The sequence below is a fragment of the Schistocerca americana genome, chromosome 6 (genome assembly GCF_021461395.2).
Source record: "Schistocerca americana isolate TAMUIC-IGC-003095 chromosome 6, iqSchAmer2.1, whole genome shotgun sequence".
In the NCBI taxonomy this organism is placed as follows: Eukaryota; Metazoa; Arthropoda; class Insecta; order Orthoptera; family Acrididae; genus Schistocerca; species Schistocerca americana.
Genome location: NC_060124.1, coordinates 511298409 through 511442587, shown reverse-complemented (window position 1 = coordinate 511442587; position 144179 = coordinate 511298409). Strand labels below are relative to the sequence as shown.

General features: G+C 42.3%; 1 protein-coding gene across 1 annotated transcript; it reads left to right on the top strand.

Moving 5' to 3' along the window:
- Nucleotides 1-25102: 25102 nt before the first annotated feature.
- LOC124620249 lies at nt 25103-136826 on the top strand. Its single transcript, XM_047146917.1, has 2 exons — nt 25103-25498; nt 136680-136826. Exons 1-2 carry the CDS (start codon nt 25103-25105, stop codon nt 136824-136826), a joined length of 543 nt encoding a protein of 180 aa, XP_047002873.1.
- The last annotated feature ends 7353 nt before the right edge of the window (nt 136827-144179 follow it).

The following is a 144179-nucleotide window of genomic DNA, read 5'->3' as shown; positions in this document are numbered from 1 at the left end:
GGTGCGTGTTCAAAATGGTTGAAATGGCTCTGAGCAATATGGGACTTAACTGCTGAGGTCATCAGTCCCCTAGAACTTAGAACTACTTAAACCTAACCAACCTAAGGACATCACACACATCCATGCCTGAGGCAGGATTCGAACCTACGACCGTAGCGGTCGCGCGGTTCCAGACTGTAGCGCCTAGAACCGCTCGGCCACCCCGGCCGGCCTCTGGTGCGTGCAAAGCTTTGGTAAATGTACTAACAAGGTGTATTTAGGACCCCTAATGTTTTGAACAAATGTTTACTATGAGCACCATTATCATCCTTGCTTGTCATTCTTAAGGCCATTTTATATGGCACGAAAACTACGCACATATTTTGTGCAGTTGTGGCGCACTAAAGAAAAAAAAATGGCTCTGAGCACTATGGGACTTAACATCTGTGGTCATCAGTCCCCTAGAACTTAGAACTACTTAAACCTAACTAACCTAAGGACATCACACACATCCATGCCCGAGGCAGGATTCGAACCTGCGACCGTAGCAGTCGCGCGGTTCCGGACTGAGCGCCGAGAACCACTAGACCACCGCGGCCGGCGCAGTAAAGAAAAAAATATTTCCAAACTGGTAACAGACCTTTTTGAATAACGTAAACCGAAACAAAATCGGGCTTGTTCTTCTGTAGGCTATCAACATCCTGCATCACTTTTCTCCAATTCTGTCATTATTTAACATAGTAACAGCAGATACAAGACGTGGCTTGCCTGTTCGTGGAGCCTCTCAGCCCACCACCGGCAGAGTGGCAGACAGCCAGGTGCTACTTTGTCACGATCTGCCGCCCCTTGCTAACGCCCACTCGTCTGCAACCCCTCAGGGCCGGCTTCCCCACCTTTCTCTTTTGTCCGCGCCTCTCGACTGCCGCCGACTCCCTGTCACAGAATGGCTGCTCAATGTCTTTCCTTTCGGCTGTTCCCACTGTGGCATATCTTTTCTTTCGCTTCTTTCCTTCGCAAAAGAGAAATGGAAACGTCCTTTCCACAATTCTATTACGTCTCCAGTGTAGACTATTATGATTTTACACAGCGTTATTGACTTGTGACAACCCCTCTCGCCGGTTGGCTCTTTTGTCACGTATTTCTATCACCAATGCTTGCGCAAAATTGTTCGTAGTATTGCGGCACTGTTTGTGTCTTTGAAGAGAACTCATAAAGCAGAGAGGTGTGGATCAAAGAGTATGAATGGGAGGGGTATCATGGAAGTCACGTTTAGCAGAAGCGTTTGTATTTTTGTATACACGGTGGATGATATAAAATTGGTCAAGCAAAAAATTTCATCTATCTTAATATAGGCAACCCAGTTTAAACCATCCGCAACTTGGCCAGTGTAATGTAACAAAATAGAAATTATTTGTGACTCTTTTTCTTTGCTATCAGTGTAATGTAATAGAATGAGTATGATCCGTGACTTATATAAAAAAGAAACACACATTATTGCAATGGCTCAGCATAAAAGAGAAACAACTAATGTAGGAATACTATAACAGTGTAATATGTTGTTTAATTTAGCCCGACGTGTATAGGCACTCAGTAAACTAGCTCAGTTCTCAGGGTTGTTACGTAATTGTCGATAATTAATTGTCCTTTTCTTATTTACTCAACACTACAGATGTTATTCCAGGCTCTTGACAAGTCGTGTGCTTATTGCGCCAGAGAATATTTGCCAAGTCTGTTCGATGTACACTACTGCAATACGTAACTTAACATCGTGATTCCGTCTCGATTCCCCAGTATAAGATAACAAGAGTAGCATCTACAAATGAAACCGTATAATGGAACTGGAATCCTGCGACCAGACCATTTCTGCCTGGGATGTTATCTCGTTATATAAAGAAAATCTGTAAGTGAAATTGTTAAATTATTAGTAGCTGCCTCCGGTCTCGTGGGATCTGAAATAAGGTTAATTGTCCTAACCAACGGCACGTCTCGTAGATGAGCCTAAAGAAAAATGTTAACGATTTTTCTAAGAGGGCGCCTAACAATCAAAATTCTGTGTTACGGCCCATATCTACTTAAGACAATCCAGGTATCAGACTATCAATTGGTTGACCACATACACAAATTCTTTTGACAAAATAACCATTATATTTTTCAGGTTTTTAGTTAGTTTACATTATCAGTTGGTACAACAAGATAAGCTTTACACACGAACGTCCTCTTAGGTCCGAATCCAAGCAAATATGATAAGTGAAACACAGAGGAAAGATAGTTCATGCATATAAGCGCAAGAGTCCATGGAATAACATGTCCATTGTAGTTTTATGTCTTCTTCTTTGGCGTACTTATCGATTATTTATAAAATTTATCGTAATATTCAGTTTACATTTTTTTTAACCCAAGTCCACCCAGAAGAAACAGTACATCAGATGATGTAAGTTGTGTTTCCTATCTTGAGGTGCTTGGAACATTTTGCCAGCCATTTTTGTTTTGTCCACTCTGTACAAAAGTTATCATATTTCGTTGCTAGCTTCCAGGGAATAAAGTAGAGTAAAAACGAAAACTCTCGAACTAGAACTTACAAAGCACTTTCGAAACGGGATACATTTCTGGTGCTTGCGTGAGGGCCTGTTCGCATTGGTGGTCTTTAGGACTGACTACAAACGTTACGGCCACGTAAATGTGTACTTTAACAGGCAGACATTCCCGCTGTCAGCAGCAGACACGACATAGTTCGATAATCCACAGAACTGGCAAATGGCAGGAAGCCCAGTAACGAAAGCCATAGACTGCGCACAAAAAAGAGCAAAGGGACTTGGGGGAATCGAGTAATATCATTCCAACCATTTTCACAGCCATAAGCACATAATCTGCCAAACACTGTTTGTAGTCGCTGCGCTTACTGAAATCCGTATAACTGTGAGTGCACGCTTCAAATTTTGTGTTGTACTAGCGATCCGGCCCAACTTTGCATGGGCTGCAATAAGTACGAGGCCTGTTCAGAAAGTAAGCTCCGATTGATTGCCAAATTGAAACCACAGTGAACATCAGAAATGTTTTACTTGTAACAATTAGCTACACCTTTCAGCTACTTCTCTACGTAGTCGCCGTTCTGACTTAGACTTTTGTCATAGCGTTGTACCAACTTTTCAATAGCCTCATCATAGAAGGCAGCCGCCAGTGCTTTCCGCCAATTCTCCACGCTGGCCTACACCTCGTTGTCTGTGTCAAAATGTTGTCTTCAAAGACAGCGGTTCATGTGACCAGAGATGAAACTCAGGGGGAGACAATTGCGGACTGTATTGTGGATAATCTCACATTTCCATTTGAAAACGATGCAGGAGCATCTTCATTGCCCCTGCAGAATGCGGCTGAGAATTGTCTTGAAGAAGAAACAGCACGACAGTTATGTAATGTTAGCTGCATAGCTTCAGGCGAAATTTCTCACCAGGCCCTCGTACTTGGCGGCAGACACTATTTTCTAGACATCTTTACGCACTCACTGCGAGCTCAGAAATGAGAAGAGCGACGTGATGCTAACTGGGGTTGTACTAGAGACACTACCCAACACATCTGTGCAAAGCTTTATCGGATTTTCATAGTCGTTTCCATTTCGCGACCGATCGGAGCTTACTTTCTGAACGCCCCTCGTATCTACGGCTAGACGAGCTGATTGTAATGTGCAGTGACATACACAAAACTGTTTGGTCACTCAGTCCTCAACCGTGTTCCATTCCCTGCAGTTGTTCTGAGTTAGCCTTTACGTACAAACAGATAAATGGTGAGGTAGACTTTATAATACGTACAGATTCTGGTCAAGCTCCGCTGTTATCTGGAGCTGCAGTGGCTGATTACTGCATTTTCCGCCAGACACTGCTTCCTCTCTAGCTGACACTCGTGCCTCACATCAATGGCACGAGATTTCATCCAAGGACCAATTAAATATAGAACAAGAATACATATATTACAAATTCATCATTGCTGAAAACAGTACATGATATGTACAAGCTTCCCTCGTGAATCAGTTTATGCCTTAGTAAAAACCGTAGAAAAATTTTACAATAGTTCCTGCGATTTTCCTCTGCATTCAGACGCATGCTTGCATTGAGTGTTGTTATTTCCAAATCCAGTTTCCTTGTATTATGATCAGCCACAACATTATTACCACCTACCTAGTAGCTAGTCCGTGTCTGATACTGACAACAGCAATGACACATCGTGACATGGAAGCAATGAGCCGTTGGTACGTCGCCAGACACAGTTGGTACCACGTATGCGCACACAAGTAGCCTAATTCCCGCAAATTGTGGGGAGGGGGCCGTTGAGCTCTGACCCCACGTTCAATCACATGCCAGATATGTTCGATCGGGTTCAGCACATCATCTGGAAGTCGCCAATGTATACCTCGAGCAACTCCATCACACTCCCAGCCTTGTGACATGGCGCATTACTTTTTTGGAAAATGCCTTTGCTGTCGGGGATCATTATCGTCATGGAGGGCTATATGTGATCATCAAACAGTGTACGGTACTGCATGGCCGTCAAGGTGCCTCGCACAATCTCCACTCGCCCCATGTATGCCCACATAAATGTTCCCAAGAACATAATGGAGACCCCACTAGCTTGTCCCCGTCCCGCAGTACAGCTGTGAAGAAGCTGTTCCCCTGGAAGATGACGGAATTGCGCCATCCCATCGGCGTGGTGAAGAAAATACCGGTATTCATCAGACTATGCAACGCTCTGCCACAGTGCCAACCTCCAGCACCAATGGTCACATGCCCATTTCAGTCGTAGCTGCCAATGTCGTTGGCACATGCATGGGTCGGCGGCTGCGGAGGTAAATTGTTAGGAGTGTGCACTGTGTGTTCAGACAGACTTGTACTCTGCCCAGCACTAATATCTGATATTAGTTCCAACACAGTTCGCCTCCTGTACTGTTTTAGCTAACTGCCCACCCCATGTCGTGATCGGCCAAATCCACACTGCACCTAGGTATCGTCATGTACTGAATACACAAATCAAAGTACTCCTCGAACATCCAACAAGTCGTGCAGTTTCAGAAATGCTCTGGGATGAGGCTACAGTCAGAACAAAATCTGCCATCAGAAAGATCGCGCGCCTTCCCTATTCTACACCTAGACTGCACGTTCATTGATAATACATCCCCCATACTTGTGGCTGAATAGGGGTCGCCGGCCGGTGTGGCCGAGCGGTTCTAGGTGCTTCAGTCTGGAACCGCACGACCTGCCTCGGGCATGGATGTGTGTGATGTCCTTAGGTTAGTTAGGTTTAAGTAGTTCTAAGTTCTAGGGGACTGATGACCTCAGATGTTAAGTGCCATAGTGCTCAGAGCCATTTGAACCATTTTTTGAATAGGGGTCATTCCTCGACAGATTTGGGCGGTTTTATATCGATGGCAGGTAGGTGGTCATAATGTTCTGACTGATGAGTGTGTGCCTGTGTACGTGTGTAACAAGAAGTATTACCTATGTGTGTATGTTGAACTTCTCCTCCTAAACTACTGCATCGATTTCAGCTAAACTTAGTCTCGTGTCGCTTACTTTCTGATACTGTGGGGTTGTGAACCGCCTACTTCTCGTAGGGGTGGGTGTGAGTGTGGTGGTGAACAATAGAGCATAATGCACCGCGCAAGAAAACTCAGATTGCATTCATCCAGTATTTCAGAATGAGAGCACTTTGTGACTTGCAAAAAAGTTCAAACACAATTTCAAATCTTCCCCAAACTTTTTCTCATTTACATGTTGAACACTAAATAGGGGGACATTCAATAAGTAAATGTAACATATCTTTTCTCTGGCAGTTTCGGTTGAAAAAATTCGGAATTTGTTTTGAGTCGCCCTGCAATACTCCCGCTTCCGCTCCTACAGTTTCATGAAGTTCGGAAAGGTGGAGGGCCTATACGTAACTTCTAAAATGGCGTTCTGTAACGGAGGTGGGGTTGGGTTGTTTTGGGGAAGGAGACCAGACAGCGAGGTCATCGGTCTCATTGGATTTGGGAAGGACGGGGAAGGAAGTTGGCCGTGCCCTTTCAAAGGAACCATCCCGGCATTTGCCTGGAGCGATTTAGGGAAATCACGGAAAACCTAAATCAGTAGGGCCGGACGCGGGATTGAACCGTCGTCCTCCCGAATGCGAGTCCAGTGTCTAACCACTGCACCACCTCGCTCGGTGTAAGAGACGGGCCTTCCAAGCAAAGAGCTGTTATTGAGTTTGTTTTTCGCGGAAAACCAGAGCATCGCAGAAATTCATCGCTCCTTGCGCAACATCTACGGAGGCCTGGCAGTGAGGAAAAGCAGTGTGAGTCGCTGGGCGAGGTGTCTGTCGTCTTCGCAACAGGCTTGCACAAACATGTCCGTCCAGTCGCGTGCCGGTCGCCCAGCTGGCCAGCTGTGCCTCCTGCACTGTTGGAACGTGCGGACAAACTCTGCCCAACAAAGACTATAAGGAGTGTCCATCCGTTTGGATCAATGAAAGATGAACACGGGAATCAGTATGTGGATGATGGGGAGGTTACTGACGCAGCCAGACGTTGCCTCCGACGTCGACCAGTAGAGTGGTACCACGTGGGCACACAGACCCTCTCAGTAATGTGGCGTAAGGCTATAATTCTGAACGGAGATTATGTTGAAAAATAGTTTCTTATAGGGGTGCAATATGATGTATTGGATTCCTGAAAAAAACCAACCTGCTTTCTGATAGAAATGTGTTGCATTGGCTATTGAATGCTCCTCGTACTTAACACATTAAATCACTTGTAAGGTAATAAGATATTTAAAACTGTTTTGTAAATTGAGTGCCATTCCTTACTGAATTGGTAGCTTACTGGTTGCTTACTATTTGCTAAGAATCACTGTGTGGTTACGAACCACCTACAAATCATAGCGGATGGAATGAAAAGGGGGAGACACTAAAGCATTAACGCAGGTATACGGAGAGCAATTTCAACCACATTTTTTTAGGTGCGTGAGTTATTATTTGCACACAAATTCTGTAGGAGTAAGATTCCTCACTACCACTAGCTGTATAGCTTCGGAAAGAAGCGGTGAAGAAAAATGTTCGAGAATGACCTGCTGGTGTTTGTCTAATGTACTTAGTTGACTCGTAATACTTTTAAAATAATGAAATGGGATTGGTCTTTTATTTCTGCTGTCCAGTGAATAAACAGGAAGCGAGAATGAACGCTACAGCAATCCCATGTTTTTCGTCAACGTGTTTTGGAACCAAGAATCACGACACATAGTTGAATACCATAGATAATTCTCACATTGTCTCCGGATTCAAAGATTAAGACATAGCCCTATATGTGTGTAATGTATGTGACATACGAAGGTGAGAGCACGTGTACAAAGTTATTATTTATATGTTTACGCAATTAAACAATTTATTAGTAATACAGATATTAGTGCCACTTTAAAGGAGACGTGACAGCAAGTATAAGATAGTGCGACATGCTTTGGGGGAGGTGCGGGGGGGATGGGGGGCGGTAAGACTGAGACAGAACCGAACAACAGTCACATCTGCGTACATACTTTGCAAATCTCTGAGAGCTGGACTCTAGAGGGTGCTTAGCACGGGAAGATAGATTACGGATAGTCCCTGTTTACATGACTGGGAATAGTGGTTGCCTAAAGGACTCTGAGTACACTATTATTAGTCTGATCTTGTCTGCCGGCTGCTGTGGCCGAGCGGTTCTAGGCGCTTCAGTCTAGAGCCACGCGACCGCTACGGTAGCTGATTCGACTCCTGCCTCGGGCATGGATGTTTGTGATGCCCTTAGGTTAGGTTAGGTAGGTTTAAGTACTTCTAGGTTCTAGGGTACTGGTGACCTCAGATGTTAAGTCCCATAGTGCTCAGAGCCATTGGAACCATTCGATCTCGTCTGCAAGATTCCTACTGGAGTTAAGCGTAGGGGCTGAGGTATTTCTTTACACTCTTCACCCAGTACTGGTTCATGAAATTTTGTGAGTGGACTTTCGAGGAATTATTTACGTCTGTCTTCAAGTGTTTGACAATTCAAGTTATTCTGCATTTTGTGACACTTTCCTCTGAGTCAAACAAACCTGTGACCTTTCGTGACGCCGTTCTTTATACAGGGTGAGTTACCTAACGTTACCGCTGGATATATTTCGTAAGCCACATCAAATACTGACGAACCGATTCCACAGACCGAACGTGAGGAGAGGGGCTAGAGTAATTGCTTAATACAAACCATACAAAAATGCACGGAAGTATGTTTTTTAACACTAACCTACGTTTCTTTAAATGGAACCACGTTAGTTTTGTTAGCACATCTGAACATATAAACAAATACGTAATCAGTGCCGTTTGTTGCATTGTAAAATGTTAATTACATCCGGAGATATTGTAACCTAAAGTTGACGCTTGAGTACCACTCCTCCGCTGTTCGATCGTGTGTATCGGAGAGCACCGAATTACGTAGGGATCCAAAGGGAACGGTGATGGACCTTAGGTACAGAAGAGACTGGAACAGCACATTACGTCCACATGCTAACACCTTTTTATTGGTCTTTTTCACTGACGCACATGTACATTACCATGAGGGGTGAGGTACACGTACACACTTGGTTTCCGTTTTCAATTACGGAGTGGTATAGACTGTGTCCCGACATGTCAGGCCAATAGATGTTCAATGTGGTGGTCATCATTTGCTGCACACAATTGCCATCTATGGCGTAATGAATGTCGTACACGCCGCAGTACATCTGGTGTAATGTCGCCGCAGGCTGCCACAATACGTTGTTTCATATCCTCTGGGGATGTAGGCACATCACGGTACACATTCTCCTTTAACGTACCCCACAGAAAGAAGTCCAGAGGTGTAAGATCAGGAGAACGGGCTGGCCAATTTATGCGTCCTACACGTCCTATAAAACGCCCGTCGAGCATCCTGTCAAGGGTCAGCCTAGTGTTAATTGCGGAATGTGCAGGTGCACCATCATGTTGATACCACATACATCACCGCGTTTCCAGTGAGACATTTGCGAGCAACGTTGGCAGATCATTCTGTAGAAACGCGATGTATGTTCCAGTGCGCTCCGATACACACGATCGAACAGCGGAGGAGTGGTACTCAAGCGTCAACTTTAGGTTACAATTTCTCCGGATGTAATTAACATTTTACAATGCAACAAACGGCATTGATTACGTATTTGTTTATATGTTCAGATGTGCTAACAAAACTAACGTGGTTCCATTTAAAGAAACGTAGGTTAGTGTTAAAAAACATACTTCCATGCATTTTTGTATGGTTTGTATTAAACAATTACACTAGCCCCTCTCCTCACGTTCGGTCTGTGGGATCGGTTCGTCAGTATTTGATGTGGTTTACGAAATATATCCAGCGGTAACGTTAGGTGACTCACCCTGTATACGTCCAGTACCTTCTGTTATTCCTATTTGGTACGAGTTCCACAAACTCGACTAGTATTCTGCGATGGGACGCGCTTGCGATTTGTAAACAGTTTCTATTTTACATTTTCCCAATCAATGAATGGAAGTGTGGCACGTGCTTACGTAAGACAGCCCGTGATATTATGACATTCCTTATCCCTAAAAATTGTTACACCCAGGTATTTTCGTGAATCCTAGTAGTGAGATACTACATTCTTTGATATTGTGTAGTGCATAATTTACATTCTCTGTGTTTGCGATTCTTTGCTCCAATTCGAAATCTTACCAAGAGCAGAATTTAATATTTCTGCTGTGTAGAGCGTCGCCGCAGGTTTTCTGGAGTCTGACTTCTCACCACATTCGATGACTACCCTTCGTTTTTTCAGCTCTTCTTTACTGGATTTCTGTTCCTCCCTTTTATCCAACTACATACAAGACAGACTTGAGAACAACATATTAAAATCAAGACCGCATTTCTCCACTTAAATTCTATTTGTTAACACCCCTTTATCGTCACACCAGTTTCAACATCCTAAGCCATTTTCCAGTGTTTTGCTAGAATGAGGTGTCACGAGTACGAAAGTGGCAGAGTATTCATATGTCGTGCGCCATTCATGTTAGTCTCCGATATGTCTTTTCGATGGTTACACAGAGAGTGGATTAAAAAGCCGAAACTAGTTAACGAAAGGAAAAGTAGGGCGAAAAAGATACTAAGTGGAGAAATGCCCCCTTCATTTAACAAATGTTACTGTGTAGACCACTTTGAAGAAGACATTAAATTATTCATAACAAGGAAACACATAATTGCAGTATAGTAAATATGATTAGAATCAAATTTAAACTTCATATTTCATGTATAACTCTGCTATATTTACTTTTGCTTTGACTAATTTCTTATGTAAACACCTATTCATCAAAATATCTTCTGATGCTAACTGCTTTGGGGACATGTTTTGCTTATTTAGGTTTCATACGACACACGCTTCTTACAAATTCTAATGACAAGTTCAGGAAGTGTTTGCAATAAAACGAAATGTTACTTAGGTCAACCTCTTCACCATGTCCCACAAGCGAAATGTCACGATATCAGGGCGAAGGAGGTGTTGTCTGAATCGACAGTTGTTAAACATTGTGCTCGATACGATTATTAAGAATTCCCGTCACTAGCTGAACCAAATGTACCAGAATGTTGTTGATATCTTTGGTAGTGGTGAAGCGCATATACTCCATCGACGCTGTGCGCTCTTTGCGTCACTGTCTTTGGACGGGATGGTACAGCCTATTTTAACTTCTTATTTTCTTTTGTAGCGTTTCGACCCGTGCAACCTTATACAGAACCATATAAATATTTTATGTCGCTAACATAACATCACAGTTTCTGGGAATAACATATATCAAGAAATCAATAGAAATCTGACAACATAACCAGTTTCAGACTAATACACAAAGGTGTAAATTTTTTCGTTACTAGATTTAGTCCGTAAGGTTGAAGCAATGGCAAGTTTAGAAGAATTCTCATCGGTAAGTATTTAAGTATTGGAAACCCCCCCTCTCTGTGATCACATAAGAGCTTCTCAACAGTTAATGTCTAGCAGGAATCTAGGAGAATTTTATATAGAGTTAGTCTTTTAAGTCTCTTTATTTATATCTCGTCTTTATATAAACAAAAAAATAGAATAAAATGGGTGTTGTATGAGTCTGTAATATTCTTCTGTCACTGCAGTTATGTGCAACTTCAGAATATTTTGAAGCCCGTGTTCTGTAGGGAACGTTTCATCTATGATATTATTTGTAAATGCGGAAGTGACAAATGATTTGCAGTCAGTCTAAGACGGAACTCAGAACTGTTAAGACGGACTGAGGCAAGACGTCGTAAAATAGCAAATTACTACAAGTTGTCACCTTGCATTGATGCCGTAGCTTGCCTTGGAACCGGGACGAGGGCAGATGTTCGTTGTCAAGTTGGTACAGCTGACGCTGGCTACTGGGCCCAGCGAGCTGTTTATTTGCTTAACGCTGCGTGGAATACGTTACACATGCTCTCTATGTATCTGAAGAAGTACTATGAAATATTGATCGATCGTTTTCATGTTTGCTATAACAAATTCTATTGACTACACAAACATAGTGTTAAAATTTCGAATCAATAACTTACATACTTTCGGAGATTTAAATTTTTGCCTCTGACACATAATAACCGCACTGGCATTGTGAAACCGAGTAGGGACTGCAATGTATTAATCTGTAGTACCAACTGAAACTACAACCAAGAGGATAGGTTCATATAATCTGATGATCTGTAGTTTTCTTTACTTTCATTGCCACAGATTTCTGACGTAATTAACAGTTAAATTAAGGGGCTCTGGAAAGGCTCAAAATCATGAAAAGTTCAATTTTTACTTTTTTGCGTTTTCTGAAACTGCAGACTATTACCTTTTAATAGATATATAATTTATTCAATTCCGAAGACTACAACTATTTTTAAATTTTTTTTGAAATGTGTTCTACATGGGCGTGACCCACTGTGGCGCTGTTAAACTGCTGTCAAATGGTGTTATTATTAACGTCCGTGTTCATCAGGTACATTTTAGTGATGTGAGATAAAGGATGTGTCGTGGCTAACCTGTGATGGTTCAATATATATCGCTGGTGTGATTGTCGATTGTTTCATGTTTATTTACTCTGACGTTATCTCGAAAATATTCGTAATTAATTCTGTTTCTTGAGTCCCTGTTTTGTTGAAGTATAATAATGAGTAAAAGTAAAGTTATTAGAAATCCTCTGAAGGCTTTTAAGAAAAGGAGAAATGTTGGAAAGCCAAAGGTATGTGTTATTACTGTAAACAATAAAGACGATAACCAAGTGAGTGAACCTAACCTCTCAAGTACACCTGCCCATAGCAGTCAAAATGGGAAAGAAAATACTTCACAGAAGAAGCTTGGTTCAATGAGTGAAAACTATGAATGTTTTATGGACGAATCGGATGTGAATGAAATATTTGATATGTCGGTTCTCAAAGGAATTTTTTCAAACTGTGTAAGATGTATTCATTGTAGTGAAGTTGGTCTGGAACTCTCCATAATAAAGCACGTAGGACTTGCTAGTGAAATACAACTGAAATGTGATAAGTGTTCATACATGACCACCTTTTGGAACAGTGTTGCAGTAACTGCAACTGAAGAAAATGGTAGCAAAATCTACGAACACAACAACGAGCGATGCTTGCTTTAGACAAGGAACGCCTTCGGGCTGCAGACAGGGCTGTAAAGAGTCTAGAAATACAAGCAAGAGTAAACAGGAGGAGGAACAAGAGGAAGCTGGAGGAGGAGTTTGCAGAGGATGAAGATAATCCATCCTATGGACCTGGAATGCACTAAAAAGTTAATCCAATCTTTGTCGCTCGATTCCCAAAACTTTTATTTTCTCATACTAATTACATGTTTTCTAAGGATCTTCCAAACATATTTGTTTCAAACTTTCAGTAAATGTTACACAGTACCTTCTGCATAATTTAACACAGCCTTTTTCCAAAAAACTATATATTTTTGAATATATAAATAAAAAATTGCAAAAAATGTTGTGAATTTTCGTTACAATTGAAAAAAAATCATCTTTAATAACTGAACTAAAATTTTGTAAAATCCCTGTGTTAAGTTGTAGCCCATATTCCAATAAATAATCTGTAAAAAGTTCCTACCTCAAATACTTTGTGAGGAAAGATGTAATTTATAAGCGTTATTTTAACATTGTAAGTATAGGGCGTTCCGGAGCCCCTTAAAGGACAGTGAGAGAACGATCCGCCCCGCTGCAATGTCTAATTATTAATGGAAAATCAGTTGTGCCTTATAACAAGAAGATGTTTTTTGTAACAGAAACGAATGAAAGGTGAAGTTAGGCGAAGTACTGAAGTCTTCGTGGGACTTGGACGAGCGCAGACATACGTAAGTGCGGAATTTATTAGCGGAAAAATTAGTTATTCTAAGGAAAGCAGAAGAATTACAGTAGTAGTGGATGTGCAGGAGCTTAAGAAGATAATGGACACAGAAAGTGCAGAAATTTCATAAAAAGGAGAGAACAAATCAAAGGTTCCTTCACCATCGTTGTCATTACTCAAACTCATTAAAAACAGCAATTTTCAAGACAGTATTGAAGAAAAGAATGAAAACAAGAGCCAATAATTCTAAGAGAATTGTCTTGTGTGTTCGACGCAGCTGGTGTAAAACTAGTATTACATGGAGCAGTTTAAAACCAGAAGTATCCCACGGAGAGAAAAACAATCACGTGTTCTTCAGGCAATACTTTGCAACGCAATTAAAGAGTTTTATTGAAGCCCTTAATAGCCTCCCACAGCGACGCAGAAGTTTCAAACTTGACTCAAATGTGCCTACAAGCTACATGTATAACAGTGCAAAAGCGAAGCGTCCTGTGACGTCACACTGAGGCTCGGCAACGCTGCAAACAGCAAGGTGTCGACACATGAAAGTAAAAGGTTAGAGCTCAGGAGTTCACGGGAGCTATAAGGTGTGTCAATGATGTCACATTGACACCAAATTTCACCACAATTCCGCAGTGTCACGTGTCACATAATTGGATGTTCGTCATATACAATCACACATTGCATCCCTTCTTTCGATGCCTCTGCGACAGCAGTCAGGACCGCGACGCCTAGGGTTGAGACCCCAGTTGATTCTTATGGGTGACCGAGGTAAATATCTGAGACACACCGCCGTTGAGAATCGTCACGAAATGGCCTACAGGGTGAAGTAAATGGCGTCAAGAAACCATCGCTTCCGTAGAAGCATTCATTTTCACACATTAAAAGTTGAAAATAAATAAAAAGTGATCCTCAAGGAAATCGATTAGGAAATAAAACAATAAAAGTAATAGGTTACGGGTGGATTTGTTATTTGGGCAGCAAAATGAGTGATGATGGCCGATGTAGAGCAGAGATATAATGAGCAAACTGGCATTAGAAATAGTTTGTAGTGTGACGTACAACAGTGGTCACTGCTGACACCCCTAAGGACGATTCAGCCCATTTCTAAAGACATCGTGTGGCTGCAACCCCAATGAACTTGGTCATACACCTTTGGATCGTAAAGTAACAGCGAGTTTTGCTCAGGTATACGGGGCTGAACAACTAGGGACCGTTGAAAACTATTTTACGAAATTCATATGATCTGAGGCAGAATTAGGTGCTTATTCATTCTGACTCCTCGTTTTCCGCGCCCTCCCATTGTAAGTCTCCCGGGAGATGCGCCATTGAAACACACATGTACAAAACGAAAAAGGGGCCTCCTCATTTCGGAACACCCTCAGTGCCACCTAAGCACTGTCTTTGAGCACTTTAAAATGTCGCTGTACAGAGACATCCAACTACCATTCTCTACCCACCAGCCAGATAGGCAACCGTTTCGACATCCGCCTTACAGTGTATGCTCCAGCAGGTGCTACTGTGGAGTTGGGATGCTTTAAATTCGGCATCATTGTGAAGATTGGCGATCTTTTAAAGAAGCTCGAAATTTGGCGCGGGCTCCAATGAGAGATGGTTATAATAGTTTCCACAACGAAACTTTGTCTCGAAACCTGGCAGAAAATCCAAAAAGATTCTGGTCGTATCTAAAGTATGATAGCGGCAACACACATTCAATGCCTTCTCTGCGTGATAGCAATGGAGTTACTATCGAAAACAGTGCTGCCAAAGCAGAGTTACTAAACACAGCCTTCCGAAATGCCTTCACAAAAGAACACGAAGTATATATTCCAGAATTCGAATCAAGAACAGCAGTCAAAATCAGCGACGTAGAAGTAAATATCCTCGGAGTAGTGAAGCAACTTAAATTAATTCAAGAAAGCGAGTCTTCTGGTCCAGACTGTATACCAGTTACGATCCTTTCAGAGTATGCTGATTCAACAGCTCCGTACTTAACAATCATATACAACAGTTTGCTCGACGAAAGATCCGTACACAAAGACTTGTAAGTTGAACAGGTCACACCAATATTCAAGAAAGGTAGTATGAGCAATCCACTAAATTACAGGCCCCTATTATTAACGTCGATATACGGCAGGATTTTGGAACATATTGTGTTTGAACATTATGAATTACCTCGAATAAAATGGTCTACTGACACACAGTCAACATGGATTTAGAAAACATCGTTCTTGTGATACACTACTAGCTCTTTATTCGCATAAAGTGTTTAGTGCTGTTGACAAGGGATTTCAGAGTGATTACGTATTTCTGGATTTCAGGAAGGCTTTTGACACTGTACCATACAAGCGGCTTGTAGTGAAATTGCATGCTTATGGAATATCGCCTCACTTATGTGATTGTCTTTGTGATTTCCTGCCAGAGAGGTCACAATTCGTAGTAATTGATGGAAAGTCATCCATTAAAAATTAAATGACTTCTGCGCTTCCCCAAGGTAGTGTTATAGGCCCTTAGCTGTTCCTTTCCTGTATAAACGACTTGGGAGACAATTTGAGCAGCCGTCTTAGGTTGTTTGCAGGTGATGCTGTCATTTATGGACTAATAAAGTCATCAGAAGACCAAAACAAATTGCAAAAAGATTTAGAAAAGATATCTGTGTGGTGCGAAAATTGGCAGTTTATCCTAAATAACGAAATGTGTGAGGTCATCCACATGAGTGCTAAAAGGAATCCGTTAAACTTCGGTTACGCGATACATCAGTCAAATCTAAAGGCCGTAAATTCAATTAAATACCTAGGAATTACAATTACAAACAACTTAAATTGGAAGGAACACATAGAAAATTTTGTGGGGATGGATAACCAAAGAATGCGTTTTATTGGCAGGACACTTAGAAAATGTAACAGATCTACTAAGGTGACTGCCTACACTACGCTTGTCTGTCCCCTTTTAAAATACTTACCAGATAGGATTGACGGAGCACATCAAAAAAGTTCAAATATGGGCAGCAAATTTTGTATTATCGCGAAATAGAGGAGAGAGTGGCACTGAAATTATACAGGATTTGGGGTGGACATCATTAAAACAAAGGCATTCTTCGCTGCCGCAAAATCTTCTCACGAGATTCCGATCGGCAACTTTCTCCCCAGAATGTGAAAATATTTTGTTGACACTCACCTACATAGGGAGAAACGATCACCATGATAAAATGAGGGAAATCTGAGCTCGTACGGAAAGGTACAGGTGTTCGTTCTTTCCGCACATTGTACGAGAATGGAATAATAGACAATTGTGAGGGTGGTTCGATGGACTTCTGCCAGACACTCAAGTGTAATTTACAGAGTGTTCATGTAGATGTAGATGTAGAATAGCAGCTCTTTTTTTTACTGCGTTTTGAATCTGGAACTTTGATTATAATCACACTGTGCATTGCAATGCGAACTGTCGTTTTCGTGTGCTAAATGTGTGAAAATGAACGCCCCCGGCGTGGTTTCGTTGACGCCCCTAATGGCACCTCCTGAGGTATTTTCATGTTGTTTCTGAGCGGCGGTTTGTTCGAAATGCTTACCTTAACCAGCCATGAGAAACCTGCGTGAATACAAAGCTAGGCGTCGCGGTTCTGATCCCCATCGCAGAAACACCAAACGAAGGGAAGAAATATGGATATGGGGGGGTTTAGTGACCTTTCCGTCGTATGTGACGTATACAGTGACGTCGGGCAGAAATGTGGTGAAATTTGGTGATAATGTGACGTCAGTACCACACCTTACAGTTCGCGTGAACTTCTGAGCTCCCAGCTCTTACTTACATATGTCGACATGTTGCTGTTTGAAGCTTCGGCGAGCCTGATGTTGACGTCACATGGAACCATCCCTTTGCGTCCTTACACAGGAAGTTTTTAGGGACCTTTCAGCCATATATCAAAGTTCTGCACCGCAGTGGGCGACAGTTACGGTATTTAAAAAGGAAATGAACCTTTAAATTTACTGCGCAGTGTATCTTCCACGTTATTTGGGACAGCACAGAGACTGCGAAGTTTGTACATTGTGTACACTATGTGATGAGTGCAGATTGACTTCTATTGTTTTGTGTGCGGAACTGAAAACTATTTCAAGAGTTAAACTGATAAGTGTAAGGTCCAAATCTTATATAATTTTTGTGAAAATTAATGAAGCAAAGAATTCGTAAACTTGTGTGATTTCAACATGACTGGATGACAGAACATTATGCATTCAATGTTAGGAACCACAGTAAAGTGCAGTTTGGAAGACAGTGGATTGGTCGGGTGCTCCTATGGCATGGCCAGGTCAGTCACTAGGTGTGACACCAATGGTCTTCATCTTCTGGGGGATATTTGAAAGAGCCTAGTTCACAAGACTCCGGTGGAAAATCGCACGGGCCTGAATGCTTGAATCATTTCAGCTGCCGAATTCGTTCGCCAGAGTCTTGGAATTCCTAAGCGTGTAAGGCAGCCAACGGTGTGGTGCTGTACACTCTGCCATGGAAGTGGTGGTCGACATTTTGAACAATACCCGTAAGAGAACACTTCTGCATTTATAAGGTGTACTTGACAGAACACAGTGAAAACCCTGCCATAAAAATACGCTTGTTACATCTGAAAAAGATTGCAATCAGCGCTGAAATGAATGAAGATTTCAGATTCCTTCGCACTCTCCTGTACATCGTCCGGGAAGTCAGCTATGCACCTAAGGGCTAAGCTTTACCTGTGTCACTGTGACGAATATGTACTGAAATAATTGTAAAGTTGATCATTTCACAAAGGCAAGGATAAGCAGTATTTTGTCATTAACTGTTATCATGGCTGGACTATATTCTTTGGAATCCTGAAGACAGTAGGGATAGGACACGAAGACCAAAACCAGATTGCTGGTATAAAAGAGTCGAAGATCATGAAAGGAGAGCTGTAATAGAGAATGGGGCGAGACACAGTTGTAGGATATCTCCAATGTTATTGCGTCTGTGCCATGTGCAAGAAAGTGGAGGGAAACAAACAAAAATTTAGAAACGCAATTTACGTTCAGAGAGCACGTATAAAAGCTTTCCAATTTACCGATGACATTGAAACTCTGTCAGAGATTGCTGACGAACTGGAAAAGCAGAATAACGGATTGGATAGTGTCTTGTAAAGAGATTAAAAGTTGAAAATAAATAAAAAGTGATGCTAAAGGAAATCGATTAGGAAATAAAACAATGAAAGTAATAGGTTACGGGTGGATTTGTTATTTGGGCAGCAAAATGAGTGATTATGGCCGATGTAGGGCAGAGATATAATGAGAAAACTGGCATTAGAAATAAAAGGATTTCTGGAAAAGAGAATTTGTTAACATCTAATATAAATTAAGCTGTTAGAAAGTATGTATTGAAAGTATTTTCCTGAAGTGTAACCTTGTATGAACGTGAAACGTGGACGATATGCAAATCAGACAAGAAGAAGACTCTGGAATGAAGAAGAAGGCTCTGGAATGTGGTATCATAGTACAATACTGAAGATTATATGGGCAGATCGAACAACAATTGAGGATGTACTGAATCGGTATGAAGACGAAAGAAATTTATGGCACAATTTACCTAAAAGTAGGGATCGACTGACATGTCGTACGTCATCAAAGAATTGCCAGTTTCGTACCGGAGGGAAGAGCGTTTGGTGGTTTTGGTGGTGGTGGTGGAGTGGCGTACAGGGGGGGGGGGGGGGGGTGCGTACTGTGGAGGGAGACCAAAAGTTTAAGACAGCAAGCAGGCTCAAATGGATGCAGATGAATGTAGGTTTCGGTAATTATGCAGACATGAACAGACTTGCACAGGATGGATTCGCGTGGAGAGCTGTTTGAAACACATCTTCGGACTGAAGACCACAACAATAGCAACCCATTATCCTTGCAACAGCAATCGTAAATATTCGCATAGTTAGTTCATAGGTTCTCTATGGTGCCATCAGCCGTATTACCAGCAGTACCATTGACAGTACTATATTTTAAAACATAGCACCGTTATTTTATATATTTATTTTTCTGAGTCATTAATCTTCCGACTGGTCTCATGCAGCTCGCCACGAATTCCTTTCCGGTGACAACCATTGTATCTCAGAGTAGTAGTTGTAACTTACGGTCTCAGTTATTTGCTGACTGTATACCAATTTCTGTCTTCCTCTACATTTTTTGCTATCTACAGCTCCCTCTAGTACTATGAAAGTTTTTCCCCGACGTCTAAACAGATGCCCTACGGTCCTGTACCTTCTTCTAGTCACAATTTTCCATATATTTTTACTAGCAGACCTCTCTTGCCCAGGATTTTGCCAGTGTTAGTCTGCGTTTTATGTCCTTGCTCTGTCCGTCATGCATTATTTTGCTGCCTATGTAGAAGACTTCCATAACTTCGTCTACTTCGCGATCCCCAATTCTGAGGTTAAGTTTCTCATTGTACTCTTTTCTGCTACTTCTCATTACTTTCATCTTTTTTAGACTTACTCTCAATCCATAATCTGAACTCATTACCATTCCATTCAACAGATCCTTTTATTCTTCTTCACTTTCACTGAAGATAGCAGTGCCATATCATTGATATCCTTTAACTCTGAATTTTAACCCCACTCTTGTACCTATTCTCTATTTCCATCATTGCGTCTTCCATTTATAGATTAAACAGTAGGGATAAAAGATTACACCCCTTTTACTTCGAGCACGTCGTTCTTGGTCTTCCACTCTTATTGTACCCTCTTGTTTCTGGTACATATGGTATATTACCTTCCCTTCCCTGTAGCTACTCCTATTATCCTCAGAATTTCGAACATATCGCTTCATTTTACATCATCAAACTCTTTCTCCAAGTTGACAAATCCTAGGAACGTGTCTCGATTTTTCTTCAGTCTTGCTTCCATTAGCAGCTAAAATGTCAGAATTGTCTCTCTGATGCATTTAACTCTCATAAGGCCAAGATGATCATCATCTAACTCTTTCTCAATTTTATTTTCCATTCTTCTGTGTATTGTTCTTGTCAGCAACCTGAATGAATGGCCTGTTTAGCTGATTCTGCAAGAATTCTCTTACTTGTGTCTCGATGTCTGCTGGATTGTTAGGATGAACCACTATTATTTCACGTAACATATAGGTAATTGCAAAGTGGACATACAGTCTGTTATCGAGTTCGAGGAAACATGCTACAATGTGAAGTAGATAAACAAGTAAACTATATTTAACTTGGTGCAGTCACGGGCATTGTCAGAATTCACTCTTTTGGTTGTTTTCTACGACACACCACAATTTCCATATGTTGGGCTTATATCTTTGTAGCAGAAAATTTCATAATACATCTAAAGATGGCTATAACTGTGATACTGATACTATGAAAGGTACTTATAACTAATTTTACTTTTCACCATATTCCAACAACCACAGTATCGCTTATTCAGAACCTATATGTGCGTTGCCTGAACAGATTTTCTTTCCCTTTGTCATTCCTCGTGAACAAGTTCATTTGAACTTGCCCCAAGAAATCACGCATTATTATGTCTCGTCTTGTCATTCACCTCACCACAGGTATAATTTCGATTTGTGGCCTGAAGACCTATTCCAACAATGCCTACAGCACGGGTTTTGCTGGATGTGGTATCACAGAAGAGTAAAAAGTACGAACAGTTCGTTGGCACCCACGCCCACGTACGTAACTACTGATCAGATAGACAGCTGTTCCCTGCAGAATTAGCGATAATAACTATATAGGTCGTTTGAAGCTCGGAATTAACGACCGCATGGAAATTAGACATTGGAAATTACGCATATTCGTACCCATGTCCAAACTAAAAACTGTTTTTTTGTGTTTGCTGGATGTATTCGAAAGATTAACTTTCTGTTATATTCTGTATATCAGTTTTACGCTCTTCCCTGGATTGGGGAAGTTCTTTTTCTATCACTTTGGATTTTGATTGTTAAGTGAACTCTAAAATTATTCGTGAGACATATATAACTTCATGAAAGAAATATTCACTTATCCTTTTGTGCGTAGTGAGCCGTAATGTTACCCCTCGCCCGATCCCACACACAAAATTATATATATATATATATATATATATATATATAGCTCCACGCCCTAAGTTAGTTATCTGTAATACGTGTGTTTACGTTGGTGCAGACCAAAACCGCGAATTGCACCCTGCTCGGTAAAACGGAGTTTCCGCTATGAACCACAAACGCGCTCGTTAATAAAATATTAAACACCGATAATGTACACGCGCAACCGCCAGTTCTAATTTATGTGAACATTTAATGACAAATATTGTAAGTAGAATGTAACTGCCATTTATGTTCTTTATCTGTAATAGGGGCATGTTTACCTCATATCTCCCCATTATAGGCTCGAATTAGACTTTCCTGAAGGTTGGAAGCGGATACAACGTCTTCGAGAGGAAACCTGCAAAACAGCTCAATCCGCGAATCCAGAGAAAAGAAATTGTTTCAAACAAGTATAAGCTCTGAGACCGCACTCATTTCCCGTTCCTGAACACAGTAAGAATACGTAAATTACGTATTAAATCAGAAAAAAATGATGGCTGCGTAACGTTTGGTCAAAATAAAGAAGATAAAAGTATTCTTATATGCAGTTACAGTAATTGTAACTTCTCTTTCATACCTGGAGAATGCATGCTATCCAAACTGTCTGGTTAAAGAATTCTAGAAAGCTGCTGTTCTTCAAGTTTCAGTTTTCCTAAAACTGAATTCTTTTTTAATTTTAAGTGATCTGTTGTTATCAGTACCATTTTGTGGATGATAACACACTGACTTAATGATTTTTCTTTTGCATGCACCGAATTCTACAGTATACGACACAGATTCGGAAGTTGCTCACACAGATGTGCGGACACATCCCCATGTTATCAGAAAAATAGACTGACAGGACAACCATAGCGTGGAGTAAATGTCAAACCAGCTATGATTCCATAGTTTACTATTCTCCTCTCTTTTCTGTGCTAGGTTTCAGTTATAAATGGTGAAGTTTTAAATGCTGTCTAGGCGTCGTCCACAGCTTCAGTAGTGGCAGGTGCGGAAAATACCTACGCAGTTGCATCATCGAGCAATGCGCAAGACAAATTATGTGACACATTGCTCCGTAGACCTCCTCGGAAACGTGTACTGTTGGATCCAGTCTATTTCTACCCACTGCTACGTATATCTCATAAATGTAAATGAGGATTACTTGCCTCGCTCTGATCCGCAAGACAAGATTAAAATAGTCACTTCGATTCCTTGATCTGGAAAACATGCACTACAACTAGCCACAACACGGCCTCAAACTGATTTCTAGTATGCCGCCTGTAATATCATCCGTTTAATATCCTCCCTATACAAAACAGTCTACAGATAAGAACGGTAAGGACACACACATGAAGACCACACTTCATGTTCCACTGCCACTGTTGCGGGCACCAAATGTTCTTGCTGTCAATCATAAATATTTGTGGCAGGAAGATAACGTAGCAGGAAGAGAACCCACCTACCACTGAAAGTAACTGCTGTAAGCATCACCTATTCTCACGTTCGTGAACTGGGACACACTAGAGAAGCATTTCCTACATATTCACACTGCTACGATAATTTTATTGTCCACTGTTTATCAGCTTTCGAAATTGATGGTGTGTATCTGGTTCTCGCTGCTCTGCCGAGTTATTGGTTCCGTTTCATGCACAACATTTCGACGATCGACCCATCCTCCTTCTTTGGGTGAAGCGAGCTATTGTAGTCTGTTCCTCGCAGCCGAACTAGCACCTAACTGAGAACAGTTCTTGGTCTCACACCGCCATTTATAGCAGGGTTCGAGCCAAGACACCCACAACGCTCTTTCATGTCCTTTTCAGAGCTCACAATGATACTCCGTGAAACGCAAAATCTCTCAGCGTTTTCCAAATCTGGTGGATGTGACGACCAACGAGACACCAATAATTTCAGTACTGACCCTAAACAATTATTTAAATCGGAACCTCCATTCCTGATTATTAGATTTTCTGACATCATTATTTCGGTAGCTCCCTAATTATGCGCTACCAGAAACTTAGCAATTGCACCGAGATACTGGTCCCATCGTTATTTCATTTCATAATTACAATGAAGAGCCAAAGAAACTGGTACGCCTACCTAATATCGCGTAGGGCGCCTGGGAGCACGCAGAAGTTGCCACAACATGACGTGGCATAAACACGACTAATGTCTTAAGTAGTGCTGGAGGGAACTGACACTATGAATCCTACAGGACTGTCCGTAAGTCCGTAATAGTACGAGGAGGAGGCGATGTCTTCCGAATAGCACGTTGCAACGCATACCAGATATGCTCCACAACGATCATTTCTGGGGAGGTTGGTGGCCAGAGGAAGTGTTTAAACTCAGAAGAGTGTTCCTGGAGTCACTCTGTAGCAATTCTCGACATGTAGGTTGTCGCATTGTCCTGCTGGAATTACTCAAGTCCGTTAGAATGGACAACGGACGTGAATGGATGCAGGTGATCAGACAGGATGCTTACGTACGTGTCACCTGTCAGAGTCGTATCCAGACGGATTAGGAGTCCCGTGTCACTCCAAATGCATATGCCCCACACTTACAGAGCCTCCACCAGCTTGAACAGTTCCTTGCTGACGTGCAGGATCCATTGATTCATGAGGTTGTCTCCATACCAGTATACGTCCATCCGCTCGAAACAATTTGAAACGAAACTCGTCCGACCAGGCAACATGTTTCCAGTCATCAACAGTCCAAGGTCGGTGATGATGGGCCCAGGCGAGGCGTAAAGCTTTCTGTCGTGTACTCTTCAGAGGTACACGAATGAATGGGCCTTCGACACCGAAAGCCCATATCGACGATGTTTCGTTGAATGCTTCTCAAGCTGACACTTGTTGATAGCCCAGTAGCAGCAATATGCGGAAGGGTTGCAGTTGTGTCACTTTGAATGATTCTCTTCAGTCGTCGTTGATCCCGTTCTTGCAGGATCCTTTCCGGCCGCAGCGATGACTGAGATATGATGTTTTACTAGGTACCTGATACGATACACTCGTGAAATGGTCGTACAGGAAAATTCTCATTTCATCATTACCTCGGAGGTGCTGTGTCCCATCACTTTTGCGCCGACTATTACACTACGTACAAACTCAGTTAAATCTTGATAACCTGCCATTATACGGGTAGCAGCAGCAACAGATCTAACAGCTGCTACAGACACTTGTTGCTAAGCATACCTTTTATCTCAGTAGAAGCTAGCGAAATATGCCATGTTTCATTAGAGTCTACCAAACACCCCGGATGTTGCAAATGTTAAGGTAGATAGGGGAAGGATAATACATGCACAACCTTTCCCGGTACGCCTCGTTCGTCAATTTTTTAAAATATTAACAATATTTTCTTACTGGCATTACGTTGACTATGAACATCAGGTTTACCAATTATGGGTTAACGTAATAGTTTTTGATGCAACTGAAGATCGGTCTCTAAGTCGTGAAACCGGCAGTGCGGTCAATTAAAGCCAAATTTTACTAGCTGTCAGCTGTATTTTCATTTATCATTAGATTTAGGTATCTTTATTCACTGACCCGGCTGCTGTGGCCGTGTGGTTCAAGGCGCTTCAGTCCGGAACCACGCGCTTGCTACGGTCGCAGGTTCGAATCCTGCCTCGGACATGGATGTGTGTGATGTCCTTCGGTTAATAAAATTCTTCAGGGTATCAGACCGCATCGTCATATTTTAAAATGCGCTGGACAGGCGACGGATGGTGGTCAACCTCTCCAGCCACACCTTGAGCGAAGCAACCACAGCAATTCTGGCCAAGGGGATGAATTTCGCAGTCGCACCTAAGCGAGTTCCAAAAGAAGATATCATAGAATCCGTAGAGGCTTCGGTACGTCATCTGCCACAGGCCGAGGCGGAGAAGATCCGGCAGGAAACGGTCAGAGTTCTGAATAAAGCAAAGCCACCGAAGCAAAACATCAACGCTGAGGAATACCATACCATCAAGGAACTCAGGGACAACCACCACTTAGTAGTGGTACAGGCAGATAAGGGCAACGCCACTGAATTCCTGGACACAACTGATTACAACAAAAGAATGGAAGATATTCTCGCAGAAGCTATCTACAAGAAACTCCAGGGAAATCCGACGGCCAAGGTAATCAAAACGACGCAGGCACTGCTCAAGCACTCTAGAATCAACTTCGACAAGGCCAGAAGATTCATCCCGCAAGTGACACAGGCACCAAGAATATATGGTGTACCGAATGTACACAAAACCGACTTCCCCTTAAGGCCCATAGTAAACAGTATAAATTCGCCGACCTACTACCTAGCGAAAGAACTGGCACCTAGGTTCCGACACCTAGTGCACCAAACCGAGTCCTACGTTAAGGATTCCACTCACTTCGTGTCTCTCCTAAAGGAAATGCGTGTTACGGACCAAGATCTGATGGTTAGTTTCGACGTCAAATCCCTATTCACGAATGTCGCAGTGTCAGATACTGTGAACATCCTAGAAGAACGCGTGGCACCTGATATATGTGAGCTTGTGCGCCACTGTCTGACGACCACCTATTTCAAGTGGAGAGGTCAATTTTATGAACAAACTGACGGTGTAGCTATGGGCTCACCCCTATCGCCTATCGCAGCAGAAATTTTCATGGAGGCATTTGAGGAAACAGCCCTCCAGTCCGCACCATTACGCCCAAATTGTTGGCTTCGCTATGTCGATGATACTTTCGTCATCTGGCCCCACGGAGAAGAGGAGTTACAGAACTTCCACAAGCAGCTTAACCAACAGCATAGGAAAATTCAGTTTACAATGGAAACAGAGAAGAATGGGGTGCTGCCTTTTCTCGACGTGGAAGTTTATCGAAAACCCGATGGTAAACTTGGCCACAAAGTGTACAGGAAACCAACCAATACGGACAGGTACCTTCACGCCTCCTCCCACCATCCCCCCACGCAGAAGAAGTCCTCCCGGCACACGCTAACGAAGAGAGCGTACAGGATAAGCGACGAAGAACATCTGAAAACAGAACTTGAACGCCTCAGGTCCATCTTCGGAACTAATGGCTATGGGAATCAGATGATAGACACTACCATGTCGACAAGGGAGAAGACTAATAGGGAAGAGGAGAAGGAGGCACAGAGCATTGCTGTGTTACCATATGTACAAGGGGTCACCGAACGTATTGGCAAAATTCTACGAAAAGCCGACATCAAACCAATTTTCCGAAGCAGAAACAAAATATCAGACATGCTCTGTTCTACCAAGGATGCAGTTGACAAACTACACACAGCTGGCGTGTATGAAATTGGTTGTGCGTGTGGGTTAGTCTACATAGGTGAGACGGGACGTCCGATTAGCACAAGGCTCTCGGAACATGATATATCCGCCTGAAACAACACACTAAGTCAGCAGTGGCGGAACACCGAGACGAGTGCGGGAAACCAAAATTTTTCAAGAAGCCCGCGTCCTGGCGAAACAGCCTCTCACTTTCAAAAGAAAGATTAGAGAGGCGATAGAAATAGCCAAAAGACGCGCCAACATGAATAGAGAGGACGGATACAAGCTTCCGAGGTCTTGGCTGCCTGCAATAGCAGGGCTACGGAGCGGCGGCAGAGCCGTGGCGGCCCATGCAGACACGGGGAGAGCCGCAGTAGTGGTCGCGAGCACACAAAGCAATGGCACGCCGCAGCCGGCTTCTGGACAGCATGGAAACAGTGTGACGTCACAGACATCACCTGTTCGCTATTCGTCCGTCTCCTCCAATGGGGTGGATTAATATAAAGACCAATAGAAAACAGCTATTTCAGCCAATGACAGATAATAAAGGAAACACCAATAAAGCATACCTTTCACCCCTCCTCCTCCTCCTTTTACAGCCAATCAAGTAACGACACGGTTTTCTCGTGCTGCTATTTAAGGAATCAAGTGTGTTCATTTAGCAGTTAACGTAAGGCCCTGATGAAGGCTAGCTGCAACGCTGGCCGAAACGTTGGCGCATTTTAAAATATGACGATGCGGTCTGATACCCTGAAGAATTTTATTGAAGAAGACAACGGCCGCGGAAGCCTACGCTTACATCCTTAGGTTAGTTAGGTTTAAATAGTTCTAAGTCTAGGAGACTGGTGAGCTCAGATGTTAAGTCCCATAGAGCCATTTGAACCTTTTTTTTAATTCACTGTTGGCTTGTTAGCACAGGAGTTTTTTATTTAGTTTCCATTTCCTGAATTGGCGTATTGCTCGGTATTGGTGGTTTTGGGTACAACTCCTCTTATAGCTTGGAATCACGTAAGATACGACATTCTCTTTTAAGGACATTTGACACGAACGTCAACAAAGTTCAAAATCAGAAACAAAATTCTTTATAAAATCGGTGTCACTAATCGAAGATCGCCAGTACACACTCTTTAAGGGTCGACACATCAAGTGGTGTACTGAACAGCAGAGTACTGTGCGTCTGTAGGGGTTAATAATTCGTATTGGAATAATAGGGATACTAATTAACGAATACACTCTTACCAATTGTGGTTCAATAGGAACTACTTTCACACATCTTGACTCACATTATAAATACTGGCATCAGACGGAAAATGCACCATTGTGTAAATGTCGGAAGACTGTTGATAACCCTGACCTTCCAATATTGACCGTTATATTGTATTTGGAGAGAAGAAATTTGAGATCAAGACAGACAGGTTTCTCATTTTACTAAGGTTTGAAGCTCCTCCTTTCTTTCTTCCGTGGTTGCGATTTAAAAACTGGATGGTTCTGGAAATCAGCCTTATGCAAACACAATTAGTTTATTTTTTTATCTTTTTTATATTTACCCAGACATGTTTCGGCACCAATGTGTCGTCTTCTATGGGTGAAATTTTTATTACTGTAAAGTACAATATCATATTTGTAATAATTTAACTAGTGTAGGCCTAAAAATACAATATTTGCAATTTACTTCCTTTTGTTTGGACACTCACCTTAAAATTACATCCCTAACTGAACTGTGTTGTAATATATCGATTTTAGTGCTGGTTTTCGTCGATTGTTTGACAGCATATCATCTGCGAAATATCCATGAAGAAAAGTATTACGTATTTGTGGAGAACTGTTTCGAGGGTAGAGGTTATGTACGTTTCTGTACTTACATTTTCCGCTCACTACTTCACCTCACACGCATTTATACAAAATGTGGTGAAATGTGAACTGACAGACACTTCTGAATGAGAGGTGTCATGTAATTGTCGTTTCTCACTTCTTTATCGTTGATCTTGTGTTTGTTATGGCGCTGATTTTTAATGTGTGTGTGTGTGTGTGTGTGTGTGTGTGTGAGAGAGAGAGAGAGAGAGAGAGAGAGAGAGAGAGAGAGAGATGGAAAGAGAGGTGGGTTGAGAACTAAGATAACAGAAGTTTTTTATGTTTTTTGCGGGTAGTCATTGTTGTATAGTTGTTGAGTGTTCCAAACAGTGTTTTGTTGCACAGTGTTGTATTTTCATTCAGGATTCTCTTTCCCTGTATTATAGCTTTTTGTATGTGGTAGTTCTCTATTGTGAGTTTTTGATATAGACTGTTGCTTCCTCTGAGGATCTTCAGACCAGTCTCCACGTTTTGTGGGTGGTGGTTTTCTTGTATTAGATGGTCTGCAACAGTAGACTTTGTACTATCACTTCTTAGGGCTCTGAGGTGCTCAGAGTACCTCGTTTTGAAATTACTGCATGTTTGGCCTATGTAGACCGACTGGCATGAACTACAGGTTAAGTAATATATTCCAGCTTTGGAGAATTTGTCTGCAGAGGTGTTTTTAGGTCTTAGATTCTTCTGTAATGTGTTATTTGTGCGGAATGATATTTGTAGCCCTCGTTTCTTTAGTATGCTTCCCACCCTGTGTACGTTTTTGTTACTGTATGGCAGTGTGTGCCATGCTGTACTCTTTCTAGTGTTTTCCTCGTATCCTGTGTTTGTCTGGAGGTTGTGTTCTTGGTTGTCTGTCATGGCTGGTGATTTGTTGATGGTTTGTTCTCTTTTAATTTGTTTTTTAATGTTGTTGTTCAGTTTGATTATCATTTGTGTGTTGCACCCATTCGCTCTGGCTGTCTGGTGTATTGTATTTAGTTCCTGTGTGTACTTGAGTTTGTCCTGTGGAGTTCTGTTGAGCCTGTGTAGCATGTGTCTGAAACTTGGGAGTTCATGTGCTTGTGGGTGGTTGGAGTTGATGTGAATGATTGTACTTGTGGCTGTAGGTTTGCTGAAAATTCGAAAATTATGTTTGTTGTTGATTCTGTGTAAGATGTGTGATGTGTAAGAAATTAAGCTTCATTTCCTCTTCTTTCTGAATGGTGAATTTTATTTTCGGGTGAACTGTATTTATGTCAATGTGTAATTGTTTTATTCGGATATCTGTTTCATCAGTCAAGCAAATGATGTCATCTACATGTCGGTACCAGTATATAATCTTGTACTGTTTTTAATATATGATTTAATTGAATATTTTTTTTCTTTGTGATTTAGAAATACATTTGCAAGTAGACCACTGATGGGTGAGCCCATTGGTAGGCCATCTTTTTGCAGATAGAATTCTCTCTTGAAAGCGAAGTACTTCTGTTCTGTTATAATCTTTAGGGTGGCTTCTATTTCATCTATGTATGTACTTGTTATGTCCCCTTGATACTGCACCTCTCTGTTGACAGTGCCGATTGTTTATTCTACTGGCACATTTGTGTACATGGATGTGATGTCAGACGATACCAGGGTTGCTTCTGCTGAAGATGAATTAAATCCCACCGATGAATGTAAACGTATGTGGCAACAGAAGTGTCCTTCACAATAGCTGAAACTACCCTCTATTCAGAAAAATATCTTCTGGTTTGACCGGACTCATGCAGTTTGTACTACTATGAATCGCATCCGCTGTGGTCGTGGAAGGTGTGCAGAAAGCCTCCACAAGGAGGCATCTCTTCATTGGCATTTTGTCACAAAATACTGATGCTGCTAAAGGTCAGACGGTTGCTCATGTTCTATCAAAATGTCTTCCACTTGACTACAAGGGTGCTATCGACGACTTATAGAGAGTGACAAGCGTAGCGATAAACTATAAAAAAGACATTTGTATTCGCTTATAGCTCTTGTAATTTTTTGATTGGCGACTCCGTGGAGTGTTCTGTGCACCACGACCAAATAGTGGATAGAATTGGAAGGAGAATCAGCATCTGGCCTTTTTTCTTTTATTATACGCAAAATCGATTTTCGGTCACTTAGTGACCATCCTCAGTGCTGTAATATACAATTAAAATTGGTACGCACTGGTATCAACAAGCTTAGAGCTTGAGGATGGTCACTAAGTGACCGAAAATCGATTTTGCGGATAATAATAAAAAAAACGACAAATGCTGATTCTACTGTAATTTGTATTGCATTGATCAACCAAAACTTTATGACCACTGTCCACCGCGACGTCGGATGCCGCCTCCTAATGTTGCAGGCACGTGACGCGGTAACAAATGTATGCAAGCCGAGTAGACACTGAAGGGGGATCACCATAGCGAAAATATTAGCTGCAAGTGGGGAAATCCATTAAGATAAACGACTTTGACAAAGGGCAGATGACTTTTAAGTCAAGTCTGTGAATGAGTATCTCTTCACAGAACATGGGATTCGGAGCTTTGTATGCTCTCTAAAGTAGAATAGATAGTGATTTGTGGCATCTCTGTTGAAGGAGTACAATGCCGGTGAACGCACAAGTGTCTCAGAGCACACGCCCATAGTACGTTGTTGAACAAGGAGCTCCACAGCAGACCACCCCTATTTGTTCTCATGTGGATCCATTAACATCGTCAGTTACAGTTGTCTAGTCACGGGAAAATCGATTTCCGACCGTCGATCAATGAAAACGTATCGGTTCTTCAAGCGAATCACATATCGTCTCCACAAACGCCGCCATCGAGATGAACCGTGGCTCGAAAAGTGCAGCGCGCCACGGACGCAGGCTGTTGGAGAAGAATTATGCTATGGCAGACATTCTCCTGCACTTGCATGGGGCCTGTGGTGGTTATTCGACACGGGCTGACACCTTTGAACCAACTGCATCCCTTCATGCCTGATGTTATCTTTCAACAGTATGATTGCCCGTGTCTCGGAGCGAGAACCGTGCTACATCGATTTGAGGAACATTATAATGAACTCACATTGATGCCTCGGCGACCAAATTCGTCTGATGTAAATCCTATGGAACCCATCTGGGTCGCTGTCGGGAACCATCACCGCGTACGGAAATCAGTGGCCTGTTATTTATGCGAATCACATGACCTGTGCATAGAGACGTAATGCCACATACCTCCATAAACCTACCAGTAAACAGTCGAATTCCTCAGACGTAGACCCAATGATATATTTCGTTCCAAAGACGGACAAGCAAGTTATTAAACAGGTAGTCATAAGGATTTTGGCTCATAAGTGTATATTAAGCTGGAGAGCTGATATGAAGTGATGATAATTAATTTAGAATTCTGTGCTGTATATGTACAGCTACTCATCTGATTTAAACCCTCTTTGGTGTCCCACACGACAGACAAATAAAAATAAATTTGCATTATTTTCCTTCAAACTATGTATGCAGCAGAGTTTTTAGCATAATATTATAGTTCATTTAGTTTTCGTTTAACCACCAAATCAAGCGTGTGTTATACTGGTATGCACGCGACTACGTGCGCTGTCGTGTGCGCCATCTGACGTTTTCTAAAAAGCTGCACATAGAAACGGGATATTCCGAGGCTGGGTACTCTCGGTGATAGGGAGGTAGGTTCCAGTGTTCTGCTCAGCCCTTGGACTATGGACCATTTGTATACCCAACAGAAGGATCGTCCTATTTTCACTGTCCTGCTTGGGCAGATGGACATAATCGAAATTTTCTTTTTGGATGTGATGTGGTTTATGGTGGGCCTTAAGGTGCTTATGAAGAAACCATTGGTTCGTGTGCGGTTCCTTATAAAACACAAAACAGTGTTATTTGCCAAATCCTCGTACCAAAACGGAGCAGTGAATTCCAAGGTGGGTATCCACAGCAAAGGGTTGAAATTTTTACAAAGTATTCCTAAGATCTACATGTCGAACAGTTTCGAAGATTATCTTGATATTTTTAACCGTTTCCCTTTTTTTATGGCCGTACGTGAAATATGCACGTAAGAACCGGCATGAGGGGAAAATAGTATATAAAGCGACACAGGGCGGAGAAATACGCTGTGAATTGTCTCTGTTACCATTGACAGCGTTCTGGAAACACTGTGTAGTAGTAGTGAGACACACGCAACATTTTCTGCTTTATTTAAATGTCACATAAGTAAACTATAAAAATTTTATGGACTCATAAAATTCTTTTTATGTGAGTGACACGCCTTGCTGTCGGTCCGAACAGAAGGGAACGAGGGAAAAAATGCTCCTATTGGAGCACAAGAAAGGCGAATTTGCTCCTTTTTAAAATACTCTGACTGGAAATTATAGTATCAGCTGTCTCATTCCACCTTTCTCAGCAGCCACCTCTAAACCTCATCCCAAAAATTTTGGCATGCTGACATATACGCATTCTTTTATGCTGAGAGAGGAAGAGATAGTGGCTGTTGTAAAGAGACTGAAAAGTAATAAATACTGGAACACAGTAGAATTGATTGTGTTACAGAATGAGCAAAGAGACAGTGGCAGTGTGAGAAAAAGAGAGGTACTCTGCAGCTGAGGAACGTAAATGACATTGACAGAAAGGTGCTAGCAAAGAGTAAAGGAGACTTTTCAGTGGGGGAGGAATAAAGAGAAGGAGAAAGCGCAAGTGGGTGAGACCCGGTGATAATGAGAGATAAAATTTATTGACAATGACAATGAGAAAGAAAGGGAAATTGACAGAGAGAAGTGACTGGGGCAATGGGAAGGAATGAATGAGATAGTAGCAGTGAGAGAGAGCGATACACAGGCAGTGACAGTGATAGGAGACGGTAGTAGTAGAAGAGAAGGAAGGAGACAGTGGCTGCGAGACAGGAAACAGTGAGAGATAGTGCGACATAAAGTGATAATGACAATGAGCTGGGCTCAGTAGATGAGTGAGAAAGGGCAACTGGGAGCGGGTGGCTATGGAGTAGCGATGGAGTAGTGAGTGTGAGAGAGTTAAGAGATAGGGAAGTTACTGGGAGTGAGAGGTAAGTCGCATACAAATAAGAACGTGTGTTCGCACGCCAAAGTTCTTGAGAAAATTATTAAATGTTCATTGTTGTGATGAAGCTAGAGTGACGCACCTGGTACCATTTTTCAGTCAGAGGCTTTTATGCACAAGAAAATTTCAATTTTATTACTCTGATAGGGTCATTTTCCCGCTGGTTCCTAATTATAACTTGAGATAACAGTCTCAGAATACATTTGCGTAATTTGAACTTTCAAAATAGAATAATTAGTCTGATTCAGAGGTTCCACTCGCTGCTAACAAAACGTTACCCAAACCACTTTAGATATAGTATCAGAGCACATAACTGTGTATTGTGTACTAACGTGTCTTATCGCAAGAGTGACAAACATTCCGTGCTTGATAAATCCGCTTAGCCCAAAACTGAAGTGGGTCCCCTATTGAGTATTCATGCTCTCGCTAAAATGCCGAGCGAAGTGGTCCTTGGGTTAGCACACGGAATTCTAATTCGGGGAGGTGGGCGGAGGGGGCGGTTCAAAACACCGTCCGGCAACCAGATTTAGGTTTTCCGTTGTTTCCCCAAAGCGCTCCAAGCAGATACCGGGCTGCTTCCTTTGAAGAGGACACGGCCGATTTCCTTCCTCAGTCTTTCTTAAACGTAGCTTTCATACTCCGTCGCTGATGACCTCACTGCGACTGGACGTCAAACACTAATCTTCCTTCCTGTCTTATCCTTCTCTTTCGCATTCCGCAATTCTCCTCAAAAATGCGTTATTGGACTAGCGCATGATGAAATACAATAACAACATACTTTGATTACAGTTAATTTAAAGAAATTATTAATTACAAACTCATTCCTAGGCTACTTTGTGTATGTGAAAATAACGTTAACAAGAAAAGTAGCTAAAAGCCACTGCTCCTCCACTTCATCTGCTCATCTGTGTGTTTACAAAACACTCAAGCATAGATTTTATGTAACTTTCCACGGACCATAACCAGCTCTTTAAATACTACACTACTGGCCATTAAAATTGCAACACCAAGAAGAAATGCAGATGATAAACGGGTATTCATTGGACAAATATATTATACTTGAACTGACATGTGATTACATTTTCACGCAATTTGGGTACATAGATCCTGAGAAATCAATACCCAGAACAACCACCTCTGGCCGTAATAACGGCCTTGATACGCCTGGGCTTGGATGGTGTGTACAGGTACAGCTGCCCATGCAGCTTCAACACGATGCCACAGTTCATCAAGAGTAGTGACTGGCGTATTGTGACGAGCCAGTTTCTTGGCCACCATTGACCAGACGTTTTCAATTGGTGAGAGATCTGGAGAATGTACTGGCCAGGGCAGCAGTTGAACATTTTCTGTATCCAGAAAGGCCCGTACAGGACCTGCAACATGCGGTAGTGCATTATCCTGCTGAAATGTAGGGTTTCGCAGGGATCGAATGAAGGGCAGAGCCACGGGTCGTAATACATCTGAAATGTAACGTCCACTGTTCAAAGTGCCGTCAGTGCGAACAAGAGCTGACCGAGACGTGCAACCAATGGCACCGCATAACATCACGCTGGGTGATACGCCAATATGGCGATGAATACACGCTTCCAATGTGCGTTCACCGCGATGTCGCCCAACACGGATGCGACTATCATGATGCTGTAAACAGAACCTGGATTCATCCGAAAAAAATGACGTTTTGCCATCGTGCACCCAGGTTCGTCGTTGAGTACACCAATGCAGGCGCTCCTGTCTGTGATGCAGCGTCAAGGATAACCGCCACCATGGTCTTCCAGGTGATAGTCCATCCTGCTGCAAACGTCGTCAAACTGTTCCTGCAGATGGCTGTTGTCTTGCAAACGTCCCCATCTGTTGACTCAGGGATCGAGACGTGGCTGCACGATCCGTTACAGTCATGCGGATAAGACGCCTGTCATCTCGACTGCTAGTGATACGAGGCCGTTGGGATCCAGCACGGCGTTCCGTATTACCCCCCTGAACCCACCGATTCCGTATTCTGCTAACAGTCATTGTATCAGGACCAACGAGAGCAGCAACGTCGTGATACGATAAACCGCAATCGCGATAGGTTACAATCCGACCTTTATCAAAGTCGGAAACGTGATGGTACGTATTTTTACTCCTTAAACGAGGTATCACAACAACGTTTCACCAGGCAACGCCGGTCAACTGCTGTTAGTGTATGAGAAATCGGTTGGAAACTTTCCTCATGTCAGCACGTTGTAGGTGTCGCCACCGGCGCCAACCTTGTGTGAATGCTCTGAAAAGCCAATCATTTGCATATCACAGCATGTTCTTCCTGAAGGTGGAATTTCGCGTCTGTAGCACGTTATCTTCGCGGTGTAGCAATTTTAATGGCCAGTAGTGTAGAAACAAATGAAGTCAAGATCTGTTCAATAGAACCACTAAACTTAAGTGTAATTTACACCCCTCACACCTAATTTTCTAATTAAAGTTGTAGAAATTCTTCCTTCCAAAATTAACGTCCTGCATGACAGTGCACGATGTCAATATATTCCAGACAACTGCATGCGGAAATGCGTAATTCTCAAGGGGTGACATCTCGTGTTTTACTGCCCACAGTCATAAGAGACGAAGTGTTTTGGATAGAGCTTGGCCTGGGGATATTTGGTACAACCAAAGTTTAAACGTTACCCACTTCCTCCAGCTCAGGCAAATTGAGCTAATCTGTTCGACCTTTTGCATTTTGTGTGGTCTAGGATGGGACTTAAGAGGCTGATAAAAGTATGTTCATGTGCGGTTTGTGAGAAAACGTCGAAAAAATAAATTAAATTCATTATAAATCTTCCAAAGAAATTTTTAATCAGTGCCCTTAAGAAGACGTTCTCGGGGAACATCTAAAAGTTTTTCGATATCATTATCCGTTACCGACGTTCACTGTTTAATGTTATTGCAAGTATGCAAAAACCCGCAGGAAAACCCAGTTTATAACCGTTTTTGCACAGTGGACCACAGTTATCCAAATAATTAACCATGGAAAATGGCTCATACATTAACTCTTTAGACATATATCTGGGAATACCATTTTACTACTTTCGAAAATCTTTAACCGTTATCAAAATACACCTGAAAACTATGATTTTCGTGTACCAAAAGCACCAGTTGTGATGGTGGCCACTTCTATAATTTCTGTTCAGGCATATCACCGAAATTTTTACCGCATCTGCATAATACGATATTTTAGGGAAAACTTGAAACTAGTTTTGATATCATTATTCGTGACAGAGATACAGTGGTTCGAATTACCGCACTTATGCATGCAAAATTTGCAGGTGAAATCTACACTGAGTAACGAAGTGAACAAATTACAAGGGTTCTGGGGTCATCGCAAGGGTTCTGACATTAACAAACTATATATTTAGTAGCCATTTTCTCCCCAACAATACTTCCTGACACGCTGTCTCTGTATAATGAGCACTTCACTCCTATTGTCTATCTTGAGGAGGAAACTATTCGATGGTGTCACCTGCTGGCGTAAGTACCTTACAAAAGGTAATATTTTCATACGAATTTCTTTATGCTTGTAAATAAGTAACCGCATGTTTTTTATATACTCTAGGTACAGCCTACAAATGTTAAGCATTTTTATGTATAGTAGTGTACAGTGTGCTTGCGTTGGATGAGAGACGCTTTTATATAAAATTTATATCATTCGGAGTTATCTGTTGTTATGTAGAATCCTCGTCGTCGCTGTAGAGTCTTGTACTGTGGGAAACAAGGGAGAAGATGTTATGATGTTATGGGTGGCCTGTATCCTCTTTCTACACGAACTGTAAGTTCCGTGGTACAAGCTCAGTAACAAAAGTCCTCTTGCATACAGTATCGGTTAACTTGCTATAATCTGATGCTATGTATTATCGTAGCCTAAGCCTGCTCTGCAGATGAATGACGGACCCCAAGCTAGAATGTGTCAGTGACTGAGTAATTGAGAGCCTCCGGTCAGCGGCGGCAGCCTTGATACTTGTGGTCGTGAAGGCGTTGGCGGCTTGTTGGTTCCAAGTGTGTCCTTGGCCTCTCTCCTGATAGGTGCACTTGATCGAGCCCCTACAGTCGGTCTTCGCACTACATCTTTGCCGACCAGTGTGCCGGCGACAGCTTACGCCAGCGCAGTTTGTCTCAAAGTATGTAAAAGTGCTGAAAGATATAACATTACTGACACACAATTTCGTTTTATATAAACAGCACACCCTGCTGTAAAAGGAAAAAGAAAGGAACCAGCTGAAAAATTCTCCTTTTGCTCTTCAAAACACTAACATAAAAATGGGGAACCGGCTACTTCAATCATCATTCTGGTTTCCTCAAAAAAAATTTTGGCTTGCGAACGTATTCAAGCTTTTTGTATTGAAAGAGAGTGCCACAGGCGCACTGACAGTGGAAGAGAGAGGAGGCAAAGCCAGTGGGACAGAAAGAGAGATGAGACAGTGGTGTTGGCAGAAAAAAAGGCAGTGAAAGAGAATGATAGATGGATGAAGACGATTGCAGTGTGAGTCAAAGAGAGAGGATATACTGATTGTCAGTTTTCCCCATCCAACGTCTTAAAAATTTTGTCCAGTTTCCAGCAACCCCTATACTCAAATATTAAAGTTTGACGGTATAAAGATCAAAACTCTCAGGGAAACCTCCCTAGGGTAAGGTGAGGCGAGGAAACAATCATGACTCGAGAGAGAGGCAGTGGATTGTAAGCGAGAAAGAAAGACAGAATGGCAGTGGGAGTGAAAAAAATAGGGCAAAAAATGGGAGTGGTACAGGTAGATAGTGAAAGTGGCAGAGCAAAGCAGGAAGGATCGCGAGATAAGGCTGAAGACAGTGGCAGTGGGAGAGACAGATAGGAGAAAATGCCAATGTGTTAAAAAGGAGACGGTGGAAGAGAGAGTTACATACAGTGTGGCAGTGATAGCGAAATGCTGAACATGAACGATACACTACGAATAGAGACTGGGTAAAAGGAGTATTCTGTGTTGAAAGAGCGCATATACGTTCGGATAGAAAATTTTTGGTGAGGAAACTGTTTCACCACTTTTCTATCGGCGTCCTTAAAGAGCAGCATATTCGCCTTTTTGGTTCTCCGAACAAAAAATGGCTCGGAGCACTGTGGGACTTAACATCTGAGGTCATCAGTCCCCTAGAACTTAGAACTACTTAAACCTAACTAACCTAAGGACATCACACACATCCATGCGCGACCGTAGCAGTCTCGCGGTTCCGGACTGAAGCGCCTACAATCGCTCGGCCACCGCGGCCGGCTGTTCTCCGACAGAAGCATTATTCAGCTGTACCTTTTTGACCAGAATATAATATACGAAAATATAGTAACTATTCTGCAACCTGGATACTATTTAATAGTTCGTACGGAAATCATTTTTCATACAAGTGTGGCTGAGAACTACGCCGTTGATGCAAAATTTAGTTGTGTTGTAACTCAAATGCAACTCGCGTTGATTTTTGTAGGCATGAAAATCGGTTCTGCAAGACATTCTGTTATCAAATTTGCCTAAAATCATAGTACACGTTTCTGTAGAATAAATACTTTTTCACTATAACCGCGTTGCCACAGAGGATTGTCCCATAGGACAACATCATGTGAAAGGATGTGAAGAATACTATCAACCTAATATTATCATTGTGACGGTGCCAACTTAAATTATTACCTCTTTCCATAAATAGGAACGTCACAACGAAAATCACACCTAGCGTATGACCTCAGAAATCTGCTTCCAGCATGGTTAATCACTTTTAGATATTTAGCTTTACCGAATAAGAGTCTTTGCAGGATTCAGGATTAAACTGTTTGCTGTGAACAGTTCTAAGCCTGTTATGTTATTGTCCTGTTTCGTAAGGTATTGATGTGACCTGATACGTGATCTTTATACTGTGCGATCAGAAAAGATCACAACACAGTTTTTAATGACACTAGCCCAATAAACCATTCCCCAATAAATCATTTATGTCAGTCAGAAACAGTAGCAGGCCAAGCTCTGAATGATAAAATATTAAAGGTTTTCATACTGTAAATTGTTAAAACAAATCATTGTTTTATTTTGTTTAAATGAGACTCTATGTACAGAAGGCAAATGCCATTTTTACAGTACAGTTTTATGATCTCCCCGTAGGCCTTAACAAACTGACAGAAATGCTCACAGGAATGTCTTGATTTTTATCTCATCTGGGACTGTGAGATCATATACGGCGTTTACACAAGAGAGGCCTTTACATTGGCATAATGAGCTGTTCTCAGATAATTATTCTTGATAATGTGGTTCAGTATTCTGTAGTAAACAACTTTCTGAAAAGGAAAAATAATAATAAAAATTAAATTGAGAATATGAAAAGTAAGTAAATGAGTGTATGGGAGACTACCTGTAACTCAAGTTGAGTGACGTCAAGTCGCGACTAGAATTTAGGACTTTCGTTGGAATGTCGCATGAGGAAGAGTTACGGTTTTTGTATGGCCCACTTATTTTCGCCATCTTTGTAACAGCTGATTTCATTAAACAGCAGTCTGGTGCTCAATTATGCAATTCCTGCATAGGCAGATCTAGTGGATCTCTTAAGGACGGTTCATTTTATGTCTCTGAGTTTTCAGTTGCAGTCTGAAAGCGTCGATTGAATTTAGTGGTCAATAATTATAATTTAACGTCAACTGTCTCTCTGCTACAACGATCAGACTGTTGAATATTATTTGTCTTTCTTAGTGTGTTGGTTCTTAATCTAATAATCTAAATCAGTGATTGCCTTTCATTTCTTCTTAATAATTTTTATTTTTACTAGATACAAGGTTTTTGCCTTTTTGAAGACACTGTTAGAAATCGACGCCAGTGGTTGTAGCCGTCTTTAACTTTTGATTTGACCTAGATTTCTTCATTACACAAGTCTCTCTCGTCCTGCTACATGATATCTTGATCGTAGATGTTAGGCAATCATTCTCTCGGCCGATGCGAGAGGAAATTACCTTTAAATATAGGTCTTCTGACGAATAGACTCCTCCCCCAGTTAAAGGAGCCACCGGTTACAGTGCCTATATTGTACCGACACTACTGTGTAAACTACATTATAAAATAATATGCTTCATATCAAGATGTGGTAACATCAACAAGCTAAACGTCTGATGTGCCCTCAAATTAACGAGGCGATAAAACGAGTAGGAAGGAGGAGGAGGAAGAGGAGATTATTTAACGTCCCATCGACAGAGAGGTCTGCAGATACTGAGCACAGCCTCGGTTTAGGGAAAGAAACCGGCCGAACCCTTTCAAAGGAACCATGATGACACTTGCCTGAAGCGTTTTAGGGAGATGACGGAAAACCTTAATCAGAGTAACCGGACACGGGTATGAACCAGCGTCCTCCCGAATGCGAGTCCAGCATTCTAACCACTGCAACACCTCGCTAAGTACGATAAAACGAATATGGTCTGTGTCTTAGGGTTCTGTGTTGGTTCTAACTTTCTAAATATATTATTAGATACAAAATGTTACTCTATTTGCGCGATGACTGGTTAATCCTATTCTTTTTTCAAAGGTCAACTTGACACACCGACGTGCTACATTATTTAGCTATTAGTTGCTATAGTATGTACTGTTTAAGAATGGATAGTACACAATGTCTGCAGACTGAATCTTACGTATTTTGTGCTTCTAAGCAAAAGTTTAAATGTATGTGACTGAGAGTGTATCAGAGAGAATCTAATTTCTATTCCATAATTTCCAATCTGAATCATAATATTCATTTTAGATACAGTCGTCCCAAATTGCTTTTCTAAAGTCAATTATGTTCTCATTATTGTGCTCCTTATATGTACAATCAAACAACCAATAGCCGAGATTTGTTTCAATTGACGTAAAGAAAGGTTATATTCGTCGCGCTGTAAAACTACACCACTGGCCATTAAAATTGCTACATCACGAAGATGCGACGTGTTACAGACGCGAAATTTAACCGACAGGAAGAAGATACTGTGATAAGCAAATGATTAGCTTTTCAGAGCATTCACACAAGGTTGGCGCCGGTGGCAAGGAGGAGAAATGTGTACCATCGCGTTTCCGACTTTGATAAACGTCGGATTGTAGCCTATCGCGATTGCGGTTTATCGTATCGCGACGTAGCTGCTCGCGTTGGTCGATATCCAATGAGTGTTAGCAGAATATGGAATCGGTGGGTTCAGGAGGGTAATACGGAACGCCGTGCTGGATCCTAACGGCCTCGTATCACTAGCAGTCGAGATGACAGTCACCTTATCCGCATGGCTGTAACGGATCGTGCAGCCACGTCTCGATCCCTGAGTCAACAGATGGGGACGTTTGCAAGACAACAACCATCTGCACGAGCAGTTCGACGACGTTTGCAGCGGCATGGACTATCAGCTCGGAGACCATGGCGGCGGTTACCCTTGACGCTGCATCACAGACAGGAGTTCCTGCGATGGTGTACTCAACGAAGAACCTGGGTGCACGAATGGCAAAACGTAATTTTTTCGGATGAATCCAGGTTCTGTTTACAGCATCAAGATGGTCGCATCGGTGTTTGGCGACATCGCGGTGAACGCACATTGGAAGCGTGTATTCGTCATCGCCATACTGGCGTATCACCCGGCGTGATGGTATGTATTGCCACTGGTTACACGTCTCGGTCACCTCTTGTTCGCACTGGCGGCACTTCGAACAGTGGACGCTACATTTCAGATGTGTTACGACCCGTGGCTCTACCCTTCACTCGATCATTGCGAAACCCTACATTTCAGCAGGATAATGCACGACGGCATGGTGCAGGTCCTGTACGGGCCTTTCTGGATACAGAAAATGATCGACTGCTGTCCTGGCCAGCACATTCTCCACATCTCTCACGAATTGAAATTGTCTGGTCAATGGTGGCCGAGCAACTGGCTCGTCACAACACGCCAGTGACTACTCTTGATGAACTATGGTATCGTGTTGAAGCTGCATGGGCAGCTGTACCTGTACACGCCATCCAAGCTCTGTTTGACTCAATGCCCAGGCGTATCAACGCCGTTATTACGGCCACAGGTGGTTGTTCTGGGTGCTGATTTCTCAGGATCTATGCAACCAAATTGCACGAAAACGTAATCACATGTCAGTTGTATTATAATATATTTGTCGAATCAATACCCGTTTATCATCTGCATTTCTTCTTGGTGTAGAAATTTTAATGGCCTGTAGTGTACGTCTAGGAAATGGTGTGTCTTTTCTCCTGTGCATTCCTTATAAAAAAAAAAGAAAGAAAACAACACGCAGTTCTCTCCTCCTTTCTTTGATGCAGTATTGCAGAAATATTCAGTTCTATAGTTCTCAATGTGACAAAGATTTTTTTTAAATCAATATCTTTACACTAAATGATTTCCTCCACGCTAATGATGGATAACGTAATTATAAGTATCAAAATTAGTGTCGGGCCTGACGCTGTGCAAAGAAAAAAGCTGTGGGTATGTCAGCTTCCATTAATTGATGCCCGTCTTACCAAGAGCATGGGTGTCACCCCAAGTTCGTGCACTGTTGTAGAGATTTAGAAGGCGGCATTTAAGATATTACAGGTGCTACCCCGCTGCGTCACGTCTGCAGGCAGCATCTTCATTATAAGCTTCGCACGAGCCGACGTGGGGTGCCTGCTACTAATTCATACTCAGTTCGCTCTCCGCAGGCTTCCATTCTCAGCAATATATGGCGTCGCTGGAAACTCGCTGCCTCACCTGCACTCGCCGCCCTTGACGAGCCGCGTCACATAAATTATTAGCAGAACAGGGGCCCTCTCCGCCGGAAGATTCAGCGTACGGCGGCCAGCGAGAGCGAAACCCTGCCATACCGGCAACGTGCCCTTTCATTATGCCTTTCTCTGCTTTAGCCCTCTACCCGTTATCTCCAGTCCTCAGAAAATAGCTTCCAAAATACTAGTTTTACAGTGCTTGGCTAATATGAACTAATTATTGACCAGATGGCCACACTGCGTTTCTCTCGCGATGGTACAGATGACACAAACTATACTGCAAGACTCCCGTAGTAGACAGGGTGTTACACCTATATTTACATCTATAATCAGAGAGTAACCGCACGGTATGTTTCACAGTGTAACAATATATTTAACCCCCCCCTCCCGAGTACAAAACTGTCGGTACCCCCCTGTATAAAACAGAATTCCTCTAATTTCAGCGTTCTTGTAACATATAACGTTTACCGATTTATTCCATCGTGCGATTTTAAAGTATGATGCATCTTTACATTTGGTAATAATCGGTTTGACGAATAATCTGGGCAACACCAAGCTTATCGTCTTCAATTTTCCTATACTTTCCAGACTGAAGCCCGATTTCCTTGATTTCGTAATATTTTACATTACTTTTTAACCATTTCTTGCACTCGTATCGCACATATATATTCGTGTAACATTGTGAACAGTTAGGATGCAGTCACACACTATCTCTACATGCATATGTAATGTGGAATTTCCTACTAGAAGTCACAAGATGCCAACATAAATTGTATTGTCAAAGGCAAGTTAATCGATCCGGAGAGCTCAGTGTTGGCGACTGTGGACTAATCATTGGATATGACCCGAAGTAACCTTTGTAAAGCTTCCAACGTCGACACTTGCTGACGTAATTTTGAAGTCAAAATACTAACACGAATTCTTTACAGATGAATGGAGAAACTGGTAGAAGACTACCTCGGGTAAGATCAGTTTGGATTCAGTAGAAATGTTGGAACACGTGAGGCAATACTGGCTCTACGAATTATCTTAGAAGATAGATTAAGAAAAGGCAAACCTACGTTTCTAGCATGTGTAGACTTAAATAAAGCTTTTGATAATGTTGACTGGAATAATCTCTTCCAAATTTTGAAGATGAAAAGGTTCAAATACAGGGAGCGAATGGCTATATATAATTTGTACAGAAACCATATGGCGGTTATAAAAGTCGAGGAGCATAAAACGGAAGCCGTGGTTGGGAAGGGAGATGGACAGGGGTGTGGCCTATCCCCGTTGTTATTCGATCTGTATATTGAGCAAGTAGTGAAGGAAACAAAAGAAAAATTTGGAGTAGCGATTAAAATCCATGGAGTAGAAATAAACACTTTGAGGTTACCGATGATATTTTAATTCTGTCAGAGAAAGCAAAGGACCTGGAAGAGCAGTTGAAAGGAATGGATTGTGTCTTGGAATGAGGGTATAAGATAAACATCAACAAAAGGAAAACGAGGATAATAGAATGTCTTCGAATTAAATCAGGTGATGCTGAGGGAATTAGATTAGGAAACGAAACACTTAAACTAGTAGATGAGTTCTGCTATTTGAGGAGCAAAATAAGTAGGATGGTAGGAGTAGAGAGCATATAAAATGTAGACTGGTGATGGCAAGGAAAGCGTTTCTGAAGAAGAGAAATTTGTTAACATCGAGTGCAGATTTAAGTGTCAGGAAGTATTTTTTGAAAGTGATTGTATGGTGTGTAGACCTGTTTGCAAGTGAAACATGGACGATAAATAGTTTAGACAAGAAGACAACATAAGATTTCAAAATGTGGTGCTACAGAAGAATGCTGAGGATTAGACGGGTAGATCAAATAACTAATGAGGAGGTACTGAACAGAACTGGGGAGGTCAGGAATTTGTGGCACAACTTGACTAAAAGAAGGGATCACCAGTTTAGTATAGGAGGGCAGTGTGGAGGGTAAAAACCGTAGAGGGAGACCAAGAGATGAATACACTGAGCAGATTCAGAAGGACGTAGGTTGCAATGGTTACTCGGAGGTGAAGAAGCTTTCTACGGATAGCGTAGCATGGTGAGCTGCATCAAACCAGTCTCTGGGCGGAAGACCACAACAGCAACTTTTAAGTGGAAACGCGAAGGAACAAGCAGTCCTAAATCAAGAGTAGGCAAACCCCAGGTAGTGACGGACAGGGACTGATAATGATGAGACGTAAATGTCTCGAGGAAAATACACGTACACCTGCAGCTGAGGTACAGGGTTTCCCCATCACTTCTAATGCTGGGGTGCTATTCCAATGCTGGAGAGACTCGGCAATAGAGACGAGCTAAGAAGGGGACGTATGCTGAAGATACGAATTGAAGTTTGTGTTGGGGATGGCAGTCCATGCAGCAAGGTTAGCTGTGGTGCTGTTATGGCTAGCATGCTTGCCTACTAAGTAAGGAGTCCCAAATACAAGTCCTGGCTATAGCCCATGTTTTAATTCATTTCTTCAGCTTCCATCATTATCGCATGAAATTAGTGGAAATCACTCGTGATTTCCAAGGGGAGACACTAGAGGTGACGTAAAAAGCGATGCCCCTGGACGAATGGATGACTGGAAACGAGTTATTTGGAGAGATAAATCACGCTATACCATGTAACAACCCGATGAAAGGGTTTAGGTTTGGAAAATGCCTGGAACACGTTGCCTGCCATCAGCTGTAGTACCAACAGGGAAACACGGAGGAGCTGGTGTTAAGATACTAATTTCCTTTCCTTGTTGTGATAAAGAAGACGCAATATGCGGAAGGCTATGAACTGATCTGACAGCATAGAAACAGGCCACAGACGATGACTCTATCAGGAAGGTAGTGCACACTGTCATAAAGCAACATCTGTTAGACAATGGATTTTGGACAATGACATTCTGGAAATTGTCTGGCATGCCCTGTGTGCCGACCTGAACCAAATCGACCACCTATGTGATGACGTACCACGTTGATTTCGTCAAAGAACATAGCGTTCAACATCAATGCCTTAACTGGTTTCATTTCTTCAGGAAGAATCAGGTACCATCATTCCTCCACAGACATTCTGACATCTCATTAAAATGTCCCCAGCCCACATAAAGGCGAAGGATGTATACACATATATTAATGCCCACTAACAAATGTCTCGATACATTTAATCAGACATACTTACGGAAGCCTACAGAAGAAACCATGACTGAGAGAAGACATTTTATTTAGGTCTTGGAGAAAGTAGAAATTTAGGGATACGCAATCCAATACTGTCACCAAGATTTGCGTGTTGAAAAGTAATGCCAAAATTTTTTTCTTTGTTTTGTGAACAATTGTATCACCTCCGTGGCCTCGGTCCACATACGTAGACCTTGCGACATTTTTCTTTCTCCTTTTTTTGGCGTATTTTTCTGTTTATAGATCAACAGACGGCGTGTGTGGATATTCTAGTTCTTAGTTTTAAAAACACTTTGGAAGGAAGGATTCGTGTGCTGGTTTAGAGTTTTACGTACGCAAAACATGGTCATTCTACAAACCGAAAAGGCATGTACTTATTACGCCCTAAATATGAAACTTCGCTAACTATCCTAGGTTTGACAATTAATTTAGATTTGTTTAAATTTTGTTGGTTACAATGAAATAATCCGTTTATACAGGTCCTCGTACGTAGACCTGAAGTCTTAATGGATGTCTGCTAAATTCAATTTGGCCTATGATAATGGAAGACTGAAATAACTTTTATAGTTTTCCTCTCTAGATCAGTGCACGAAGTATTAACTCATGAGTAGTTGGAAGTTCTTCTTAATGACAAAAAAATGGCTCTGAGCACTATGGGACGTAACATCTGAGGTCATCAGTCCCGTAGAACTTAGAACTACTTAAACCTAACTAACCTAAGGACATCACACACATCCATGCACGAGGCAGGATTCGAACCTGCAACCGTAGCGGTCTCGTGGTTCCAGACTAACGCGCCTGGAACCTCTCGGCCACCACGGCCGGCTCTTAATGACAGCAGTGCGGAATGATGTGATTCGTAAGACGACAAAATCTCGCTTTGCCTGAGACTGTCCTGATAAGCTTGATGAAACTGACTCTTAAGTAATAAGAACGTTAGGATACCATGCCAGTAGCTAGAAAAAGAGGACGTCCTTGTACAGTGAAATCCTCTGACAGTGACGATGTAGGTGATGTAGGAAATGTGAATAAAATGCCAAGAAGAGTTGTGTTGCAACCTGTTTCAGAAGTTAGGCTCGTCAACTACCAAAATTTTTGAGGCAAGGAATTACCTAAAACGCAGGAAACTTGGCGGCAGTTTCAAGATAAGAGAACATACGTCAAATGTGGAATGTATATCTGTAATGTGAAAAATAATTATTTTGAAGCATATTTTAAAATGAATTGTATATATTTATTCATAGGAGCGCAAATTATTATTTCCCAGAATTTATTTTATGATGAATACTTCTTCCATGTATAATTTGTTTCAGAGCATCAACGAAAGTCTGTCTTGAAAATCATATATATCAAAAACATTAACATTAAGAATTCTGTTTTCTATCTGCATTAGCAGATACAATAAACTTTATTTCGAAATATATATATATATATATATATATATATATATATGTGTGTGTGTGTGTGTGTGTGTGTGTGTGTGTGTGTGTGGGTGGTTGGTTGGTTGTGTGTGTCATTGGTCCTGGATTCGAACGTTCCAATTAGCTTCAATAAAAATCAGCAGCAATAGTGGCCGAAGGCATCTTGCACAAGAAGTCACTTTCGTTCTGCCAACGGCCGCGTCAAGAGGGCGGAGGAACGGTCAGAGGTTCAGGGCACTCTCTTGTCCTTGGGGTGAGAAACTGCCCCTAAAAGATGGAAGAATAAGCAATGATCAACTGTATGAGATTGCAGAAGTCCACGGAAACAACTGCATTAAAGACATGTGATGTGTATCCACAAGAAATGCGATCTATAACTCTAAAAAGTGTCGTGATGATCTCTCCATTGGCAAAAATTTCCCGACTGGTCCCCCATTCGGATCTCTCGGAGGGGCCTGTCTAGGGGAGGGCGGGGGGGGGGGGGGGGTGACCATAAGAAAAAAATTGAATAACAACGAAAGGCTAATGTCGGGGCGTAGGCTGTCAGAAGTTTGAAGATGGTAGGAACAGTAGGAATTCTGAAAAGGGAAATGCAAAGGCTCGATCTAGGTACAGTAGCGTCAGTGAAGAGAAATGGAAAGAAGATGAGGATAGCTAGCCAGACGGGTGAAGGATAATATTAACTGTAGGAAAAAACGGGAGTCCGATTCGTTATAAATAGGAAGGTAGGGAAGATCTATATATTAACCTTCAAGGAGAAAAACTGACGCTGGTCAATAAATTTAAATACCTAGGCTCTTACATGGAAAGTGATGGAGGACTGGCGGCCGAAATGCAGCACAGGATAAATAGTGGATGGATGAACTGGAGGAAACTTAGCGGAGTACTGTGTGATAAGAAGGTTAGCTGCAGAATGAAAGGAAAGCTTTTCTAGTCTGTGGTGAGACCAGCGATGCTGTATAGTGCAGCAACTTGGCCAATTACAAAAGCCCAAGAGAAAAAGATGAAAGTGTCAGAAATGAGAAGGTTAAGGTGGATGCGTGGGGTGAGACGAAAGGATAGACTAAGGAATGAGTACATCAGGGGAACAGTGAAAGTGGGGCCCTTAGGGAAGAAGATCCAAGAAAGTAGGCTAAGATGGTATGGACACGTGAGAGAAGAGGGGAGTACTACGTGGGGAGAAGAGACCTAGAAAGCGAAGGATCAAGGGGAAGAGGAAGACCGAAACTGAGATGGAAAGAAAAGGTAGCAGGAGACCTATGGTAGAAAGGATGGCTCAGAGAAGAAGCAATGGATAGGCATTCCTGGAAGTGAAAGAGGAGCAAAGCAACGCCGATCCAACATGACATGGGAAAAGTCTGAGATGATGATGCTGATGATGTACAGGGCGACAATTATAAAACTATATGAAATAAAATCGTCGTAACTTCCAAATAGTTTGCGTTGGCACTTTCCAACTGCACGATTGGCCGCGGGGCATGATGGGAATTAGTATGCGCATGCGTTTTTGGCTTAGCGACGAAGCCCACATTCAATGGGATGGGTTCGTCAATAAGCAAATACACGCATTTGGCGGCCTGAGAATTCGTATTTCGCCATCGAGAAGTCTCTTCACTCTCAACAGGTGACTGTGTGGTGTGCAATGTCTAGACACTGAATAATCGGTGCGATATTCCCTGATGGTACGGTATTCCTCGATGATACGGGATTACCATGAAGGTTTTGGAAGAAGATTTCATCCCCATTATCTAAAGTGACCCTGATTTCGACAAGACGTGGTTCAATCAAGATGGAGCTCGACCCTATCGAAGCAGGAGAGTGTTTGATGTCCTGCAGGAGCACTTGAGGACCATATTGGAACTCAGAGGCCACTGGCATGGGCCTCGATTGGCAGCCATATTCTCTTAAATCTGAACACATGTGATTCCTTTTTGCGGGGGTTTATTAAAGACAAGGTATACAGCAAAAACCCCAAATCCATTGCTGAGCCATTCAGGAGGACATCGGTAACATTGATGTTCCGACACTTTAGCGGTTCATGCAGAACTTTCCTAGTCGTCTGTGCCACATCGTGCCGAATGATGGGAGGCATATCGAACATGTCATAACCTAATACCGAATATCTGTAATGACGTTTACATTTTGAATAAAGCCCTTCACGCCGTAGTTTGTAACTAAATTACGTTTTTTAATAGTTCGACAATTGTCGCCCCTTATATCTACACGTAGTGGCTACTCTGCAGATCACACATAGACAGAGTGTTCGTCGAACCACCTTCGCAACATTTCTCCGCTATTACGCTCACGAACAGCGCTAGAAAGAAGCAATCAACTGTATCTTTCGGTACCAGCTCTCGTTTCCCTTTATTGTACAATGATGGTCGTTTCGCCCTATGTAAGTCGCAGTCAACAAAATATTTTCTCACTGGTAAGAGAAAGCTGGTGACTGAAATTTTGTGAGAAGATTCCGCCGTAGCGAGAAACACACTTGTTTTGGTGACGTCGACCCCATGTCTTGTACCAGGACCGTGACACTCTCTCCACTATTTCTCGATAATACAAAAAAATGCTTCCCATCTCGTAAGAATCCCACACTGCATGGCAATACTCCAAAAGAGGACTGACAAGCTTAGTTTAGACAGTCTCTCTAACAGATCTGTTGCGTCTTCTAATTGTTCTGCAAATAAAACGTAGTCTAGGTTTCGCCTCCCCCACAACAATTTCTATGTGCTGTTTTCAATTTCAGTTGTTCGATGTTGTAATTCGTAGGTAATTATTTGAATTTACATCTTTTTTATTTGACTCAGTTATTGTGTAACCGAAGTTTAGAGGTTTCTTCTTAGCACTCATATGGATGACCTCACTCTTTTCACTATTTAGCACCAATTGCTAATTTATGTACCATACAGATATCTTATCTAAATCGTTTTGCAATTGGTTTTGACCTTCCGACGTCCTTAATAAACGATAAACAACGAACGATCAAAATGGTTGCTCAGATTGCCTCCTAAATTATTTGTGCAGATAAGGTATAACAGAGGACCTACAACAATATCTTTATTTACTATGAGCTGTGACCACTCTGACAGGAAATCATGAAACCAGTAGCATAGCTGAGACGATATCTCATAAACACAGAATTTGATTTGAAGCCGCTTGTGAGGTATAGTACCAAAAGCCTTCTGGAATCCAGAAGTATGGAATTAATTTGAAACCCCTTATCGATACCACTCAACACTTTGTGTGATAAAGAGCTAGTAATATTTCACAAGAACGATGATTTCTAAATCTGCATTGACTATGTGTCAATAGACCATTCTCAACAAGGTAATACATAATCTTCAAACACAATATATATTCCAAAATGGTTCTGCAAATCGACATTAATGATATGAGGCTGTAATTTAGTGGATTACTCCTATTGTCTGGCTTTAATGTTGGTGTAACCTGTGCAGCTATCCCATCTATGGGTTCAGATCTTTCGTCTAGCTATCAGTTGTATATGATTCTTAAGTGTGAGTGGTAGGGTAAAGCCAGTTCTGGCAGATTTTGTTTGTGTAGGTTGTATACATTCAAGGGCAAGCATACATTCAGAGGCAAAACTATTGTTTTGCTAATTGATTTGATCGCCTGTTTATTGATTTATGATCCCATAGGCATAACATGTACTTCTGAGGAACCCCCCACATCTCCCCTCCCCCTTCACCTCTCTCTCCTTACTGGACAATCCCCAAACCCCCAACCTCAGTGCCAATACAAGCACCCATTTGATATTTACTAAGTAATTTAATTGTTCAAATAATTAAGCCCTCCCCCTCTGGGAAATTCTTCAACTGCCCTCCCATTCCTCATTTGCCCTCCCTTCCACCATATGGACATGGGTGGATAAAAGTCTGTCCTTGACAGGAGCGATCTCACAATATGGAATTCAAATCAATGTCAACAATTTATTGATACACATTCTTTATTTAATAGAGTTGTGCGAGACCTAGCTCCGACACTTGGGTGATTTTCACATCTACCCCACTTCTCATGACATAATAACTATAATCACCAAGGAATTGAATGAAGTGCAGTACATAATCCATCATTTTGGGTCACCTGCCATATTCCTGTCGTCTGGGCACTTGGATATGGGCAAAAAACTACCCAATGTCATAATTACAGCTCACAGTACTAATTACTACTGACCACAGACCAGATGTCGACTTCCTTTGAACATGTGGCCAAAAAAAAAAAAAAAAAAAAAAAAAAAAAAAAAAAAAAAAAAGAAAAAACCGTCATATGGTGGCATTCGATTGATCGGTGAAGTCAAGACTCATTTTCTGCCTCATACACTGTCTAAAGTGACTACTTCCTGTTTATGTTGAACCAACGTCTCCAAACATGTAGACAGAGGTTTTCATCCCTCTTCAGAATACTGTGTTCCTACTAGCTAATGATGGGGACAAAGGGAGGGCTACTAACAGGAAATAGTCCATTTGCACATCCCTATCAATTTAATTGTTAAACAGTTCACAGGAGTCACATAGATAAAACACTCACCACCAATCTTCCAATGATTATTCTTCATAATGAAACATATTTTCAATGTTAGAAAATCACATACATAAATTTTGCATATTTTAAATTTCCACTACAAATAGATCATAGTGCTAAATATATCAGAGGTCTTGTATGCACTGATTTTGAGAATAAAACCACTCTGCTCCACCCCCACAAACCATATTCAGTGAAAAGAACCTTCCAGTCACATCGCTTTGACCGCAAAGCATATATTCTGGGAAACACAGTCACATATTCCCATGCACGCAGGTCAGAGAGGCTTGTACACAAGGCTGGTTTATGTGTGATGTGAGACAGGGACCAAAGTTGCACCAATCCTTGAACAAACCATTGGGTATGGCAATCTTCTGCGAGGTTGTGTCAGTAGGTAAGAGGTGGTAGGAAGACCTGCTTCCCATCCACACCCCTGCTCTGATTGACAGTGGGAATAAGCTATCACAAAAAAATCATTGCTACCAAAGACCTTAACTTTCCACAAAGATTGTGAGGAACCCTGCCTAACACAGATACCATAAATAGACTCTATAAAGCACGCACACACTAGTGGCTCTGAGCAGATGCATGATGCTAGAAGAATAATGCCCATACTGAAGTTGGCTGGGAAAGTGGCAACAACACGTCTGCTTCCCACAGTGTCTGTAAGCTTTGTACCCAGCTCATGAACAAGTGACCAATCCCAGTGAGCCAAGTGACACCGATGCAAACTAGTGAGAGGTGATCACATGGCAAAGTGAGACATTATCCATCCCCATGTGCGTAGATAAACGGAAATAAGTCAAGTAGTTCAATTTCAAAACACTCACCATATATTGGGAGTCTAGTATGCAGAGACGTTAGAGAACACAACCGCGCTCCTCCACATATTGTCCATAACTGACGCGATCATTAAGTCAACCAAAAGCACACTGAACAGTAGTTAGCTATTCAGCGACCCAGGGGATGCCTGAAGCAGCACCGCCTGGACAGTCCAGTGACTGCAGAGCAGAAGTCAGCTCCTTTGATATTTGGTACCAGGAAAACGCCTCCGCTCTCTCTCAAGTGGCTCCTAAGCTGCAGCTTCTGGTCAGCCGCTGGCTCCCAGATTCTGGGAGACAAAATAGTGTGGCTTGGACCTATAGTTCTAACTGCAATTCAACCACCGACATTAACTCAAATCCACTTTACCCAGTCGAAGACAGTGATTTTATTCTACATACGAAATGTAGATTCCTCCCATTTACACGGGCTGTTTTCACAGGCAGAGAAAGTCGAAGTGTACACGCATCTTCCGATTGTTAAAGTATCGTTACTTGTTGTGAAAATCCTGTACAATAGTATGATACAGGGTGTATTTCATGTAAGTATTCTTTCATCAAGTAAAAAAAAGTGTCTCTTTTTATCAGTTTAATGTCTGCTACATCCGCTATCAAAGGACAAGAATATTCTTTTTGGATCATCACGGAGTATAAGAGCATGCTCTACCTATGTCACAGGATACCTGGTCGTTTACGAAGTAACCTAATGCTTCGTCACCTACGGAGTTTCTTAAGGTAGCAGCACAGAGGAGTTGAAAATATCAGGTTCATACTATATACCACTTCATAAATTCCTTAATATAGCTGATTTTACTACGATGGTCATCATTCGCTGTGTGGGTGTGAGATTGAAACATCTTTAAAATATCTCGCCGCAACGGAAAGCGGCTGATTATCGCTCCAAATCACGAATAACATATCCGTGGTGCACCCGCCCTTGCTTCCACCTGTCAGGCAGCATGTAATTAATATCAAAATGATTGATTAATTAATTAAATTGATCGTAAGAGTCTTTTTGCATAGTGAGTAAATTTCTTCCTGCAGTCGGATTCCACTCGCCAGGTAGCTGAAATCGGCATCCCTGAGGGGAAGGCTATACACAAGGGTGGTGTTTCTCATTTAAAAAAATGGTGGAGACACCACGACGTATGGAAACTGGAACAGTTTACACCACTGTGCAACGTTTGTAAACAGCTCCCGAAGGTGACGACCTCTGCAATGAAACTCATGTTACACAGTAAGGGATAGCAGATGTCTCAGTGCTCCATTTTCGAATAGAGGAAGAGCATTGATTCCTCATATTGGCGGCGCATGTTGCGCTTATCACTGTTTCGGTGGTCGTCACGAGCTACAGATCCTTGGACGCTGTGTCTTTCATTTTTATGGCCCACAATGCATAACCGCTCGTGGAACTATTGGGTATTCCGCAGTACATCCATAGAGCATGCATAGTATGTACCACGAGTAGTCAACGCACCGCTGGAGGAATGGAACGATTTTCATAGTCCCAGGTGAGCACTTCAGTACCCATATTAATCCACATTTTTGTCGTTTGTATAAAAATTTACATATTTCCCATCAATTTTCGTAATTTTATCAGGTTTTCCGTAATTTAAACGCATTTTACCCAATTACTGGAGTGCCAAACCACGATTCTCGACAACGTATCACGTCAAAAGTTTCTCATCGCATTGAACTCATGACGCTATCAGCCAATGACACTGCAACAAGATTCTCAATTTACGTATCATAGCTAAACCACTCCCCTCCATTACCTTACGAGTGATATATACATGTGGACTTATCGCGAATCCTGTTACACTGCCCGAATCACTGTGTCTTCGGATAGGAAATTGTTATATCCTAGCCAGTAATGCCACCCAAGCCCGCTGCCAAAAGGTTGGCAGCATCAAAGTCCGGACGCCGTCCGCATAAGCAGCGCCAGCGAGACAGCAAATCGCCGCAAGTCTGCGCGCGCCACCGCTGGCTTCTGGCTTCTTAAGCGCTGGAGTCGCGAGCGCTAGGACAGTTCTGTATTCGCCGCTCAGTTGTATACTCGCCACCGAATTGTGTACTTGCTAGTCAGTTGTGTGTTCATCGCAGCAGAGTTGTTGTTTGTCGTCAGCCGACGCTGACCTAGCCGCTCCGACTCGAACTAGACTTCACTACTGTGTTTCTGTATCTTCATTAATAAAGATAAGTACCGACTTTTATTTAATCAGAGTGTTTGGGTTTTCATCTTTTTGTTCACTGTTCCAGCGGACCGGTCGGCCCGCTATTAAAAGTGTGGCGGTGACTTCGTAAGCCGTTTCTACAGCGAATTGTTTGTCTCTACGAACACCGCCACAAAAGAAATAGCTATTAGTAAAGAGGAGGTGCAAAAACTTCGTTCCTTAGCCGAAACACCTTATAAATTCGGGCAAGAATGTTATTACGATGAACTGTCTCACCCCATGTGGATAGGAGTCACAAAGTATTTTACCATTCGTGAATCATGAGTAAAAGTTTAGGTAGTTTCTCTATGCATCTTCCAACTGTTCCTCTATCTTTAATCAACCCTCCTTGCAATATTGTTTCAGATTCAATTTGGGAATGACCAGAATTAGAGGGCATTATACACCCTACATCTGAAGTCTCGTTAAGGAATACAAAAATCTGAGTTTCACGAAATGAATGCACGTCTATATTTTGCTTTCAGAAATAACATACCATGTGTTCCAAACTGACACAACGACTGATGCTAGTGATATGGGCATATATTCTGCCACTCTGCGACGAGTGCTCCATACTAATCTTACTCAGGTCACCCATCCAGTTACATATGATCTCTCTAGATCCATGCATGCTGATGAGGTTAACTCTCCTGTTTAGTATATACGAGCATGATACGTTTGAGAGTATTGTGTTCCCATAACAAACGGTTAAAAAGAAAAATATGGTTTATGCTTGATAGAGCTCCAGATGGAAGGAATTCGATACATTTTATGTAAATCACTTGTGCTAACAATTTTATAGACCTGTTGTACTGTTTGGAATCCATACAAAGATGGCACTCAAAGGAGAGAAATGATTGTAGAACATTAACACATAATCCTAAGGCTTAACAGTTCTGCATTTAAACATGTTTTAATGTCAGAGAAGAATGGCTTGCGATATATTAGCCATGTAGAATGCAATTTTGTTAATACTCCAACGCAAGAAATGTATTTCCAATACCTGACATACATTCACCCTGCAATCTTTTTACCCCACTCGCTATAGCGAGAAACTGTAAGATGATAAAACTTCTACCCTCTAGAGCAAAGGAAATTAGAAAACATGCGTTCTATGTGATACATGGACATTTCTGGAGGTGTATAGCGCTCACAGTCCATATCTGATTACATTTTGGAAATTATGCTACACTCACATCAGTCGTATAAAATGATCGTCAGCAATAGAAAAATCTATGAAACAATGATACGTTATGAGGTAACAGACAAACGCAGAGCAGTGGTGTTTGAAATATGAAATTACACGCCATGCTGCACTAATACTCTGAACAGAACACAGTCTCTTCCTCAGACAACAACTGTCAAGTAAATGTATACACAGTAATTGCAGTACCTCACATTTCTCTACACTAACTTGGAATCACCGCAGTTATGAAACTGAAAACCCGATTTATGTCCGAGATCTGACAGGAAAATGGAGCACTTAGCACACATCTTCGTTTGTCTACAGCATGGGACCTAAATTGGTTTCTCATCGGTTTAGTGGACAGGATTCATCACATATTGCTTGGGCGTTATCTGCTGGCTTTGGTATGGCGAAGTTTGCTGTTAACGGCTTCATGTATATAGAGCTCTACATCACGCATAGAACACGAAATTGTATACGAGTCGAAAGCATGTTATTCCACACAACCCATACTGCACGAGAGAAATCGTGACGAAATAGTTAAATGTGACCTGCCATGACGCTCCCTCTCTCTGGAATGCATCATGAGTCCACCATTACATCATACCTCGTTACAACCTCTCTCAATCGATTACTCCATCTACTTTCTATCATCCTTTAACGCAAATCCATGTCAATTTAGAGGCACATGATTTTCTATTCTAGGAAAGCGGCGAAGACAGCAGTTAACTGGCATGTGTTCCTTTTACCTCAGTACTCATAATGCAGAATGTTGCTAAAAGCATGCAGCAAATGTTCTGAAACGTATTAGTTAGCTGACACCGCACGGATATGACTGGTAGAGAGTATAGAGAAGCACATGGTAAATACTTTTCGTTAGAGTTTAAAATATTTAAACTACCTTGCACAGGGTCAAACACGCTATCGATCCTATAGTTGTATAGTGAAGCCCCAAGCATTTAAAATAATGTCCTTTACCTAAGGAGGATGTAAAGTTTATCGTAATCACATGCCTGACCACTTTTTCCGATGACTTTGGGGTCACACCTGGGCTTGTGACTGGACATCTGCAGATTTATTACTCTACATTTGGTAGTTAGCCACGTTAAACAATCTTTTACAGGCATCTTATCACTGTCCACAAGAAATTGGTATTTCGTTGGTTCCCAGTGCGTCCATGTCGACGTTTTCTCATGCTGTCACACATTGGTTTTCATGCAAAAGAATTTTCCTGCACCAAGCAGACGTTTAATTACTCTCTCATTCTCCATGAATTATTGCGCATTTTGCCTATTTTCACTCAATGTAAACGTATTTTCCGTCAGTTTTCATGATTTTAACGATTTTATGTCAGTTGTAGTAATGTGACCATGACTTCACTTCTGACCTCATACTCTACAATTGTTTGTATATGTACTGCGCTATTTTTCTGTCTGTATGTGTGTGTGTGTGTGTGTGTGTGTGTGTGTGTGTGTGTGTGTGTTGGTTTACCAGAGGGTGTCCTCAAACCTACTCAGATCCTACCACTGTCCCTGAGCATCGTAATAAAATCAGCTATATTACTGAATTTATAAAGTGACACATAGTATTAACCTGATATTTACAACTCTTCTGTGCTGCTTCGTTAAGAGACTTCAGAGATAACGAAGCATTTGGTTACTTTAAAAGAGTTCAAAACTGAGGAGTAATTAAGTGACAGAGCATGCTCCTAGCACTCCATCACGATCCATAAACAAGTTTAATATTCTAGTCCTGTGACGGAGGACTTTTTTACCTCACGATAGAATACTTTGAGGAAATACACCACGTACCACACAGTTGAATAGGATTTTCACAACAAGTAACGATACGTTAGCGGTGTGCCATTATGTTCACTCTCCGATTTCCTCTGACTTCGAAAATAACTCATATAAAACGGTGCAATCTACATTTCACATGAGAAGTTCTTGTTGGGGATTTAGTTGCAGTTACAACTATGTGTGGAAGCCGCACCTGCTTGTGTCGCAGCCTCAGCAGTCAGTGGCTGACTGGAAGTGCGGATTAGTAGCCAATTTAGAGAGAGTGGAGATGATTTCCCAGGTACCCTACATCAAAGGATGCTCACTTACGCTTCGCGGTCGCTGGACTGTGGAGGTGGCAACGCTCAAAGCGTCCTCTGGGTCGATGAATAGCGAAATACTGCTCAGTATGCATCTGATTGACTTCGAGGTCGCGTGGGTTAATAGCAACGCATGGAGGAGGGTGCTTGTGTTTTAAACGTCTCTGCATATAAGACTCCCAGTTTATGGCATGTCATTTTGAAATTACTTACATGATTTGCTTCCGTCTGTCTGTATACATGGGGTGGAACATGTCACTCTTTGCAATCTGATCACCAGTCAATATTTACCACTGATGTTACTTGGGGCGCTGGGATCACTTGCTGGTTGTTGTAGGTCTCGGCACAAGGACTCTGGACGCTATGGGATGCAGACGTATTCTTGTGGCTGTCCCATTGAAGTACAGTAAGGGAGTTACCTTCCTAGAAAAGTCCATCTACTCAAAGCTGTTAGTGGTTGCATGTTTTATTCAATCTCTTTTTAGTATACGGGGCTATTTGCGATCTTTGTGGAATTTTTAGGTCTTTATTAGCGATATTTCTTTTGCGATTTTCCCATTGCCAATCAGTAGCAGTGTAATCAGAACTGAACATCATGTCGGATGTTTGTGTCAGTGGAAAGCAAGTGCTTTCAATCACCTCTTGCCTGTTCGCACAGCTACGCAAAAGGTTCTTAACACCTGAGCTTTGCTCGGGGATTAGCATGACTTCTGGGTATGCATGCCACATGAGTCAGTCCTGTGTGAGAGCCTCTCTTCCGACGTGCGTGCATGGGAATATGCGAGACGCGCAACGCGGCTGCAGTTCAAAAATGGTTCAAATTTCTCTGAGAACTATGGGACTTAACTTCTGAGGTCATCAGTCCCGTAGAACTTAGAACTACTTAAACCTAACTAACCTAAAGACATCAGACACATCCATGCCCGAGGCAGGATTCGAACCTGTGACCGTAGCGGTCGCGCGGTTCCAGACTGAAGCGCCTAGAACCACTCGGCCACACCGACTGGCTAAGAGAGAGAAAGAGAGAGAGAGAGAGAGAGAGAGAGGAAGTGAGCCTGTAATTTCCCAGTCAACAGAATGCTGCCACCTCTTCGTGAGTGACTGCGAGATCAAAGGAGGTCGACATCTGGCCTGTGGCTGGTGGTATTTCGTACTGTGATCTGTAATTGCTACATTGGGTGGTTTTTGACGCTCGTAGCGACGTGGGCGACCCAAAATAGTGGCTAAAATACCGTACTTCATTCCATTCCGTGAGGATTAGCGCTATTACGCCACAGAAAGTGAAGGCAGACGTGAGCTCTACCCAAGAGGAGGGGCCCTGTCTCCTACAACCTGAATAAAAAATATGCATCAGTATATTGTTGACATTGATTTGTATTCAGTGTCATAAGGTCTTTGTTCTCCATCAGAGACTGAGTCTCTTTCCTGTCAATTTCCAGTTGGTGTGAACGGGAGAGAGGAAATTGGGGAAGGGAGCTCAGGACTAAGGCATTTCTCAGAGGGGAAAAATATAATTTATAGATCAATTTAATTAATTATCAAATAACAGGAATCAAAAGCGTGCTTGTGGTGGGTGGTTTACGATTTTTCAGAGGAGTGTGAGATTGGAAGGGAGAAGGGGAAGGGTACAGGGTTTCTCATAAGGTTGCAATATCCCCAGAGGGTAATAAATCAGTTAGCATAACAACAGCGGTGCCCTGAATGTATGTTTGTCCGAATGTATGCAACCTGCAGAAACGAAACATTTCAGAAATGACTTCTACCCATACTAACTCACAAGGAATATGTGCTTCAATTTATTTACATGGTATTCTACTTCTTAAAGCAACAAACACGCCACTGCCATCTGCATTAACCTAAGATTTACGAACACCGTTACGTTCTTCGCAAAAATTTCAGTGGATGTCATCTCTGGCTTTAGCCATCTTTTAGTGCCTACAACGATTTGGACATCATTGCTTTCTATTAGCATTTGAAGTGCTGGTTCTTTTCCAAGACAGTTTACAACTGTGATACCAGTGGTTTCTAGAGCTAAGTTCTTCCTGTGTTTAACGTACACCTTTCAAGACTGAAGCTCTTCCTGGGTTATCACGAGGCTCTCCAACATAAAGAATTGCCCAGTCAACGCTACACAGTCTCCACTACGCATCTAGCCGTTTTCTGCGTTTAATGGTCTCCTGGCATATTTATCAAAGCCTCAAACCGCATCACGCTATAGCGCAAATCGAGAAATCTGTAGCCTGTATGGTCGCAGAACTGTGTGAGGCTCTGATTGAGACCTTCCATTCGGCTATGTGCCAGACGTCCGCAATCGGTCCTATTGACTGTGCCGCAAATAGTGAGCTCTGCTTTCATCTCTCAAAAAAGAATGGCCGCCTTTATCACTTGTGATAGCCTCTCGAAACCAGAGAGAATCTCCTCAGATCCAAAGCGACACAGATCAGTGGTACCGACGTGAGCCACCACCTGCAGTTGGTTGCACCTTGTTCTCATCATGACTTCCGAATGGCCGTGTTCGCATCTGGAGTGACTCCACCTGGTATGGACGTGGAGTGAACATTGGCTTTCTTTCCCTCCTAGGGAGCCATGTCCCTATGAGGCCCTATAACGCCCCTAACACTGGAGTTCCCAGCTACCAACGATCCCACTCTCCTTGACTGCCTGGATATTGCAGGCTGAGAGCTTTCCTCTGGAACAGGACAAGCGGCAGTCTCGTTAACGGACATTTTCAACCACAGATGACAGATGGAACCTGTTTGTCGAAAAAAATAGGGCGGCCTTACGTATGGGCCCTTGGGAAGTCTTTCGCAGCCTGCCACCGACCAGGCGACACATCACTCGAAATCGAGTGAGGGGTCAACCTCGATACAAGCACTAACTTGGCTGGCCATTGGTGTGGACTATTCAGCGGAATCGTGGGTCGTGCTGGAGATCCATTGGATTACCATGGCCAGTCCACAACAGTGATGCCCATCCTATGCAGTCTCAAGCTTTGTAACCAAAGCAAACACAAGCTGGAGCTGAGAGCAAAGTGTCACCAACTTAGCACCTATCTGCACACAGCAGTCCCAGGCCCTATCTATATTAAAGACCACACTGCACGGGCACTAAACAGACAAACGAACATCTATCGACAGATACTACTAAACGCTATTGTAGACGCTGACGGAAACGCAGGAACTGTGTCTGATGAAATCGATTAACGCGCGGAGATTCAAAACCTAAACTACCAAAGCATACAGGTTAAACTAAATAATTCGCTCCTGGTTAGGAATGTGCAAAATGTCTCGATATCGGCTACTTTCGACACAAAGAAAAACGCGAGGACTGTGTCTATTAAATATTAAATTGACACGCATAAATTACCGAAGCACACAAATGAAACTGTATAATTCGGTCCTGCTTAGGCACTCGTAAAAGTCAGAAAATCGGGTACTTCCCTGTCGGTGCTGTGGCTTGGCCGGTGGCTGCTGCCTGACTGACTGAATTTAAAAGAGCTTTAGAAAGCTTGAGATCATATAATGCAGAAAGGATAGACAAGATTCTACTGTAATTTTCAAAATCATTAGGGAGATACGGCACCAAACGTCTGTTCACATTGATTTTCAGAATGTATGAGACCTGAGACATACCATCAGACTTTCCGACAAACACCATCAAACAACTCCGAAGATTGCAAGAGCCGTCAACTTTGACAATTATCGCCTAATAAGCATAACAGCTCTCGCATTAAAGTTGCTGACAAGAATAATATGCGTTAGAATGGAAGAGAAAAACGAAGGTTTGTTAGATGATGATCAGTTTGGGTTTAGGAGAGGTAAAGGTACAAGAGAGGCGGTTCTGATGTTTCGGTTGATAATGGAAGGAAGACTGAAAGAAAACCGAGACGCTAACATTGGCTTTATCGAACCGTAAAATGTACTCGACAGTCCCAAATGGTTCAAGTTGTTCGAAATTATGTGAAAAATTTGGGTAAGCTTTAGAGAAAGACGGGTGACATACAAAATATACAAAAACCAAAAGCGAACAATAAGACTTGAAGACCAAGAACGTTCGGATTAAAAAGGGTGTAAGACAGGGATAGTCTTTCGCCCTACTGTTCAACCTATACACAGAAAAAGCAATGGCGAAAATAAAGGAAATGGTCAAGAACAGGATTTAAAGTTAGAGTGAAAGGATATCAACGACAAGATTCGCTTATGACGTTACTATCCTCTGTGAAAGTAAAGAAGACTTACAGGGTCTATTGAATGGAACGACAGTCTAATGAGTACACAATAGAGACTGAGAGTGAATCGAAGGAAGATGAAAGTAATGAGAAGTAGCAGAAATCAGAATAGCAAGAAACTTAACATCAGGACTGGTGGTCACGAAGTAGACGAGGAATTCCGCTATCTAGCACTAAAATAATCTATGACGGACTGAGCAAGGAGGACGTAAAGAACAGCTAGCTCTGGCAAAAACGTCGTTCTTGAGCAAGAGAAATCGACTGTTATCAAATATAGGTCTTAATTTGAACAATACATTTATGAGACTGTACGTTTTGAGCACAACGTTGTATGGTATTAGACTGGGACTGTAGGAAAACCGGAACAGAAGAGAATCTAAGCATTCGAGATGTAGTGCTACAGAAGATCGTCAAGAATGGGATGGACTAATAATGTAAGGAATGATGAGGGTCTCCGCAGATTCGGAGAGGAAAGGAACATATTGAAAATACGTTTTAACAGGAAGAAGGGATAGGGCGATAGGACATCTGTTAAGACATCAGGGCATAGCTACCCTGGTACTTAGGGCGCAATTGCTGCCCTGAGATGAAGAGGTATTCATATGGTATTTACGAAACGGCGCAGAAGAGGAATTCATGGCGCCGGCCGGAGTGGCCATGCGGTTCTAGGCGCTACAGTTTGGGACCGGGCGACCGCTACGGTCGCAGGTTCGAATCCTGCTTCGGGCATGGATGTGTGTGATGTCCTTAGGTTAGTTAGGTTTAATTAGTTCTAAGTTCTAGGCGACTGATGACCTTAGAAGTTAAGTCGCATAGTGCTCAGAGCCATTTGAACCATTTTTTGAATTCATGGCGGGCTGCATCAAACTACTGTATATTATTTTTCTTTGTACCTACATATTAGATTCTCAGCATAGTCACCCTGGCGGCGAACACATTTCTACAAACGAGAGACCAGTTTGTTGACCATCACTGAAGGATGTTTGACTTCGTTCACGCAGCCAATACCTATTTCTGCCTGCACTGCTTCATCACTATCACAGTGAAGGCATCGAAAGTGTTTATGTCGAGACGTCACAGAGCACGTTGGTGGTCTGGCATTAAATGTCATGCTGAATTTGAGGATTCTCCGCGTCTGAACGGTTAGGAACGCGATTACAGCACGTTGTTTCCCACGCACCGACGTTGTTACGTTGCACACCGTCGAGTTACTCAAAGCCCTCTAGCGCAGAGATTTTCGACTTGCATCAGCTAAACGGGAAAGTCGACCAAGTTATAAGCACGACATGTAATAACACAACAGATATTGGGAACACAGTGGAAATTCTGGGACCTTACTTTCCAGCACGCCTAGGTGTCTTACAAGACTGAGAAAGGAATACCTACATTTAAGATATTTGCAGATTTAGAGACATTTGTTCACTGTGCTGACTAGGGTAGTCTCTTATAAATTCTGAAAGAAGCAGTGAAAATACAGGGAGAGAAAGTTTATCTATATTTATAAGAGTCAAACGATATTAAAATAACTTAATTGTTAACAACCCAGTGAAAGAGCAGTTACGTATTCCTCAACTGGTTATATCTGTATGTACATTTAGAAAACAATAAAGGAAAGGAAAGAGAAATCCAAAGAGGGAATTAAAGTTGAGGAAAATGTAAAGAGTTAATGACTGATTGGAATGTACATTCTTCTGAACTCTCTCAACTAAGACTAAGGCAACTACTTTATCCGTTGAAACGTCCCCTTAGAAAAATTAATGAATTACTGAGCTGATAAACCTCTTACATTATTTGATTTTCAAACAGCTGAGCAGAACTGAACGTACTCAGACATTTCGCTTTTTACCTATTCTGATTAACACTAAACTGACACACAATGTATTTAGCGCAACGCAGTCTGACTTTCAATAATCCCTACAAAAAAATGGCCCTGACTAACAATAACCTATACCCTTCATGAATCACTTATCTCACAAAAATCTTCGTTACTCGAACTACTGCAATACAGCGAGCGCCACTACTGCCAGCTAAATAACAGATTCTAACTACTGAAAGGACTAACTACTGATAGGCGTAGTTAGCAAATGAAAGATTTTGATAAAGAACAAACAATGTATTTACCTTAATAGTGTTCAAAAGTCATTATATATATATATATATATATATATATATATATATATATGTATATATATATATATATATATCAGTTCATGACATCCAGTCTTACAAATTTACTCTCTCTGATGGACACACGTCCAGATCATCCGCTCTCAAAACTCCGCCATCTCTGTCCCCACATCCACCACTGCTGGCGGCTCACCTCCAACTGCGCAACGCTACGCGCTGTTAATGTCCAACTGCCCAGCACTACAATGGCGAATTCCAACAATGCAAACGAGCCACAGACTGCACACAGCACAGCCAGTGATTTTCATATAGAGCGCTAGGCGACGTTACCAACATAAAAACCTAAACAGCCTACTTACACTGTAACATTTTCAAAAGCACTTAATGGATTCCCGTAGTGTTGGTTGATTATGCTTAATATGTGCTTGTTGTCCCCCAAAAGATATTCCTTTAATACAGTGAAATTAAAACAAATCTTGTGTCCATATAACACTTTCTTGCTACATTTCTTTTTTGCTTTCACCACATGTTTAATTATCATAACAGTCCGCAGCAAGTGAGGCTATGCTCGCAATGCAATGCTCCCAGACCTGTTTAACAACGCTATCCCCTGTAGATCCCGTATCTACACTGATTCGGCTTATGAATTTGGATTTGGAAACGATGGTCTTAGAGGTTGGTTTTTCTCTATTAAAAACCTGCAGCCTCATATGCAATACTAATAAGCAACCGATTAGACTTATTAACAACGTTAAGATATCATACAGAAGGAAACGGGAATTGTATAATAACATTAAGCTCAGGCGTAGTGTGGTAAAAGAACTTTACTAAGACAGTACGCCAAAGTAGAGATAAATGTGACCAGACAAGGTTAAGGCAATGTCATGCACCAAGAGAATAGAAAGCTCTCCGGACAAAATTAAATCTATTTTTTAAGCTGTGAAAGAGGTGTCAGAGCAGAATATGGGTGTTCAGTATATTACACCTCTTTTGTATGAAAATGAAACTGACACTGATCCACCAGACGTGGCACCTTTACATTGCACCTGTAGCAGCTAACAAGAGCGAGCAAATTCATGCGGAGATGAGTCATGGTTCTAGCTTGACTGGTAGTCCTTACGATAGAGCAAACCAGTCAGTTCCAAGTAGTAAGGGATGTGGTCGACCAAGTAGTAAGGGCTGTGGTCGACTGATTTAACTATCCTAAAGACTACTAAATTCTAAACATTCTTCGAATATTACGTCCATTATTAATTTTTGCTGATTTAATGCGCTAGCATTTGCAGAATAGGCAAAAATAATTTGAATACGCTAGCAGTGCCCTTTGTGTGCAATAACAGACAGCGGAATTCCAAAGTAATGACAGGTGTGATGCGACCAAGGCTAATGACGCCAGTGATGTTAAAATGTGGACGCTCAGCGGTAGACTGGATCAATATTTGAACAGAAACACGTGAAGTAAACAGTGCAGCACAGCTAATATGTTGGATGGTTCCAGTATAAGAGAAGAAAGATATGGAAAGCAGGAGCGTGTTTAGAGTGGAACCTATGAAAAAATTTGTCATAATTGCAGGACACAGATACTGAAGGATTACAGGAGTTAGACGCGGAAATGGTGGAGGAAATATTGGTGGTATTTAATTAAGATTTACACTGGCGTCCAAAATTCAAGCAATAAACGGAGGTTTTGCAAGTTTGTGTTTATTTTACCATAAAACAGTATAAACAGGTGAAAATAAAGCAGAAACAGTGTATAGAATACAGACCGTAAACAATTGCAAAGTGCATATTGGTAGACAAGAATATTCGTTTTTTTCCAAATTAACGGATTTGCACACACATTCCGATAACTGCGACAACGATTACTGTGCTCAGCATGTGATGTGACCACCTCTGGTAGCAATATAGGACTGACAACGACAGGAGATGCTTGCAATCCCATGTTGAAGCAATAACTCCCATTCTTCCTACAGAGGTGCTCGCAGTCTTGAGGAGTGGTTGATGGACGCTGTCGTGGTGCAACCCGTCTCCGTAGTGACCCAAGACATGCTCTATGGGACTCAAAACACAAGAGTGAACAGGCCACGACATCTTCTGTTTCCAACTAAACATCAACCACCCTTCGTCTATGAGGTCGAGTGTTATTGTCCTTCAATAAAAAGTCCAAATCCACAGCACCTCGCAACAACTGCATATGAGGTCTCAAGATATCGTCACGATATCTGAAAGCAGTTAAATGTTTCCGATTAACCCTACAGTTTCATGAAGAGCTGTTCTAATGGTCAACATAATCCCTGCCCATAAAGTTATGGATCCTCCTCAATTTCGGTCTCTTTTCACAATGTTTGTACCTAAAAATTGTGTTCCACGTTCCCTCCAGATGCGCATCCGTTGAGGCTCCATCTCCCAGACCAATTCAGGACTCATCTGGGAGAAGAACATTGGCCAACTGTTGGAGTGTTGAGGTCGCATGTTACGACTCCACTATAGACGTTTGCTTCTGTAAAGACGCATTAACGGTAAACATATAGCATGTCTCCGACAATGAAGGCCACTCTGCTGAAGCCTTCTGTACACCGTTTGCCTCGATACAACACACCCAGTGGATGCTGCGACGTGAGATGCCACTTGCAGTGCAGTACTAAGGCGATTCCATTGTGCCCTTAAGCCAAATAAGACTGATATCACACGTTGTCGGCCCTGCCCTGGTCTTTAGGATACAGTTTTGGTCACTGTCAATAGTCATCTCATCTGAGAAAGACCAGAACGATTCACTATAAGCCATCGGGCCACATAGGTTTGCGACTGCCCTGCTTCCGTTCTTCATATGGCTCTCCGCTGCAGAGAGTCTGGTAGGCGTCTTCTCTGCACCGTCTGTGACTCTGTACACAGCGACTGGGCATGTGGGACTACCTGGCAAACATTATCCCATTTGATGAGTGCCATGACGTCATCGGTGGCGTAGTTATCCATTGGCCGCAATGCCATCATTCGTGCGGAACTCGATCGTACGAAGATCCATTGACAGTTTGCATGATTACTTCGGTACGGGACGGGGAAATAGCGGTTTGTTGCTTTCATTTTGGACACAGTGTATATGCAGTAATGGAAGATGTACAGACAGATGATGCACATAAAGGGGCTCAGTCAATTAGTGAGAATTTGGCGGAGGATAAAGAGGATAGCGTATTTAAGGAGATAGTGAAAAGATTCATTATTATGGAATAGTGGGAGGTAGTGTTGAAGAATTATTTTGATCCATTCTTAGCGGACAGTTTGACTAACACAGGAAAGATGCATATTAATTATAATCCTACAAATTTGTGCGTATTCTCGAAACTTGGATAAGGTTTTGATAGAAGGAAAATTGCGCATGGTTTACTGGAGTATGGATGACGATATTAATAACAGTGGGGGAAAGGCACAGCAACCGGTAATTAATTTGAGAGAACAAGATGATAAAGTATTGTGTTAGTTGACAGTGGCAGTGATCTTTGTCCTGTTAGTCAAAAAGTGGCTACATGCATTATATAATAAGGAAAAATTAGCAATAATGTCAGCACTGGGTATTCCAATTATTGTATTGACTGCAAATATAAATAAGTCTGTTAAATAGGAAGTGATGTTACGTATTAACATAAACAGGATCCAGTTGTATCACAAATTTCTGATAATTCATGGTTTGGTATAGCAATGTTGATTGTTGTAAACTTTCTCGATATATTCATGTGGAAATTGGATTTTGATGAAGTTTCTATGAATTTATAAACAAAGGGAAGAAAAGTTTCTGATAATAAGTTGACAATTTATAAAATTTGCTGTCCATAATGAACCAAAGGAAAGCTTAGGAGAATATCCTGAAAAGAATGGGAGTTGGGGGTAAAGACTTAAGAGGGTGTTGCACTCCCAGCAGCGCTAGGTGAATGAGAATCATCAGGCACCTGACTTGTTTGCTGTATTATTTAATTTTCCTTCCATATCCCCAGTCTTCCTCTCTTGTCATTCAGAACTATATCTATTAACTTTAAATGTTCTTCTTCACTATCCAGAGAAAATTACAGGTATTACAGGCTGTGTTTGTGTTGAAAGTAGCTATTGAAAATTTAATGAAGGGATAATGACAAGCTTAAAGCTGTGGTATATAAAGAAACTCTTGGTGATATAAGGTAATTTATTGTTAAGAGTTGTGGTGTTGAAGAGTGGGAGCTGGATTTTGATGTAGTGACAGAAAGATAAACGAAAGTGACATGTAGGGAAGTAAGGAATCATTCAATCACGATACTTGGGAAATATGGAATACATATCCCAATATTGAGGTAACTAAACACAAGTGACAGAGCAAGAAGAAAAGAAAGTGATGTGAAAGGTCTTGTAAATAATTTCTTGATTTCCGAGGTAATCTTTTTCGGCATTAGAAAAAAGATTTTATTGTAAGAATTTTGAGAGACATTACGACGTGCCTACAGTGTATGGGTTTTTATTTAAATTACGATTAAGGAACTGTCTGAAACGGTAAGTCTCTTTTTGTAGATTTTAGAAAAAGTGACACATCCGATTTAATATAATTTGATCAATTGAAAAAGTAACTTTATAAAGTAAAAATTCTGAATTAGTTCAGTTAGTTTAAAAGATGCTTCACCAGTAAGCTGTTTTGCTAAAGTTATTAATTTTTTCAATTTTTTCTCAGTTATGAGAAGCAATATTTTTTTAAGTATATTTGAATCTTGCGGCACTTGGGTACATGAGTTAAATTAAATTTTGTGTTAATTATTTTCATTAAGGAGAAAAATTAAAATAATGAAGATGACACAGTGGCCGAATATGGATTTGCAATGTACGCTATTTGTGACTGATTGCTGTATTCTTTCCTGTTTGAGATATAATCGCTGGGTCCATCTGCTTCCACATGGAATCAACGTGATAATATATTTAAATACGTAATCATTATGTAACAAAAAATTATTGTACACAAAATGTATACCGGAACACTAATATTTATCAACAGGAAGTTGTAGTCTTAGACTAAACTACACTCATGCTCATAAAATAAGGATAATGCTGATACATTGTGAAACAACGCTCTGGTGGGCAGTTTTCAGGTTTAAATCACGTCGGGGTATGACCAAGCTGTGGATTTGACCTACGGTCATCGCACGGTGGCGCTGGCAGCAGTCCACATGCGCAGAGGTGTGTTGGTGCATGTTAGAGTACGATGCAGCGAGTAAGTGTGCAGACGTTTTCAGACTTGCTAATGGTTACTGTGTGTTGAAAATGGCTCAAAGAACACATATTTGGTGACGTTATGAGGGATAGAATACTAGGGCGACTGGAGGCTGGTCAAACACAGAAGGTCATAGCACGGACCGTCAGTGTGCCACGAAGCGTGATCTCAAGATTATGGCAACGATTCCAGAAGACAGGAAACGTGTCCAGGCGCTACTGTACGGGACGTCCACAATGTACAACACCACAAGAAGACCGATATCTCACCACCAATGCCCGCAGACGGTCACGGAGTACTGCAGGTAGCCTTGCTCGGGAGCTTACCGCAGCCACTGGAACAGTTGCCTCCAGACACACAGTATCCAGACGACTGAACAGACATGATTTATTCGCCCGGAGACCTGCAAGGTGCATTCCACAGACCCCTGGTCACTTGAGAGCCCGTAAAGCCTGGTGTCAAGAAAACAGTACATGGTTATTGGAACAGTGGTACCAGGTTTTGTTCACGGTCGAGTCCAGGTATAGTCTGAACAGTGATTCTCTCTGGGTTTTCGTCTGGAGTGAACCAGGAACTAGATACCAACCCCTTCATGTCCTCGAAAGACACCTGTATGGAGATCTTCGTTTGATGGTGTGGGGAGGGATGATTGGTGGACGTACACCCCTGCACGTCTTTGACAGAGGAACTATAACAGGTCAGGTGCATCGGGACGTCATTTAGCACCAGTATGTCCGCCTTTTCAGGGGTGCGGTGTGTCCCACCTTCCTCCTGATGGATGATAACGGTCGACGGATCGCTGCACGTCTTCAAACCCCTCTGACACTTCAGGAGCTCCGACAGGCACTGGTGCAAGAATGGGAGGCTGTACCCAAGCAGCTATTCGACCGTCTGATCCTGAGTATGCCAACCCGATGCGCGGCCTGCGTACGTGTGCGTGGTAATCATATCCCATATTGATGTAGGGGTACATGCGCAGGAAACTGTGGCGTTTTGTAGCACATGTGTTTCGGGACCGTTTTCTCAACTTATCACCAATACCATGGACTTACAGATCTGTGTCGTGTGTGTTCCCTGTGTGCCTACGCTACTAGCGCCAGTTTTATGTAGTGCCACGTTGTGTGGTACCACATCTGCAATGATCCTTAATTTATGAGCGTGAGTGTACGTTTTCATTAACAACCGAAGTTTAACTGAAAGGTGGAGTGTTAAAAGATTCCAAATGTAAGAGAATACAAATACAGCACTCGCTAAAATGTGTGCATCTCTACACTTTAATCAATTCAATTTCATCCTACGCTTGTCGCTTTATATATATATATATATATATATATATATATATATATATATATATATATATATATATATATATATATATAGTGAAACAACGCTCTGGTGGGCAGTTTTCAGGTTTAAATCACGTCGGGGTATGACCAAGCTGTGCATTTGACCTACGGTCATCGCACGGTGGCGACACTTTAATCAATTCATTTTCATCCTAGGGCCTTGACATGGCACCTCAAACCTCTCGGCCACTCCGCGTGGCTTATATGGAAAAGCATAAGAATTTTCAAAAATATTCACGGTGTTGTAAAATTAATCGCAGTTATAGTGATCATCTTCATGCAGAGATGAGTCATGGTTAGTGCGTGAAAGGTGGGTGCTTGTGATCAAGTAAATCTGTCATTTCTAAGTACTAAAGGCAGTGGCCGAACGCTACTGCTATTGTACAGACTGTGAAATGCTAAACACTCTAAATAAAAATTTTTTCAACGTAAATGTTATCTTCTGTGAGTATTATCTCTTTTACTAACTTTTGCTGATTTAATATCTTTAGTTATTAGTGTGAATTAAGTTGTAAATGTAAACTAATTTAACTAATGAATATTGTAATACCTATTGACTGAGTAAATGGTTTCTTGAGAATTATATTTAGATGGCGTTATTGAGGCATATGCTCAGAGGAAATTTTGTAAAATGCAACTCGGCAGTTTATAGCTTTATAGTGCGTAGGAAAGCAGAAACATATTCCGTCAATACAGTTAGGTAAACAGAGGAGTAATATGATACTTGTGAGTTTGTAAATTTTTTCATATAATTTATTACACTAAAATGATATTATACTGTGATAGGTCAATAGCAGAGGACACGGGTTACCGCAATGTAATACTGACAGATCATTGAATAAGTGTTTCTCAGCCAATCACATGGCAGTACATTCGCGCATGTTTTGTGGAATAGAAAATCGCATTTGGAGTACAGCTCTAAGTAATTCCATGATGGTAGCACGTGTGCATTAGGAGGTCTCAGAAGTGTTCGTAATTCTGCCAAATTGAACTTGGAGTGCCGCAAAGTAACTGCAGACGAGAGAGGAATACGAACGCACGAAACCCTGTCACCTTTTTAATTAATTACAATCTGTGTGGCTTATTAGACAAATCGTAATCGCGAACTGAATGTTAAGAGTGGTCGAGTTGTCTAATATTAGAGTGACCAAAAGCACAGAATATCTGTTTGGAAATTCTTCAGTAAAAGGATCTGCCGAATACCATAATCTGTGTACTACGAGTTAACGCGAGTGAATAGCGACAGTGGAACTTCAGACTAGCACGGGTTGGTAGTGTTTTGCATCAAAGAAGTAATGTTACATCGGTTTGTTCATTCAAAAACTACCAAACCTTTAGTAGCTCAGTTATGCTGTCAGGACAAAAACATCAGTTGTTCCCTTGACACACGTGTAAAGAGACTGGTATTACTACAGCTCACCCAGTGAAGAAACGTTATTCAACATGGCAGGCTGAGTGCAGGTGAAGAAATCACCAAAAGGTCAGTGGGCTTCTTTCAGTAGACAGAATAAATTTAACAGTGTCGCCGCAAGCTGTACAAAATATTTAATAATCATTTGTTGTCAGTTCTCAGGATGGTGAAACGTCACCTTAGAAAAAATTAAAAATGATTGAGCTGAAAATCCTCTTACGTTATTTGATTTTCAAACAGCTGAGCAAAACTGAATGTACTCAGACATTTCTCCCTTTACTTATTCTGATCATCACCAAACTGACAAATAATATATTTTTTAGCGCAATGAAATCTGACTTTCAATAATCCCTACAAAAGAATAGCCCTGCCTAGCAATAAACTATACCTTTCACGAATCACTTACCAGACAAAAATCTTCGTTACTCGAACTACTGCAATTGTAGCGAACGCCAATGCTGGCAGCTAAATAAAAGATTCTAACTAGTAAAGGCACTAACTACTGATAACCATAGTTTGCAAATGAAAGATTTTGATAAAGAACAAACAATGTATTTACGTTAATAGTGTTCAAAAGTCATCATATATATATCTAACAATTCATGACATCCATCTTTACAAATTTCGTTTTTCTGGCGTACACACGTCCAGATCGTCCGGTTTTAGCAACCTCTCAAAACTCTGGCATCTCTGAACATCCATCACTGCTGGCGGCTCACCTCCAACTGCCCAACGCTACGCGTTGTTCACATCCAACTGCCCAACACTACAATAGCGAATATTCCAACAATGCCAACCAGCCACAGACTGCACACAGCACAGTCAGCGATTTTCATACAGAGCGCTACATGGCGTTACCAACATAAAAATCTAAACAGCCTGCTTACAATGGTAAATCAGAATTCGATGTTCCAGGACAACAACATCATACACTGCTACAGGGAACAGGGAAAGCTAAAACTGAATCACTTATATCCTTAAAGAGACTCTCTTCGGTATGACAAAATTCGAAATGGGGTTATGAATAGCAGTGCGCCATATATTAGTTTTGTTCTCTAATCACTCGCTCGTGAACAGATTCTTTCATTTGTTGTCAGGTTCCTGTCAGACTGAAAGACTCGGTATTGAAAGAAGTTCATGGAAATGCTGAAAGACATAACGTTGACAACTGCCAGTTAATTTCCTTGCTACCACTATTTGCATTTTTTTTTTTTTTTTGGTTATCTGTCAAACCTGAAATTAGGGTTCACGAAGAGTGTATCCGCAGAAAGTGCTATTTATTAATAACTGTTCATTCCTATATCTGCGAGTCACTAGCAGAGTTCAACGAAAAGTTGGAGATAATTTGTATTTTCTTTTATTTAACAAGAGCAGCTGACTGTGAGGACCATACAGTACTTTTCCATAAGTTGAAAATATATGAAATAGAGAAAAAAAAATCGCCAATGATTCATTTCATATCTGGAAAGTAGGATGCAGATGGTTCTACTCCAGGGGCACCAAACAGGGAAGTCCGCTATCCGATCAGCCGCACTTTTAATTACGCGCGTCGCCACTTACGCTGCCGCGTTCCCTGCAGCCGCCACCGAGGCAAGAGGGCGCTGCCACGAACGATTGCGCCGCTGCCAATGACATGCAAGAAGCCCCTCTCCGGAGCTCCTGCGATGGGTGTACTTCAGATCGAACATTCAAGCCCTGATCTCATTTTGCGCGTTTTCCAGTTGAATAACATTTACATACTTTCATAAAGCCCAGGGCTCGTGATCTACTGAATAGTTATTGCTATGAAAACTGACTGATTTGTAAATCTGCTGTATCTGTACATGGTTCGGCATTCGAAGCTACTGTTAGCAACTGACACGGCAATTACAGCAACAAAGATATCTTTTACTACTTGATAATAGATGTAGAATGAATTAATATCTGAATTCTCTGCTCAGAACAGCATCTGCTCGTCGTTCTTGTATCCATGTATCCACTAAAGTACCACACAGCGTGCAAGGAAGTTATAAAAGGAAGAGGTCTCAATCTGACAGGAGTCATGCAATAGGATTGATGCTACAGGATTCAGCTCCGGAACCATTGCTTTTATTGATATACCGGGAGATCAAAAAGTCAGTATAAATTTGAAAACTTAATAAACCACGGAATAATGTAGACAGAGAGGTGAAGACTCATACACATGCTTCGAATGACATGGGGTTTTATTAGATCCACCCCATATTGCTAGACGCGTGAAAAATCGCGCGTCGTTTGGTGATGATCGTGTGCTCAGCCGCCACTATCGTCATGCTTGGCCTGCCAGGTCCCCAGATCTCAGTCCGTGTGATTGTTGGCTTTGGGGTTACCTGAATTCGGAAGTGTATCGTGACCAACCGACATTTCTAGGGATGATGAAAGACAACATCCGACGCCAATGCCTCACCATAACTCCGGACATGCTTTACAGTGCTGTTCACAACATTATTCCTCGACTACAGCTATTGTTGAGGGATGATGGTGGACATATTGAGCTTTTCCTGTAAAGAACATCATCTTTGCTTTGTCTTACTTTGTTATGCTAATTATTGCTATTCTGATCAGATGAAGCGCCATCTGTCGGACATTTTTTGAAATTTTGTATTTTTTTGGTTCTAATAACACCCCATTTCATTCCAAGCATGTGTGTCAATTTGTAACTCTCTATCTACATTATTCCGTGATTTATTCAGTTTTCAAATTTATACTGACTTTTTGATCACCCTGTATATCAACGATCTGAGGCTAAACATAAGGGATGACACAAAATTGGTCTTCTTGCACATAATATAGGTGTTGTTGTGTTTGAAATTTGCGGTCCGTATAATTGGGTAATCAGCAACTTCAGCACTTGCTTTTCAAAAAACAGTTTTACGCTTAATAGAGATCAGGAATGAGTTCCGTATACTCGCTTCAACCCTGCTGCTATCTTCTGGGCAGTATGCGACCTAGACAAATCTGTTCTTCCATAACATTTTAGCATTTAAACGGTATTGCTCCAGACTTAATCATTTGGTGTTTCTTAACATTCTAAACACCTTAAAGCTGAAATTAAAAAGTTACTTTTCTCCCCCAATGTAAAATTTAGTATGTTACACTAGTGTTCCTGGGGCTTAAAAATTCACAGTATATATATATTATTGCTATTATTTGTGTTTTGCCCATAAGGAGCGCATTTGGACTAAACTACATGGCCGGTTCCTTTTGCTGCCTTCCTTGCTGCCCAAACTTCCCTCATTCGCATGCTGTGTTTCTGTTTCCGGTCCTCTGTCCATGCTTCTTGTCGGCTTTGTGTCTTCGGCTTCATCTTGATTGCCTTTTTGGTTGCCCATATTTCTTTCATCTTCTGGCTGTGATCTTGCTTGCGTTCTTCGGTCCATTTTTGCCTGTTCGTTTGTCACGTTGTATCTCATTTAGTTTACTTTTCTTAATGACGTTTCTGAATTTTATTCTGTCGTTTATTGTGTCTGCTGTTATGTTGAGTTGGTTCGGGTCGTTTTCTACCTCTGCCACCCATTTGTTGTTTCTAGTGGTTACCCAGTCAAAGATCTGTTTGGTCAGCCTGTGTGATGGCATTCTATATAGTTGTTCATAGAATTGTAGTCTGCGTTTTCTAATCTTTTCTGTGATTGTCTTCGTATGTTTGTACAGTTCCTCTGTAGGTTTCTTGATCCATATTCCATTGTTGTTACTTGCACCAAATATTTTCCTAAGTATTTTCCGTTCTACTTTTTCTAATTGTCTGATACGTGTATGCCCTAGGATTAGTGTGGTCTCTGCTGCATATAGTGCCTCGGGGAGCACCACCGTGTCGTAATGGCGTAATTTGGCTTTTTGTGAGATAGACTTCTTGTTGTAATGATTCCACACTACTTTGTATGCCTTGTCCAGTTTAGTCTTTCTTTCTTCGTTTGAGTGTCTGTTATGTCCACCCATTTGTAGTGTTTCACCGAGGTATTTGAAGTTTGCCAGTTTTGTAAATCGTGCCATACTTTGTGTTCAGAGATGAGAGTTTCTTCGTGCTCATAAACTGTGTCTTTTCGTAAGAGATCTGTATTTCAGTTTTGGAAGCGATTTCGTGCAGTTTTTCAATAGCGTCTTTTGTTTCCTTTATACCTTTCGTGACAATCGCCAAATCGTCTGCAAAAGCCAGGCATCTAATCTGTGGTTTCCTAAGGTTATCCCCTGTTGTGATGTTTCCCATTCTTTTATGACCTCATCTAACACCAGATTGAAAAGGAGAGGTGAGAGGCCATCGCCTTGTCGGACACCTGTGCGAATTTCAAAGGGTTCTGATAGTTCCCCACAGAACTTTACTTTGGAGGTCGTGTTGGTTAAAGTTTGCTCTATGATAGCCCGTGTTTTGGTGTCTACTTTGTATTCTGCTACAATTTTGAAGAGAGTCTTCCGGTCGATAGAGTCGTACGCCTTTTTGAAGTCAACAAAGGTAATGAACAGGTTCTGTTGGTGTTGTAAAATCATTTTCAGGTTCCAAATTTGTTCCGCACAAGACCGCCCTTTACGGAAGCCTGCTTGGTATTCCCCATTCAAGTGGTCGGTCTGACATTCTAGTCTGTTCAGTAAAGCTTTAGAGAGGATCTTGTACGTGGCCGGTAGTAGGGATATTCCTCTGTAGTTGTTCGGGTCAGTCTTGTCACCTTTTTTGTGTAGTGGGTGTATCAGGGCAGTTTTCCAGTCGTCAGGAATTTTCATGGTCTACCAGATGTCTTCCAAGATCCTGTGGATGTCTTTGGTGAGTTCTGGGTCTTCTAACTTCCAGATTTCCGTGACTTGATTATTTCTTGAACTTCTTCTAGAGTTGGAGGTTCACTGTCTGGATTGTATGTGCTCGTTTCTGTCATCATTTCTTCCATAGGGGGGTCCGTGTTGAGCAGTTTTTCAAAGTACTTTTCCAGAATGTCTCAATTGTTTTTGGTATTGGTTTCTAGGGTTCCATCCGGTCTTCTGAAGCACAAGTTGGGTGGTTGATATCCAGTCATATTTTCTCTGAACGTTCTGTAGAAGTTTCTTGTATTGTTCTTCATGAAGCCCGATTCGATCTCTGTCAGTCGCCCATATATATATATATATATATATATATATATATATATATATATATATATATATATATATATATATGTATGTATGTGTGTGTGTATGTGTGTGTGTGTTTTAATTCCTAACAAACCAAGCTGCTGAGGTCATCGGTCCCTAAGATTTACACACTACTTAACCTAACTTACGCAAATCATTGCATAAAGTGAGTTCATCGAGAATTGTTAAAAAAATACAGTCAGCAAATCCATGAAAACCGAACTCCAGCTATGGCAACCAAAACTGCAAACGTGCCAGGTGCAAATTCTGTCCATCAAATTCAGACCAAAAGACACCAATGAAGAGTTCAGATTGTAACAAACATGTTTCTAAAGCTAACGATAGATTCCAATGCCCAAACTGTGGACTTTTAAGTAAAGCTCTATTCTCGTTTTCGCCGTGATTAACAGTTTATACGTTAAGTAAAACTCTATTGCGCAACAGTTCCATGAGGGCCAAAGCTTACATCATTGTTGAAATTGTTTATATTGTAACAAATAAACCAAAATTTCAAATTATAATGGTTTTTAAAAATTTATAATCATCGTGCCCTTCAAATATCATACCTGGTCAATATGACCTGAAAGAGCATATGGGTATAACTATTGCAAGGGAGGTAGCAGGGTGAAAATCTCCAGCGGGTTCTATGACGTCATCTCCCAACTCGCCGTCTCCGTACGCTTAGGGACTTTTCTAGCGTCTCTGCCTCTGCCTAGTTATAGTCGTAAGCTCTTCGATCGAGTCTTTTCAGGAAGAAAGGAGAGGGAGTACATACGTTCGCAAGTACAACGGGTAACGATTATTATAGATTGACTGGTTGGTTAGCAGTGAATACTGTACTTTGTAGATTATTATTATTATTATTATTATTATTATTACTACTAATAGTACTCTTACCATATGCGACTAGACCCTGTTGGATCGGGCGAAGGCTATGACCTTCAAGATGACCTCGTACAGCTAAAGCCTGTGTTCAGAGGTAAATGAGTAAAACACCTCAGCACTATGAAATTTGTGAGATGAAAATCACAAATGTAGCCCAGGAAGGGGAAATTCCAATGGTTTTTCTTCCATGCACCACAAATGCTTCGTCAGCTTTCTGCCAGAATCATGAAGAAACAAATGAAGGAGGTGATCTCTCAGCCGACGGCGAAGACTGTAGCTCTTGTAGATACTGTGAGGAGCGATCGTCTTTTACAAATGCAGAGGGCGAAAAAATTCATCGTAAATCATAAATACACGAAATACACTCCTGGAAATGGAAAAAAGAACACATTGACACCGGTGTGTCAGACGCACCATACTTGCTCCGGACACTGCGAGAGGGCTGTACAAGCAATGATCACACGCACGGCACAGCGGACACACCAGGAACCGCGGTGTTGGCCGTCGAATGGCGCTAGCTGCGCAGCATTTGTGCACCGCCGCCGTCAGTGTCAGGCAGTTTGCCGTGGCATACGGAGCTCCATCGCAGTCTTTAACACTGGTAGCATGCCGCGACAGCGTGGACGTGAACCGTATGTGCAGTTGACGGACTTTGAGCGAGGGCGTATAGTGGGCATGCGGGAGGCCGGGTGGACGTACCGCCGAATTGCTCAACACGTGGGGCGTGAGGTCTCCTCAGTACATCGATGTTGTCGCCAGTGGTCGGCGATAGGTGCACGTGCCCGTAGACCTGGGACCGGACCGCAGCGACGCACGGATGCACGCCAAGACCGTAGGATCCTACGCAGTGCCGTAGGGGACCGCACCGCCACTTCCCAGCAAATTAGGCACACTGTTGCTCCTGGGGTATCGGCGAGGACCATTCGCAACCGTCTCCATTAAGCTGGGCTACGGTCCCGCACACCGTTAGGCCGTCTTCCGCTCACGCCCCAACATCGTACGGCCCGCTCCAGTGGTGTCGCGACAGGCGTGAATGGAGGGACGAATGGAGACGTGTCGTCTGCAGCGATGAGAGTCGCTTCTGCTTTGGTGCCAATGATGGTCGTATGCGTGTTTGGCGCCGTGCAGGTGAGCGCCACAATCAGGACTGCATACGACCGAGGCACACAGGGCCAACACCCGGCATCATGGTGTGGGGAGCGATCTCCTACACTGGCCGTACGCCACTGGTGATCGTCGAGGGGACACTGAATAGTGCACGGTACATCCAAACCGTCATCGAACCCATCGTTCTACCATTCCTAGACCGGCAAGGGAACTTGCTGTTCCAACAGGACAATGCACGTCCGCATGTATCCCGTGCCACCCAACGTGCTCTAGAAGGTGTAAGTCAACTACCCTGGCCAGCAAGATCTCCGGATCTGTCCCCCATTGAGCATGTTTGGGACTGGATGAAGCGTCGTCTCACGCGGTCTGCGCGTCCAGCACGAACGCTGATCCAACTGAGGCGCCAGGTGGAAATGGCATGGCAAGCCGTTCCACAGGACTACATCCAGCATCTCTACGATCGTCTCCATGGGAGAATAGCAGCCTGCATTGCTGCGAAAGGTGGATATACACTGTACTAGTGGCGACATTGTGCATGCTCTGTTGCCTGTGTCTATGCGCCTGTGGTTCTGTCAGTGTGATCATGTGATGTATCTGACCCCAGGAATGTGTCAATAAAGTGGCCCCTTCCTGGGACAATGAATTCACGGTGATCTTATTTCAATTTCCAGGAGTGTATATAAAATTAACCAGCTGTGCGGTGTATCGAACACCAAACCATATCCGCCTACTACAACGGGAAAGAGCTGCAGTGGCACAATATTGAATGTTCCACGGATTACGACAATGTTCGGGTATTGTCCTGCTCCTTATGGCGTTCTCTTAAGTATAGAAGGACGCCTGGTAGACAACCTGACCAACCAGATGACGTCCTCCAGATAGACAATTCATGGAATAGTTGAAGGTTATTTAAAATCCGTCGGCGTAAGTGTAGGAAAATAAGTGCTTATATCACCGCACGCATTTCTTTTTATTGATCTACATAGCGGTGAGAAACAATCTGCAAACCTTGTACGGATTGTGCTGAAACACAACTGTTAAGAAAAAAAATCGATACGTTGCGCCGTTTCAGAGTTTATCAGCACTGATTATAGCTAATTAAGCTGTTGGCGCTCACATTCAAGGGGCCCGTCGGATAAAATCAGTGTCCATTGTTCTTGTTCAAAATGGTTCAAATGGCTCTAAGCACTATGGGATTTAACATCTGAGGTCATCAGTCCCCTAGACTTAGAACTACTTAAACGTAACCAACCTAAGGACATCACACACATCCATTCCCGTGGCAGGATTCGAACCTACGACTGCAGCAGCCGCGTGGCTCCAGACTGAAGCGTCTAGAACCGCTCGGCCACCACGGCCGGCTTGTCCATTGTTCTCATAGCGTAGATGATATCACACGAGACAGGTTTCATGTCCAAGTTATTTATCACTCTCTTGCTCGCTTTTAGGAAACCAGACGAAGAACTCGTTTGGCAACTCTCTCTCTGGAAGTCCGCTTTGATTTACGCGCTCAACGGTCTGACTGTCTAACTTCAATGCTAAATCACTCGACACGCCGCAACATATTGAATTTTTTTCTTAATAATTATTTCGCAGCACAACTTTTTTTCAGCGCCCTTAGAAGCTTTCCAGACTGTTTCTGATTACCCTGTATTGTATCGTGTGTAGTGAAACATGTTTATATTTCGATCTCCTTTGTAGATCTAGAAAGAGTTTGTTATAAGAGATAATGATGTGTGATTTTGCTTACTGTGTTTTACGTCTGATTGTCGCTTAAACGGGAAATAAATGTAACTCTATCTTGGCCAGAGGAGCATTGGGCCGCAGCTAGTCAATGAAATGTGATACTACAGTACCAACAGCAGTTATTTTGATATTGTGTTACTACGGAAACAGTTTCGATGTTCCATTTACGTTACACTTAGGCCTATCACATGAATGACATGACGTACCTCTCGCGCATGTATAAGGCACCAATGTTCGCATCTGGTTCCGTAAATATCCGAACTTCATGAGCATTGTGCTTTTCACACATGAGTGAACGTCGAAACTGGTTGCCTAGCAAAACAGTATCAAATCAACTGCTGTTGATACAGTATTATTACATCAAATCAGGAAATGTTTGCTAGTACATTTTTGAGGTATTACTTCTTTTATCACGTTTGGATTCTGCTATCTCAAGCTGGTTCAGCGCACTGCACATTTCTTGATGCGAAATACGATACAATATAGCATCACTTGGGCTTATTGCCACACTCTTAGGTAAACGCGTCACTGTGGGTCGCCATGATCGGTGTTGCCAACTGAACCGCTAGTTTGGTAAGTACTTGATGTTCTCTTCTCATGTTTTTTTTTCATATGTGTATTACGTGTTTCTGATTACGTTAATACGTTTTTGATACTTTAATATGGAAGTAGTACTGAGGTTTAACTAAATGGCCAGTAGTGGGACAAGGTAGTGGACAGCGTATTGAAAGCAGGGAATGAAGAAACCATGCTGAAACATATTACATACACAATTAACATTTCCAAAAGCCTGTAATTGATCATAAAATGATTGTGATAATTTTTCTTACGAGCTGACGCACTTGAAAAATAGTGGTGACCTCGCGTAAAAGCTGGCGTCCGATCGGCTCAATGAACTACTGAATAGAAGGTCAACTCACTGAGATACGAAGGGGTGCAGTTAATCTCTTCTGGTCAAAACACGTAGCACGATGAAACAGTAATCGTGCCAATGGTTTTAAATAGTCGTCAGAAGGACGCAGTTACGCAACAGAATAATTTACACGGTAGCGTCTACCTTAGTTCCTCGCTGCGTCGATGATCAATAACCGAAGGAGAAACTTCCGGGTCAAATGGACTCGACGTGAGCAGTTAAGTCCTCTGATTATTCATTTCTCCATGTCTTCGCTCACTGTGAAGGGTAAGACTTAACTGGGTGTGGAGAATGCAATTATAAATTCTAAACCCCCATGGAATATATTTACAGTATCAGGAAGCAACGTGCCCTGTAGTTTCCTACTGAACGGAATTTCTTCCTCACAGTCGGATATTGACTACGTACTTAACACTGTACTGTAATGACTACATCTGTCCACTGCTTGCATCACCAGGTACAACCCACAAGCTCTTCTTTGGTCTCGATCGCTTACAGCCCGCTGTCGCCATTCAACCACCGGCCGCGCTCCCCATATGATCTCGTACACAGTCACACTTTTAGTTTTCTCACTCTTATGACTGGTTGGAACAACTCGATTAATAGACCATTACAATTAGGAGGCTCACTTCCAAAAATTAGCGGAATTCTGGAAACGGTTTTAATCCTTCAAGTACACCTCTGATATGATTTCTGAGTGAATCTGTAGCCATGACGTAAAGAAAACAACCAAAAATTTCGGAACATTACTGTCTTTACTTTTATTTTATTTATTTTTCAAATTCCCCTGAAACTAAGCGATTAATCGAAAGAGCTAAGGCTGCCAAAACTGTAGACTGTCAACGTTCGCGTTGACTGAGTACCAAAACTACGCGATTTGACTGAATATTTTGTTGAATCCTGCCTACTCATCAATATGGGATGTACAGGAAACCTACTTCCTTGTATCGCTAGACAACATTCAAACAAATCGTATTAATGATTTTTATTACAAAAGAAAGAAATACAATAGCCAACTTTGTTAAACAGATATGTCACAAGCAAAGGGCGACAGACAAAATAAGAAATCTCTTCAGTATAGCAGTTCCAAGTTTCAGCTACGTAGAATGTCTGAGTAAAGTAAGGAGCTTTGACGTTTCTATTCAGGTCGCTGGTCTCAAAGCTTCTTGTAGAACTGGGCCGCGGCCAGTCGTACGCGGTGCTTATGTACTCTTCGCATAGAGGCAGCTGCTGTCGCGTTGTCGTCCTGGAGATTGGTCGATCAGCGTGCTACTGACTGACGTCTGCTTCACAGCGCTCTGTGCTCTGTGGTTCACGACTGGCGGGCCGGCGCTTGACTTTACGCCGTAACATATTTTCCTGCGGAAAATCTACGTCAGAAAACGGTAAATTTTCACATAGTACAAAAAAAATCTTTTCGTCGCTATAAAATGTCCATTGTCCGAGAACAGTCCAGTTTGACGCACTATTTTATCGAAGAAGAGTTGAAGAGTATCAAATTGTTTCAGAAAGTCTAAGAATGTGACAAAAAACTTAGCTGGTAAGTAAATATTGCCAATATTCAGTTACATGGAAAATATTATTCGAGGGATCCATGTGCTAGACTGGGTGCAGTTGAAAATGAGCCTAACATTAATCGATCGTCAGTTCAAAAACTTGACTTCAAAGCCGGCAATTTTTATTGTGCTAAAGACGCATCGGAGAATTACAAGAGAACAAAAGAAGAGAAGAAACCGATTTTCTTCTATAACTGCATAGTATGTCGAATACATCAAGCATTGGTATGGCAGGACCGGTTTTGACGGATACCCTGACATGATGACTGACAAGAGCACAAAATTAGCTGAACGGCTGCACAGAGTCACCAAAAGAGCTGCACCACCTGTCACGTTTAATGAAACATCAGTAACCAAGTCAGAAGAAGTGTTTCTGTCCAACGAACAAAACGACATTTCTTTATTGATTACACAGCTAGAGGGTGAGCACATCATTATTAAGCAAGCTGCTGAGGACGTCGATACTCTATTTGTAGCTACAGCTGTTGACGTTGCCCAACACTCTGAGTGTGTTGTCGTCGTTGTGGAGGACACTGACCTACTTGTCATTCGCACCGCCTCAGCAGCATTATACCCCAACATTTCACTACTTAAGTTAGGCAAAGGCGAACAAAGTGACGTATTGTACAGACCCCTAAATCTGAAGTTGTTTCGTGTATCAAAAGACAACACACTTATCCTAAATGCTTTCTGCGACTGGGAAGTGTAGTGGACAATTCATCGTTTCTCGATATAAGGAAACTGAAACTACAGTGCTGCAGACGAAAATCAACCTACTGAAAACAGCAGAGGTATTGAGTAGCTCCAGTGCTATTCTTGATGAGCTTGATGAAGCTGGATAGAAGTTCATAGTAACCCTGTACTTCGAAGATGAAACAAAGCTATTAAATATTCTTCGCTATCATATCTTTGAAAAAATAATATCAAAGACATTATTCAAGCTCGCCTTTTTGCCTCTTACAGAAGCAGTGCTTGACAGCAATCCCTGGCGACGTTTTTCCAGGTGACAGCTTGGAAGAATAATCCACTGGATCCACCGCATTGGGGTTCGAAGGCGTCAGAATTCGGTCTATTTCCAATCACTACTACTAAAATAGGAGTATCTACAGAACTGTTGAAAACTATTTACTAAACATGCGAAGGAGGTTGTTCCTGCAGGAAAAGCGGCATTAAGTGTACCGCGATTTGCAAACTGCGCCAAGGCAAAGCGTGTGCCTCTGCTCTAACTGACATCCCTATTATTGACATTGAGGATTGTGAGATGGATAATGACATTTTGGAATAAGGAAGAGGACATCCGACCTAGGATATGAACACAAAAGAAGTGGAAGAATTACTGTTCTCAGGGCCCTCATTCTCCAAGCGTGTAAAAAGGTAATCATCTATAATTAAGAAAAACGTATTATACATAGCAAAACATAAATACTTCATTCTAAGTAGAAGTACTTTGCTTTATTTTATTACTCTAAGGCAGTTTCATATAGTCACATGTAACTCACTTTATTGTTATCTGAGTCAAGTTTCTTTATTCCTAGCGCGGCTGCTACGGTCGCAGGTTCGAATCCTGCCACGGGCATGGATGTGTGTGATGTCCTTAGGTTAGTTAGGTTAAGTAGTTCTAAGTTCTAGGGGACTGATGACCACAGATGTTAAGTCCCATAGTGCTTAGAGCCATTTGAACCATTTCCTAGTAAAACAATAATAAACGTAACATATTTCTTTCCACTAATATCCTCGTAAACAAATTCTTTTGTTCTTAGTATACTATTCTTATTTTAAGTTCTTAAGTTTGGAAGTATTATGTCGATAATATGTAGATTATGGGTTATGCAGCAGTAAAGCATTAAGAAAGGGAATATTATAAAAATCCATTGAATGGAAAGTAGAAAGCTGAGGTTGCTCGTTAACCATGTGATGTACATACAACTTGTGACATTTACTTGCCAGCTAGGTTTTTCGTCACTTTCTTTGACCTCTTCAAAACACAATTTGATGCTCTACAGCTTTTATTCTATAAACTTTTGCTCGAAATTCACCAATTCTATAATATTTTTTTTAAAGCAACGAAAAGTGTTTTCTGAAAAGTGTAGTTCAAATGGTTCAAATGGCTTTGAGAACTATGGAACTTAACATCTGAAGACATCAGTCCCCTAGAACTTAGAACTACTTAAACCTAACTAACCTAAGAACATTACACACATCCATGCCCGAGGCAGGATTCGAACCTGTGACCATAGCGGTCGCACGATTCCAGACTAAAGCGCTTAGAATCGCTCGGCCACACTGGCCGGCTTGAAAAGTGTGAAAAGTTATCTTTTTCTGGCATTTCTTGTCTATAGGAAAATTTAGTCAAATAGCAAAGTTTTGATACTGAATGGATGCAGAGTTTAATGCTCTGCAATTTTGGTAATTAGGATTTTAGATTAAACGCTTAATTTCAGAGGAATGTGAAAATAAAAAAGAAACAGAGAAGTCCAAACTATTTGTGGTTTTACTTTCGTCATGGCTGAATATCCACCAACAATCGTGAAAACTTCAGATTATTCATATCGGAGGTCTACTTGAGTAATTAAAATAGTTTCCAGAATTCCATTAGTTTTTTGGAAGGCAACCAGTCTCTCTCTCCCGCTTTTCATAGACACTGCAATCGACTTAGCACAGTTGAGAAACAGGCTTAGTAACCACATATAGCTGGTAGCATTGCAGCATTCTTTCCATAGCTTGTTTAAGAGCTCTAGATGCAAACGACGCCGTTCCTTGAAACTCTACAGAGGTCGAGAAGATTCCTTGTTGGTGGCTGAGATATTGCATTTCGGCTGCCCACACCATTCCAGAAGCAAACGGTGGGCTTCAGATACGGACTGTCAATTGGCCATACCTTGCTTCGGACATCATCAGAGAAAATTCGTTTACAAAAGCAAACTGAAACAAAACGTAGCCTTCATGCGTTTCCGAACATTGTCTTCTGCTCATGCAATACATCCTGTTTCTACCTCTCAGTGTTAACATCCTTTCACCAATAATCATGGAATATCGTATGTGAAGCCTTATATGCTCAGCCAATAGAATACTTCTCAACGACGGCACTGAAACAGCACTGAACGTTAGCGTTTTCTCAGAGTTTCTTATTTGAGACGAGGCGTACGTCTGAGATGGACACACACCGACAGAGAAGCAGTGCACTTGGAAGGGCGATACTTTGTCCCATTTCGCCATTCGTAATGCACTTACACTACTGGCCATTAACATTGATACACCAAGAAGAAATGAAGGTGGTAAACAGGTATTCATTGGACAAATATATTATACTAGAACTGTCATGTGCTTACATTTTCACGCAGTTTGGGGGCATAGATCTTGAGAAATCAGTACCCACAAGAACCACCTCTGTCCGTAATAACGGCCTTGATACGCCTGGGCATTGAGTCAAACAGAGCTTGGATGGCGTGTACAGGTACAGCTGCCCATGCAGCTTCAACACGATACCACAGTTCATCAAGAGTAGTGACTGGCATATTGTGACGAGCCAGTTGCTCGGCCACCATTGACCAGACGTTTTCAGTTGGTGAGAGATCTGGAGAATGTGCTAGCCAGAGCAGCAGTCGAACATTTTCTGTATCCAGAAAGGTCCGTACAGGATCTGCAACATGCGGTCGTGCATTATCCTGAAATGTAGGGTTTTGCAGAGGTCGAATAAAGGGTAGAGCCACTAGCCGTAACATATCTGAAATGTAACGTCCACTCTTCAAAGTGCCGTCAATGCGAACAAGAGGTGACAGACGTGTAACCAATGGCCCCCCATACCATTACTCCGAGTGATACGCCAGTATGACGATGACGAATACACGCTTACAATGTGCGTTCACCGAGATGTCGCCAAACACGGATGCGACCATCATGATGCTCTAAACAGAACCTGGATTCATCCGAAAAAATTACGTTTTGCCATTCGTGCACCCAGGTTCGTCGTTGAGTTCACCATCGCAGGCGCTCCTGTCTGTGGTGCAGCGTCAAGGGTAACCACAGCCATGATCTTCGAGCTGATAGTCCATGCTGCTGCAAACGTCGTCGAACTGTGCAGATGGTTGTTGTCTTGCAAACGTCCCCATCTGTTGACTCAGGGATCGAGACGTGGCTGCACGATCCGTTGTAGCCATGCGGATAAGATGCCTGACAACTCGACTGCTAGTGATACGAGGTCGTTGGGATCCAACACGGCGTTCCGTATTAGCCTCCTGAACCCGCCGATTCCATATTCTGCTAACAGTCATTGGATCTCGACCAACACGAGCAGCAATGTCGCGATACGATAAACCGCAATCGCGATAGGCTACAATCCGACCTTTATCAAAGTCGGAAACGTGATGGTACGCATTTCTCCTCCTTACACGAGGCATCACAACAACGTTTCACCAGGGAACGCCGGTCAACTGCTGTTTGTGTATGAGAAATAGGTTGGAAACTTTCCTCGTGTCAGCACTTGTAGGTGTCGCCACCTCCTGTGAATGCTCTGAAATGCTAATCATTTGGATATCACAACATCTTCTTCCTGTCGGCTAAATTTCGCGTCTGTAGCACGTCATCTTCGTGCTGTAGCAATTTTAATGCCTTGGTAGTGTACATATTAGTACACTAACATATTTTCCACTTTCGACTTTCGGTAAATCAAACCCTGGCGGACTAAGCCCTTTGAGGCGAAGCTGCCGAACTATTGCAAAGCTTTCCTTGGGCCATATTTGCGGGTGTTCTCAGATAATGTGCGGTCCCTGAAGCATTGTGGTCTGTTTCTTATTTCGACATACATCACATAGCGATTGTAGTAGCGGAGTCGCCCGTGTATGCAAGTATCGCTCAGAATAATGATGCACCCAGTTCGATTAAACTGTGGTGATAAAAGTCATGGGATACATTATAATATCGTATTGGATCTTCTTTTGCGCAATGTAGTGTATCAACTCAACAAGTCATTGGAAGTCTCCTGCAGAAACACTGAGCCTGCTGCCGTTACATCAATCCATAATTGTGAAAATGTTACCAGTGCTGGATTTTGTGCACGAATTAATCTCTCGATTATGTCGCATACTTGTTCGATGTGATTCACGTTGGATGATGTGGGCGGCCAAGCCATTCGCTCGAACTGTCCAGCATGTTCTTCAAATCAGAAGCGTACAGTTGTGACCGGGTAACAGGGCACATAGTAGTCCCAAAAAATTCCCATCCGTTGTTTGGGAACACGGGGTCCATGAATGGCTGCAGATGGTCTACAAGTAAAGCAACATAAAAATTCCCAGTCAGTGATCGGTTCAGTTGGACCAGAGGACCCAGGCAATTCCATTTAATCACAGACGACACCATTATGAAGCCACTATCAGGCAAGGCAACAGTGCCTTGTTGACAACTTGGGTCAATGGCTTCGTGGTGTGTGCGTCACACTCGAATCCTACCGTCGGCTCTTATCAGCTGAAATGAGGCCTCGTCTGATCACACATTCTGTGTCGTACCGCACCGTTTGTCGGAGACTAGTAGCAGCCGAACTAGGGAATTACCGCCCACAGTGTAGGCTGCCGTTAAAGACACAACACGAACGGGTGCGTTTGGAGCAGTGCCGTGATGGGGAAGCATGAGCTGTTGGTGAAAGACGCCTTGTTGCATTTTTAATATGTATAAGGGTACATGAGGTGTTCTATTTACGAGGGAATGCTAGGTGTAATGTTTATGATACTCTGAAGACATGCAAACTGCAGCCAATGAAATGATATAGTTTAAGAGACTTTACTGGTCTAATTCAGATATGGTTTTATGTATTATACTGAAGCGGCGAGTGAAAATTTGGACCTGCTTACTAGGCAGTCACAGGCTGGATCCCCCATTTACGTTCGATGCTGAGTTGCTATTCGAGAGCATGGAGAGCCTCGGCAGTTTTTTTCGTATAAAAGAGGGCATTTAAAGCACACTGGGGTGGCAGTGAGAATTTGAATCGAGAAGGGAGGCGTGCCAGGCTAATTCATGCAGTGGTGTGAACCGCTGTGCCAGTATGACTTAGTACCTAACGCACCTGCTTAGCAAGCAGAAGACTTGGGTTCGGTTCCCGGCCCTGGTACCAATTTTCACTCGCGCTTCAGTTTATATACACAAATACTCCACTGTGGGTTCCTGAAAGTAACACTTTCCACAAAGAAAGCGTACCAGACGCCACATACTCGGTGGGCTCCTAAATGTACAGGGTGATTCAACAAGAATACCACAACTTTAAAAATGTGTATTTAATGAACGAAACATAATATAACCTTCTGTTACACATCATTACAAAGAGTATTTAAAAAGGTTTTTTTTTTCACTCAAAAACAAGTTCAGAGATGTTCAATATGGCCCCCTCCAGACACACGAGCAATATCAACCCGATACTCCAACTCGTTCCACACTCTCTGTAGCATATCAGGCGTAACAGTTTGGATAGCTGCTGTTATTTCTCGTTTCAAATCATCAATGGTGGCTGGAAGAGGTGGCCGAAACACCATATCCTTAACATACCCCCATAAGAAAAAATCGCAGGGGGTAAGATCAGGGCTTCTTGGATGTCAGTGATGAAGTGCTCTGTCACGGGCTGCCTGGCGGCCGATCCATCGCCTCGGGTAGTTGACGTTCAGGTTTCATAACTAACCTTTTTCGTAGGACTCTCCATACAGTTGATTGTGGAATTTGCAGTTCTCTGCTAGCTCTGCGAGTCAATTTTCCTGGGCTGCGAACAAATGCTTGCTGGATGCGTGCTACATTTTCATCACTCGTTCTCGGCCGTCCAGAACTTTTCCCTTTGCACAAACACCCATTCTCTGTAAACTGTTTATACCAACGTTTAATACACCACCAATCAGGAGGTTTAACACCATACTTCGTTCGAAATGCACGCTGAACAACTGTCGTCGATTCACTTCTGCCGTACTCAATAACACAAAAAGGTTTCTGTTGAGCGGTCGCCATCTTAGCATCAACTGACGCTGACGCCTAGTCAACAGCGCCTCAAGCGAACAAATGTACAACTAAATGAAACTTTATAGCTCCCTTAATTCGCCGACAGATAGTGCTTAGCTCTGCCTTTTGTCGTTGCAGAGTTTCAAATTCCTAAAGTTGTGGTATTCTTTTTGAATCACCCTGTAATATCCACGCCAACTTTTCCTAGCGTTACCGGTCGCAACGTGCCTGCCTGTTGTAAAGATAACTCGTAGTAGTAGTTCCGATTGCTTTCTTCTCCGCCGGCCGTAGACTGTATAACTTACACGTAATAAGGGGTACAGAACAGAGTGGCAAAATGGTAAAATCTCAACACTACTAAAAATGAGAATTGCGAAATAATGGGATGCCATGATTTTCTTGTATTCATAGAATCACACGTGAAAACGATCCCGAAAGCCAGTCTACTGTTAATGTTCTCTGCAAACTTTCCGCATGCTAATGGATTTGTTTTTCACGCGCACTGTAAATACTCATAGATAATACATGACGCGATCTTTTCCCACCCCTGGGAGAAGTTCAAGCCTGAAAGGGGTACGAGACTGTTCTTCATACCCGGATCAATGTGTTGTCTCTTTCGAAACTGGTCGTTAACCCCTGCTTTCTTAACAGCTTGTTGCCTGCCCGCTCAGCACGTTTGTGATTGGTTTATATAGTCCGCAAGTGATTATCAGTAGCAACTGAAGAATCCAATTAGTTTCTGAGCATGAGTTAAGAATTATTGAAATAGTTGATAACGAGTTATCAGTGGAGGAAGCGTCAGCAGCACGCTTAGAGATGTGAATTTCAAACAGTGAATCAAAATAATGAAAGATACAGATGTTGGTGCGAGGCCCCGTAGTTGAATCGCCGCTCTCCAGCAACATACGGTTTCTACTCACCCCACCGTTCTCACGCTCTAAGGCCATCTGTCGCGTCTCTTTAGGGGCATGCATCTTGCTGCGAACCAAGCAGAACTAGCACTCCTGAAATAAAGGATATTGCGGAGACATGGCTTAGCCACAGCCTGGGGGATGTTTCCAGAATGAGATTTTCACTCTGCAGCGGAGTGTGCGCTGATATGAAACTTCCTGGCAGTTTTCTGTAAAGTTTGGAAGGTAGGAGACGAGGTACTGTCAGAAGTAAAGCTGTGAGTAACGGGCGTGAGTCGTGCTTCTGTAGGTCAGATGGTACAGCCCTTGCCTGCGAAAGGCAAAGGTCCCGAGTTCGAGTCTCGGTCGGGCACACAGTTTTAATCTGCCAGGAAGTTTCAACAAGCATTTCGTTTCATAAACTTTTAGTTGCAGATACCTACATTTTCATCGTCATGTAAACATACAGCTACCACAGCGGCACACTACGAGCAATCCAGTATTAACAACACCTTCATTCAGCAATACAATAACTTGCCACTTAAAGGCGTACAACACTTTGATAGAGTCAGGATAGTGACTTCACTTTCAGCAGGTCCTACACAGCAAGATGTTGTCGATCGGTTGCATGTCACTCAAAGCAGTGTGTCCAAGGTGTGGAGAAACTACAGAGAGACGGGAAATGTGAACGACAGACCTCTCAGTGGTCATCCTCGTTTGACAACACCAATGCAAGACCGTTTCCTCCAGCTGGCGGGCCGCTGGCGCCCAACATCAACTGCCAGAAATATTGAAAATGACTTCTTCCGGGCAACAGGGATTATTCTTATCTCAGACCAAACGGTTCATTGGAGATTGCTTCAAGGTAGTCTTCATTCCAGATGATCAATGATAAGGTTTGCGCTGAACCAACGGCACCGACGCAATCGAATGGCCTGGGCTCTTGCACATCGATATTGGACCACTACAGAATAGAGTAATGTCATGTTTGCTGATGAGACCAGGATTGTTTTGGGACAGGACACTAGACGTGTTAGAGTTTAGAGCTAGACGATACCAGGAACGGCGATACGTTCAGGTAGTCCGTCTTTTTACAGGTGGAAGTGTAATGTTCTGGGCGGCAATAATAATGAGATGGCAGACCACTCCAGTTCCCATCTACGGCAATTTGACTGATCGACAATACCTCCAAGATGTCCTGCAAACGACTGTAAGGCCCTAAAGACGTGAACTCGGTGACAACTCGGTGACATACACTCGGTGACAAGGTCTCGGTATCTTCAAAGATCAACCACACGCATTGACATGCACAGTCCCCAGATATGAATGCAATTGAGCATGCATAGGACTTGTTGAAGGTGACCACTGCACAGCGTCAGAAACCATCTGATAATGTTTAGGGCCGAACTGAAGCTGCCATTGAGGGGTGTGACCTCATACGCCAAGATGAACTTGATGGCCTCATCCAGGATGCCTTGCGGAGTGGAAGAATTCATCTGAGTGTGGGAAGAACACACTCAGTACTGAAGACTGATAACCATCATCATGGGATAATGATTTTCACTGATTTTGTTTTCAAGACATGCACTTAGGAGATAGCCTTCCGTTCTTGTCTTCAGAAGGAATTATGTTTATTTTGTTAACAAGGTATTGTACAAACGTCAATGGGTGTACTATAAGAAGTGATTGTAATAGACTCTAAGATATTCGAAACTCTTACTGATGTATGAATATTCGAACAAATAGCCAATGTGTTAAATATACGACATTAAGTGTATAAGCAAGAAAAAGCTTGGAAAAAGTTTGAAAGTAAGTTTAGCGTTTGTTAATCGCTGTGTGTCATTATTATGAGAAAGCAGGAAATTTGCTCTCCTTTTTAATGAAACCAGGTTTCTCAAGCATCTCAATGTTTATCACTTCAAATTTCCTGTAATGTGTGTCGCACTGCGATATAATTTTGCTGGCACATTTAGTGGTATATGTGGATATTGCCTGCAAAATGTGTTGGGAATAAAGATTTAGCAGGAAAGCAGTAATACGTTTAAAGAGGTGTATCACTTATTACAGATTTGCTGTTCATGCAGATAACTACCACGTGAGGCCTGGTATTTCACCGCTTTGTTTTGGAATTGAGAGGGGAGGGCGGGCAGGGTGTCAACGAGAATAAAATTCTGTAAAGCTTTGAAATTATGTGTAAAGTTTGTTGAATAAAGTCTGCGTATTTTCGGGCAATGTGTTGCACTCCAGTTACCTCAAGCCCCCACCTTTCTCGAGGTCGGTGGCTGTTAACCCTACAACGCATTTTTCCAAATATGAAGCGATATGCACATGAAGTTTGGCTAAAACCGATAAAGCAATTTTGGAGGACATGTGAAACATACTTTTATATACTGAAAGGTGGCTACACCGAGCCACGGCGCCAGAGATACCGCCAAAGAGTATTATTCAGCCGCCTCCACAGACAGTGCTTGGGGAGAACTCGTAGTAGTCAGTGCTTGTTGAGATGTGCTAGTGAAAAGTGCTTGTTGAGATGTCGTAGTAAAGAGTGCTTGTCGAGAGGTCGTGGTGGAGAGTTCTTGTTGAGATGTGGTAGTAGAGAGTCGGTGTGGAGATATATTGTAATGATTAGAGTGATTTTCGTCAATATATGAAGGTAAAAGAAAAAAAAATTTCCTTTTCTTTTTATTATCTCAATGTCTTAAATAATGCAGCATTACAGGTTCAGTCAACAAAGCATCTGGCTTGTGTTCTTGTATTAGAGTGTAATTCTGCTTTCCTTACGCAATCATAGTATTTCTATTTTTTAATTACTTCAGTATAAATGATATTTAAAATTTCTTGCCTAATTGAAGAAGAACCATGCCAGATGTGTACGTTGAGTCATACTTCCACACACAGAACAGTTATACTTGTGCCTTGGTTTCGTAGGTTTTATAGTTGCTGGGGACTTAATTAATTAATTGTATTAACAGGAAATTGTCATTTCATTCTTGTTGTTGTTCCATGCAGTCAGATTGCGGACAAAAACTAGTCAGGGCCAACCGTTTACGAGACACAGCGTAATCGGACATACAGCTACGAAAAATAAAAATTATTTCAAAAATAATAATTAAGCCCCCACGCACATGGCGACCGCTGCTTCGGATCGTCCCTTGGAATCTTCTGATTGTAAAAATAGTAGACAGTAGTATTGTTGTAGTAATTTGTAGTTTAGTAAGTGTAATCTATATTGCATGTGTAGATTTGGTAATTGGCATTCTTCTAAAGGTATTTTTCAAAATTTTTTTTTTTGTTGTCTTGTCTATGGGTTTGATAATTTAGTGCAATTATTTCAATTGTTCGTTAATCGTGTTTGAGGGAAGTATATCGTGTGAATGGTACTGTTGGTGATAACGTGTTATATTCTCTGTAATTTTCGTATTGTGACGAGTTTTGTATGTTTTGTAAATGATTACGCGATCGATGAAAAAGGCGAAAATGATGAATAGTGAGAATGACGAAATTGTTGACATGGCGAACTCGCCAACACAGGACAACAGTACCATGAATAATGGTGTTGAAAACAATTTAATAAGTCGGGAAGATAGTCCGGAACCCTTTCAACATTTTTCTCAATCAGAAAATTCACAGAATACGAGATTAACGACAGAAGATATGGAGCAATTGATGAGTGCTATATTAAATTTGGGAGCACGAATGGAAACACGGTTAGACTCACAAATAAAACAATTAAAACAGAGATGGGAACTTTATCAACACGGTTAGACTCACAAATAGGAACAATTAAAACAGAGATAGGAACAATTACAACTGGTATGGGAACAATGGAAACACGGTTAGACTCAGTGGGATCACAGATAGGAACAATTATAACTGATATGGGAACAATGGAAACACGGTTAGGATCTGAATTTAAAACAGAGATAGGAACAATTAAAACAGAGATGGGAACTTTGGAAACACGGTTAGACTCACGAATAGGGACATGTTTCAAAAATATGAAAGATGAATTAAAGAAAGAAATCAGAGAAGAAGTACAACCGATTTCGAATTCTCACAATAATAGATTAATTGCAGTAGAGATTAGACAAAGGGAACAGGATAGAGAAAAGGAAGATAGATATCGCGTGATAGTACAGAAATTTTCAGACTTAAATTTACAACGTGCAAAAGATAAGGAAGAAATATTTGAGAGGATCGAGGAATCCGTACCAAATGACAGATTAAATAACCTAACACAACAGTATGAACAGTTAACTACTAAATGTGTTAATACTGAAACCCGAGTCGCGACACTTACGGAAGACGTAAATAAACAGAAAGAACAAATAGGTGATTTATCTGAAAGAGTTGAGTAGATTTAAGACAAATTGACAAACCTTAGTTTAAATGGGGACAGAGATTCAGATGATACAGCACCATTACCATTTGCAAAAACCGAAGAGTATCAGAACATAAATGAACATCATTATTTTAAACCAGTAATTGCCTTTACAGACAGGAAGGCACCACTTCCGTTGCATTACATCGAACATTCAATACCGACGCCGTTTCTGTGTTTGATGGTCAATGCGAAGGTCCAAGGGTTATAGTAAATCTGCAGTGGTGCAACGGATACAACTACAGGACTCCTAGATAATGTTCAAAGCAGATACCGTTTAAAGCGTTACTCTCCTGGAGAGAAGGAGACATGGTATATGTTGTATTCAATACCGATGCAATTTCTGTGTTTGATGGTCAATGTGAAGGTCTAAGGGTTACAGATAAACTGCATTGGTGCATAGGAAAAACCCACAGGTCTCCCAGAAAAGGTTCCAAGCAGATACCGTTGTGGAGCGTTACTCCTCCGGGCAGAAGTCGGCTTGGTGCCTGTTATATTCAATACCGATGCAATCTCTGTGTTTGATGGTCAATGCGAAGGTCCAAGGGTTACAGTAAATCTGCAATGGTGCATCGGAAACAACTACAGGACTCTTAGAAAATGTTCGAAGCAGATACCGATTTAAGCGTTACTCCCCTATGTAGATGGAGACATGGTTTATGTTGTATTCAATACCGATGCAATTTCTGTGTTTGATGGTCAATGTGAAGATCCAAGGGTTACAGATAAACTGCATTGGTGCATAGGAAAAACCTACAGCTCTCCCAGAAAATGTTCCAAGCAGATACCGTTGTGGAGCGTTACTCCTCCGGGCAGAGGTCGGCTTGGTGACAGTTATATTCAACCCCGATGCAATTTCTGTGTTTGATGGTCAATGTGAAGGTCTAAGGGACACAGATAAACTGCATTGGTGCATAGGAAAAACCAACAGGTCTCACAGAAAATGTTCCAAGCAGATACCGTGGTGAAGCGTTACTCTTCCGGGCAGAAGTCGGCTTGGTGCCTGTTATATTCAATACCGATGCAATTTCTGTGTTTGATGGTCAACGCAAAGGTCCAAGAGTTACAAAAATCTGCAGTGGTGCATCGGGAACAACTGCAAGACTCCTAGTTAATGTTCGATGCAGATGCCGTTGGCAGCGTCACTCGCCTACAGAGAAGGAGACAAGGTTTGTGTCATATTCAATAATGATGCAATTTCTGTGTTTGATGGTCAATGCGATGGTGCAAGGGTTACAATAAATCTTCAGTGGTGCATCGGATACAACTACAGGACTCCTAGATAATGTTCGAGACAGATAACGTTTGAAGCGACACTCCCCTATAGAGAAGAAGACATGTTACATGTTGTATTCAATACCGATGCAATTTCTGTGTTTTATGGTCAATGTGAAGGACTAAGGGTTACAGATAAACTGCATAGGTGCATAGGAAAAACCTACAGGTCTCCCAGAAAAGGTTCCAAGCAGATACCGTTGTGGAGCGTTACTCCTCCGGGCAGAAGTCGACTTGGTGCCTGTTATATTCAATACCGATGCAATTTCTGTGTTTGATGGTCAATGCGAAGGTCCAAGGGTTACAGTAAATCTGCAGTGGTGCATCGGAAACAACTACAGGACTCCTAGAAAATGTTCGAAGCAGATACCGCTTGATGCGTTACTCCCCTATAGAGAAGGATACATGGTATATGTTGTATTCAAAACCGATGCCATATCTGTGTTTGATGGACAATGTGAAGGTTCAAGGGTTGCAGTAAATCTGCAGTGGTGCATCGGAAACAACTACAAGACTCCTAGATAATGTTCGAAGCAGATACCGTTTTAAGCGTTACTCCCCTATGTAGATGGAGACATGATTTATGTTGTATTCAATACCGATGCAATTTCTGTGTTTGATGGTCAATGTGAAGGTCTAAGGGATACAGATAAACTGCATTGGTGCATAGGAAAAACCAACAGGTCTCACAGAAACTGTTCCAAGCACATACCGTGGTGAAGCGTTACTCTTCCGGGCAGAAGTCGGCTTGGTGCCTGTTATAATCAATACCGATGCAATTTCTGTGTTTGATGGTCAACGCAAAGGTCAAAGAGTTACAAAAATCTGCAGTGGTGCATCGGAAAGAACTGCAAGACTCCTAGTTAATGTTCAAAGCAGATACCGTAGGCAGCGTTACTCCCCTACGGAGAAGGAGACAAGGTTTGTGTTATATTTAATCAAGATGCCATTTCTGTGTTTGATGGTCAATGGGATGGTGCAAGGGTAACAATAAATCTTCAGTGGTGCATCGGATACAACTACAGGACTCCTAGATAATGTTCGAGGCAGATTCAGTTTGAAGGGACACTCCCCTATAGAGAAGGAGACATGTTACATGTTGTATTCAATACCGATGCAATTTCTGTGTTTGATGGTCAATGCGAAGGTCCAAGGGTTACAGTAAATCTGCAGTGGTGCATCGGAAACAACTACAGCTATCCTAGAAAAAGTTCGAAGCAGATACCGTTTGAAGCGTTACTCTCCTGGAGAGCAGGAGGCATGGTATATGTTGTATTCAATACCGATGCAATATCTGTGTTTGATGGTCAATGTGAGGTCTAAGGGTTACAGATAATCTGCATTGGTGCATAGGAAAAACCTACAGGTCTCCCAGAAAAGGTTCCAAGCAGATACCGTTGTTTAGCATTACTCCTCCGGGCAGAAGTCGGCTTGGTGCCTGGTATATTCAATACCGATGCAATTTTTGTGTTTGATGGTCAATGCGAAGGTCCAAGGGTTACAGTAAATCTGCAGTGGTGCATCGGAATCAACTACAGGACTCCTACAAAATGTTCGAAGCAGATACCGTTTGATGCGTTACTCCCCTATTGAGAAGGAGACATGGTATATGTTGTATTCAAAACCGATACAAATTCTGTGTTTGATGGTCAATGTGAAGGTTCAAGGGTTGCAGTAAATCTGCAGTGGTGCATCGGAAACAACTACAAGACTCCTAGATAATGTTCGAAGCAGATACCGTTTTAAGCGTTACTCCCCTATGTAGATGGTGACATGGTTTATGTTGTATTCAATACCGATGCAATTTCTGTGTATGATGGTCAATGTGAAGATCCAAGGGTTACAGATAAACTGCATTGGTGCATAGGAAAAACCTACAGCTCTCCCAGAAAATGTTCCAAGCAGATACCGTTGTGGAGCGTTACTCCTCCGGGCAGAGGTCGGCTTGGTGACTGTTATTTTTCAATACCGATGCAATTTCTGTGTTTGATGGTCAATGTGAAGGTCTAAGGGATACAGATAAACTGCACTGGTGCATAGGAAAAACCAACAGGTCTCACAGAAAATGTTCCAAGCAGATACCGTGGTGAAGCGTTACTCTTCCCGGCTGAAGTCGGCTTGGTGCCTGTTATATTCAATACCGATGCAATTTCTGTGTTTGATGGTCAACGCAAAGGTCCAAGAGTTACAAAAATCGGCAGTGGTGCATCGGAAACAACTGCAAGGCTCCTAGTTAATGTTCGAAGCAGATACCGTATGCAGCGTTACTCCCCTACAGAGAAGGAGACAAGGTTTGTCTTATATTCAATACCGATGCAATTTCTGTGTTTGATGGTCAATGCGATGGTGCAAGGGTTACAATAAATCTTCAGTGGTGCATCGGATACAACTACAGGACTCCTAGATAATGTACGAGGCAGATTCCGTTTGAAGCGACACTCCCCTATAGAGAAGGAGGCATGTTACACGTTGTATTCAATACCGATGCAATTTCTGTGTTTTATGGTCAATGTGAAGGTTCAGGGGTTACAGTAAATCTGCAGTGGTGCATCGGAAACATCTACAGGACTCCTAGATAATGTTCGAAGCATATACCGTTTGAAGCGTTACTCTCCTGGAGAGAAAGAGACATGGTATATGTTGTATTCAATACCGATGCAATATCTGTGTATGATGGTCAATGTGAAGGTCTAAGGGTTACAGATAAACTACATTGGTGCATAGGAAAAACCTACAGCCCTCCCAGAAAATGTTCCAAGCAGATACCGTGGTGATGCATTACTCTTCCGGGCAGAAGTCGTCTTGGTGCCTGTTATATTCAATACCGATGCAATTTCTGTGTTTGATGGTCAGTGCGAAGGTCCAAGGGTTACAGTAAATCTGCAGTGGTGCATCGGAAACAACTACAGGACTCCTAGAAAATGTTCGAAGCAGATACCGTTTGATGCGTTACTCCCCTATAGAGAAGGAGACATGGTATATGTTGTATTCAAAATCGATGCAATTTCTGTGTTTGATGGTCAATGTGAAGGTTCAAGGGTTACAGTAAATCTGCAGTGGTGCATCGGAAACAACTACAGGACTCCTAGAAAATGTTCGAAGCAGATACCGTTTGATGAGTTACTCCCCTATAGAGAAGGAGACATGGTATATGTTGTATTCAAAACCGATGCAATTTCTGTGTTTGATGGTCAATGTGAAGGTTCTAGGGTTACAGTAAATCTGCAGTGGTGCATCGGAAACAACTACAAGACTCCAAGATAATGTTCGAAGCAGATACCGTTTTAAGCGTTACTCCCCTATGTAGATGGAGACATGGTTTATGTTGTATTCAATACCGATGCAATTTCTGTGTTTGATGGTCATTGTGAAGGTCTAAGGGATACAGATAAAAAGAAGTGGTGCATAGGAAAAACCAACAGGTCTCACAAAAAATGTTCCAAGCAGATACCGTGGTGAAGCGTTACTCTTCCGGGCAGAAGTCGGCTTGGTGCCTGTTATATTCAATACCGATGCAATTTCTGTGTTTGATGGTCAACGCAAAGGTCCAAGAGTTACAAAAATCTGCAGTGGTGCATCGGAAACAACTGCAAGACTCCTAGTTAATGTTCGAAGCAGATACCGTAGGCAGCGTTACTCCCCTACAGAGAAGGAGGCAAGGTTTGTGTTATATTCAATACCGATGCAATTTCTGTGTTTGATGGTCAATGCGATGGTGCAAGGGTTACAATAAATCTTCAGTGGTGCATCGGATACAACTACAGGACTCCTAGATAATGTTCGAGGCAGATTCCGTTTGAAGCGACACTCCCCCATAGAGAAGGAGACATGTTACATGTTGTATTCAATACCGATGCAATTTCTGTGTTTTATGGTCAATGTGAAGGTTCAAGGGTTACAGTAAATCTGCAGTGGTGCATCGGAAACATCTACAGGACTCCTAGATAATGTTCGAAGCATATACCGTTTGAAGCGTTACTCTCCTGGAGAGAAAGAGACATGGTATATGTTGTATTCAATACCGATGCAATTTCTGTGTATGATGGTAAATGTGAAGGTCAAAGGGTTACAGATAAACTACATTGGTGCATAGGAAAAACCCACAGGTCTCCCAGAAAAGGTTCCAAGCAGATACCGTGGTGAAGCGTCACTCTTCCGGCAGAAGTCGGCTTGGTGCCTGTTATATGCAATACCGATGCAATTACTGTGTTTGATGGTCAATGTGAAGATCTAAGGGTTACAGATAAACTGCATTGGTGCATAGGAAAAACCTACAGCTCTCCCAGAAAATGTTCCAAGCAGATACCGTGGTGAAGCGTTACTCCTCCGGTCAGAAGTCGGCTTGGTGCCTGTTATATTCAATACCGTCGCAATTTCTGTGTTTGATGGTCAACGCAAAGGTCCAAGAGTTACAAAAATCTGCAGTGGTGCATCGGAAACAACTGCAAGACTCCAAGTTAATGTTCGAAGCAGATACCGTAGGCAGCGTTACTCCCCTACAGAGAAGGAGGCAAGGTTTGTGTTGTATTCAATACCGATGCAATTTCTGTGTTTCATGGTCATTGTGAAGGTCTAAGGGATACAGATAAACTGAAGTGGTGCATAGGAAAGACCAACAGGTCTCACAAAAAATGTTCCAAGCAGATACCGTGGTGAGGCGTTACTCTTCCGGGCAGAAGTCGGCTTGGTGCCTGTTATATTCAATACCGATGCAATTTCTGTGTTTGATGGTCAACGCAAAGGTCCAAGAGTTACAAAAATCTGCAGTGGTGCATCGGAAACAACTGCAAGACTCCTAGTTAATGTTCGAAGCAGATACCGTAGGCAGCGTTACTCCCCTACAGAGAAGGAGGCAAGGTTTGTGTTATATTCAATACCGATGCAATTTCTGTGTTTGATGGTCAATGCGATGGTGCAAGGGTTACAATAAATCTTCAGTGGTGCATCGGATACAACTACAGGACTCCTAGATAATGTTCGAGGCAGATTCCGTTTGAAGCGACACTCCCCTATAGAGAAGGAGACATGTTACATGTTGTATTCAATACCGATGCAATTTCTGTGTTTTATGGTCAATGTGAAGGTTCAAGGGTTACAGTAAATCTGCAGTGGTGCATCGGAAACATCTACAGGACTCCTAGATAATGTTCGAAGCATATACCGTTTGAAGCGTTACTCTCCTGGAGAGAAAGAGACATGGTATATGTTGTATTCAATACGGATGCAATTTCTGTGTATGATTGTAAATGTGAAGGTCTAAGGCTTACAGATAAACTACATTGGTGCATAGGAAAAACCTACAGCCCTCCCAGAAAATGTTCCAAGCAGATACCGTGGTGAAGCGTTACTCTTCCGGCAGAAGTCGGCTTGGTGCCTGTTATATGCAATACCGATGCAATTACTGTGTTTGATGGTCAATGTGAAGATCTAAAGGTTACAGATAAACTGCATTGGTGCATAGGAAAAACCTACAGCTCTCCCAGAAAATGTTCCAAGAAGATACCGTGGTGAAGCGTTACTCCTCCGGGCAGAAGTCGGCTTGGTGCCTGTTATATTCAATACCGATGCAATTTCTGTGTTTGATGGTCAATGCGAAGGTTCAAGGGTTACAGTAAATCTGCAGTGGTGTATCGGAAACAAGTACAGGACTCCCAGAAAATGGTCGAAGCAGATACCGTTTGAAGGGTTACTCCCCTATAGAGAAGGAGACATGGTATATGTTGTATTCAATACCGATGCAATTTCTGTGTTTGATAGTCAATGTGAAGGTTCAAGGGATACAGTAAATTTGCATTTTTGCATCGGATACAACTACAGGACTCCTAGTTAATGTTCGAAGCAGATACCGCTTGAAGCGTTACTCTCCTGTAGAGGAGGAGACATGGTATATGTTGTATTCAATACCGATGCAATTTCAGCGTATGATGGTCAATGTGAAGGTCTAAGGGTTACAGATAAACTGCATTGGTACATATGAAAAGTATACAGGTCTTCTAGAAAATGTTCCAAGCAGATAGCGTTGCGGAGCGTTACTCCTCCGGGCAGAAGTCGGCTAGGTGCCTGTTATATTCAATACCGATGCAATTTCTGTGTTTTATGGTCAATGCGAAGGTCCAAGGGTTACAGTAAATCTGCAGTGGTGCATCGCAAAAGACTTCAGGACTCGTTGAAAAAGGTTCGAAGCAGATACCGTTTGCAGCGATACTCCCCTATAAAGAATGAGACATGGTATATGTTGTATTCAATAACGATGCAATTTCTGTGTTTCATGGTCAATGTGAACGATCAAGGGTTACAGTAAATCTGCAGTGGTGCATCGGAAACAACTACAGGACTCCCAGATAATGTTCGATGCAGATACCGTTTGAAGCGATACTCTCCTGGAGAGAAGGAGACATGGTTTAAGTAGTATTCAGTACCGATGCAATTTCTTTGTTTTATGGTCAATGTGAAGGTCTAAGGGTTACAGATAACCTGCATTGGTGCTTAGGAAAAACCTACAGCTCCCCAGAAAATGTTCCAAGCAGATACCGTTGTCGATCGTTACTCCTCCGGGCAGAAGTTGGCTTGTTGCCTGGTATATTCAATACCGATGCAATTTCTGTGTTTGATGGTCAATGCGAAGGTCCAAGGGTTACAGTAAATCTGCAGTGGTGCATCGGAAACAACTACAGCTATCCTAGAAAAAGTTCGAAGCAGATACCGTTTGAAGCGTTACTCTCCTGGAGAGAAGGAGACATGGTATATGTTGTATTCAATACCGATGCAATTTCTGTGTTTGATGGTCAGTGTGAAGGTCTAAGGGTTACAGATAAACTGCATTGGTGCATTGGAAATATCCAAAGCTCTCCCAGAAAATGATCCAAGCAGATACTGTTGTGGAGCGTTACTCGTCCGAGCAGAAGTCGGCTTGGTGCCTGTTATACTCAATACCGATGGGATTTCTGTGTTTGATGGTCAATGCGAAGGTCCAAGGGTTACAGTAAATCTGCAGTGGTGCATCGGAAACATCTACAGGAATCCCAGAAAATGTTCGAAACAGATACCGATTGAAGCGTTACTCTCCTGGACAGACGCCGTAATTGTGCATGTTGCATTGAATCCCGATGCAATTTTTGTGTTTGATGGTCAATGCGACGGTTCAAGGGTTACAGTAAACCGACAGTAGCGCATCGGTAACAACTACGATTCCCAGAAAATGTTCCAAGCAAATACCGTTTGAAACGTTATTCACCTGGAGAGAAGGAGACATGGTATGTATTGTATTCAATCATGACGCAATTTCTGTGTTGCTGGTCAATGGGAAGGTCAAGGGTTACAGTAAAACTAGAGTGTCGCATCGGAAACTAGTTCAGTACTCCCAGAAAATGTTCCAAGCATATTGTGTTTGAAGCGTTACTCCCCTGGACAGAAGTACACATGGAATATGTTTTATTCAATCCCGATTCAATTTCTGTGTTTCATGGTTAATGTGAAGGTCCAAGGGTTACAGTAAACCTGCTTTGGTGCATCGGAAACAACTACAGGACTCCCAGAAATTGTTCGAAGAAGATACCGTTTGAAGCGTAATTCCCCTCGACAGAAGTAGACATGTAATACGTGGTAATCATTCCCTATGCAATATCTGTGTTTGATGGTCAATGTGAAGGTCCAAACGTTACAGTAAACCTGCATTTGTGCTTCGGAAACAACTACAGTACTCCCAGAAAGTGTTCGAAGCAGAAGCCGTTGTAAGCGTTACTCGCCTGGACAGATGTCGTAATGGTGCCTGTTTTATTCAATCCCGATCCCATTTCTGTGTTCGATGGTCAATGTGAAGGTCCAAGGGTTACAGTAAACCTGCAGTGGTGCTTCGGAAACAACTACAGGACTACCAGAAAATGGTCCAAGCAGATATCGATTGGAGCATTACTCACCCCGACAGAGGTAGACAATTTATACGTTGTAATCAATCCCGATGCAGTTTCTGTGTTTGATGGTCAATGTGAAGCTCCAAGCGTGACAGTAAACCTGCATTGGTGCATTGGAAACAACTACGGGATTCCCCGAAAATGTAGCATGCAGATACTGTTTGAAGCGTTACTGCACTCGACAGAAGGAGATATGGTATATGTTGTATTCAATACCGATGCAATTTCTTTGTTTGATGGTCAATGTGAAGGTCCAAGGGTTACGGTAATCCTCCAGTGTTGCATCGGGAACTAGTACAGTACTCCCAGGAAATGTTCCAAGCAGATAGTGTTTGAAGTGTTACTCCCCTGGGCAGAAGTAGACATGGAATACGTTTTATTCAATCCCGTTGCAATTTCTGTGTTTGATGGTTAATATGAAGGTCCAAGGGTTATAGGAAACCTGCTTTGGTGCATCGGAAACAACTACTGGACTCCCAGAAAAGGTTCCACGCTCAGACCATTTGAAGCGTCTGGACAGTAGACGACATGCAGCCTATTATATTCAATCCCGATGTTATTTCTGTGCTTCGTCGTCAATGTAATGTCCAACATTTACAGTAACCCCGAAGTTGTGCATCGGAAACAAATACTTGACTCCCAGGAAAGTTTATAATCACAGACTGTTTCAATAGTTGCACCGGTGGTCAGAAGTCGGCATGGTGAGTGTTGATTTCAATCCCAATGGAATATGTTTGTTTCGTCGTAAATGTGGAGGTACAACTGTTACAGTAAACCTGCAGTGGTGCTTCGCAAGCAACTACTGGACTCCCAGAAAAGTACCAACCACAGAACGATTAAAGCGTTACTTGCGTGCACAATAGTCGGCATGGTGATTGTTGCATTCAATTCCAATTCACTTCCAGAAAAAGTGGGTGATGCGTTACTTCCCTGGACAAAAGCCGAAACGATGCCTATTGTATTCAATCCCGATGGAACTTCAGTGTTTCGTAGTCAATGTGAACGACCACGGGTCACAGTAAACCTGCAGCGGTGCATCGGAAACAACTGCAGTACGCCCAGAAAATGTTCCAATTAAATATCGTTTGAAGTGTTACTCCCATGGACAGATGTCGGCTTGGTGCATGTTGTATTCAACCCCGATACGGTTTCTGTGTTTGATGGTCAATGTGAAGGTCCAAGGGCTACAGTAGCCCTGCAGTGGTGAAACATCCTGGCAGATTTAAACTGTGTTTCGACCGAGACTCGAACTCGGGACCTTTGCCTTTCGCGGGCAAGTCCTAGTTCTGCAATGTTCGCAGGAGAGCTTCTGTAAAGTTTGGATGGTAGGAGACGAGGTAGAGGCGGAATTAAAGCTGTGAGAATGGGGTGTGAGTCGTGCTTGGGTAGCTCAGTAGATAGAGCATTTGCCCGCGAAAGGCAAAGGACCCGAGTTCGAGTCTCGGTCCGGCATACAGTTTTAATCTGCCAGGAAGTTTCATATCAGCTCACACTCCGCTGTAGAGTGGAAGTTTCATTCTAGAAACAACCCCCAGGCTGTGGCTATGCCATCTCTCCGCAATATCCGTTCTTTCAGGAGTGCTAGTTCTGCAAGATTCGCAGGAGAGCTTCTGTAAAGTTTAGAAGGTAGGAGACGAGGTACTGGCGGAATTAAAGGTGTGAGGACGGGGTGTGAGTCGTGCTTTGGTAGCTCATTCGGTAGAGCACTTGCCCGCGAAAGGCAAAGGTCCCGAGTTCAAGGTCTCGGTCCGGCACAAAGTTTTATTCTGCCAGGAAGTTTCATATCAGCGCACACTCCGCTGCAGAGTGAAAATTTCATTATGCAGTGGTGCATCGGAAACAACTACAGGACTCCCAGAAAATGTTCCAAAGAGACACAGTTTGAAGCGTTACTCCCCAGAGCAGAAGTCACCATGTTGCATTTTGTGTTGAATCCCGATGCAATTTCTGCGTATCGTCTTCAATGTGAAGATCCAAGCGTTACAGGAAAACTGCAGTTGTGCATCGGAAACAAATACTGGACTCCCAGAAATGGTATCAAGCAGATACTGGGTGAAGCGTTACTTCCGTAGCCAGAAGTCGGCATGGTGCCTATTGTATTCAATCCCGATGTAATTTCTGTATTTCGTTATCAATGTGCACTTCCAAGGGTTACAGTAAACCTGCAGTTGTGCATCGGAAGTCACTACTGTACTCCAACAAACGGTTCCAAGGAGATACCGATTGATGCGTTACTCCCGTGGACCCAAGAAGGCATGATGCCTGTTGTTATCAGTCCTGATGCATTTTCCGTTTTTCGTCGTCAATGTGAAAGTCCAAGGGTTACAGTAGTACATCAGAAACAACTACTGGGCACTCAGGAAGAGCTCCAAGCAAAAACCGTTTGAGGCGTTACACACCTGGACAGAAGTCGGCATGGTGCCTGTTGTATTCAGTGTCGATGCAATTTCTGTGTTTCATCGTTGATATGGAGGTCCATGGGTTACAGTAAACCTGCAGTGGTGCATCGGAAACAACTACAGGACTCTCAGGAAATGTTCGAAGCAGATACCCTTTGACGCGTTACTCCCCCACACAGAAGTCGGCATGGTGCATGTTGTATTCAATTCCGATGCAAATTCTGTGTTTCATGGTCACTGTGAAGGTCCACGTGTTACAGTAAATCGGCAGTTGTGCATCAGATACAACTACTGGTCCCCCAGGATTGGTTCCAAGCACAGAATGTTTGATGTGTTACTCCCCTAACATGTAGTCGCCATGAGCTGTTGTATTCAATCAAATTTCTGAGTTTCGTCGTCGATGTGAAGATCCAATAGTTACAGTAAACCTGCACCGGAAACATCTACTAAACTCACCGAAAAGTTCCATGCACAGAACGATTGATGCGTTACTTGCCTAGACAGTAGTCGGCATGATGCTTGTTGTGTTCAATCACGTGCAATTTCTGTGTATCGTCTTCAATGTGAAGATCGAAGCGTTACAGTAAAACAGCAGACGTGCATCGGAAACAAATACTGGACTCCCAAATAAAGTATCAAGCAGATACTGGGAGAAGCGTTACACCTCTGGCGAAAAGACGGAGGGGTGCCTATTGTGTTGAATCCCGATGTAATTTCTGTATTTCGTTGTCAATGTGCACATCCCAGAAATACAGTAAACCTGCAGTTGTGCATCGTAATAAACTACGGTACTCACAGAAATGGTTCCAAGCAGATACCGTTTGAAGCGTTACTCCTCTGGATAGAAGAAGGCATGATGCCTGTTGTTACCAATCCCCATGCAATTTCTGTGATTGATGGTGAATGTGATGGTCCAAGGGTTACAGTAAACCTGCATTGGTGCATCGGAAACAGCTACTGGACACCCAGAAGAAGTTTCCAGTGGATACCGTTTGAAGCGTTACTCACGTGGACATTAGTCGTAATGGTGCCTGTTGTATTCAATCCCGATTCAATTTCTGTATATCGTCTACAATGTGAAGATCCAAGAGTTACAGGAAAACTGCAATGGTGCATTGCAAAAACTACTACACTACCAGAAAAGTTCCATGCACAGAACGATTGAAGCGTTACTTGCCTAGACAGTAGTCGGCATGATGCTTGTTGTGTTCAATCACGTGCAATTTCTGTGTATCGTCTTCAATGTGAAGATCGAAGCGTTACAGTAAAACTGCAGTCGTGCATCGGAAACAAATACTGGACTCCCAGAGAAAGTATCAAACAGATACTGGGTGAAGCGTCACTGACCTCGCCAAAAGTCGGCAAGGTGCATATTGTATTCAATGCTGATGCAATTTCTGTGTTTCGGCGTCAATGTAAACGTCCAAGAGTTACAGTAATCCCGCAGTAGTGCATCGGAAACCACTACTACACTACCAGAAAAGGTATCTAGCAGATACGGTGTGAAGCGCTGCTCCCCTGGACAGAAGTCGGCATGATGGCTATTGCATTCAATACCGAGGCTATTTCTGTGTTTCGTCGTGAATCTGCTGGTCCAAGGGTTCCTGTAAACCTGCAGTGGTGCATCGTAAACAACTACTGGACATCCAGGAAAGTTTCCAAGCACAGAGTGTTTCAAGCTTTACTCACCTAGACAGTAGTCGGCATGGTGACTGTTGTATTCAATCCCCATGCAATTTCTATGTTTTATTTTCAATGTGAAATTACAAGCGCTACAGTGAAACAGTAGTGGTGCACCGGGAACAATTAGTGGACCACCAGAAAAGGAACAAAGCAGATACCTTGTGAAGCGTTATTCCCCTGGACCAAAGTTGGCATGGTGCATGTTGTATTCAATCCCAATGCAATTCCTGTGTTTCGTCGTCAGTGTGAAGGTCCAAGGCTTACTGTAACCATGGAGTTGTCCATCGGGAACAGCTACTGGAATACCAGGAAAGTTCCAACCACACAACGATTGAAGTGTTACTCGCCTGGACTCTAGTCGGCAAGGTGCATTTTGTATTCAATACCGATGCAATTTCTATGTTTCGTTGTCAATCTGAAGGTCCAAGGGTTACAGTCAACCTGCAGTGGTGCATCGTAAACAACTACTGAACACCCAGCAAAGGTTCCAAGCACAGACCGTTTCAATCGTTACTAACCTAAACAGTAGTCCAGATGATGCCAGTTGCATTCAATCCCGGTGTAATATCTGAGTATCGTCTCCAACGTGAAGAACCATGCGTGACAGTAAACTTGCAATGGTGCATCGGAAACAACAGCTACACTCCCAGAAAAGTTCCAAGGAAACAGCGTTTGAAGTGTTACTCGCCTGCACTGTAGTCAGCGAGGTTCATATCGTATTCAGTACCAATGCAATTTCTGTTTTTCGTTGTCAATCTGAAGGTCCAAGGGTTACAGTCAACCTGCAGTGATCCATTGTAAACAACTACTGGACACTCAGGAAATGTTCCAGCCACATACCGTTTGAATCGTTACTCACCTGGACAGTAGTTGGCATGGTGCCTGTTGTATTCAATCCCGATGCTATTTTTGTGTTTTGTCTTCAATGTGAAGATCCATGCGTTACAGTAAAATTGCAGTGGTGCATCGGAAACAACTACTGCACTTTCAGAAAAAATTCCAAACACAGACCATTTGTAGCGTTACTCGTGGGACAGTAGTGACATGGTGTCCGTTGTATTCAATCAAGATGTAATTTCTGTGGTTCGTCGTCAATGTGAATGTCCAAGGGTTACAGTAAACCTACAGTTGTGAATCGGAAGCAACTACTGGACTCCCTGAAATGGTTCCCAGCTAATCCGTTTGAAGCGTTACACCCCTGGACACAAGTCGGCATCGTGCCTGTTGTATTCAATCCCGATGAAATTTCTGTGTTTCGTCGTCGATGTGGATGTCTACGGGTTACAGTAAGTCTGCAGTGGTGCATCGGAAACAACTACAGGACTCCCAGAAAATGTTCCAAGCAGATTCCGTTTGAAGCGTTTTTCCCTTGACAGAAGTCGGCACGGTGCATGTTGTATTCAATTCCGATTCATAATCTCTGTTTCATAGTCAATGTGATCGTCCAAGGGTTACAATAATCCTGTAATTGTGCGTCAGATACAACTACTGGTCTCCCAGGTAAGCTTACAAGCACAGTACGTTTGAAGTGTTACTCCCCTAGAATTTAGTCGACATGGCGAGTGTTGTATTCAATCCCGATGCAATTTCTGTGCTTTGTCTTCAATGTGATGATCCAAGCGTTACAGTAAAACTATAGTGGTGCATCGAAATCAACTACTGGACTCCCAGAAAAGGTTCCAAACACAGACCGTTTGAAGCGTTACTCGTTGGAGAGTAGTCTACATTGTGGCTGTTGTATTCAATCCCGATATAATTTCTGTGTATCGTCTTCAATGTGAAGATCCAAGCGTTACAGTCGAACTGCTGTGGCACATCGGGAACAAATACTGGCCTTTCAGAGAAAGTATGAAGAAGATACTGGGTGAAGCGTAACTTCCCTGGCCAAAAATCGACAAGGTGCTTCTTGTATTCAATCCCGTCGCAATTTCTGTGATTCTCGTTAATGTGAACGTCCAAGGATTACAGTAAACCTGCAGTGGTGCATCCGAAACCACTACTGGACTATCAGGAAAGGTTCCAAGCAGATACCATTTTATGCGTTAATCCCAAGGGTAGAAGTCGGCATGGTGCCTGTTATATTCAATCCTGGCGCAATCTCTATGATTCGTCGACAATGTTAAATTCCAAGGGTTGCAGTAAACCTCTAGTGGCACATTCGAAAGATCTACTGGTCTCCCAGAAAAGCTTCCAAATAGTTACCGTTTGAAGCGTTACTCCCCTGGACGGAAGTCGCCATGGTGCCTATTGTATACAATACCTATGCAATTTCTGTGATTCAGCGTCAAAGTGAAAATCTAAGGGTTACGGTAAACATGCAGAAGTGCTTAGGAAGCAAATACTGGACTCTTATGATTGGTTCCAAGCACAGACCATTTGAAGCGTTGCTCGTCTGTACATTAGTCGACAAGGTGCTTGTTGTATTCAATCCCTATGTAATATCTGTGTTTCGTCGTCCATATAGAGGTCCAACGGTTACAGTAACCATGCAGTTGTTCATCGGAAACAACTGCTTCACTCCCAGGAAAGTTTCCAATCACAGACCGTTTGAAGCGTTGCTCCCGTCTACAGAAATCGGCATGATGAGTGTTGTATTCAATCCCGTGCAGTTTTTTGTGTTCAGTAGTCAATGTGAATCGCCAAGGAGTTACAGTAAATTTGCAGTGGTGCATCGGAAACAAATACTGGACTCCCAGAAAAGCAACAAAGGGGACAACGGGAGTAGCGTTGTTCCCATGGCCAAAAAAGTCATGGAATCAATTGTTTTCAAACCCGAAGCAACATCTGTGTTTGGTCGTCAATGTGAAGGTCCAAGGGTTACAGTCAACCTGCTGTGGTGCACCGGAAACAACTACTGTGTTCCCAGGAATGGTTCAATGAAGATACGGTGTGAAGAGTTACTGCCGTGGACCAAAGTCAGGATGGTGCCTGTCGTATTCAGTCCCGACGCAATTTCTATCTTTCGTCATCAATGTGAAGGTCCAAGGGTTACAGTTAACCTGCAGTGGTGCTTCGGAAAAAACTACTGGATTCCCAAAAAAGCTTCCAAGCACAGAAAGTTTGAAGCGTTACTCGCCTGGACTGTAGTCGGCGAGGTGCATGTTGTATTCAATAGCGATGCAAATTCTGTGTTTCGTCGTCAATCGGAAAGGTCCAAGGGTAACAGTCAACATGCAGCGGGGCATCGTAAACAACTACTGGACTCCCAGGATAGGTTCCAAGCACCGACCATTTGAAGCGTTACTCGTCTGGACAGTTATCGACATTGTGCCTGTTGTATTCAAACCCGATGTGATTTCTGTGTTTCGTCGTCAATGAGCCGATCCAAGCGTTACAGAAAGACTGCAGTGGTACATCGGAAACTACCACTGCACTCTCAGAAAAGGTAAAAAGCAGATACGGTGTGAAGGGTTACTCTCCTGGACAGTAGTCGGCATGGTGCCTGTTGTTTGAATCCCGATGCAACTTCTGTGTTTTGTTGTCAACGTGAATGTCCAAGGGTTACAGTTAACATGCAGCGATGCTTCGAAAACAACTACTGGACTCCCATAAAATGTCACAAGCACATCGTTTGAAGCGTTATTCGTCTAAACAGTACTCGACATGGTGTCTGTTGTATTCAGTCCCGATGCAATTTCTGTGTTTCGTCTTCAATGTGAAGGTCCAAGTGTTGCAGTAAACTTGCAGTGATGAATCGGAAACAACTACTAGTCACCCAGAAAAGGTTCCAAGCAGATACCACTTGAAGCTTTACTCCCCTGGACGGATGTCGGCATGGTGCCTCTTGTATTCATTCCGACGCAAATTCTGTGTTTCAACGTAAATGTGACGGCCCAACAGTTAGAGTAACCATGCAGATGTGCATCGGAAACAACTACTAGACTCCCTGGAAGGTTCCATACCACAGACCGTTTGAAGCATTGCTCCCCTGCATAGAAGACGACATGGTGAGTGTTGTATTCAATCCCAATGCAACTTCTGTGTTCCGTCGTAAATTTGAACGTCCAAGTATTACAGTAAACATGTGGTGGTGCATCGGTAACAACTACTGGACTCCCAGGAAAGATTGCAGGCACAGACCCTTTTAAGCGTTACTCGAATTGACAGTAATCAGCATGGTGTCTGTTGTACTCAATGTCGACGCCAATTCTGTGTTTCGTCGACAATGTGAAGTTCCATGGGTTACAGTAAACCGGCAGTGGTGCATCGGAAACAACTACTGGACTCCCAGGATAGGTTCCAAGCACAGACCGTTTGAAGTGTTACTCGCCCCTGATAGAATTTGGCATGGTGCCTGTTGTATTCAATCCCCATGCAATATCTGTGTTTCAGCGTCAATGTGAATATCAATGGGTTACAGTAAATCTGCAGTTCTGCATCCGAAACGACTACTGGACTCCCAGAAAAAGTTCCAAGTAGATACGGTTTGAAGCTTTATTCCCCTCGACAGAAGTCCGTATGGTGCCTGTTGTTTTCAATCGCTATGCAATTTCCGTGTTCATCCTCAATGTCTAGGTCCAAGGGTTACAGTAAAATTGCAGTGCTGCATCGGTAACAACTACTGGACTCCCAGAAAAGGTTCCAAGCATATACCCGTTTGAGCGTTACTCCCTTGGGCAGAAGTCGGCATGGTGCCTGTTGTATTAAATCCGTATACAATTTGTTTGTTTCATCGTCAATGTGAAGGTCCAAGGGTATAGTAAACCTGCAGTGGTGCATTGGAAAAAACTATTGGACTCCCAGGAAAGGATCCAAGCACAGACCGCTTGAAGCGTTACTCCCAAGGACGGAAAATGCAATGGTGCTTGTTGTATTCAATCCCGTTGCAATTTCTGTGTTTCTTCGTCAATGTGCGTCGGTAAGCCTCCGCGTGGGTTCGGTTTTCTCTAATTTTTTACCAACGCGGTCTTTTCTCGAGATATATGCATGATGGGGCTATGTATTGGTTGACTGGTTGACTCAAGTGAGGTGAAACTCATGTAGACATGAAATTCGTATTACATGTCTGTGTTGCAATCTCATCAGAATGTTTGAAGTCGATTGAAGAATTTCGGACACACATGGCCAAAAAACAGAAAATACTTATTAAAAAATGAACTTCTTAATAAAGCATGTGTTTAAAACGTACTATAAAGTATAAAATAGATTCTCCTATTCCTATTCTGTTTCCTAATCGCATATGGGTGGTCGTGAAAATTTGTGCTTGTACGTTTTTAATAGCTATGACAATAATTCGAAAAATTTAAAACGAAAATGTGAGCCTCATGCTACAGAAAACTGAAGCATGTCTACTTCACCTAGTCACTAACAGTTTTATAGCACAACACATGGTATAAGCTGTACGTGATTTTTCTCAACGACAAATACTCTCTACACAACTTACTTTCATCTATTGTATATGCCGCACAATTTTCGTTTTAAATTTTAAAAGTATTGTTATAGCTATGAAAAATTCACAAACTCAGATTTTCAGGACTGTGTGTACGGTGGTAATGAATCTAGTAGAATTTATTTTACATTTTATAGTTCGCTTTAAAGAAATGTTATATTAAGAAGTTTTTGAATACATAAATAATTACTTATTCCAGTCTGGGACTCCAGCTACCATTTCAGGATCCCGCATAATACGAGCTTAGTGAAGAGCGATATGCAGGGCAGCCAGGCACCAGAGTGCCAAAGGCGTTTGGAAAGTCACGAAGCTTAATGAACATTCGTACCAGTGGCGTAGCGTGGTTGTAAAGGTTGGGGAGACTGTGCAGTTATTATAGGGAGACAAAATAGTACAATATACAATAATTTAAACAAATGAAACAAAATGTATGAAATGAAACAACAACAACTACTACTACTACAAATACTACTACTACCATTACCACCGCCACCACCACTAATAATAATAATAATAATAATAATAATAATAATAACTAACTTGTTCAAGAAACGATGACAAATTTGTAGAACTCTAGCAGTAAGAGAAGAAGCACTTATAATTTCTTGTACACAAATGTAATGCGCCTGTCTTTTCTTTCTACGAATAAGGCTTTAACTCGGTCTACAAAGATCTGATCACTGGGTAGCTCTCCAAGTAGTGTCTTTTCTATTGCTAACGTGCTCAAATATGACAGCCGGATGTTGGACATTGAATTCCTTAAATAATTCTTCACTCCTTTAAGAGCACTCATGCTTCGATCACAGCTTGCTGTAGTTGCGGGTAGGGTCAAAACAAAACGCAGGAACTTCGTTGTTTCATCATCAACGGAGTCTAAATCATTGTTGACAATGTACTTTAAGAGGATTATTGCAGATAGTTTTTTCTCATTAGCGTATATGTTACACAGTTCATTTTCAAGTTGTTCTTGTTTGATAAAAGGTTACTGTTCTAATAATTGAAGCAGTTTCAACTTTGGAAATTCTTTTTGATAGTTCGGGAAACACTTTTCGTTCAAAAGCTCAACAAACTGAATTTGGGTTAAGTCTTGAAACCTACTTTCCATGTGAACAATTTGCAAATCAAGTATCTCGTAAGTTAGTGCCCTGAGAGATGACTTGACTGTCACAGTATGATAAGTTGCCATTCAAACACAAGCTGCATTTAATGCATTCATCGACGAAATTTTCCGTTCTTAATTGTCGTAAGTTTCTCAAAACAGTTCTTATTTCGTCGTGGCAAGCAGTTATACTGACAGATTTTGACTGAAGAACATTAAAGAGATGATCAACATAAACAAAGCACATTCGGTAGAAGCAAATCAAGTAGACAAACGTAGGATCATCCTTCCGTCTTTTCATTCCCACAGCACAGCTCAAAGATTCTGGGTCCCAATGAGTCTGTATCATCAAATATATAATTAAAAACACTATATAGCCCTGAGAAATGATCAGATGTTGTTGAAACTGCCCTCGAACGAAAGTTCCAGGGAGTGTTGCTTACATGTAGCAGTTTAAATCCTTTCTGAGTTAGCAGATATAGTTCGTTTGGATGATTTGCTGAAAAACGAATGTTTGGAAGATCACTTACAAACATACGTACTTGTCGTATGGTTTTGGAGACATGTAACAGTACCAAATTAACTTGTCTGCGTAACAATGAATAAATAACGCATAGGGATAGAAATACTTCACCAATCGTTGTAGTCCTCTCTGTCCTCTATTACTGAAGCGGCGTCATATATTTGACTAACTACTTTTTCTTACACATTCCATTCTTTCAGTAATGCATGAATAATGTTTAACAAATCTTCACCAGTTTTCTCTCCATAAACGTCGTAAAATCCAACGAATCTTTCCTCAATTTTGTCTGCAATTCATTACCTGAATATTATACTCATTTGACTCTTGCAAGACACGTCTAATGTTTCATCAGCATGAATCGAAATGAAATTGCGGTTCTGAATTTCAGATTTTATTTTCTCATTAACTGCCAGTGTTATTATTTCTATTACATCATGCTGTATATCTGGAGAAGTTCCTTTAAAGGTTGATGATGATGACAAATGGTCTCGGATTAACTGCTCTCCATGAGCTAGTAAATCCAACATTTCCAGATAGTTACCTTTGTTGCTGGAGGATTCGTCTTCTGGATGGCCGCGAAAGGCTAGTTCTTGTTTACAAAGAAATGCAATTGCCTGAATAAGACGAGCCAATACTCTCCTGCTGGATGCAACTTGTTTGTTGTATTTTATTGCTGTATGACGAGCTGCTTCAGAAAGGGCTTGCTCAATTCTACTTTCCCCCAATAACTGAAATGATTCTTTGTTCTGCAGGTGACGTTTTCATATCTTATGCATTTGTGCTTTCCTGTCAAAGTTGTTTATTGTACAAATGCCCTAATTGCATCATTCCTTTTCACCACCAAACAGAAGACATATATAACAATATAATCTGTTATTAACTGGATTCGCAGTCAGCTAAGCATACTTTTCAAAAAATGGCTCTGAGCACTATGGGACTCAACTGCTATGGTCATCAGTCCCCTAGAACGTAGAACTACTTAAACCTAACTAACCGAAGGACATCACACACATCCATGCCCGAGGCAGGATTCGGACCTGCGACCGTAGCAGTCGCACTGTTCTGGACTGCGCGCCTAGAACGGCGAGACCACCGCGGCCGGCAAGCATACTTTTCGAACCAGGCTGTCTGAAAAATGCGTTTTTGTTTGGCTTCACTTAAAACTACACTGAGTATAGGAGTAGCTCGTTTGTCCTTCAATTCGCACTTTTTTTCGTACGTTAATGTATAAAAAGGCGTTTTTAATAAAAATTCTATAACGAGTTCAGTTGTTGGCTCACTCACGGTGGCGACACATCGAAAATATGCACTAAAATCACACAAGAATCGCTACGAACACAAACCGCGCGACTGTTCACTTCCATGTTGAAAGCCAGCATAGAAGCGGCAGAGACTAGTCTCGATAAATGTTAGCAAGTGCAGCACACCGGTCTTCGTGGAAGGGGAAGTGGAGGGGAGCCGAGAATGCCACCAATGCTCAGACGCACACAGCCAGGTAAGGGAAGGGAGGCAGAGGCTGAGAGCAGTCTATTCGAGTCTCAAGCAGGCAGATACACCAAAAAATACTCAGGGTGCGGCGGCGCAGGCTGCAAAACTGACGTCTTCGCACATTTAGTGCTCCTAGTAGGAAGTTGTTTATATTTTTGTTATGAATTGCTATTGCATCTTTTTCAAGCACGAATACAGGGGAGACTAAGTCTCAAAGTCTCCCCTCACGCTACGCCACTGATTCGTACTATTATTGATCAACAGCAACGTTACTCACAGAGAAAAAGTGCGATTGTTTCCTCTGATGAAAGCGATTGTAGGGTGAGGGGGGCCATAACGTATGTAATTTACAATTATCATACACAGAATCGCAAACTGAGGAAGTAATCATTTCTCGACGAGGCTGGTCTAAGACAGTCGTTTGAATTTCACCATTTAATGCAGGTGATGATTTGAACACTCTCTACATCACATGTCTGAGAATTTAGTTCACACATCTCTATAAATAACGAGAAAGAGATTAGAATGTGTATTGTAAACACGAACTCATACTGGAGATGACATTATAAATATTATTTTCACACAAAGTCCATTACAAGCAAATGTAAAGCCAAAGTAAGAACAGATTTAATTCATACAATGGAGTGTTTTCTGGCTGTACATCGTACTTGTCTACTTCTTACCTGTTTGTCAACTGAGAAAGAGCAAGCTGAGCTTAGTTCCTGACCAGTAATTGCCTTTACAGACAGGAAGGCACCACTTCCGTTGCATTACATCGAAAGAACCAGCGCATGAAATGAGCTTCATACTCTGTAATGCAAGGGTGGCCGCATAGTGTTACGTCATAGTAGCTTCAGACGTTCAGTATTCTATCCTTATTTCCAAATGGAATTGCCTAAGACGCAGCTCTAACTGCATATTTTTAATCTTTGAGTTCTGATGGGAGACTCATGATTCATCTGCAGTCAGATATCGACTTCGGAAATCCATCGTATTACGCTTCGTCATTTCAAAGTACGATTTTATTACATCCTTTCGCTGGTATCAACAAAAATGGAGTCCATTAGCTCTATTTGCAAAACTTCATCCAGGATAACTATTGCAGATTGGTACAACACCACACAAATCACGACACCACGAATTTTAACAAACATATCTTCATAGGGAACCCAAACGCAGTTGGCAAGGATAGAAAGCAGGGGACATGTTGATACCAGGGTATAAAGTCTTCACGAATTGCATTCTATGTACTCAGCTGGACAGTGGCCATGCCTCGCAGAGAGACGCGTGAATGACATACACAGATGTCAGCGTCTGAGAGAGGACGTGTAGTTGGGCTCAAAGAAGTAGTCGGCGAATCGCGATGCCCCTATTCGATAATGTTGGCAGGAATGGGAGAACCGTGGCGGAACACAGAGTCGAGCTAGAAAGACAGCGGAAGGTGAGGTTCAAAAATGTCTCTCAGCACTATGGGACTTAACATCCATGGTCATCAGTCCCCTAGAACTTAGAACTACTTAAACCTAACGAACCTAAGGACATCACAAAACACCCAGTCATCACGAGGCAGGGAAAATCTCTGACCCCACCGGGAAGCGAACCCGGGAACCCGGGAAGCGAGAACGCTACCGCACGACCACGAGCTGCGGACGGGAAGGTGAGGACCGAGCAGTCGTCAGAGAGGCGCTCAGAACCCCGGGTTCATCATTGTCAACGATCCGACGTGCAACTGATGCTTCAGGGACGACCAGGACCATTAACAGGTGGCTCACAGAAAGGGGGCCGAGTTGATGGCGCCTGTCGCCCTGACTACCATTGAGTTCTGTACACCAACGAGCCCGTTGGCAGTGGTGTCAGGCCCATTTGGCGTGTAATCTCGTTGACTCGTGTAGAATTGTCATCAGTGATGAATCACCCTCCAAAAAGAGCCCCGATGACTGGCGAAAACGCGTTTGGAGATTCCCCAGACAACTTTGGGATACCAACGTGATTTTCGGCCGCCGTACGGCCCGAGAACCAGAAGTGATTGGCTGGGGTGTCATTTCATTTCATTGCAGGACACCTCTGGTTGTCTTCCGCAGCACCCTCACAGCACAGAGCTACGTCGACGATATTCCACGCCCTGTGTTTGCTCTTCATGGAAAGCCTACATGGGTTTACGTTTGTGAATGGTGAGGTCCTCCCGCACACTGCGAGTGTTTCTACCGCTTGTCTTCGCGCCTGGCAAACATTACATTGGCTAGCAAAGTCGACAGGTCTCTCCTCAACTGAGATTGTTTGGAGCGCCATGGGTAGGGCCTTCCAAACAGTTTGGAATTTTGATGATCTAACTCGCCAACTGGACATAGTCTGGCACAATATACCTGAGGGAGACATCCAATTACATCAATCAAAGCCATGACAAATAACTGCTTGCATAAGGGCCAGAGGTGGACCAACGCGTTACTGACTTTCTCAATTTGTGAAACTCTTTTCTTTGAATACATCGTCCAGTTTTTCTGAAACTGTAACCATTTGTTTGTCTGTGCATGTGCATAACATCTATTGATTTTCATACTTTTCGAATTATTCTTTCCTGATGCATAATTGTTCTTTTTTTTTTGTCTTATAGCGTATTTCGTTGCACAAGAATCGTTAAATAATAATTACGACGAATAATAGCTTTCGTTAATCGTGTTGCTATATAACATATCGATTGTCTACAAGCCCCTATCGCATAAAGCTCCTCTCTCATACGGAGGAAGTTGGCGCAAAGGTATAGCGCTGGACTCGGACTTGGCAGGACTGCGGTTCTGATCTTCGTCGCACCGTCCAACCGTGATTTGATTTCCCTACATCGCTTGAGCCAAATTCCGGAATGCTTACGTTGAAAAGCGTGCGGCATATTTCCTACATTATCCTACACCAACCAAGACTGGGCTCCATCTGTGACCATCTTCTCTTCGACGGAACGTTATACACTAGTGAACATTCCTTTTATATCTTTCTGTATGGTTCTCCCCCATCACATGTATTCTAATATCCCTACATTAAGTTTTTATCTACGTAGTTAAATTTTAGCTTCAGTTTGCTGCACATTTCTGATGTATTTAGTCACCTGTTGCGGAATTACCCAATGTCTTCTTCGCTCCCGGAGTCCAGTTTCGGAAATGTGTCTATCTCTTTCGGTCATCCTTGAAAAACCTAAGTTCACCTGTGGTAATCGTCTACTCACTACTTCTCAGTGAGTGACACGTGACACAAGCTTCCTTTCTACACAGCTGAATTCTTTCACTTACATTTTCTAATGCTGATACGATAAATACTGTTTTAGAGTGCTACGCTTCTATGTTTTAATTGATTTTAGCTATAAATGACAAGTTCGTCATTTTAGTAGTTCTCATGATACAGTTGTCTTTCAGCAGTAAATTCAATTGAAAACATTGTAATTGCTATACGTTTCTCTTCCGTTTAAACTGACGTGACGTAAGTCATTGGATAGCGATATGCTTGCATACAGAAGGCAGTAGTATGGTGTACACAAGATATAAAAGGGCAGTGCATTGGCGGCGCTGTCATTTGTACTCAGGCGATACATATGAAAACGTTTCCGGAGTGGATGTGGCTGCACCACAGGAATTAAGAGACTTTGAGCGCGAAATGGTGGTCCAAACTAAACTCATGCGACTTTCAACTTATAAATTGTGAGGGAATTCAGTATTCCGAGATCCACAGTGTCAAGAGTGTGCCGTCAATACCACATTTCAGGCATTATCTCTCACCACGGACAACACAGTGGCCGACAGCCTTCACTTAACCACCGAGAGCAGCGGCGTTTATGTAAAGTTGTTAGTGCTAACAGATAAGCAACACTGCGTGAAATATCCGCAGAAACCAATGTGGGGCGTGGGCCACACCTATCTGTTAGTACAGTGCGGCGAAATTTGGCGTTAATAGGTTACGGCAGGAGACGAGCGACGCGAGTGCCTTTGCTAACAGCACGTCATCACCTACTGCTCCCCTCCGAGGCACACCATCAAGTCGGTTGGACCCTAGACGACTGGCGAACACTGGCTTGGTCAGACGAGTCCCGATTTCAGTTCGTGAGAGTGCAGAGGTTCGCGTGTGGCGCAGACCTCACGGCGCCATGGATCCAAGTTGTCACCAAGGCACTGTGAAAGTTGGTGGTGGCTCCATAACGGTGTGGGTTGTGTTTACATGGAATGGACTGGGTCCTCTGGTCCAAGTTAAATAATCATTGATTGCAAATGTTTCTGTTCTGGTACTTAGAAATCATTTGTAGGCATTCTTGGACTTCATGTATCCAAACAACGATGGAATTTTTACGGATGACAATGCGCCATTTCACTGGGCCATTACTGTTCGTGCTTGGTTTGAAGAACATTATGGATCATTCGAGTGAATGATTCGGCCACCCAGGTCGCGAGACATAAATGCCATCGAACATTTATGTGCACAAAATCCTGCACTGACAACACTTTCGCAGTTATGGACGGCCACAGAGGCTGCATGGCTCAGTATTCTGCAGGGGACCTCCAACGACGTGTTGAGTCCTTGCCACACTGTGTTACTCCACTTCGCCGGACAGAAGGAGGTCCGACACTATCTTAAGGGGTATCCCATGACTTTTTTCACTTCAACGTACTTCTCAGTCCGTTACTGATTTCTTCCATAATGTTTTCACGCCAAGGTTAAGTTTAAACGGAGTGGATAATAAGAATTCGAAAACGCCTTAAGTAGAAAGTACACGAAACTAGCAGCAAAAAAGTGTCAGTAAAGTTTGAATCTAAAACGTATACTTTAAAAGCTATGAGCACTTGTTCAGCTCCTCTACTATAAAAACTGTCTCGTTCACTGTAAAATCTTTGCTTCCCATAAGTAAGAAGGATGTATTGTGGATCAAAACAAGGAAAAATGTCCAATGAACATGAGCTCTAGTGTGCACAGCTTAAGAGCTGTGAGCACTTGCATGGTAGAAGAGATGTGGGCCAAGGAGCAAATATGAAGTGCTCATCACCGTTAAGGTATACACTTTAGAGTCCATGTTTACTGGACTTTTATTCTTATTTCTTCCATATTACCACCTGTAAAAATTAGGAAATAAGGGATTTTGCAGTAGAAGAGGTTTGTTTCACAGTATCGAACATGAACAAGTCCTCATAGCTCTTAAGGTATTTGTTTCCGAGCACATGTTTGGTTACACATATTTTGCTATTAGAATCGTGTACCTTCGACTGTTTGTCTTCACGACATTATTTATGATACACCCCGTACACCAGTTTTGACTAACTGTAGTAATGTCTCACACAATGGGAGTATCGTGTCTTTAAGTTCAGCTTCTGTAACCTTGTGTACTTCCGCTGATATTCTAATGTGCTCCTTGTCATCGCCCTTGATCGCAATTCTTTCCGAAATTCCATGTTCAGTGCTCCACTCCTCGTTGTCAAAGGCTTTCCATGAGCCCACAGATTCTTTGAAGGTATTCCGTTTTCTCTCATATCTTTTCGCCGTTCTGCTAACGCGATACGCACTGTTTCCAGTAGTCACTTGGAGAACAGATTAGACACTACTCAAACATATGTGAAAATCAATTACGTAATGGTCTTCTAAACTGTCTCAGGCTTTCCACTTCATAGAAGAATATCACGATCCATTGGACGTATAAATATAAAAAGAATAGTAGAAAACAGTCCACAGCCATTCTATAGCTTTCGAATCAACATACTGATTTATTTCACGTATCAATTCAGGAAGTTCCATGTGAATATCTATTTTGTTACTGTCTATTCAAAGTGATCTTTCCTACTTACCGGTCCTTCACTTCTCAGTTCGAGTGATGTTTTCATTATGTGGCTGAAGGAGACTAGCTACAGCATCACTATCTCGTCTTCCACAGAAACCTTCTTTCTAATATACTCTAACGTGCGCTTGTTAGTATAGTTGTGATTATTAAAACTGCGACAACGTGAATGTGACATGCAACCAACGTCAAATTGGTAAGAAGTGTACTAGATGTTTGGACATGCAAATGATTGGCACTGCAGTGCAGCAGTACAAACTAGGTGGTTGTAGCGCCACCTGTATTCTGTATATGTGGTGAAAGATCACGCGGGTGGTTTCTCATTCGCAAATGTATGTTCAGTTTAAGCTTCCGGGAAGAGAGGCCGTTGTCGATGTACAAAACTGCTTCCTGACGTTTCGCCTCCCACTTTGGGAGACATCTTCCGAGGTAAAACTGCTACTGCCACTTAGTCTTGAGGGGCTCTCGCATTTATAGAGCGCATAGAGAGCACCACCATCTGTCATGTGACACCGCCTGTGTACTATTTTTGCATGGCGTCTTAATTCTCTTTTTAAAATAATCGACTGTCACTGTGGTGGTGCAAAGTCGACATCCATATTTTATCTAACGTAGACCTTCTTTTCTATGAAAATTATGATGACATTTACGAGTCTCAATTTTACAGTACTAGTTGCCTAGGTGTAATGTCTTTGATTACTAATCAAATCGTCCTTGGTCTCAGGTTCGAACCCGACCACCCTTCAAATTTTCAATAAGACTCATTAGCTGTATCGGCCGAGGACGTCCGGCATAAGTCACCCTCATTCTGGCGAAGGATTTGTCAGAGGGTAGAGGAGCTGGCAGAGGTTCAGGGTACTATTTTGTTCTTGGGGTGTGAAAATGCCCCTGAAGTCAGAAGAATCAACAACGATCAGTGGTTGCAGAAATCAATGGAAAACACTGCCTTAATGACAAATAATATGTGTCCATATGACTTGTGGGCTGAAACTGAAAAAGTGTCATAATGATCTCTGTATTGGCAAAAGATTCCGGAATAGTCCTCCATTCGGATCTCCGGGAGGGAACTGTCAAGGGGATGGTGACCATTGAGAAAAATATTGAATTACCAACGAAAGGCTAACGTGGGCATGGAATGTTGGAAGTTTGAACGTGGTAGGAAAGCTAGAAAATCGGAAAAGGTGAACGCAAAGGCTCAATCTAGATTTAGTGGGGGTCAGTGAAGTGTCATGGAAAGAAAACAACGATTTCTGGTGAGACGTGTACAGCGTAATATCAACAGCAGCAGAAAGTGGTATAAATGGCATAACGGGAGCAGGATTCGTTATGAATAGGAAGGTAGGACAGAGAGTGTGTTCCTGTGAACTGTTGCGTGATAGGGCTGTTCTCATCAGAATCGACACCAAACAAACACCGACAACGATAATTCAGCTATACATCCCGACGTCGGAATCAGAAGATGGGGAGACAAAGTATACGAGGATACTGAACGGGTAATTCAGAACGTGAACAGAGATAAAAATCTAATAGTCATGGGGCACTGGTATGTGGTTGGAAGGGAATGCGTAGAAGAAAGGGTTACGGGAGAATATGGGATTGGCAATAGGAATCAGAGAGGAGGAAGATTAATTGGGTCCTGCAACACATTTAGCTATTAACAGTGAATGCTCTGTTTAAGAATCACAGAAAGAGGACGTATACTTCGAAAAGGCCGGAAAATACGGAAATATTTCAGTTAGATTTCATCTAGGTCAGAATGAGATTCCAAAATCAGGCATTGGATTTTAAGACGTATCCAGGAGTAGATATACACTCGGGTCACAATTTAGTAATTACGTAGAGTAGGCTGAAGTTTAAGGGACTCTTCTGGAAGAATCATTCCGCTAAGAAGTGAAAATGAAATGTCGTGTGGCTAGGGCTCCCGTCGGCTAGACCGTTCGCCTGGTGCAGGTCTTTCGATTTGACATCACTTCGGCGACCTGCTCGTCGATGGGGATGAAATGATGATGATTAGGTCAACACAACACCCAGCCCCTGAGCGGAGAAAATCTCCGACCCAGCCGGGAATCGAACCCGGGCCCTTAGGATTGAACGTCTGTCACGTTGGCCATTCAGCTACCGGGGGTGGGCCCGCTAAGAAGTGATCGTACGGAAATGCTATAGAACGAAGAGATGCGCTTTAAGTTTGCGGAGGCTATAGATACTGCGATAATTAAGAGCTAAGCAGGCAGCTAAAAGTTTGAGGAGGCTGTAGAAATTGCGATAATTAATAGCTAAGTAGACAATTCAGTTGATGAGCAACGGAAATGTCTAAAAAGGGCATTCACGGAAGTTGGAAGGAAAACATAGGTACAAGGAAGGTAACTGCGGAGAAACCGAGGGTAACGGAAGAAATACTTCAGCTGTCGGGTACATGAGGGAAGTGCAGACGGTCTGGGACATTCAGGAATAGAGAGATACACGTCACTGGACGCAACGGTGAAATGGCTGCACGTCAAATATGAAGGAATCGATAAGCAAGTGTTTGTTGAAAGGGTTGACTCAACTTATAGAGAAGTCATACCAGCTTACGATGACATTAACAATTAACAATTTACCACCCAGATCTGCGCTAATCGGACAAATTTGCAGTTTACTCCTTTTGTTACTGGCTAGATGGAATTCGAACTGATAGAGTACGTCGAGTCAGTGCGTTTCGCCTGCGTTAGGGATGCGTTTACTCCTAGAAATTGTGTTGTTTTGTGGCGCGCGGTCAGTTATAGTAAAACATTTTTGCGATCCGGAAAAGGACAGGCCACAGGGAAGTGTTTATTTATGGTCCTATGGGACTGAGATGCGCGTCTTGTCGATTGTAGAGGAATACTTTGTAAAAAATAAAGTGTTACAGAGTGGTATAAAGAGAGAGAGACATTTTATCATTGTAAACCAATGCGAGAATATAATGAAATTCTTTAATGGATAATTCAATCCTTCACAGTTATTTTCTGAAGTGAATTTTGAGGAAGTAAATTATGCTAAGCTTCTATAGGAACTTGGGACATTGGCTGACGATGTTTGCTGGTAGATCTGCAAGCACGGTCATGGGAATTTAGAAGTGTTTCCTGTTATTCATAGATATCCGCGAACGGCTGCGCATCATATAACGAAATGTGGACTGAGTCGTACAGAATCACTATCCGAGGATCGTATACAAAGTTCCTATTCATAAACAGTAAAAGTTTTCACAAGGGACTGAAGGATATGAGCAGCAGCTTCTGCTTTACGAGATCAACGAGATTTCATCACTACTCATAAAGTATTCTTTCTAGGTTAAAATCTTATCGCTGGACGTTTTTGACGAACGCTAAATTATATACGCTCATGTTCTGTAAGACTGTAGAGGTACAATACGAACAGTAATTCGTGCTCTAGTAACTTTAAGCATTAGCAAGAGAGTTTATGCTTATTCGCGATGCAAATATTCTCAGCTTAGAGCAGTAGACACGGATCCAGACATTGGTGCAAATGTATTACCTTCAAGTTATAATTACTTCAAGTATTACTACATATCAAGTAATACTGCATATCCGCACATACATAAATCAGTGTACACAAATACATACAACAAGGGATATACCGTAAGGCATGGGCGTTAACATTTAGAGTGCAATGGGAATTCCTCCGTTATAAATACAGGGGTGAGAGAGAGTAGGTGGAAAGAGTACATCGAGAGCATCTGTAAGGGGGAGGACTTATCTGATGACGTGGTGGAGGGGGATACAGAAGTCGGCATGGGAGAGATAGAGGATTTAGTATTAGAATCGTAATTTAGAAGAGCTTTGGAAGACTAGAGATCAAATAAGACTGAAAAGATAGATAATATTCCATCAGAATTTCTTCAGTCATTGGGGAAAGTGGCCAAAAAAAAAGGTTGTCTACGTTGTTATGCAGATGTTTGAGAGTGGCGATACACTATCTAAGCCGCGCGGAGTAGCCGCACGGTTTGAGGCGTCATGTCACGGACTGCGCGGTCACTCCCGCCTGAGGGTTGAGTCCTCCCTCGGGCATGGATGTGTGTGTTGTTCTTAGTATAAGTTATTTTAAGTAGTGTGTAAGTCTAGGGATCCATGTCCTCAGCAGTTTGGTCCTTTAGGAATTCACACACATTTGAACAACGTTATCCACACAATTCCAAACACTGTAAGAGCTGACAGATGCGAGAATTATCGCACAGTCAGCTTAAGAGCTTATGCGTACAAGTTACTGAAAAGTATAATACACACTAGAGTAGAAAAGAAAATTAGGGCTCTATTAGATGATGATCAGTGTGGCTTTAGGAAAGGTAAAGGCAAGAAAGAGTTCTGACGGTGCCGTTAATAATGGAAGCAAGACTAAAGAACAATCAAGACACATCCATAGATCTATCGACCGGAGAAAAGGGTTCTACAATGTCAAATGGTGCAAAATATTGAAAGTTCTGAGGAAAAATTGGGTAAACTATAGGGAAAGACAGCTAATATACAACATGTGCAAGAGCCAAGAGGGAATAATAAGAGTGGAGGGCCAAGAACGAAGTGCTCGGATTAAAAAGTTGTTATAAGACAGGGGTGTAGTCTTTAACTTCTACTGTTCCATCTACACGTCGAAGAAGCAGTGATGGAAATAAAAGAAAGATTGAAGAGTGGAATCGAAATTCAAGGTGAAAGGATATCAACGATAAGGTTGTTGCCCTCAGTCAGAGTGAAGAAGATTTACAGAGGTGATATCTGTACAGATATCAATGGTAATCTTGCAGCTCTCGAAGAATGAAGTTATAATGAAATCTAGACCTTTCGCTGCTTACAGGCGTTGATAAATATCAACGGGAACATATGAAAATATGTGCACCGACCGGGACTCGAAACCGGGACCTCTTGCTTGCATTTCAGACGCTCTATGCGACAGAGCCACCGAGGACCCAGACGGTTGTGCGACTGCAGGGATTTATCTGTGGCAGGCAGGGGCATTAAGAATGCAGTGTGTAGACAGAAAGTTGGAAAGTGTGGGTCTCACGGGGAGCGTGCCATAGATACGGCCCTGCAGTCGCACTATCGTCTGTGTCCTCGGTGAGCGTCTGCCATATAAGCAGGATGTGCCGGGTTCGACTCCCGTTCGGGGCACAGATTTTCATCTGTTCCCGTTGATATTTATCGACGCCTGTAAGCCGCTAAAGGTTTACATTTCATTATAACTTCATTTACAGCGTTTGCTGAATGGAATAACAGTGTCATGAGTACAGATTATGGACTGAGTGCGCCGGCCGCGGTGACCGAGAAGTTCTAGGCCCTTCAGTCTGGAACCGCGCTGCTGCTACGGTCGCAGGTTCGAACCCTGCCTCGGACATGGATGTGCCTGATGTCCTTAGGTTAGTTAGGACTAAGTAGTTCTAAGTCCTAGGGAACTGATGACCTCAGATGTTAAGTTCCATAGTGCTCAGAGCCATTTTGAGTAAATCTAACAAAGACGAAAGTAGTGAGAATAGGCTGAAATGGCATCAGCGAGAAAACGTCAGGGCTGATGGTCACGCAGTAGATGAAGTTACGGAATTCTGCTATCTAGGCAGCAAAAATACCGCATGACAGATCGAGCAAGGAGGATATCAAAAGCAGGGGTCAATTCTAGTGTCCGATACCGCCCGTCAGCTTTGACCAATGACGTAATGTGTGATGTTATTTTGTTTGTGCCGCAGATAGCTATCGATGAACGTTAAATGATTTCTCTGGATTTCCTCGTTACGAGCGTGTTTTAAAACATTCGATGTAGATTGTTTTGTTTTCCTCTCGTAATTTGTTTTCGGCATCTTTTGTTAATGAAAGTAGGCGTGATTTATAAGTAGTCGTGATTTATAAGGTCTTGATTTCTGAGGCTGTTCGTTATGGATGAGTCAGTTGTTTTTACTCCGAAAATACTGCTTCAGAAAATGAGTGACCGTAAATCAACTATAAAATTTTTGCAATTATTGGACGTCATTGCTGAACTTTGCAAGGGCAGCGTCTGTGGGAATTATATGGTTTTGACGAAGGCTGCGTTATCAGGAACTTCCGACGAATACATGTGGAGGTGAGGAAGAGAATAACATACCGAGATTCATACGCAGGGGGGCGTAGTTCGAAAGATAGAGGCTCAATTTAGAAGCAATTGCTAACCTCCTATTTTTGCTATGAATATTCTTGCAAATCTGTCATGCATGAAGCAGTGGTTTCGTGTGACACTGTAGTCGACTGGTTCTCGTATTATAGAGAAGTCTGTGGGGAATTTAAAAAGTATAGGTGGTCATGGTGGGGGGGGGGGGGGGAGGGGGACACGGATTATAGGTGAAGTAGGTCAGTCACATTTTGGAAAGAGAAAGTACGAAAGGGGACACGAGGTTTTTGGGTTTCTGGAGTAGTAGTTTCTGGAGGAGATTATGCTGATGTTGTATTTAGGGTTGTACTAAATCAGACAAAGGAAGTCTTCGCATCTTAGATAGAAGAATATGTGGAAGAAGGTTCTGTAGTCACGTCGGATCGGTTTGCTTCGTACAAGGGGTTGGGTGAAAGGGGTTATCATCTCTTGGTCGTGAATCACAATATTCAGTTTAAAGATTATAAGATGTTGGCATGTACTAATACTACCGAGGGTTATAGGTGGGCTGTAAAATCTGTTGTCGAGCGGGAAAGAGAAGGATTTCTGTGTTGCAAGGCCATTTAGTGAATACTGTTGGAGGAAGACTATTCCTATAGGTTATTGTTTATTTCTTGCATTTATGAAAGTAGTCAGCAAAATGTACAAACCTCGTTTTGTTAGTTAGGTGTTGGTGGGTCCGATACTTTTTTTCTTGTTTTACGTTGCGTTTTTCTATTTCACTTTATTGTGCGAGTGCTACTTTTTGGTTTCTCTGGAGGGAGGTTTTTCTGTCGTTTTGATATTTTCTGGTTACAATGGTAGGCCGACGGGTATTGCTGTGTCTTTGCCGGAGGGTTTATGTGATTGACTCGTGGTTTCATTATTTTATTATTTTAAAATTTTGCATCTGATTGAGAGCGGGTGGTAGGGAAAAACTGTTTTGAGTGGTACCTCATTTGTGCTTGGCAGTTTGTGTTTCTTATTATTTTTTTCATTAGTTGTCCTGGATTTTGCTTCTTTCCTTACTGTTTTACCTTCTAATATTATTATTTCGTGTTATGTCCTTATTTCGTTCTTGTCAACCTCGATCTTTGACTCCTTTGGAAGTTCATTGCGCTAAGTTTCTTTTTATGTAGCCACTTTCATGTTTTCCTTTTCGATGTTTCTGCTACACTTCTCTTATTTTTACAGTCACTCCTGATGTATCGATTTTATTGACTGTTATTTGGAGCTACTGTAACTGGTGTGACTTTCGTGCAGTATAGTTATCAGTTGCAAGGTTTGGTAATTTTTGCGATTTATTTCTTTGCGTGTGCAGTAATGTGTGTAAAGATTTTCATTTTTTGAAAGTCTAATCGTATTCTGTAGTACACTAACTACAACATTTTTAAGCGCGTTTCTGATATGTTGTAAGATTTTTGTGGAACAAACAGTAATATTGGAATCGGTAACTGGAAATGACCTCCTACACAGGTTGCTTCTAGTTATATATTCCAACTATTCGACGGTTCATTTGTTACATCGTTTTTGCAGTAAGTGTGGAAATTATAATATATGCACTCGTAATTTCCCTCGTGTTCTTATTTATTTCATTCATCTTCTACTCGTTTAAATGATATTCGCGCGTAACTAATAGTCACGTGAAATGTATTATTTTATGGCAGGCTATATTCGTTTGTTTACGAGTATGATCCGTTCCATTCAAATGGCTCTGAGCACTATGGGACTCAACATCTTAGGTCATAAATCCCCTAGAGCTTAGAACTACTGAATCCTAACTAACCTAAGGACATCACACACACCCATGCCCGAGGCAGGATTCGAACCTGCGACCGTAGCAGTCCCGCGGTTCCGGACTGCAGCGCCAGAACCGCTAGACCACCGCGGCCGGCATCCGTTCCATTCATAGATTGTCCATTGCAGCACCTTTGCCTTACGTATGACGTAGTTGGTCAGAACTGAAGGGTGGTATCGGACACTAGAATTTATCCAAAAGCAGAGTCGAAATGGAAAAAAGCTCATTCCTGGCCTAGAGAAGTTTACTAGTATCAAACATAGGCCACAGTTTGAGAAATAAATTTCTGAGAATGTTCGTTTGGAGCACAGTATCGTATTGTAGTGAAACGTAGACTGTGGGAAAACCTGAACAGAAAGAATCGAAGCATTAGAAATGTGGTGCTACTGACGAATGTTAAAAATCCGGTGGACTAATAAGTTAAGGAATGAGGAGGTTCTGCACAGAATATGAGGGAAAGAAATATATAGAAAACAGTGGCAAGAAGCAGTAACAGGATGATAGGAGATCTGTTAGGGAATCATTCAATAACTTCCATGATACTGGAAGTAGTTGTAGAGGATAAAAACTGTAGCGGAAGGCAGATATTGGAATACACTCACCAAATAATTGAGGACGTAGGTTTCAAGCGCTGCTCTCTGATGAAGAGATTGGCACAGGAAAGGAATATGTGGTAGGCTGCATCACACCAGAGAGGAGTGATGACTCAAAAAAAACATAAAAAAATAAAAAATAAAAAAACCTCTATCGTTTCTCTATGCGCTCATGAAAGGTAGTGCAATGTCTTTTCCAAAACGCATGTGTCGCTGAATTTCATTTCATGGTTCCCATCTCGAAACATGATCTGCGACCGGCCGATTTTTCGGTATTTCCCAGACGACAGTTCCTTTTGTGTTCGGCTGTACGGGCGTTAACATTTCTTTTCATTGTACCAATTTACACTACTACATCTACTTGGATACTCTGCAAATCACATTTAAGTGCCTAGCAGAGGTTTCATCGAATTCTCTATTATTCAAATCTCGTATAGCGCGCGGAAAGAATGAACACCTTGCCTGCAACTGCATAGCATTTCACGTCCCTGGGTGTTGCTGGGAGGAGCCTTTCACCTTTTACCGTCCTTAAATAGCCATTAATTTCTTGGTAGGTCTAAAGATCGTTTGAAACACATACCTGGCGAAACCTTCCACGATGCAATCCGCTTCATGTGGGCTGGTCTGCTTCATATGAAGCCATCACTGTGACATTAGTGTGTTTGGCTCACATGCTGTCAAGAATATTTGTCCCCATGTGTCACCACCCATGTTGTCCTATTAGATGGACCGTGATGTAAGATGCTATGACGTCGTGTCGAATGCTGACTTGGCCTGCCGATTGGTAGGCCGTCTGACGCAAACGATTCTCAAGATTAAGAGAAATTGGTGCCCTGAACAGGATCAGTGTTCGTATACTTGTGGACTACCTATCACTGGCGTCAGTACTGGATACTGATTCGTGTTCATTAATGCTTACAGATTGGCGGTCATCACATCAGGCACCAAGAATATGACAAATACTGGAAAAATCTTATAGAAGATGTTACAAAATAATAAACAGAGAATTACGTGCAAATGACATGAACACCATCGATCCTAAGATTGACTTTCTCTTGGCTAGCGTGGTGGAGTATTACTGGCGTTGAGGAGTGGCTTTGCAGTACAAAGTCATTTATAATGACCTAATAGGTATCCTCATTACAAGTCATCACATGTCTTCAGTTTGCCGGGCGCTCTGGCCAAGCGGTTCTAGACGCTTCAGTCTGGAACCGCATGACCGCTAAGATCGCTGGTTCGAGTCCTGCCTTGGGCATGGATGTGTGTGATGTCTGTAGGTTAGTTAGGTTTAAATAGTTCTAAATTCCAGTGGACTGATGACCTCAGATGTTAAGTCCCATAGTGCTCAGAGCCATTTGAGCCATGTCTTCAGTTTTGCTGCATTGACTCATCAGTTTGTTTCAGTATCGTAAGTGCTTATCAGACCCCTCACAAGTGTTATTGCGTCCTGCCTAATGCTTCTTGCATAATGTTATGGTAGTGATGGAGGCGGGTTGGTATTCACTTGTCTTACACTTTTCCAGTGAACCGCGCGACTGCTACGGTCGCAGGTTCGAATACTGCCTCGGGCATGGATGTGTGTGATGTCTTTAGGTTAGTTCGGTTTACGTAGTTCTAAGTTCTAGCGGACTGATGACCACAGATGTTAAGTCCCATAGTGCCCAGAGCCATTTTGATCCAGTGAGATTACTCACTTTCACATGCAGAAGTGTTGCTGTTATAATCTTGGTGACTGCCAAACTGGGTAGAAATGTTTATACCTAGTGGCTGACGTGTTGATTCTTCCATGTACTGAAGCAATGCTGGGCTGTAGTGACTTTAAAAAAATTTCTCTCTGCCATTCCGTTACCATCTTGATGTGTAATACCATTATACTATATATATATATATATATATATATATATATATATATATATATATACAAGAAGTAACATACCGTTATTAGCTATTTTTCCTCGTGTTGCAGTTGTAATGACCAGTAGTATGTTTCCAACTGTGTGTGGTACTATCAAGACCCAGCACTATATCATATCTCACTGTTTTTCTTTTTTAGTTTGTTTTGTAGTAGGCATTTACGAGATGTTATCGCAAGAACAGCGTCATTTTTCAATTTTCCTGTTGTATCGTGTTGATCGCCTACCTCCTTCAGGTTTTATCCCAGAATAACTACATAATATCTCTCAAGTAACAGTGGTTGTTTCATTTTTGAGGTGAGTTTTATTTGGTCGCCTTAAACGAAAAGACTTGAAGTGCGAGTGGTCCACATTTTTCACTCATCCGTTTGAATGGAATGAGATAAACTGAAACTGTAGTGTTTCGTTTTAGCATTGTAGTACATGAGGTATCACTATTGCTGAGTGCGAAAAGTGGTTGAAAAGTTGTGCACTTCTCGCGTTATCTGTGACGTATCTTCTGAACACGAAAGAGCCTGGACAAAAGCACCACAGGCGCAAAGATGCGATCTTGTGCCAGCGCCATAGAGACAGGATATCGATTTCGCCTCGGCCAATTGCCGACCGAGTACAATCCGCCAATGACTGTGCGGCAACGAACAGAAGCTTACTCGAAAGATAGAAGAGCAGCTCCTGCACTTGACAGTCTAGATCGTTGTCCAGAGATAATTTAGATAAGGAACGTCGTTAATGAACTCTTTGAAGCGAACAGACGGTTGTTGTAAATTGCATTTGCTATGTACTGTGAAGTCTGCCTACGATTACTTACACTTATCAACCGAGCGAGGTGGCGCAGTTGTTAGACACTGGACTCGCATTCGGGAGGACGACGGTTCAATCCCGCGTCCATCTATTCTGATTTAGGTTTTCCGTGATTTCCCTAAATCGCTCCAGGCAAATGCCGGGATGGTTCATTTCAAAGGGCATGGCCGACTTCCTTCCCCGTCCTTTCCTAAGCCGATGAGACCGATGACCTCGCTGTCTGGTCTCCATCCACAAAACCAACCAACCAACCAACTTACACTTATCCATTGAGAGTCTTTTTGTGTTGTTTTACATGTAGTGTTCAGGAGTCCCATATTCAACTAGTCACAAAGAGAGTAAACCATTTAACTCATTTGTGAGACTTTATTACTAATTTGTTTGAGTTTTGTAAAACATTCGTTCTTCTATACTGTTACCTGATCCTGTGGCATAGCTGTTACGTTGTGGGAGGGAGAAATTGTCTAAGTGGTGTACTGCACCATAAACCGTTACACGAACTCACAAACTCGGCCTACCGTAACAGTGGCAACTCGACCTCTTTAGCAGTGGCGACGAGGCCTGTACAGAACTGGCGACGAGGGTTTACAAAAATCTGTTCATTAAACCAACTTACTGTTCTTCATCTGTGTGTGAGTAAGGTCACGTGACGCAGGGAAAACACACATAGCGTCCCAGAGAGAAACGAACAGCACTCCACACACGTATGACTTAACGCGCACAACACCATCACGCCACAGCTCAGAGCTGACGCGCGGTATCGAACGCTCCAGTTGGCTCAACGATATTATGAATGAATTTGTAACACCTATATTGTTTCTGGCCATAAACGGGTACCAAACGACCGACCGACCAACAAACTATATGTTTGCTGGCACTTTGGCCAACCGACCGACCAACTATCCTTGCCAGTTGGTCTGTTGCGTGCGACCATTCGACAGACGACCTGCCAACCACTTCCATCACTGGCCCCCCTTCCCCTTTTACTAAAAATAACGATGTCATGTGTAGCGCTGTCGTTCCAACCGCCCCTAGAAGTTTGTGACGGCTGAGTAAAGTCGGTCGGATCGTGTGAAAGTTGCACACGATGTTGATCGGTCGGGTGAATGGTGCGTGTCTAGGACCCCTAAGTGAGACTACAAGAACAACAGCAGAGTACAGGTGCGGCTCGGGCAGAGCCGTTTATTGAGCGCGCCGGCTGCGCGGACACAGCCGGTAGTTACACCGCTGGCTGACGCGGCCCGGCTGCCGCGCGGCGGCTGCGTTGCGGTCGCAGGGGCGGCAGCGGCGCCTCCGCCTCCGCGACATGCGCCGCCTCTCCTCACTGCTGCAGGTCGAACTGCTGGGCGTCGGCGAGCGGCGGCGCAGCTCCTCACGGCGCTTCCACCTCCGGTGCGGCGCCTCCCAGCGGCTGTCGGAGTAGTAGGCGGCGAGGGCTGGGGCCGACGTGTCCTGCACGACAGGGTCAACACTTAGCGGGGTCGAGTCAACTGCCGAGACCGAGCGGGCACTAGCAGGACTGGCAAATTCCTGCCAAACAGCAGGGAATTTCGTTGCAGTTATGATAACCTACGTTTCTAGCATATGTAGATTTAGAACACAGGTTTCCAAACTTCTGCTGAGACGGAAAACTTTGAGAATCATGGTGCTTCGATGGAATACCTTTATTTTGATGGTTAATAATTTTTTTTTTTAAATCAGAGAAACTTGTTTTATTCAGTGATTACTTCAGTTTTAAACCATAGCTACTAATACAAAAACCACAATAAGATTTGAAAAAAAGCTGTTAGTACTGTCAACAAATCAGAAAAAAACCACCATGTTACTGACAAGTTTTTTCCAGAGCTTTTGTTTAACACCAGTGATCCACGGAACAGAATTTGGGAAACCCTGCTTTAAGGAAAACTGTTTACAATAGTGGCCAGAATTTATTCTTTGCAGTTTTATGGTAGCGGTGATAAAATACAGAGAGTGAAAGATTGCATACAGTTTGCACAGAAACCTGTTACCGTTTTGAGATTCTAAGCACTATTTTACTAAGTGTGTACATAAGCAAGCAGTAAAGGAAACTAACGAGAAATTTTTAAAAGGAATTGATGATCGGGCAAAAAAACAACTTCGAGGTCTGCCGATGACATTGCGAGCATGTGAGAGACAGCACAGTCCTTCGGAGAGCTTGGGATGAGTTTTTTGGTGGAAGAGACCAAACAGCGAAATCTTCGCTCTCATCGGATTAAGGAAGAAGGGGGAAGAGAGTCTGCCATGCCCTTTCAAAGGAACTATCCCGGCAATTGCTCAAATGGCTCTGAGCACTATGGGACTCAACTGCTGAGGTCATTAGTCCCCTAGAACTTAGAACTAGTTAAACCTAACTAACCTAAGGACATCACAAACATCCATGCCCGAGGCAGGATTCGAACCTGCGACCGTAGCGGTCTTGCGGTTCCAGACTGCAGCACCTTTAACCGCACGGCCACTTCGGCCGGCTTCGGCATTTGCCTGGAGGGATTTAGAGAAATCATGGAAAACCTAAATCACGATGGACGGACGCGGGATTGAACCATCGTCATCCCGAGTGCGAGTCCAGTGTGCTAACTATTGCTCCACCTCGTTCAGTTCTATAAAAGCTGTTCAGCTTATACGATAGTACCTTGAGAAGTGGTTATGAGATGAACGTTAACAAAAGTAAAGCGAGGGATATGGAACGGATATGGAACTCAGATAATGCTGAGGTTACTAGATTAGAAAATAATACACTTAAAATGTTAGATGAGTTTTCATGTTTGACAAATAAAATAACTGTCAGTGGCTGAAGTAGGGAGGACATCAAATGGAGATTAGATTAGTTATAATAAGAAAAGCATTTTCGGAAGAAAAATGGATTTGTTTGCATCTAATCCAAAATTTATACGTTATTGAAAACGTTTTCTGATGACTTGCGTCAGGGATATACCCTTGTACAGAAGTGAAACGAGCATAATAAACACCTCAGACAAAACGAGAATAAAATCTTTTGAAATATGGTACTTCAGAAAAAGGCTCAAGATTTGACGGCTGGGCAGGATAAGTAATGAAGAGGTACTGAATCTACCCCGGCAAAACAGAATTTTGCGGTGCAACTTGACTAAAAGAAGGGATCGGTTGACAGGACACATCCTGAAACGTCAGGAAGAAATTTTGGGAGGGTTGGGGATAACATGTAGGGGTAGACAAGCAATGAATACTCTGAGAAAATTCAAATGGAGGAAGGTTGTAGTAATATCTATTCAGAGATAAAGAGACTTGCAAAGGAAAGGCTACCATGGGCAGCTGCATCAAACCAGACTTCAGACTGAAAACCTCAACAACAACAACGTTTGTTGCCTGACCGTTGAAATATGATCCTTACACAAGTTACGTTCAGTTTGACAGGCAAGTGTAATATGCAGTTGCCAACATCCTTAGGTGATCAATCCACCTATGAAAATTTCTTCTAACTGTTGGTACCACTATCAGACGCAACACGATGCAGGGTCTATGGTGCCTTTGCCATTCCTAAAATCAAATTACAGTCTACAAAGCTGATGCTACTCACCCCAGATGACTTCAACGTCAGCCTCACGAGCAGTCCACCGTACAGCCCGCAGTAATCGGCAAGGTAGATGGGACTATCCTGTAAACAAAACGACTGATGAGCTGCATGGTAGCCAAAATCTAACTGTACTTTGTGATTTAACATGAATACGTTTAAAGGCACAATAAAGGTTATCGAGCCTCAGTGAAATTCGGCAATATCGACTTGAGGAACTTTAACCTTAATTATGTATTCGTTCGATGAGACATCGCATGCCAATACAGTGTCTTATGGTTGGTGATGCTGACCAGCTCCTGCAAACAACACTCTCACATTATGCTCAAACACATACAACGCCGTAGCGGAGGAATGACTCAACTGCTTCCGAATGAAGCCTGAGTTAACAGGGACGAGTATGGATACAAACCTAGTGACTTGGAAGGCATGAGAGACAAAGAGAGGAAACCGGGAAAAAAGGACATTTATTTCACAAACTCTACTGAATAGTCGAGTTTGTCTTAAATGAATCTAGTTTCCTAACTTTCTCTGTCAGGGCAACATCAAAGGACTGGAAGCTTTAATATCTGTTCGAGAATATAGGTTTTGTTTCTTATAAGTTGGAGCGAAAATGCTGTAATTTATCGATTCAAGATTCTTAGCAGTATGTGGGCATACTCGAAACAACCTTAACAACACGTGGGCCCGCCTGAATGTTGCCACGGTTGTTTCGACCATTCTGCACAAGCTTCACAGGGAAGTGCTTACACGTCTTCAGTTAAGTCCTAATCTCTCCCCACACGATTTTCATAGTTTTGGAGCCTTGAAGAAACAGGTTCGTGGCTGTTGATTTGCTCCAAAGGAAGAGGGGCGTGTCTGGCAAAAAGCATGTTTTCGTCGACAACCGCAAACATTTTTCCATGAAAGTACTAGCCTTCTTTTCTAACTGTGGGATAATTGTATTAACAGATGCAGTGATTACTTTTGAAATAATAAAGAGTTTATTTATTTTTATTCCATCTGCCTCGTTTCCATCTGACTGTCCCTTACAAAAGTACAGAGAGCGGTTCTCTAAATTCGAATGACATTTCATTGGTGTTATCATTAACATGGATAAGAGGGATACGTTCATGAGTAGTGGCATAAAAGTGGGAATTCGACCATACAGTGTTTAAAACTATGTGTCGCTAAGTAATCTTGCTATTGTCCAGAAGCAGTAACAGTAAACCACGATACCGTATAATGCCGTGGACATGCTGTACACAATATGGCTGCCTCGAAGCACTGCTGTGTTTTAACGCCTCTAGAGTGAGGAACCACGGCGATGCTCACCTGCACACTGTCCCCCAGAGGAACTGGACTGGACACCTCCTCCTCCTCCTCCTTCTCCTCCTCTTCCTTCAGCTGGACACTCCTCTCCTCTTCCTCCTCTTCTCCCCTCACACAGCACGAAATCCAGCGACGGAGCCTCCGCCACATCCTTGCGGACAGAAAGCACTTTAGCTGTAGTTGAGAAATTCAACTGCAATTAAAAGATACGGCAACGCATAATGATGCAAGCTCATATAACATTCGTGACACCATAACGCGAAGTCCAGAGGTCAAAGGATTTGGGCAGCACCGTACTACACTGCAAATGCAAATTGCATGAAATACCTAATTTTTATCGGTTTCATAGTGCTAACAACGAATATAACAAAGAAAAATGAAACTTAGCTGAAGCATTCATTTTACAAAGGAAACTAGAAGAAATGTATTGCCAATGCACGTGGAATTGCTACATGCGCAAAAAATGAAACTACGAAATGCAAACAATATTCAATGCTCAGTGCGTACTAGTTCAATATATTACATCAGTAAGTACAGTAGATGGTAGTTACAATAACTTACCGTTATGTCTTCTTCTAAACTGATTGTTATATGTTTCATGAAAAATTTTATAAAGAAAATGAATCATGAAGGTAAAGTCTATACGCAACTGAGAGAAAAGTTGCCACGACAGAACGAATCAAAAGTGAAAGAGAGTATCTTCGTTGACCCGTAGATTCTGGACCTTTAGAGACAAGCAGTTTGGTGAAACGTTTGATGAGAGAAGGACGCTGCCTAGGAACGTTTCAATAACGTTTGCTTCAGTTACTTAGGTAGTAAGAGAGCACGTAATTAAAAGTCACTTGTGAGTGAGCTGTTGTCATGGTACGATTACCTTGGCTGTAACATGTCTCTGAAAGACACTTCCTCATACCGACCTCGACTTCTGCCCTGAATATCGCATAACTCTTCGTGACGAACACTGCGAGCGATTTTACCGGGTTACTGCAGTGTCTGAGAAGAGGTATGGTATGCAGGGAAGTGGCTTACTGGTATTTTGACAGACCCCTGTTGGACTACTGTTAGAGATGCTCTAGCTATAATTTACAAGCGATAAGGCAAGCAGGAATGCGCTGCCGGTTTATAGTGTAATCAAAAATTCTTCTAAATGTTTCTGGTATGATTTTTTTTTTAGTAATTTAATTGAAAGCTTTGTTGCTTTGGGTAAAAATAAAATTGGTTCTTTTCGTCGTGACAGAATAAATTACTATTAATCACACCAGATTTGTCGGAGAACAGCAGCAACATGTGTAATTGATCCAGCTTTAAGAAATTCTATTACCTTTTAGCGGAAAATTCGTGCGGTACTCTCCGACGTTAGAAAAGTCGTGGTGTTCCGTTCGGAGCAGGAGGCGGCTGTCTTTTCTCATTCGCGATATCGAAAATTACTAAAAAATGAACAGAAATGTTTTTCGGAGGAAGATCGCGCGGAGAAAACAGACAGAAGTTACATGAAAGAAACCTAAGGGACCAACTAATTGGATTTGTACGAACATATAAACGGAACTGAAAGAACTTGGAATAAATACTATAACGATGTCGTCACGACAACCTCCTGTTCCGACAGAACATACGCTGAATCATAAGCTGCATAAATCTTTTAAACAGAAAAGATTATCACAAGTATAATTAATGAAAATAAGGTTGAGAGATTTTCTTTGAAATTAAATAAACATCAAGGCTTCAAGTATTATATTATGAAACGGAAACTTACATTAACATGGCCACCCAACGTGGCGGTGGAGCGAATTTTCATGATACACATTCTCGCTTGTTTGTGGCTACATATATTTTTAATCACTTAAACTCTTCAATTTACAATAAAATGATTATATCAGTATGGAGCACAATACTTTTGCGTCCGACTCGCAACACATTCACAAAAGAACAGCTAGGGAGCGGCGCGACTCCCTGCAGAAGTAAAAATTGGCAATTGTTATTTTGAAACATAGGTGCATCGTTTTTTTACTGATTGATAGCAGCGTATAACAGTTTATAGCTATCGTGATATTCTGCGCTTTTCAGGAGCGCGGCAAAGATATCTGGTTACAACATTCATTGTTATATGTTAAAAGTTCGCACATACTGACGCGAATACAGAAAAATAATTTTTACATGTTAAAAATCGCAGTGATAAAGGCTGTAATGTCACATGTTACATCAGGACTCTCACGATGGTAAAAGTATTTACAGTACTGAAAATATACACTTCAGCGCTATCTACCGCTATTTTATTGCTTCAGTAGTAGATAAACATTGCGTTGCCCAGGTATTTATTTATAGCTGTGTGTCCACGCCCGTACCGTGCAGTGTCTGGCCTTGTGCTTAATGTTCATAATTTCCTATGTTCTGAACCATGACTCGTACAATGGTATAATTTTGTTGCCGCTCTAAACTGCATATGTCGATACTGTATGCAACAATGTGTTGAAATGGATTTCATGGAAAGGAAGTAATAAATTTAAACGTCATGCACTACGCGACAGTTTTTCACGCATATAATTGTTTATGACGTCGTACTCCTGTATTAAGTGTCACACAATAATATAATTTTGTAGTTTCACTGTCCGCAAAATGTGATGCAAAACAGTTTGTAGTAAAGGAGTAAGAAATCATGACGTCATGCCTCATACGGTACGTTTACTGTATGAATAGCGGAAAAGTGGCGAGGGATAAACTTTTTTCCTCTCATCATTTTGCAGGGGTTGTCAAAGATAAAAAATCTCGTAAAGATTTGAAATTATATGCAAGGTTTGTTCCAAGTCGGTAAGTGCTATCATTCTCAAATACTTGATGAATAGATTCTGAGAATTCACAACGCGCTGGCTACGCTGCTTTCTCATCCCCACCCCCACCATCTTGCCAGGCCGGTGGTTCTTAGCCGACAGCGATTGTTGTCTGATAGTAAGGTACATGTGTACCAAGTTTGCTTGAAATAGATCCCGTGGTTTAGGAGGAGATGTGGATCAAGCGTACACTCTCTCTCTCTCTCTCTCTCTCTCTCTCTCTCTCTCTCTCGCTTTATCTCTCTCTCTCTCTCTCTCTCTCTCTCTCTCACACACACACACACACACACACACACACGTACAAAAACACATCACACATACATACTCTTATATCCATTTTCGTGATATGTGTGGAACATAAATTAGAGTATTGTTTGCGTATGATTGGTAATATTTATAAGAACCTGTAGAAAACAAGTAGGCAAAATTCTTCAGCTGTGCTATGGTTGGCAGTGTTCCAACGTATGACCCAAGCTTGCAATACTTCCACCGTCTGCGTTTTACGAGTCGCTGCCAGGAATAGTGTTTATCGGCGGACCAGTAGGGAGGAAATAGATAATGACAGTGTGGTCAGGACGGCTTTGCTCGTACACTGACGTCCGCTTCTGGTCTTCTGTGTGTCCTTAAGTTTATCCTCTGAGACAATGTACAGGGTGCGGCCCCTAAATCCAGGGAAGTGAAACACTTTTTAAAAAAGCAATTTTATGAAACAAAATAAAAATGAAAATGAAAATCCTGCTACATAAAATAGTTGTATCTTTCAAGAGTAACATTACTCGACATAAACTCCTTCAGCCGTAAAGACCGCCTCTAGTCTTGTCCTGAAGCGATCGCAGGTACACTCTCCATATTCGCGAATGCTGCGTCGATAGCGGTGCGCAGAGATGCAACATTAGGATGCCTCGTGTTACTGGTAACTCTTTAGACTACGATCCAAACATAGTTGTGGAAGGAGTTCAAATTCGACTGTTCGGACGGGTGGGGGGGACATCTTTGACCAGAACATGTGAACGTTATGCGAAAGCCAGTATTGACGTAAATGGCTCGTATGTAGTCCTCCTCTGCCGCTCGA

Bases quoted from the DNA above. Each gene is read 5' to 3' on its own strand.
- LOC124620249 (XM_047146917.1), top strand. From the start codon at position 25,103: ATGGTGGTCAACCTCTCCAGCCACACCTTGAGCGAAGCAACCACAGCA. The intron at 25,499-136,679 runs GTAATCAAAACG...TTGCGGTCGCAG, and splicing joins AGGGAAATCCGACGGCCAAG to GGGCGGCAGCGGCGCCTCCG.